This window comes from Xyrauchen texanus, chromosome 21 (genome assembly GCF_025860055.1).
Source record: "Xyrauchen texanus isolate HMW12.3.18 chromosome 21, RBS_HiC_50CHRs, whole genome shotgun sequence".
Lineage (NCBI taxonomy): Eukaryota > Metazoa > Chordata > Actinopteri > Cypriniformes > Catostomidae > Xyrauchen > Xyrauchen texanus.
This window is the reverse complement of record NC_068296.1, coordinates 12,758,442-12,902,620: the sequence shown is the minus strand read 5'-3', so window position 1 is coordinate 12,902,620 and position 144,179 is coordinate 12,758,442. Positions and strand designations below refer to the sequence as shown.

Here is a 144,179-nt window from a genome sequence, read left to right as displayed (position 1 = left end):
TCCACATGTCCTGCCCCCACTTCTTGTTTTACCAGGAAATACATCAAAACACCACAAATTGTGCTTGTCAAATCACTTCACAGGCATTTTAAAGGCTACGTTTTAAAATATAATCTGGATACTGTGTGAGCAAGCAGCGCCCTCTAGCGGTCTGGATGTATTATCAATTATACGACTATAATACTAATAGAATTTAAAAAGGGCTTTGGTTTCTTTGGTTGAAACTTTTATTTTTACATGATGTGGTTGACATTTCTGTGGAATTGCCCAACATATGCATAGTATGAATTTGTAGTTTTATATAATAGCCTACACAGTACATACAGTACACACAAAATTGGAGTTCTGTTTTTTTTTTTTTAACTGCAAAAACAGAAGAGCATAAATTATTTAAATTGTATACTTTTTTTTCATATCAGTCATCATGATATCATATTTTTTTTTTTATCTTTTTATATTCTATTTAAATTTCATTATGTCTCTTTTTAAATGTTTTGGTCTGTCATGTGTTCAACAGATCCAATCCATTTTCAATGAAAGGTATTTATTGTACGAATGGTAAAAAAATTATTTTATTACATTTTTTTTTAAAATAATTCTTTAATTGTTTTTATCTTTGTCCATTTTTAAAGCATACTTTCAAAGTAAAGCAGTAATCTGAGGACAAAATATTGTAATTGGCAAAATATAGGTTTCGGCTTAGAGTTTTTTTGTTTAAATCGGTATCAGTAATAAAATTACATATTGGTGCATCACTCTTAACTCATGGTGGTTCAGCTTCTTCAACAAGGGGATTTGCTTCAATGTACAGAATGTGTATAGAGCCCAAAAAAATATTAAATGAAGCAAGCCCAGTTGCCAATCATTTTTTCTCCCACTGGTGTTTTATTCATGTACTTTTCACTGCCTTCATACAAGATAAACACGGTTAATTTATGAGCCAGTAATATAATTACTTATTTATTTGAAGCCGTCAAACTAGATATATAAATGTGCTTGTGCCTGTAAGGAACTTCCTGGTCTCCGTGACCCCTGATGGCATCATGGCGAAACCTCTTTACAATTATCACACCTGTGAAGTCTGGCAGGCTGTGTTATTCTCTCAATTCACAACTGTTTCCTCAATTCAAGACCATTAAAAGCCAGAGAATGGCGAAAGAAATTAAATGTTACATAAGAATTACACACATAACAGGACTATAAAATAAACCATATTCAGACACAATTTTTTTTTCAAGGAGAATTTGTGACTTGTGTATAATATATAGTACGGTATAATCTATAGTACGGTATATTAATATAAACGAAAATATATTATTTTATTAAGTGCGTATTTTTTTTATGTTAAGTTATTTTCTCATATTCCTGCTTAATATGCAGAGACAACTGCGAGTTAGCCGTTTATTGATTTACCTGAAAAGTATAAACACTGTTGCTCTGTAGTTTCATCAAAACATTGGCTTGTTTGAACACCCCAACCGGCCCAACTAATGGCATGAGGTTTTCTGCCCAATGGAATATGAGGGAAATGTTTGGAAAAGCCTGTTTGAAAACATTAGTTATTTTTATAGTTCGGTTTGGTGACGCACTTCAGTTAATTAACTAACTGCCAATGTCCAGCACTGTGCTTCCAATTAATAAATAAATAAAACTAACAGATTGGAGAGTGTAAATGTTTTGGTGACTAAGCAGTTAGTTTGTCCCTCAGAACTCCACATGATTTGTTCCACATGAAGTTACTTTCATTTATTTAATTTTCCCTAAGGCATTATATCAGGCTCTTGTTTATGTAACCGATATCTTTTTATACCTTGAATGCACTGTAAGTCACTTTGAATAACAGTGTCTACAAAATGAATAAATATAAATGATTTTGCTCTTTTAATCCATTGGAGATCCACATCCCTATCATTCCCCTGATTATCCTCTCAAATGTTCTTGAATGATCTCAAATATCTCTTTTAAGAATGGCATCCACGCAGCTCCAAAATAATTCAGTATTTTGCATGTACAGGCCATTTAAGTGAAAGATAAACCCTGGATGAGCTATAGAGATGTGAAAATGTTCTGTAAGTAAAAATAATTTTCTTACAATTCTTGATGCGCTTGTCATGATTACACACGATTGTGAACCTTTTGTTAGATTTCTCATACACTACTTCACATAAAGGAACAAGATCTAATAGTTCCTCTTTCATTGGGTAAAACACATTTGGAAGAAAGATTTGGTTTAGTTTGAAGAAAGGCAGGCATAATACAGTCACGGTGGGGCTTCTTTTTTTAACCAATGTAGCATGAAATGTGCATATCTCTACTGAGTGTGGCAAAGAGGATTCAAGTGAAAGCCATAAATGGAATTTTCGCTAACCAGTTCTTTCTAATATAGCATACTGACTGCAAATGTCAGATGCTGTTAGGTATTAGTCGCTCCTCGGTCATTATCACCAGCGGGTACTCTGTGTGGTAAAGCTGGAATAGAGGTGGGAGGAAGTGGCTCTAATAGGCTCGTAAAGCAGTGTTCTACATTGGATTCATACTACAAATGCACACCCCAACAGAAATGTCAAAAATATTTGCTGCCATTGGAACATTACATCCTCAGCACTGGATCCCCCCTGGCAGTTTAAATGAGATACAAACATGTTTTTACTTTTTGAATACATGAGCATGCTGAGGAGGAGGGCGTGGCCGGGCCATTAGGGGGATAAAAACGAGACGGAAGTGTTCGAGAGAGAGAGAGAGAGAGAGAGAGAGAGAGAGAGAGACATACACAGCCGCTGTGTGTGCATGTCTGTGTGTTTTATGTTATGTTTCAGTTACTTTATACCATTAAAAATGTATGATTGACATATCAACATGCGGCCCATTTGTCTGGGATCCATTAGCATTTACACTACAAATGCGACGTGGTCATATGCATTTTCATGTGTTCTTAGTGAACTCAAAACATTTGGACCCTGTTTACACATGTATGTAGCGCATACCTGTCAACAGTTGGGTACCAAAATCCAGGAGACCTCTGAGCGGGGAGGGTGGGGGGTTGCTGGATGGCAGAGGCAGGCTAAATACATACAAATTGTGCCGTGGTGATTTAATTTGCTTGTTATTTTTCAACTGTTGTTAAATTTACGTGTATATTTAGTTTTTTCATCGGAGTACCTCCTGAGTCTTCTCCCATCAGGGCTGGACTGGGAAGAAAAAAGGTGAGGGGGTGTTGGGGGGTGTTCGCTGTCTTTTTCTGCATATCACGGCGCCGTTTTGTGTTCCGTTTTGCATAACGCCGCGGCTAATTTTAGCTTATCGCGGCCCATTTGGCCCATTTTGCAGCCAACCCACTGGCCCGCTCGGTTCTCCCAATGGCCAGTCCACCCCTGATCGGCCCCAAAGTGTGTCGACCCACCAGAAAAATGCCCAGTATGCTAGATTACCATTCCAACCCTGCCTCCCATCTACCAGTGATGCTTGATTAAATTTCCCGCATCAACTACCTGCACAGATATCAACAGCGCAACTGGGTTGTAGGTTGCCAGGTTGAGTTCACAAATAAGTTGAAATTTGTATGATGTGTCGATTGTGTGAGTAGGATGCGTTTAATACAAGATCTGGCAAATGGACAACATTGGAATAATATATTGATGTGATTATTCATATAACGAGGTTTGGGCCATACAAATTACGGGTTTCCTGGGAGAAATAACAAAACGAGATGGGGTCGGGACATGGGTGTGAAATATGGGAGACTCCCGGGAAAAACGGGAGTGTTGACAGGTATGATTTAGCGCTGTCCACTTATGATCAGGTATAAATGTTCCTCTACTGTGTTTGGTTTGAAATTGTATGGTACCATGAAATTCCATACTTATGTGGTTCTTTTTATCAGATGAAATTATATAAAAGCACAAATAAAAGCAGACATAATTCTGAGTGTTATTGTAGACCCCTTTTCAAACTCTCACATTACTTTCAGATTATTAGCCAAAGCAGGGTGAGGTTCTTCATTCTGCTACTGTGGTGCTTGGCATTATTTGCAGTGAGTGTTTTTTTGTACATTTTGTATCTTTTTTATTAACTTTTCTGCACAGCAACAGACTTTTTATGTTAAATTGATTTGATTAGGCCATCTCTGTTCCAGGAAGAGCATTGTTTGCTGTGGCTAATTCTCTCCACTTAATGCTTGTCTCTTTTGCCCGCATCAGATCTCTAGCTCTCTAATACACACGTCTCTCTAGTTGGGTTTTCTCATCATATTTTGTATAGCACTCAATATGTTCTATTGACCTTGTGCGCACGGGCCCTCGGCACAAATGGATCACATTGCTGTAGCCAAAAGCAAGCTAATTTCAAACACCATTGCATGAGTTAAAGTTTAATGAAGCCACTGAACCATACATTGAGAGAATAACATAAAGCTCTCTGTGAAGGCAGCACTTTTTAACATACAGCTACGGCATGGAGTGTGAAGAGAAAGTTTGTTCCAGGTGTTGTGAACGCGGACGGCTGAACCATTTGGATTAGCGTCTAGGTAAAGGGGGTTTCAGAGTAGACCTGTGTTTGCTAATGAATAAAGCATTAACCCCTGTCATACATCATCTTGTAAGACTCGATCAATTCTGTCTTTTGCAGGGCCTTGGCTTTTAAATATTGTATACCTAACAAAGTAGCCTGGTAAAAGTGATGACAGAGAGAAAAATCAAAGTATTTGACATCATAGTAATTTATTGGAAGAAATGAATATTTTGTGATGAGAATAGCACTAGGAACTTAAAGGAAGTTTTAGAGGCTAGTCGTCATAACGCTGCTAAAGCAAACTAACGAATTAGCCACAAACCTTTTCTGGATAGACCTGAATCTTTTAGAGGCACAAAGGTATTATAGATGGGTCATTAAGGCCTTGTTCAGACAGGCTTTTTTACCTTACATTTTTTTACCTGTGCAACTCAAATCAGTTAAGTACTTTTGTGGTCTGAACAGGGAAAGAAACACATGAATCCAAACTATTTTGGTGGGAGGTTTGAAATCTGATTAAAACGTTTTTGTTCATATTTATTTTTTTATTTTCATTAACGTGCCTGAATAGTCAGATCAGTTTTTCAGATCAGAGTTTATTTTCCGGTCATTTGTTGTGTGACAGGTTGTTAGGTCTGGTGATGCAACAAGAAGACGTATCTCATTGCATAATGCCACCCTTTCCAGTTTTTTCGTGGTTTTCTATGGCGAATGTGTTCAGATTTGGATACTTCCCTCATGAAAAAACATAATCAGTAGCAAATCATCCATTGCTGAAGTCTCATGTATTGTATACAAATGCAAGTGTGCATTGTTCTTATGCATTTTTATTTTGTTTTGACTTGCTAGCAAAAGTGACTTTAGTCTAAACAGGAAAAAATCAGATTAGGCCACTTATCACTTACATTCTGAACAGTCAGTCTAAACAAAATCAGATTTAAGAAAATAATCTGATTTCCTCTGCAGTGTAAATAAAGTCTCATAGGCAAACCCTAAAGCAATATTCTTTTGCAAAATTAATCTTTTACAGCCTTAAATGATAATTCTCACAAAATATTTGCGAACAAGTCAAAAGGAGTGGTGATATAACGATATGGTATCGTGTTAATGGGCAAAAGGAACCGAATGTAATTTATGTAGCGACAGCCATGAGAAAACGTATCTCGTATAGTAAAATAATATTCAGGCCCACATGGATGATGGTTTCGTCCTATTATTTTTCTTAGCATTTCTTAACATAGTAAATGACATGAAAAGTAAATTGTGAATTGTTTGTACGCTGTATATATATATATATATAGATGTTTGCTGTTTGTTTTTGTTTGTCTTCTCTTTTTTTTTCTTTCTCTCGCTATAGCCCTCTTAGGTCTCTCTTGATTGGATACGGTGCCTGTCAATCATCGTTATGAAATCACGCTGCATCTGACAATCCGCTGTCATCAGGCTTGCTATAAACCCTCCAGGAGTTCCTCGTGGTGGCGGTCCTGATCTTCGGTCAACAAGCTGCTAGTCTGTTGATATCTGCTCTTTCGCTTGTGAATGTCTAAAAACCTGCTATGTGTTCCATTTTTGCTGTACCTTTTGATCCCTCCATGATTTGTAAGGTAAGCACGTCGCGCGACATACATGGTGCACCCACAGGATTTTGACTTTTTATTAGACACATTAGGAAAGGAATGATTGCCACCCCTTGTTCGTTTTGTGTTTGGTTAGTTAGAGTATATTAGTTAGGGCATTGTGAACACTGAAGACATTTTTCTTTGACAGGCAGTTTAGAGGTATTGGGGTTTGTAATTTAGGGGATGTTAGTTCTGTTCTGTTTAGTTTTTTTAATTATTTACATTTGTAAATTATTCACCATTTCTCTTAACTCGATACTATCGTTGATGGTTGTAAATAATAAACCACATTATTTGATATTTGTTTTCCCTGGTTGTTTCTGTTTCCAGCACTTATGACATTTCATTATTTAATGTTGCGTCCTGCTACCCCTATGACCTTTTAGGATCGTAACATGAATGAACAACACTATTTGATCCACATAATCATTACATGAATTCTGTGTTCATGTAAAATCCACCATTAGAAACACGGTCCATAGGCAGGGGCATATTAATGCATGGGCTTATGTGGGCTGAAGCCCAGGGGCCTACAACTCCTATGGGGCCCGGCCTATAACTCTCATGGGGCCCAGCAGGAGGAGCATGTTTAAACGCTTTCAGCAGAAGAGGCAGTTGTTGACATGGTGACAGTGCGCAACCGTAAAGGTGTCCGTGTAGTGCTTGTTCAATGCACAGTTTCCCCCATACACCGTGATGATGCTTTTAATGACATTGATGTGTCAGAGGAGGGTGGAAGCAAAACAATTAACATGACATCATATCACAAGATTAATACTGCATTTTAGACTCAATTGCAAAGCCACTTCTGGACACTGTTCCCTAACATCACTTTGATAAACAGAAAAGAGAAAGACATCACTTTGTTGATCTTGGGTGAAGTTATGACAGTTTCTATGATAGAAGCATCCTCTTTCATGACAATCTGTCTCTTTCACTTGCTCAAGGTCATTGCGGTGTGTACAGTCCTGTCTTTCCAAGCTGAGAGAAATTGAAAGCATTAGGGAACTATTCCTCACTCTGGAGGAAATAGGCTTAGGCTGCTGGCTGTCATCGCAGGCAAGCACAGATTGAAATTTGGGTTTATTTTGGAATGGAGTGAGTCTGAGGTTATCACATAGAATCCATTTAGTGCTTCTACAGCTCACTCCGGTCTAAAATGGTAGCGCTAAGCAATATTCTTCCAGAGTACAGAGATGTGAAGAAAAGGGAAGGGCCTGCAATTTTCTCCAGTTTTTTTTCATCTTTGTGGTGTGTTGGTAGTAAAAGATTTAATATCAGTTGTCCTTATGTTTATTTTTCTTTCTTTTTCTTTTTTCAGTGATATTGCCACATATGTACATACATATTTGAATAGAAACCTGTTACATGTATCTGTATTGCATCTGTTGCAGGGTTGGGAAAAATTCTGAACTTAAGAATACAATTCTGTATTCTGTTTGCAACTTCAATTCAGATTTGTGAAATTAATTCAGTATTTTTGTAAGGCATTGTCAATTCAATTATAAATTGTTCACAATCCTGTAGCCAAACAGTGCACAACCCTGTAATCAATCATACTCAAGCTCTTTCTCTCCTTTGTTCTCTTTCCCCCTCTCATAAACCCTGCCATTCTCTGTGATACACCCACATATGTGCACACACATGTGAATAGACACAGGGTATCTGTGTTGTGTACTGATATGAGTTTTAGTAAGTTCCAACTCTATTAACATCTCCTATTTTAGTTAATGAATTACATTAGTATGCGCTAAGGAAGAAAACAGCAAGGCAATGTTTAATCAATTATAATCGCTTCATCACATCAGCTTCGGCTTTCTAGTCTTGTGTGTGTGGGAGCGCGTCCAGTCTCGCCTCGAACCCATTTAGCTGTTAATACACTCCATAGTTTCTGATGCACCGTTTGCAACTTTCTGTGCTCATACTGAAAATCAGGCCACGCTTTAGAAGCCACGATGAATAGACTTGTGAAGTTATAGAACAGCTATAAAATGGATTATCTACACAAAGTATATGTACAATATACATTTTGTTTGTGTTACAGAGAACATCAAATCAGATGTGAAATTAAATTATCATTAACAATTAATTTCAGTTTAATTTGTATAGTGCATTTTACAATACATATATTTCTAAAGCAGCTTTTCAGGAAATAAAAATAAAAATAGTCCATTGCAAATCCCCCACTGAGCAAGTCGAATGCAGCCTGAGATAAAAGAGTAAATTGCACTATTACTGGAATTTTCAGATATCAAAACCTCTTCCCCAGTCCAAAAAGAGCTTTTAATGAAACTAAGCTCCAAAATGACAGACAGATAAATGCATACATCCATGACTGTCCATGTTTACACATCAATGACACCTATTGATTGAACAAAACTTGGCCTGCACAATTACATTGAGATAATAAGGAGAAAGCAGAATTGAAAGTATTATTTCTTAATACCAGAAGTGTAAAAATACACCAAACCTTGTGCTGTTCCTGGCTATGTGTAGCACCTTCTTCTCTTCATAAAATTCTAAAGGATCCCAATGTTAGAAACGAGAGTTTATTTCTATAAACTGAGAAACATTTTTCTTTATCTGTGAGAAATAAAATGATGACTAAAGAATGAGAAGAAGGGAGTACAGATCATTTCTTATTTGAGACTTATTTATTTAAAGACCTGATCTGGTAGAGTGTAGTAATTATATGATTTTAATTTTATGGTTTTTAAATGTTTATTTTTACCAATATGCCTGAACATTTCAGTATGATTTTAACAGTTTGAATGGCACCTTTTATGTCCTTTAACAGTATAATGTCACAATATAATTCCAACTTTGCAATGCAAAGGGGCTGTTATTGAAGTTATAAAACATTATATTGGACACAACAGCAACCAGTGTGTGACGATGTGAGCGAAGCCTGAGAACTGTTTCTCATTGTACATGTTTCAGCACCACAAAATAGGCCACTTATTCCCAGCGGGTCAGAAAGAGGGTAGACAATGGTCATACAAATCTAAATTATAACTTAAAAACATACCTATCTTTGTAAGCTGACAAATAACCATGAGGTTACCAACAATATTTTTTCCAAGGAACACCACTACTTGCATGAAGGAGGACTCTTCAACTTTTCAAGCGGGAACACTAATGCTAAAGCGACATTAAAAATACCTTTTAATGACAGTTTAATGGTTGGAACTGTTTCTCTCTTGAGATTGATGTCTTCATGCTAGATGCTGTTTGCACATTTCCCTTTATTAGTGGTTATATTTTTCCTAATTTGTTTACAAGATTTTCTCAAGTGCTTGAATTCTGTGACTTGTGTAATGTACCAACAGGCCACCGTACCCCCTTTGCCTTAAATTATTTCTTTATTTAGCTGCAGCTGATGTAGAACAAAAGGGAGACGACACCATACAACACAGCCAATTTACTTAAAATTATACACGCTTCTCTGCAACTAAAGGGATTTTCCTCACAATGGCAAAGATAAAAAGGAGCCATTAAGTATTTTTTGCTAAGATAATTAAAATCAAGAGGATTAAGCACAAAAAAAAAAAAAAAAAAAAAAACACTAGTTGAGCTATAAACACAAATCATGTTAAAAAATCCTGACTTATGGTGAAGCTTTCTGTTCAACATCCATCAAACCAAATCAATAGAAAAGCAGAGTCCTGAAATTTTAATGAGTGTGCTATTAAATAAATATTTGTATATTAGGCCTAGGGTGAATGGAGTAGAAATCTGATTCGAACATGTGCAGCGTCTAGAAGTATGTGGTGCAGGTGAATGGGCAGCAAAATTATATACTGCAGAGGGTGATGTTCACATGATTGCAGTTTCAAAGGCATATGCATTAATCTGTGCTTTTCTCAAAAAGGAGGCATGTAGAGGAGGAGGGATAGGCTGGTGAATGTTGATGTGGCTGTGCATCATGCTCCATGACTGAGTTTTTCTTCACAGTTTGACACTTAAGGGAGTATAGTGGGAGAAGTCTAGCCTAGAGAGAGTGAACTTAACAGCGATAGATAGGGGAGCTCATACCTGCAAAGGTTAGATAAGGTCTGAATGAATAGAAAACAGAACTGTTTGTGTATGTTTCATGAGAATACATCTTCATATCTTTTTAATGAAAGGAAACATTTATCAGCTCTTATCACATTCTACCATATTCTGCTTCTTATACCATATCTTTGATTACCATGTATACAAGTTCCTCATTTAGAGAGAGGTCACTGATTCTTGAGTCATGGGACAAAATATGGCCCACCATTTTGAAAATAGCAACTTGTGTCACAACTGTGATATGTTAACTCTTGTCAACCAAATTGTAAAGAAATAGTTAGAGGTTTTTAGATATCTAACTTAATTTTATGTTGTTTGTAGCTAGCAACACCAGAAACAAAACCAGTCTTACAAATAATGCATTCATCCATCCATCAATGTAAATGCTAGTCATATTCATAATAAATATTTGCCAGACAGTGTGTGTGTGTGTGTGTGTGTGTGTGTGTGCGTGTGTGTGTGTGTGTGTGTGTGTGTGTGTGTGTGTGTGAGCGTGCATTTATCAGTTTGTGGGGACCAAATGTCCCCATAAGGATAGTAAAACCCGAAATTTTTGACCTTGTGGGGACATTTTGTCGGTCCCCATGAGGAAAACAGCTTATAAATCATACTAAATTATGTTTTTGGAAAATGTAAAAGTGCAGAAAGTTTTCTGTGAGGGTTAGGTTTAGGGGTAGGGTTAGGTTTAGGGGATAGAATATAAAGTTTGTACAGTATAAAACCATTATGTCTATGGAAAGTCCCCATAAAACATGGAAACACAACATGTGTGTGTGTGTGTGTGTGTGTGTGTGTGTGTGTGTGTGTGTGTGTGTGTGTGTGAGTGAGTGTGACTCTTTTTTTTATTTTTTATATACAAAACACTGAAATGAATGCCTCTGAATATGATTAATAGATTAATCCAAAATAATTGCTTGGTACATAAGCTCTTTTTTTCTTCTTCTTCTCAGGGGCGTAGCACCAAATTTTGGGCCCTGGGTACAAACTATCTTGCTGGGCCCCCGTACCAAATATGTATGTATAGAAAACTGACTTCTAAGGGGCCCCCCCTGCCTCGGGACCTGGGTACTCGGTACTCTTTACCCCCCAGTCCGACGCCCCTGCTTCTTCTGTAGTCTGCTGTTTCAAGATTCAGTGAGGTGTTAACATTACTGCAGAAATCTGAAAATCTCTCTTTATATCATTTCACTATGAATGCTAAAATTTTCTGCTGCCACAGTTGTTTTGTGATGAGTATATTTTTAACTGTGCAGATCATATGAAGTCTCTTGGCAGCTTTTTATCTTTTACTCTCTTTGCCCCCCTCTCATACCCTCTTTAAAACTCTCTTAAACCCTCTCCATTAATTTACATTTTTAGGATCTGCATCATTGATGTGTATTATCCACAACTTGACTGTGATCTGATGACTATAATGGACCTTTTTCATATTTTCATGTTTGGAACGTGGAAATAAACTGCAGCGGTATATAGGAGACTACAGAAACTATTATTTTTTAATTTCATTTCCTATTTTTATTTATTTATTTATTTATTTTGTAGTTCCCATTTCCTCAAATGTTAAATTTATATTGTTATAAATTTAAAATAAATAATAATAAAAAAAATTGAAATCATTTGAAACAGTAGGTTGACGTTTCTTGAACTAATCTCCGTCTGTGGTTAACAAAAGTCAACACACTGCCCCCAGTGGCTGCAGCAGTATGTGTTTCTGAGCATGTGTGAGCTCCAAGTTAGTTTCTGGGTGAAATAGCCACAGAGGGGTGTCAAAAGCAAGTTGTAATTTAAAAATGTAAAAATATACAAAATGGAACTTCTGAATTAGGCTCGGCACTGATTATGCAAACACAATTACTTCCTGGTTCAATGTGGAATGAGAAATTAGGTATCCCACTCAGATGACACAACACACTATCAGTTGTGTCACAGGAGGAGGTAAACATGCTTGAATGATGCAGAAATGCCTGATAAGAGATGGCGATTGTCAGTAAATAGGCAGCATGGTGCCGAAGTCAGGCTACTGGAACATTTTGTAACAAAATGCAGACGTCTATGTGATCATGTTGTACTTGTCATCACAGTCTGTGAAAAGGATCCATTTGTAAAATTTATTTTATAGCTCTGTTCCCTTGTCAAGGCACATTTATGTTTCTCTTGTGGTTGAACAAATCCTTCACATAAGATGTATTCAAACAACAGACAGTCCCGTATCCAAAAACATGATTTGTGGATAGAAAACTTCTCCATGTAAATTTCTTCACTTACAGTGGGCCTAACTGTGTAAATTACTGTACATCAATAAATTAAATGTTCCTGCTGATCAGAGCTGTGGAGATGTACAGCCACCCTACATGGCCTCATGCTGTATGCCATGGTGCATGAGGAACATAACCAAGGTGTGTGTGTGTGTGTTTGTGTGTGTTACTGTGCCAAAGGGGACCACCAGCTCTTGTTGATTGATAAACTTAATTGAATTTGCATTTGTTAACACAATGAGACATTGGGCTGTGCTTGCTTGTTTTGATTATTGGGGGGTTACCTCCCCCCATCCCCCCTGAAATCTATGCCCTTATGTCTTTACATTTAAAAACCTACAAATACTAATGAGATCATGTTGGAAAGTGCATGTTCAATAGAGAAAGAAAGAAAGAAATGTTAAATCTATATTATTTGTAATCTCTGCTCTATGGGTAGATCCAGGAATATATTAGCACCATACCTCTGAGATATAAGTTAACCTCTATATCCTAACATTTCAAATGCAAGCTCTTTGGCTGAACTTGATTCATTCATGGACAGTGGTTCCACTATGTAATCTCAACGCAAACACTTTGTGTAGAAAGAACCTAATTGAATTGGGTAACCCAACAAAATTAGACATGTCGATGTAGTGACACTAGGGGTCACTCTTGGGAGCCCGAGACACCTCTGATCTTTGATAAAAGGCTAATGGGAATTGGCGAGTGGTATTTGCATGCCCCTCCCCCAGACATACAAGTATAAATGAGGGGGTGTGCATACCGCTCAATCAGGTTTTGTGCTGATGAGCCGAGAACAAGGTCCTGGCCATTTCAGCAGGTAGTTCAGCTTTGGAGGAGGGGGAGAATTAAGTGGAAATACATCACATGGTCTTGTCGAGTCTAATCGGAAATATGTCATGTGGAGGTCCTACACAATGGGGAGGAAGCTCTACGAGCATGGAGACTGGGGCAGAGTGGTCTCTGCCCAAGAAAGACGCAGTTTGCCAACCGGGAAACGTTTTTCAGTGGAAAATACATTGCAAGGGGTTGCCTATGGGAAACCAGCACATGCAGAGCACCTGTCCCAGCACGGGGCATAGTTAGCACAAGTACTGGGCTGGCAGTGAGTTTCTCTGCAAACTCATCTTCTGCAGGGCTAAGAGGAAACCAACCAGGGAACACATTTGTGAACACTGCTGGGAATCAACAATGCACATCTTCAGCTCGAGGGAGGTGAAAGGTGCTAGGCACAAGCGGTATACCCGGCCAGTCGGGCCGGCCGGGTACGAGACCGGACGAGACTGGCTCAACCAAGAGATGGGCTCGTATCCAAGTAGGGGGTGGCATGTGCTGGGCCTGGTAGGCTACAGCTATGGCATCGATGACCCAGTGGGAAATACTCTGTTTGGAGACAGTGCATCCTTTCCGCTGTCTACCAAAGCAGACAAAGAGCTGCTCAGAGATCCTAAAGCTCTTTGCGTGATCCAAATAGATGCGCAAAGTGCGCACTGGACACAGCAATGCAAAGGCTGGGTCTGCCTCCTCCTGGGGCAGCACTTGCAGGTTCACCACCTGGTCCCTGATAATCAGGTTGTGCTTTCCTAAGGACTTGCCGTCCACTGTGCCGTGGTGCGCAGCAATGGCTGCTACGTACACCTTCAAGGTGGAGGGGGACAGCCGTCCCTCCAACCTCTCCTGCAGAAAGGAAGCACTGAGCTGACTGCGCATCTCTGGGGGTCTTTGCTTGTCGGGAAGAACACCACTTAGCGAACATACACCATTTCATGGCATACAGGCGCCTCGTAGAGATTCCAAATGGGAATTCAGCACGCCTATTTTTCAATGAAATAGTGACTGATATTGAGATTAAATCTGAATGAGCGGATATGCATGCCCCTCCCCCTCCTTCATACCCGTATGTCTGGGGGAGGGGCATGCAAATACCACTCACCAATTCCCATTGGCCTTTTATCAAAGATCAGAGGCATCTCGGGCTCCTAAGAGTGACCCCTTGTGTCACTACATTGACACAACGTCGAGTGAGTGACAGATAGGGAACTCAATAAACCTTTTTTATTTCTTTATGTAAAAACTAGTAAAAGTGAATGTTAGCATGCTAAATACATGCTGTTTGGAAGCACTGCATGGCAAAAAAAATTTTTTTCATGTTGTTCAGTTTACTTAAATGCAATGAACTGAAGCAACACAATTCTAGAACATTTAGTCTTAACTTTCATTACGTTCTATCCAATTCAATTTCATTACGTTCTATCCAATTCAATTTTAAAAATTTAGAGAGTTAGGACTACATCAATAACTTTTGTAGCATTGAAAATGGGCAGGGGATTTCCATTTCCCAGCATGCTTTGCAGGGGACTGGATGGGGTGAACAAATGTTGAAACTTGGGTTATTTTATGCATTATTGAGTAAGATAAGTATAGGAAGATTCATGTTTAATGTTCGTAATGATTGTTTGTTAGGCTGGAATCTTTGGATTTACCATTCTGGTGAAGATTGCTGCTTGTTCGTAGGTTGAGGATGGACTCTCACTTTTGGTGATGTTTGATTTCAGTTCTGCTTAGCTCTATAAGCAGCTATCAAACTGAGAGTGTAAAAGTTTTGCTGTCATTACCCTTGCTCACCTGGCATATAAAATTAATTTAGTTGAACCAAGTTAAGACAGTTATTTTGATCTTATCTAGTTGGTCTGACTAATTTAATCTTAAACAACTACAATTAAAACAAATCAGTTCAAAACAATATTTTTAAAAAAAAATTAATAAATAACATAATAGGCACAGAAAGAGTGAAACAGAGTTTTCTATAGCTCATATGATAATAAAATTCACTTCACATATGTGTAGTAGGTGTTCCTCTCTGCTGAAGTGGGCTTGTTTTTCAGATTATTTTTTTTTTAATAAAAGGCAGAAGGGTTTTGTTTACAGGCTTTCCAAATGTCTGCAAACAAACAATCATAAATACATCATCAATAGTTATTTTGCATTGACCAGTACTCATCGCATGCACATGTCAATAGGAGAATAACAGAGAAAAGCTATGTTAAAAACTGGCCACACATTATTCAGTTCTTGAGAGAAGAGACTGTCATAAGTGCACTATTGAACTTTAAGAAATACTCTTCAGGAAGAAAATATTAACAACTACTTGCGACAAAAGTGCTTGGCTGCTATTGACAATTATTTTAGAAACTTTTAAATATCCTGACCATCACTCTTCCACCTTACTCCAATGTTCTTAGTGCTGTAAAGCTGAATCTCTCTACCTGAGGAACATATAGGCTAAATCTACTCTTATATGTAGCTGAGGCTTTGTTCACACTGTATATAAATCCAATTTGTTTTCCAAATCCAATCTTTTGCACTGTGATTAAATCTGATCCATTAGTTCAGACAGTGTTATCAATATATATACATTGGTTGACTTAAGCATCAGCATTTAGTAAATTGTATCATATTTCAAATCACATATTGATGCAATTTAGATTGAGTTTTAAGTGGCTTTTTGCTGTTCAGACTACAAACTAAACAGAAGCAAGTCATACACAAATAAAGTCAGATTTGTGCAGCCTGTCTGAACAAAGCCTATTATTATCTCCCAAGCATGTGTGCATTGATTGCACACTTTGAAAATTTTAAATAAAAAATTATTTAATACCATGGGGAGATTGGTAGACAGGTGGGGCAGTGTTAAGCTGGCTGGTAGGATCCCCCCTTGAGAACTATGCTTTGGACATATCCATAAAATGTATGAAAAATGATTTGGCTGTGACTAATTGCCTGTTTAGTGTCATAGAAAGTTGTTAAACAGACCATTGCCTTTTAAAACCTAAAGTAAGGAATGGGATTAATTATGTAGAAATCTATTATCTGCAGCCAAGTTTCAGTAGACTCTGTTAAAAATAAGAAGCAACAGTATGGAGACTTGAGGACAACAGACAGATTGTGAGGGATCTTCGGACTATGGATGAGCCTCTTAAAAAGGCCAGAGTTAGTTTCATTGTGCAGTTGAAAAGCACTTTTCACAATAAATATTTTTCCAAAGTAGTAATAAAATAAATAGTGCCTTACAAATTAACAATGTCAAGGAAAAACTCCCTAAGATATTAAGTATGTGCGAAAGATTCTGCTGGGGAAGCTAACTTCCCAACGCTGGCACATATTTAAACAAATATAAATAAGTCATACATACCTCCATACTAGGGGTGGGTATTTACCGGTATGCACAATAAACTGGTAGAAATGTGACAACCTGTATATATTTTGGATTATCGTCTCTTTCCTGGTTATGTAAAATCGCCCCATAAAAGTTGCTCGCGCTACTCAATTTGCTTTCTCTCGATATTGTGGCACAAACCACAAAAACTTATGTGACTTATGTGAAAAGCATTCTATTCACAATATACAAACGCGAGACTCATTCTGTCTGAGAAATTGAGGAGGAAGGCGAAACAGCTGCTGATTCCTCAAATCCCTGTGAACGAGAAGATGATGAAGAGATTGTGAAGGGGAATCGGGGAATTCCCCATTATCTGGAATTGGAACAGAAAACAACGATTTGCAAGGCTTGCATATCGTGTGCATCCCTATGTACGTATATTGCTACATCATGTATATCAGTAGATATGTTAACGATCAGTGGACAGGGCTTCACATGAGACTGAGAGAGTTGAAGAAACATTGACATGGTTTTTCAGGCACTGACAATTTTTTGCCGCCCAAGTGAAATTTCGGACAGCTGAAGCAAATTCAGTGACATTCATCTTGCATTCTAAATATGCTTCACATCTGACACACACAGCTTTTTTTCACATGATTGTCACACTTTCTCTGAAGAAGCATGCAAGTGCATGCTGGTGCAGCCGGCTTCCTGTTTGTACTCCAGAGACAGGAGAGCGCACAGCGGGATGGAGGAAGTAAAACATCTCATACGGTTAGACAGCCAACATTCTAACTACCACTGATGAAGAAAACAGCTGAAACAATGTGTAATGTGCCAACAATTATGTCATGCAGGTTTTTAAACTTTACATCATCACCCATAATAAAATTCTGTTCGAATTATGTTAGATATTAGGTAACAAAGCCATTTATGCCTTCAGATATTTACAGTTGAAGTCAGAAGTGTACATACACCTTATCCAAATATCATCAATAACATCCCCAGTGGGTAATATGTTTACATACATTTTGTTACATTCAGTACATTCAGTTAATCTTGAGTGAAACGTTTTGGAAGCCTTCCACAAGCATCTCACAATACGTTTCTGGAATTTTGGCCCATTCCTCCAGAGAGAACTGGTGTAACTGTGTCAGGTTTGTAGGCCTCCTTGCTTGCACAACATTTTTCAGATCTGCCCACAAATGTTCAATTTACCTTGACTTTGTTATCCCTAAGCCATTTTGCCACGACTTTGGAGGTATGCTTGGGGTCATTGTCCATATGGAAGACTGACTAAGCTTTAACTTCCTGTCTGATATCTTGAGATGTTACTTCAATATATCCACATAATCTTCCTTCCTCATGATACCATCTATTTTGTGAAGTGCACCAGTCCCTCCTGCAGCAATGTACCCCCACAACATGATGCTGCCACCCCCATGCTTCACAGTTGGGATGGTGATCTTCACCTTTCAAGCCTCACCCTTTTTCCTCCAAACATAGCGATGGTCATTATGGCCAGACAGTTACATTTTGTTTAGTTACAACCAGACTTATGGAGCTCCACAATTTGTTTTTTTTTCTGTGGTCTTGGCTGATTTATTTTGATTTTCTCATGATGTCAGACAAAGAGGTACAGAGTTTGAAGTAGGCCTTAAAATATATCCACAGGTACACCTCCAATTCAGTACACATCCGATCAGAAACCAGTAAACACTGTAATACATCTGTATTGTCTTTTAAAATATATAATTTTACTGTATATTTTACAGTTAATACTCGTTAATCAATTAACTTTTATTTTCGGTAGCATTTTTAATCTTTTACCGTTTTTCACAGTGTAGGGATGTGCGGAATCACTAATTTCACTGATGTTTAAATACAATTTTTCAGAGTCAGAAAACAGTAAAAAAAAAATGTCTAGGTTACGTATGTAACCTCAGTTCCCCGATGGAGGGAATGAGACGTTGTGTCAGAGAAGCGACACTAGGGGTCTCTCTTGAGCGCCGATATTCACCTCTGGACTATGAAAAAAGGCCAATGAGAGTTGGCAACCAGTATTTGCATGTCCCGCCCCCGGACATACGGGTATTTAAGCGGCGCAAATACGGGAGTTCATTCAGGATTTTTCTGAGGAGCCGGAAATGGTCCGGCCACAACAGGGGCCCGGCTCAGCGACGTGGCAGGGGAGACACAACGTCTCGTTCCCTCCATTGGGGAACGGAGGTTACATACGTAACCTAGACGTTCCCCTTCTGTCGCTCTCTCCACGTTGTGTCAGAGAAGCGACACTAGGGGTCCACTTAAAAAGAGCCATGCGCTGAACCGTGTATGTGATCTGCTGATATAGGAGCGAGCAGGTATTCCTACGTGCAGAACGACCAACTGTATCAGGCTGCACGTACCCTTCCCCAATGCCCCATTTAAGCCATCAGGATTCCTTATCGTTACCCTGGAGGGGGGAACAAGGTGATGGCCGCCAACATGGGAACGGGCCAGCCTGGCTGGGCCTCTTTTCTCTCTATGTTTCTCGCATAGAGCAACTACGGCCGGGGCCCTTACACGCATTGAGGGAAGGGGGTCTTAGCCCTTATTAGGGCGGAGAAGACCCTGCGGAGACCACACCTACCCGGGAGGGGAGGCAAATTTTGAGTGGCAAATACATCGCATGGCCTATACTTAGGTCTTATGCGGAAAAGTAGTGCGGTGGTAGATCCAGCCTTGCAGAGGGGGGGAAGCATTCAGCACGGCAACCGAGGCAGCTGTAACTGCCTAAGGGAAACACAGAGTCAACTCGTGAGGGGACAGAACTGTGGTTTTACACACAGGGGGAGTCCGAACAGGAGGCCTTACCTGTGGGGCACCTATACCAGTACAGGGTAGCTTGCGGTGCCCGCAGTGGTTTGGGTCGGCGAGTTCCTCCGCAGAACTGCAACCCACAAGGGCTAGGGAGGAGTCAACCAGTGTCCCAAACCTGGGATCTCCTGGGAATGAAGGCGCACTGTTTCCCCTGGTTAGGGGGAAGGGCGCTGGGTGCAAGCGATTCACCCGGTCAGATCGTGGACGTGCCACCGAGTTCTACGGGCTCGGTACCTGAGAGAACACGGGACGATACTGACTCAACTCGGAGATTGTAGAATCTCGCAAAAGTGTTAGGTGTTGCCCAGCCCGCTGCTCTACAAATGTCTGCTAGGGCAGTGCCCCTAGCCAGTGCCCACGAGGACGCAACACTCCTGGTGGAGTGGGCTCGGACCCGCAAAGGGGGGGGCACGGCCTGGGTGTGATAAGCCAGGGAAATGGTGTCGACAACCCAGTGGGCGTGTCTCTGCTTGGAGACAACATTCCCTTTCTGCTGTCCCCCAAAGCAGAAGAAGAGCTGCTCAGAGAGTCTGGTGCTCTGTGTGCGGTCCAGGTAAATATGTAAGGCACGTACTGGACACAGCAGTGAAAGGGCTGGGTCTGCCTCCTCCCGGAGCAGTGCTTGCAGGTTCACCACCTGATCCCTGAAGGGTGTGGTAGGAACCTTGGGCACGTAGCCCGGTCGCGGTCTTAGGATCACGAAAGTGTCCGCTGGACCAAACTCCAGGCAAGCGTCACTAACAGAGAACGCATGCAGGTCCCCGACCCTCATGATGGAAGCGAGCGCGATCAGCAGGGCGGTCTTGAGAGAGAGGGCCCTGAGTCCAACTTAGTCAAGCGGCTCGAAGGGGGGTCTCCGGAGTCCCATAAGGACGACCGAGAGATCCCAGGAGGGAAACAGGTTAGGCCGGGAGGGAGTCATCCTCCGGGCACCTTTTAGGAACCTGACGATTAAGTTGTGCTTACCAAGAGACTTGCCGTCTACCGTGTCGTGGTGGGCCGCGATAGCGGCAACATACACCTTGAGGGTGGAGGGGGACAGCCTCCTCTCCAGCCTCTCCTGAAGAAACACGAGCTCTGACCTAACTGTGCACTTCTGCGGGTCTTCGGCTCAGGAAGAACACCAGTCCGCGAACAGACGCCACTTCAGGGCGTAAAGATGCCTGGTCGAAGGGGCTCTGGCTTGGTTAATAGTGTCTATGATGGCCGAAGGTAGGCCGGCTAGATCCTCTGCGTCCCGTCCAGGGACCAGACGTGGAGATTCCAGAGGTCTGGATGCGGATGCCAGAGCGTGCCCCGTCCCTGAGAAAGAAGGTCCTTCCTCAGGGGAATTCACCAGGAGGAGCGTGAGATCTGAAAACCACGTCCGGTTGGGCCAGTAGGGGGCCACCAGAGTGACTTGCTCCTTGTCCTCCCTGACCTTGCATAGCACTTGTGTAAGAAGGCTCACTGGGGGAAAAGCGTACTTGTGCAGCCCCGCGGGCCAGCTGTGCGCCAGAGCATCTGTCCCAAGGGGAGCCTCTATGAGGGCATACCAGAGCGGACAGTGGGAGGTTTCCTGGGAGGCAAACAGGTCTACCTGGGCCTTGCCGAACCTGTCCCAAATCAGCTGGACCGATTGGGGGTGGAGCCTCCACTCTCCGCCGGGCAAGTTTTGTCTTGACAGCACATCCGCTATCACATTGAGGTTGCCGGGGATGTGAGTGGCGCGCAGTGACTCCAGTCGCTGCTGACTCCAAAGGAGGAGACGACGGGCGAGCTGTGACATGTGGAGGGAGCGTACTCCGCCTTGGCGGTTTATGTAGGCCACCACCGTGGTGCTGTCTGTCCTTACTAGGACATGCTTGCCACGAATCAACGGAAGAAATTTCTTCAGGGCAAGAGAAACGGCCAGCAGCTCTAGGCAGTTGATGTGCCAGCGCAGCAGGCCTCGGTTCCACCGGCCTGCGGCTGCGCGCCCGTTGCGCACGGCGCCCCAATCCAATTTGGAGGCGTCGGTTGTAACCAGAACGCGACGGGACACCTGCTGCAAGGGTACTCCTGCCCATAGAAAGCAGAGGTCTGTCCAGTGTTTGAAGGTTTGGCGGCAGGCAGAGGTAACTTCCACGCCGTGCGTGCCATGGCGCCATGCTCGTCTCGGGACTTGAGTCTGGAGCCAATGCTGAAGTGGTCTCATATGCATCAACCCTAGTGGCGCGGCTGCCGCGGAGGATGCCATATGCCCCAGGAGCCATTGGAAACGTTTCAAAGGGACCACGGTGCCTGGTTCGAAAGAAGCGAGGCATTCCAGCACTGACTGAGCACGCTCGTTGGAGAGACGTGCTGTCATTGAGACTGAGTCTAACTCCAAACCGAGAAAAGAGATGCTCTGGACCGGGGTGAGCTTGCTCTTTTCCCAGTTGACCTGAAACCCTAAACGGCCGAGGTGCTCGAGCACCTGGTCTCTGTGTGCGCATAGTAATTCCTGCGAGGAGGCCAGAATGAGCCAATCGTCGAGGTAATTGAGTATGCGTATGCCCGCTCCTCGTAGCGGGGCAAGAGCCGCCTCTGCGACCTTCGTGAAGACGCGAGGGGACAGAGACAGGTCGAAGGGGAGGACTTTGTACTGATACATCTGGCCGTCGAACGCGAACCGCAGAAAGGGTCGATGTCGAGGGCGAATCGAGACGTGGAAGTACGCGTCCTTCAGGTCGCCCACGAAGGGGGGCGGAGACCTGGCGTAACCGAGTCGAATGGTCCGGTGCAGCCAGCGTGATGGGCTGGGCAGTGAGAGCCACGCCTCTAAGCTCCGTGATAGGGGCACCAAAGGGACGAGTATTTTGGACGTACCCGGCGGGCTTCGCAGTGGTGCGGAACAGGTAACGCGGCGTCGGGAGGCTGTTGTACTGTTGTACTGTTGCATAGCGGACCTTCGTGCATCAGGCTCAGACCGGGCGGGGACCTAAAGGTGGCGGCCCAGGCGAGTTATCCGCATCCGGCGCCGCTGTTACGCTCTCCGATGCAGCGGTGATGTCATCATCCAATGCCAGGGAGCTCGAGGGACCGGACGGCAGGCCGTTAAGCCGGCTGCACTAATCCAGAGCTCGCGGGAGCGTGCCGGGGATGCGGGAGGTTTCGAGGGGATTTACCCGGCGAAAGCGCCCCGTTATTCTCCCCAGATCGTTCTTCATCGCCCGCGGCGCCTGCCTCAATCCCATAGGAAGGAGGCGAGGCGCAGGGGGCGGCTGAAGTGGCTCTCTCTCACTACAAGATAAAGCAGGGATCGCAACGCTGCCGCGCTTATGTTCTCGCACTGAAAACATAACCCATTGGAGAGAATGCTCATCCCGAGCTCGGACGGAAACAAGCAAGCGTGCCGGGGAGGCGGGGGGTTTCGAGGGGGTTCACCCGGCGAAAACGGAGCCCGTCATTGTCCCCAGATCGTTTTCATCGCCCGCGGCGCCTGCCTCAATCCCGTAGGAAGGAGGCGAGGCGCGGGGGGCGGCTGAAATGGTTTTTTCTCACTACAAGAAAAAGCCTACGACCGCAATGCTGTCATGGTTATGTTCTCGCACTGAGAACATAGACCATTCATAAAAACGCTGCCTGCGTGTGATCGCAACCCAGGAATGCAAGGCAGTTTTTATGGCCGTCAGAGGTGGGGAGAATCAACGCATCCAGAAACTACACAGAGGCGGAAAACCGTCTTTATAAAGACGCGTCCTGAGAAGGACATTCAACGCCGCTGTGTTTTGCTCTTTGTGAAAATTACTATTTTAGAATAACTCTTTCGAGTTGTCTGCGCTGTCAAAGCGCTCAGGGGCAAAAATGCACAGCCGTGCACGAATGAGAAAGCCGTTGTTGTGCGCTGTCGAATCCAACAACATGCAGAGCGTCAGAGGCTTAAACAGGAACTTGGTGTGTAACTCGCAGCAGAGTTCATGCACGACCATCGGCTCCAAAGAAATTTTCTGAATGAACTCCCATATTTGCGCCGCTTAAATACCCGTATGTCCGGGGGCGGGACATGCAAATACTGGTTGCCAACTCTCATTGGCCTTTTTTCATAGTCCAGAGGTGAATATCGGCGCTCAAGAGAGACCCCTAGTGTCGCTTCTCTGACACAACGTGGAGAGAGCGACAGAAGGGGAACATTGTGTTTTTAAGCAACCCATTTAAAATATTTCCAACAGCCAAATCTGCCGCTAAAATCCACTGAAAAAAGGGCATTTACATGTGATGTACTTGACTTGCTACATTAAATATACTGTAGAACATGACATGCATTTAATGAATCAACGTTACTGAATACATGGATAATTATTGAAAATAATTGAGTGAATAGTGCAGGACCAAAAGATCAACCCTAATAGCCTGTTGCTAATGGAAATCACCAAGTAAAAGTAACTTATCATATTAAAACAGACAGGACATTGTTGAAAATAATTCATATGTATGCCAAATCTAAGATTTGAAAAGTAATAAAAAATGCGCTGAAAAGTTGTGTGTATTTCACCAGGTGCATTAGCCTATGAACTAATATGACAGCTGTTCGTTTAAGATCGTTAACCAATAAAGGATATGATGTAAAAAAAAATAATAAAAAAAAACCTCTAATAGGCCTATTAGGTTTCTAATAGAAAACATAGGCCTGTGAGAAATGTCCAATAAAGTTTTGTTCTAAATATGATATGCACACAGAATGAAAGAGTTTAGAAGCAGTCAGCACACATCGTTGAAAAGTAGACTTTTGAAAAGAAGACCAACTGACTGATCAGTTGGGTAAAAATGATTTGCATACGGAGCCTAAAATAGTAATTCTAGTCTACTTACTCAAAAGCATACAGTTTTTATGAACAAAATTAACATGAAATAAAACTTTGTATACATCTGCTCCACATATCCTCTTATTTAATAATATTTATATTTTTAATTATATATAAAATGTTTAAGATTAACATGACAGTAATTTAAGCACAGTTTTTGTAATAATATAAAGCCAAATGTAACTGTATAAAAATGCTGATGTCACGAACCCCGCTCCTCTGCCCCATCCCCGCTTCCTCGAGCACGCACATGCGCTCCCCTTCGTCCAGCTCACGCGCACGCTCGGCTTCACCGAGCACACACACGCACTCCGCGAGCGTACTCGCTCACTTCCCGCTCCCACGCTCCGCCCCCTCGAGCTTCTACGCTCGTTTTGCTCGCTCGAGCTTGCACGCTCGTTTTACTCCTACGAGCTCACATGCTCGTACACTATCTCCCCCCTCGGGCTCACATGCCCGCTCCCAATCGCCAGAACATTATGTACACCTGCACTCGTCTCAATCTCCACATTAGTTTCACCTGTACTCATCTTATCACCTTTCATTGTTTACACCTGCACTTTCCCCTATATATATCACTGCCCTTTCGTCTCACGCCGGTTGTTTATTGTTCTAGTTTACCCCTTCGCTTTGCCACCGCTAGTGTTCCCCTAGTTCCCTTGTTTTTTCATCCCGCTAGTCCCGTCTAGTTGTGCTTGTTTCCCGGCTTCGACCTCCCGCTCTCGTTGACCACTCTCTCCCGGATTTGCCCCCTTGTTTATATCTTGATTCCCCGGCTTTTGACCTAACGCTCACCCTGACCATTCTTCACTGGATTTGCCCTTTTTGTACTGTTGCACGCTTTTTGTTCAATAAAGCTGTTTGTATTCGACATTGTGAATGTCTCTTCTTGTGCGGGTTACAGCTGAGCAGTTTAATGGGGGAAAATACTGACTGACTAGCAATTCCGGTGTCGACTAGCAGCATCAGAACCATTTAGTCAATTAGTCTCAAACATACCAAAAATTTGATATAGAGATTAATTCAATCATTAGGAGTCTAATGAAGGGTTTATTTTCACTTAAGTATCATATCCTTTGCTACATTGCTTTGAGAAGATGTCGAGTGTCTTGTGAAAATTTTATTATAATAATAATGACAATAATCAAAAACATCAGACTGAAATGTGGCATAATGTACAATTTTACATTATCAATATGTGCATGATAAAAAACATAGTTTATGTGTGGCTTATGTGTTATGTGTAGCTCAATATGTGTTTGTCAGCTAGTTGCTTCTCATGAAATTTCAGTGTGGAAGTAAATAATACTGTTCTTTGATTTGTTGTTGGTCATCTCTTTGATATACGGTATGAAAAATAAAACATCAAAATATATCAGAATATATTCTATATATTTTCTAATTTTCTTGAAAATGCTTTGAAAATTTTACACTATCTGGGCATTTACTTACAGCATACTTGCTTAGTTGCTGAAGACCTGAGGTAGGTAATAATATTTGGTGAAACACCCATGCATTTAAAGGTTAAATATAATAATATATTGCTTGTGGTAAAGGTATTTCATTATGTTTGAAACTATGTATTGTGAAATGATCACTTAGATTCAGTAATCACAATGTAATTACTTCCTTATAACGGACATTATCCAGTCCTATATACTTGTTTAAACATTGAGTCAAAACATTATGATCACCTGCCAAATTGCGGTTGGTCCTCAATGTGCCACCAAAACAGCGCCAACCCAGTGTTTCCCAGCAGAACATTGCCTAGAACATCACACTTTCTTTACTGGCTTGTTGTCTTCCCACAGTGCATCCTTGTGCCATCACTTTTCCATGTGATATAAAAGCAAACGGGACTCTTCGGACCAGATGACCTTCTTCCACTGGTCCATGGTCCAGATCCGACGCTTACATGCCCATTGTAGGCGTGTACGTTTCTTTTCCTTAGATATAATAACAGCTACAACAGTACTCATAATATTACTCAAATATGTTCTGTTTGCATTCAAGGCATAATTTAAAGTTTTAGAGATCATATTGTTCCCTTTACAAAAAGCTTCACTACGATGTTGCGCTGCTAAGCCCTACGGGGGAACAGCTTTAGCTGTGAGCCGAGCTGAATAATGTGTGAAACACGTCAATGAACATTGACCGGAATTTATAGCCTCAGCTGATGTAATCATTAGATGCACCTGAGGCCAGGCTATAAATGGATACGTCACCAGGTGTCGTCAGAAACTCTTTTTTCAGAGCGATTCTGTTTCTGTGTGTTTCACACACCCTGTCAAAACTTTCTTTCCTCTGTTAGGAGATAGAATCAGTTAGGCAGTGTGCAGTGGTTTAAAATTATTAAACTAAGTGTTAAGGGTCAGTGATTAAACATCGATTGTGTTTGAACTGTAAGATTAATGACCAAAGTCTTTGAAGTCCATGTTGTGACATCATTAAAAGTTTCTGTGACTTGTGCCACAGTAGACCGTCTGTCGGTTTGGACCAGACAGGATAGCCTTCATTGCCCTCACTCATCGATGACACCCTGTCTCCAGTTTGTGGTTTGTCTATTCTCGGACCATCGTTGATAGGTACTGACCACTGCAGACTGGGAGCACCACACAAGACTTGCCGTTTCAGAGATGCTCTGACCCAGTCATCTGGCCATAACAATTTGGCCCTGTTTAAAGTCGCTTAGGTCTTCACTCCTGCCCATTTCTCCTGAATTCAACACTTTGACTACAATTACTGATTGTTTGCTTACCATCTAATCTACCCAGACCTTTACATGTGGTCTTGTTAGTAGATGATCAACATTAATCACTTCATATGTGAGTGATATAATGTTTTGGCTTATCAGTGTATATACTCAGTACAATTTATGTTTGTGGAAAAAAAGAGAGAATATGATTCAGGTGATATTGTATTTGGACATGTTTTAGGTGGATTTTTATAGAACAGTTATGTATCATAATTGCTATTTATATGTATTATTCTACAAAGCATTATATACTGAGAGACAGGTTTATGATATTTAGGTAATGATGTAAAAAAAAAAAACCTTTAGGAAGCAGCAGGTGGCTGTATCGGTTCATTGCCATTGAGCAACTGAATAAATCAGCCCTTCCTCTCTATTACACGACAACAGATTTGTGGGCCTGTGGACAGTTTAAAAAGGACTGCTAGTAGTCCTGCACTAAAGTTCATTTTTTAGCTCTCTTTTTCACGTTGACAGGATCTTGGCACATACTTTTATGAATAGAAGTGAAGTACTTTCAAACCAGCCAATAAAGCAACATCGAAAGCATGGCATTAGAAAAACACCCAGCAGCATTTCTAAAAACACCTGAATGGATGCTCTCAAGTGGGACTTAAAAGTGATTGAACAACAGGATGCCTAGGGAATCATTATTGCCTGATTTTTGAGAGTGTGTAGGACGTAAAATAATGCTGACTGCGTCTACACGACACATGGCCTTGGTACAGATAGTGAGAGGTCTGTCTCTTGCTGTGATCATAGGGGGTTGGTTTTTTTCTCTTTGAGTTATCAGGACTTAGTGATGGGTCTTCATACTGACACTTCTACCTTCTGTCATGCAGGGTCAATATGTCCTGTACAGGAGCCATCAAAACATATTTCTCATAATGTAAATTCTGGTGAAAAAGAGATGTATTCATTTGCTGTATTAATGGTGTATGATATACAGGTAAGTTAAATAAATTGGTTAAGGCCCTGTGTGTCACGAATCAGCAGAGAAGAACAGGACCCAATAGAAAGATATGGAAATGTATTTAAACAAAAACAAAGGCAAAATCCAACATAAATTCCCACAAGAGGGAAATGACAAACATAAACTACCCTGTAGGGGAAACAGACAATCCAGGCTGGGGCAGAGGATAATGGGAAACAGGACAGACCAGAACAGAACAGGAACAGGAACGACATAGGGAAACAAACATGATGAACTGGCACTGGACAGCCCACACAAGGAGGCTAAAATAGGGAGAGAAATCAAACACAGAAACAATACAGATTGTTCCACGAGCTCTCAGAGGATAACAAAACACCCGAATGGCATGAGTGCACATCATCAAGACAATAAGGGAATATGCACTCATGCCAACCAACAAGCAAGATAAGAGAATGCATAGCAATGCCAAACAAAGTGATGCCACCCATTCTCACACTAAACTAAAGGCCCTTGAAATAGGTTCAAGGGCCTTGCTCACTGAACCTATCTGCTCCAGGGGCGCCGTATCATGGCTGACCCTGCACTCTGACCCCAGCTTAGCTGGGATATGTGAAAAATAAATAATTTTACCATGTATATGCAGAAATGTATGTATAATGTGTGACAATTGATCAATTTAATTTTAATAAATTTTTAAACAAAACCTGAATGTACATGAGGTAAACGCCACGCAAAACACGCAACAGGCGACAAAAACAAGACAGGAAACCTGTGCAAGAGTTCAGCTAGACACAAACCGAAATCTCAGACCAAACCTCAGCACAACATGAAGACAGCTTGCAACCCGGACGCGCAGCACAATGCGAGGCGCACCCGTGTTCGAGAGAGACAGACATAAACTATTGACGTGACTGCATGCTGCCAAGATGACATAAGCGTGATGCACCCAAGTCAATAAAAGACCTGGTTCGATCCTGACACAGACCGAACCAGACAGGAAGTCAGGATCCAGACACCATGCTCATGACATTAAACAAGACACATCGAAGAGCGCAAGGCAGAGAATACAACCAAAACTGTGCGCCCATACAAAGACGAAGGAAACACAAGACATTTACATTGGGGGCCACAAATCTGAGACTACAAATGAAAATTATTCTATTTTGCATGTTTCTAATTTATTTTATACTAAACTTAGTTTTATTTATTTATTTTTAAACTATTTATTTCCAGGTTTAAATGAAAATTTGAATCCCAGATTTTCAAAGTTCCCTCAGACTTTTGGACCCCACATGGGCTGAGTTAGATAAATAAACAACAAAAACAAACCTAAAGCTATAAAACTAAATGTACCAAAGGTATCACAAATATGAAAATTCAGCAACTCACATTAAGGCCAGGCATACTACCTCAGCTTCAAAATGCTTTGAAAATTCACAATAACCTTACCTCAGGAAACACAAGGGTGATATAGCTGATTCACAAGTTCATAATATGGTCCACCAAATATTTTCTAGCTCACAGTTAACCCTATGTCAGTTTTTATTGTTATTAATTGTCTTAACATTTTAAAGCCTTTTCTTGTAAGCAGCTACTGCACCACATTAGAAACATTGTAATTGTCACACTAGAATTAATTAACTAAAAACTCTTCTCAACCCACATGACATACCCATATACAATTAAATCCTTTACTTTTCTAAGTGATTGGTTTCCAGGTCTGAATTATTCTGGGTACCATGGCCAACATTTTAATCACTTTTTGTTTATCTTATTGTGCTCCAAGTAAATGGCTTATTAAAACCCCTGAGCTATTGAGCTTTAGCTATACCTACAAAACACTATCATCAGGCCACTGAGAGTAGAGGAATCCAGACCTGACATTTAACTAATTGCTCTTGTTTGAGAATGATCATTGTTCTGATGTATCGGAGATTGTGGTTAAATACAACATGAAAGGAACAATATCGGAATCAAGACTTTCACTGCTCTCTGCAGAACTGGTAAATACTGTACATCAAATTAAAGTCATAATTGTTTTAATTAATTAAACATTTGTGAAGAAAATGTGAAATTAAGGAACTAGATGAACAAATGGAGGAATTTTTGAGATATTAACACTTAATACTAATGGAGGCATGGTCGTAACACCAAAAAAAAAAATGGATGAGGTACAAGTGGTGGAATGAGGACCCAGGACACTTAAAACCTGAGGCAGTAAAAGTCCCTGAATTTCTCATCTGAGATCAATAATGTCTGCCTATCAATCTTTCTACGGTGGCTTCAAAAAGTATTTGGATACTTAAACAACAAAAAATGTAAACCAAACTAACTGGCATCTACAAACAAATTATGTTAGAGGTTATCTCGGACCACATCAAGCACATTATTAGGACTATAGTGTTCCTACAAAAGCGCTCAGTGAATGTGTGTGTGTGTATTGTATGTGTGTGTGTGTATATATATATATATATATAACATACATACACACACACACACACACACACACAAACACACACACCAAGCAGTGAGTGTGTGTGTGTGTCTGCTTGTGTGTGTGTGTATACATGTATTTATGTATGTATGTATGTATGTATGTATATATACTGTATATATATATATATATATATATATATATATATATATATATATATATATATATATATATATATATATATATATATATATATATAATATATATAGATATAGATATATAGATATATATATACACACACACACACACACCTTTGAGGTGCGGCCAATTTCAGTTCAAATCCTCCCTACCCAAGGAAGAACCTCCCCTCTTCTCACTCTTCTCTCTATTCTCTTGATCTTCCTCTTCTGCTGAACTTCGCTCTTGCAATGTTCTATTTGGAAGCATTGCTTGCTTCTTCAAGATCCTCCATGCCATGTAGAGTCCAAGGAAAACTCGGGAAACCAAAAGTCCAGAGGAATCCTCTCACTCTCTGCTTTGAATAAAGTTGTCTGTATTCATAATTTGACTGTGGTATATTGTGATAAATAATCTCATCCCTGTTTTTAAAAGATTTCACTTCAAAGCTATACCTAAATATGTGCAATATTATTTTCAATAAGCCATGAGAATAATATTACTCCAATAAGTGAATTAATCATAATTCTCTTATTAAAGCTAATTCCTTACAATAGAAATTGTGAGCGGATACAATCACAATTTATTTAGACAAATAATCTAGTTATTTGTCTTTTATCTAATTTATAATGGATGTCGAATGCGACTAATTTCCTTACGTAATAATGTAGAATAAGAACAGTTTAATTTAATTCCTAGCTCACACATACTATTACTACATATAATGGTGGAGAATTGCGGCACTTTAATCCGTACCATGTAAATCTACATCAATCAAATGTTCTACAAATGTTAAAGACACGTAATATAAAGTGGTACCAATAAAAATGTATTCATATTCTTGGGTGTACATTAAGAACTGTTGCAATTTGGCAGTTTTGCATTGTAATGTATAATCAAAACAATGAGTCTGATGTAAGAGAATATTGTTTGTTAAAATGTTGTTGTTCCTTACAATAGCATTTATTAATTTAATATATGAAGGTAGAATATACCTCTCCAATGCAGTATATAACAGTGTCTTCTACCTTCAAATATTAAATTAGGAATAAAGTGTACTACTGCATTAGCGAGGTACTGCTTACCTAAATACTGTAGTGCAGATAGGACAGATAGGCCTCAGACGCATATGTGCGTGTGGGGGTCAAAGCTACATTGTCTATTTGTATGCTACATTTGAACAAAATATTATAGAACACTTACCGGAGAAAACTCAAACATTAATAAAAATCACACTAGCCACATTGGCGAGAGAAAATACAGAATGAACATTGAGGGAACAGAAATATTTTTTTCTGTCTGCTGCCAGAAATAAATGACAGAGATGAAACAAATCAAGTCTGAGTAGCTTCCTTAAGCGAGCCAATCTTTAGTAATCAGTGAAACTGTATTGAGCTCTCTTCCTTATGGACTCTTATTTGCCACCCAGAACATACAACTGTCATCCATTTTCTACAGCCCGGTGGTGGAGTGATTTGTAATGTCTGTGAAAAAAAAGAAGAAAAAAAAAGAAAAGAAAAACAGACTGACTGGGGTCATGTTACTTCTCCAGAGGACAGTTTCATATTTTCCATGAGCACAAGATTCTGCACAGAAGTGTGGAGCGATATTGGTTGAGTGAGAGATGATGGGTGATGATTAAGTTAAGGTGACCATTTATCTGTTGTCAGAACACATGTTTCAAATGCCAAAGTGCTAAAGAAATGAAAGCTTAGAGTCTTCCCCAGTCTCACCCAAGAATAAACATTTGACCAAAATTGTTGCAAACACTAATTAATTGTTCTCGTTCTGTTGAGGTACAAAGTAATGATGGCCTGGATTCTGAAAAATGTAAAGTTTGAGATGCTGTCTCATCTGTCTCAAAGTAGTTAAAAATGTTCTGCAACCTTCTGCCACCCTCTCAGATTGAAAGCTTATTAGTTCCTGTCTCTTGGACTGCAGTCTCCAATATAACCGTATCAGCAAATCCACTTCATTTTTCTCTTTAATTGGCCAAATAATCCCCCCTCACTCTCCACTCAACTTGTTTGTTGGTGGGTAGACTGGCATTCTACAGCTGGCTGGAGAAGATACAGTAAATTGGTCAAATTTTTTCAGCCATATGCACGCACGCACACACATACACGTTCACACACACATGCACGCACACAGGCACGCACACGCACAGACAAATGTACAAATAGATCAATAGCTAAACCCTGTCATACATCATACAGCTCATTTAACAGCAAACTCATCTATGTGTTTTGCTTGAAGGAGCAAAGCTCTGTACTCACTTCAGCTCAGTGCAGAACCACTTAAATGACCAACCCAAGCTCATTCATTTCAAGACAAAGCTGTCAATGGCAACCTGATCACTTAATGGCATGTTGGAAAAACACTGAAGTGTTTTTAGCCCTTTGAGATTCATACAATATGCCACTGTATACAAAAAAGGATGGGGAAAAAAATATAAAATAAAGATCAGCTATAAACGAGTGTTAGATGCATGACTGATGGGTTCTTGTCTTTGTTTGTGTTTCTCGTGATATATGTTTATATCCTAGCCAGTGTTTTGCATGTTTATGCTGATGTGTCTGATGACCTGTTGGTCTTCAATCTAACTGAAGGAAACGACAGCAGGAGCAGCGGGGTGTGATCCTTTGATTGTTATTCAATGCATCCTTCACCGCAAAGCTTCACCAACATTAAATACACAAGATTAATGAAAATGTGAGCAAAAGGTTGGCATTGGTTTTCAAGCATAGGCCCAGACGTGTTCTGGGCATATTTACTACAGCATCATTTAATGATTACTTTATGGTTGTCTTCAGGCAGTACGTTTACATGCATAGTTATTATAAAGCTCGCTCTTCTTGTCTCTGTCGAAGTATATAACACAATGTGTAATAAAATATATCCTACTGAAATTAAACTTTTAATGTGCATGTAAATGTATTGAACATTGACTACTTTGCAGTAATGTCTGACATATATTGGTGGGATCAAATGTCCATATTGAAAATCTCAAAATATAATTCAAACGTTGACATAAACTAAAATTTTAAGGTTTAGAAATAATTAAAATGTAGAATCATTTTGTTATAAATGTAATATAACATATTTAGGATTATGTGCTTTTCCTGGGTCTCTAATCAAATAAGCAAATTTGAGACATTGACAATTTTGACCTTTTTGTATGAAAGGTCAGATTTCCTTGTTTACAATTAATTATCTTTAGAACATTATCATCTATCTAAATGCTGCAGTTACTACCAATGTTCCCTTGAAGCTGTTCACATTCATGGGTGTGCAATTCTGAAATGACCAGCATGATCTCATGAAATGTACATCCCAATGGCAACACTTTAGAAACCAAAATTATGAGCTGTATTATTACACATTTGGCTACATTTCTCAGTGAAATGTCCAGCGGGGGTGCCAACATCGAGTGAAATGGTGTTATAATCAGATAAGGGTTTTAAGGTGAACATTAGACGGATGTTTTAATGGGTAAAACTTACATCTTTAACCTAAAACTTTAACCTAAACCTTACCAATTGTGTAAAAATAATTCATTAGATGTAAACAAAACAGAAATCCTTACAACACCTAAACCTAACTGATAGTGTTTTAAAAGCAAATTCGACATTATAAGCACATTTTCTGAAGCAACCACGTAATTTTGTGTTGTTTTCATGGCACTTTCACTTTTGTTTGACAGTCCTTAGCTGGGCTTGAGGCTTGGTCTCCATGTCCTAAGTCCAACAGTCTATCAAGTCAGCTGAAGCACAAGCTAATCATGTTGTAAGAAATGTGTAAATGACGTTGGGTCAAGACAAGACAAGAGTTCAAATGTATTGTTTTTCAAATGATTTGTTAAAATCAAAGTGTATTGATATCATAAAATATCAGGGTGTGAGAAATGGATTGAGTCATAAACAGCCATAGTACACATGATTTGTGTAAAATTGAATAAAAAACAGTTATTGTAGTGGTTATAGTGTTAATTTCACCAGGAACCTGCAGCAAAATGTAGAAAGTGGCACATAAAACTCAGTTTGCGAAAATGTAGTTATAGTAACGTTCATTCTAGGAGACTAGGTTGAAATTACACAGTCATCCATCAGATCCTCATGTTCAACCCTTTTCTCTTGGCATCACAGGAACGGCGCTCTGCTGGTTCAATACCTATCCCTCAGGTAGGTCTTTCAAGTTAGCCTGGAGAGGTGAGGTGTCCATGTCACATCAGCTAATTACTGGGGTACCTCAGGGCTCAGGACTTGGCCCACTCCTCTTCTCTATATATGGGATCCATCATTCAGACACACAGGTTTTCTTATAACTGCTAAGCTGATGACACGCAGCTCTACTTGTCTTTCCAGCCTGATGACCCGAAGGTCACTGCTTGAATCTCAGCCTGCCTGGCAGAAATCTTAGTCTAGATGAAGGAATACCACCTTCAACTTAACCTAGTGAAGACCGATCTCCTCGTCTTTCCAGCCAACACTGCTGTTGGGCACAACATCATCGTTCAGCTGGGTTCATCTACAATAACACCATCCAAAATGGTCAGAGACTTAGAGGTAACCATCGATGACCAGTTCAACTTCACCGACCACATCTCAAAAATAGCCCAATCATGTAGATTTAAACTATGTAACATTAGGAAGATTAGACCCTTCCTCTCTGAACTGGGGATGCACCGATACCACTTTTTCTCTTATGATTCGATTCCGATGTTGGAAATCTCAGTATCAGACGATACGATCCCAAGGCGATACCAGTGTTGGTTTTTTGCATAATCAGTTTAGATTATTATTGTGTGGAACTGATTGTGAATACTCTTTAATATGTAAAGAAACACAAACCTCTGACTACACATTATTTCAATATAGCTTATTTAGAAACACTTTATTATTAACTAGTATACTGGATAATGTATCAGCAAAATTAACAATAATTCCAGTCTCTAGTAGAAAAGAAACCAGTGTTTTATTATTATTATTATAATTGTTTTTTTTTTAATGTTTCAACTTGCATCTGGACTTAAAAGGATTCAGATCTCTTTTTTTTATTCAATTTAGTTGTAAGACATCAGTCCACTTTTCAGTTACACAGTTATTATTTGGAACCCATTCAATTTAAATATTGTTGTAAATTGTAAAAAAAAAAAAAAAAAAATACTAATGATGACAATAATAATAATACATTTGTATTAATATTATTATTATTGACTTTTAATTTAAAATTCATCAATAAAATATTTAAATTGTGCACTTTTTAACCCTCAAACGTTTTTTTTTTTTTTTGACATTCTAAACTCTCCAGGAAGTCCTGTATGTGTCTATTTGTTGGCAAGTTCACAGTAGTTTAATTAGCTTCTTATTCAAAATCTAGTAAAATGCATCTCCAGTGCCATTATAAATGCATATTATAAGTGCCGAATTATTGAGCATCTTCATCTGAGATGCTGTTCTTGAGTAGCGCTAAAATATTGCACACCGCTGTGAAGGCTAAAAACAGCGCATCACCAGCCTGTAAGTGAGTTTGTGCCAACAGAGCAGCACCATACACTAATGCCCTGGCACTGCGCATACTATATATTTACTTATTAAACACAGCCTTTTGTGATTCAGTGCTATCACACGTCTTCAATTGGCTTTGAATAAAATGCATGAGTCATATGAACTGTTTTAATGGTGTTTTTATGGTTCTTTTATGTCATTTTTGGAGCTTGACAGTAATGCACATGACTAACACGCAGTATCGGATTTGGATTGGGCTCGTCGGGCCGATACCCAATTCGTCAAAAAGCTTCAGTATCGGAGCTGATACCGATCCAGGCATTGGATCGGTACATCCCTACTCTGAACATGCTACACAACTCATTGTTCAGTCTTTTGTTATATCTAGACTGGATTACTGTAATTCTCTTTTAGCCACCATTTCTGCATGTGCAATCATGTCTCTGGAAATTATTCAGAATGCAGAAACATGGCTGATCTTCTAAGAACACAAGAGAGTGCATGTCACACCCCTCCTTATCTCTCTACACTGGCTGCCAGTTGCTGCACATATCAAGTTCAAGGCTCTGATGCTAGCATAGAGAACAGTCTGCTTCATCTTACCTACAATCATTCCTGCAGAGCTACATTCCCACCAGAAGGCTATAGTATGAAAAAGAGCAGCGCTATGTGGTACTAACACAAAGAGGTAACAAATCACTTCCCCAGACTTTCGGCTTCGCTATACCTCTATGGTGGAAGGACCTTCCCAACAACATCCGTGAAGCAGACTCCTTCCCTGTTTTAAAAACTAAATGGCTAAAGACACATCTTTTCATGAGCACTTAACTCTACACACACAAACACATTTGCACTTGATTTGTCTTGGCTCATATGTTCTTTGTAATACAATTTAAACTTTGCATACAGCACTTTTCATGTTACTGTCTCCTTAAGATGAATCCCTCAAATTATATGCTTCCTAATTTTGTAACTGACATTGGATAAAAGCATCTGACTAAATGTAAAATGTGAATATAAATTAAATGGCTCCTTTACAGACCATAAGAAAATCAATTCAATAATATGTAGAAAGGGATAAAAAGTTATTGAATTACGGCTAAATGAATAGGCAGCATTTTACTAGAGGCCGATATACAATGATTGTAAGTAGGGATACCATACCGATACCATTACTGGGATTGAGTCTGAGACTGCGCTCATGTACTTGTACTCATGCTCGTAAAAAAGCTCCGATACCAAAAACCGATACCATCTAACATACCAATGTCATTAAGTAAACATTTAGCACACTAATTAAAATCCTGTTATATCCTAGTAAGATTATTTAACGGAAAAAGCTGCAATTTAATTAGATAAATATACAGTATATTATAAGTGCTTTCAATGTGGACTGAGAAGCAACCATCATTCAAAGTAAAAGCTCTGCCAAATTAAAAGCTTAGTTTAAATGGAATAATGTACAACAGAAAAAGCTCACTACTGTATGGTTATGTAATATTGACTGTATATCCACTACTACTAACAATAATAAATCAGTAGTAATTGTATTATTTTTAAGCAATATCTCACATCTGTTATGCTCTATAATGCAACACTTTATTTGACTAAATATAACTGCAATGTTGTATTTTGGATTGTGCTGTAAGGTTCTGTATAAAGCATTTCATTTGATAAATGTAATACAATAATATGTTGAAAATTAACTGTTATTTTGGTATGGGGGGCGTGGTTATGTGTCAGTCTGCGGGAGATGGAGAGCGGTAAAGCTCGTCACCTAGGTCGTAATTATCTCTAACACCTGTCTCTCATTGTAGTGATGGCAGAGGTAGACCTGAAAAGTCATGCCAGAGTGCCAGAGAGGGGAGTGACCAGAAAGCACAACAGCACCGAGAGAGTGTTAATTGTTTAGAGATGGTTGCCGTCGATTGTGTATGTTTAAGAATAAAAGGACGGACCTTGAACCGGCTTCATTGTCCACGAACTAAGATCCTTTAAAGTTATATTTTCATTTGATTAAAGTTTTAATTAATTAATTTATTCAAACAACAGTTAACAGAAAAATTGTCTTTAAATACACATGGATGATTAATTTCCAAGATAAGTATTGCATAATAGGGCAGAACAGAGATTTCAGGATCATAACATCAATACATTGTTATAGTTCTGTCTTTTTCCCAGGGATAAAATCATGTTGTTGTTGTTGTTTTATTATTATTATCGTGCTCTGAACAAAGAAGTTATACAGAGTGCTCAAGTTTTTTTCTAGTTATCTTGAGAAAGACAGAAAAATAACAGTAGCCTAATGCATTGCACATAAATAACTTATCTAAGAAATATTACAATTGTATCTTCCTGGCACAATAATCTATTGATCTGATCTATTGAGCATTTTAGCCAATATTCATTGTAATTTGTAAAGGGTATAAATATTTTATTTTATTTAAAAAAAAATTATGATGTGGAGGAAGTACAGTGGCATTGTGAATTTTAGATGCTGGTTTTCCATCATTATAAAAAAAAAAATAGCAGGTAATTTTATAACCTCATGATTGCTGTAGTGCTTCGCAGAAACTTTATTTTGGATATCTTTAGAAAGCTCCTTTGCCATGTATTGTGAACTTGTGCATACATAATACATATGAGCTACAGTAAATATTAAATTTTCTTTAGTACTGTATACACAAATTGTCATCAATTAGTGTAGTTGATTTCAATCCACAATCTGAACAAATTAGGTTCTGATTGCAATTGTTAAATGTGTTTAGTATTTAAAAATGCATAAGAGTGTTAATATGTAGATTGTAGAGAGACATGATATCACAGGATCTGTTGCCCTGACCATCTCTGTTCCTCTGGGAGATGATTGAGTAAATGATTACTTTGAGGGGGGTAATTAAGAACAATCTGTCTTCAAAGATTCATTTTGCTGGGCTACTTTGCCCTTCATTTGCCTCTTCATTTTCTCTAATGTATAGTTTCTCTCCCTCTGTCTATCTCTCTGTTCCTCCCACTCACTCGTTTCTCACCACCCTCCACCCCTTCCCACCACAGAATTGTTTTTGCACTGTAGAGTGAATACCAAAAGCTCTAACAGAGAGGCAGGTTTTTGTAAAAGACCCTCGAAGCCAGGAGCCAGGGACTCAGCACAGAAGCCCCCTCACCGAGCCTTCAACCCATCGGATCGATCAGCTGTGCTATTGGCAACATCCCTTTGAATAAAACACAGCGCTATTGAGTGCACAATCCCCACTGGGCTCAAGAATGGGGAGACATAACCTTTTGCATCACGGCTTTGTGCGCTGAGATTCAAGTCATCACCCCCAACGACCTTGCTTTCCCCCGTAGAGAGGAGAGAGGTAAAAGAAGGAGTGTAAATGTCAGAGTGGAATGCAGGCACTTCAAAAAAATTCAGTTTTTTTTATCCCTTCATCCCATTCCCCCAAACCAAACATTTTGTACTAGGGGTAGGATCCTCAAATACTTTATAAAAAAATCAAAGGCAAGTCACACAGTGTTCTTCTTGCAGCTGGTCATACATAGACAAAAGTGTATAGGTCTTGTCATCTGCACACAAAACAGCATTCAAAACTTTTCCTAACTACAGTACGAGGAATAGAAAGTTGTAGAATGCACAGCTCCGTATTAATAAAACAAATGTCAAACTGAATAACCCCTTAAAAGAGCTGAACGTCTTAATAGGAAAGAAACCTCACAAGTGAAGGGGCAACAATATTTCATACAATACCTCACAAAAAAAAACTGTTTCATTCAACTCAACTCTTTTAAATATGTGCAATAAAAATACTCCTCCAAACGCATAAGTCATAAAATGACTTTAGCAAGTCTTGAAAGTTTCACATATATAATTTATTTAGTAATTCATTTATTGTTTTGTTTTAATCTATGATCTATGTATTTAATATTAAATAGTATATAGTTATTTGCAATATTCCTTAGTCCATTCTTTTATTATTTTTTTGACATTTAAAGTCAGGCATTCTCTCAGAGGTCCTTGGTTTTCTGTTTGATGGGAATATAGGGCAGTACAGTTTGAGTGCTTTTGTCTGATACTGTTTGCGTGCTGCTGTTTCGTAGCAGTTTTTTTTGGCAGCCTGGGTTAAGAAGAGCTTTCCTGGGTAGCGTGTGAGACCCTACTACCGGCACCTTTATGGGCGAGGGACCCGCAGAGGCTGTTTCTGTACAGTTATAATGAGCAAGCATGTGGTCAGAGGAGGACAAAGAGGGCGTGGGTGAACAAGCCAGTGGGCTAGGTTCACTGTCCGTGTCTGGGGTGCCACAATCCCCTTTGTCTTCCTCCTCTGCACCATCATCTTCCTCATCTTCATCATCGTCACAGCACAAGGCATGGTAGAGTATCTTGTCACTAAAGCGGACCCTCTCTCTTGTCCCGGATGTGCGAGAGGTCTTCTGACTGTGTGTTGAGCTGGATGCTTCTTCGCTGGAGGAGTCTGGGGTGATAATTAAAGGTCCGTTAGGGATTGGGAGACCCCCGTTCATCTGCGAGTAGACGCTGGCAGTGGCGGGTGTAGGTGTGGCCGATGAAGACCTCCCTTGTCCGTCATCCACCTCCTCCCTGTGTGCTTTCTGGTTTGCTGTGTTGGATGCCTCCAAGAAGTTGCAAAAATCCCAGCTATCTGAGAGCATGTCCTGGCTGAGGAAGTCCAATCTGAAGGCCTCACCCAGACCACGCTCACTACTCGAAGTACTGCTCGCTGTTGCCACCGTCCAATCATCTGGCTCCAAGTCAAAGTCAAAATCTGATGTGAGTTTGTCAATCTGACCCACCACCTGAGAGAGAGAGAGGAGAGAATGATGGAATAATCAGTTTTAATTCCCTAGATCATTAAGAATGAATTAATATCACCGATAAGGACAGTCTGGTTTTACTTTGGTAAACTCAGGTGATTCAACAAGGATGATAATTCAATATTTTTTCTAAAACTGTTGGAATTTAAATAAAATTAAGTTGAATACTACTGGTATTCAAATGCCCAAACTGTACTGTGTTTCGACACTTTTGTAAGCCAAGCTTACAAAATGTATGAATTTAATTACAGTAGAACAAGATATTGTACCAAATTGCATCTACAAAAATAAAAATAAATAATAGTTTCTCAAAAATAATTTCACTTTTCTTAGCAGCCACTTTTTCGATTACTTTTAACTAACTGGTCCCCTTTTTATGATGTTTCACTAAGTTTGACCAGAGGTGGAAATTAACGAAATTACAACTACTCTCGTTACAATTTTTCAAATTTTTGAACTTTTTAATTATAAATAAATAATAGTACTTTTACTTGAGTTGATTAAAAATGAAATATTCAACTTCACTACAGTTATTTTTCACCACAATTACAAAGTAAAAAAACCAAAAACATAATATTTCAGAATTTTTCGGAAGAAGAGAGTTATGAGCACTAAATATGTTGATAAACTAAAATGCGCTGTGTACAACATGACAGAAGCCCGCAGGGCACAGCATCATGAACACAGCATATTGCATATTCAGCCGCCAATGTCCTCTCTTCTCTAGCTTCTTCAAGACTTTCTGCCTTGTCACTTTACAAGAACTGTAATACTGTGATATATTCTGGAAAGGAGCCATTCATTCAGATATGAAGAAACCGTCTGGACACATTTAACCACTGATCAAACTTCACTTGATTTTAAGGATGTCAATGTTTTAACTGTGACATTATATGTGGTTATATCTTGTATTCTTGCTACTATATGTCTATAAAAACCTTTTAAATACCTTAGAAAGATACAATGCCAAAGGTGTTTGAAATTTACAGGGACTAAGGGTAAAAATGCCACCAAAATAAACAGAAATATCCAGAAATTCAAAATATGGAAGCAAAAAATGCCCACGCAATGAATTCCCATGTTACTCTGCTTCTATCAACCCGCATCAGTTCGGTATTGTACTCCCGTGTAAATTCCATAACAGTTTGCCCCTCTTGTTCAAAAGAAACTGTCCTAGCAGGTAACATTCTCGCACATGGTGCTGTACTGTACTTCCCTACTGTAGGGGATCTAAAAATTATATCCGGTGAAGACTTTGTATTTTTTTTTCTTTGCCATGGGCGGCGCCATTATAGGTGTGAAAAGAGAACGGTGAGACGGTGAAGAAGTGTGTGACACGCTAAAGAAGAGTGTGGTAGTTTTCGGGGAATTGAAATGTTGACCCGCGAAAGGCTCTACAGTTACGTTATGTTGCCCCTGAGTCTCCGTTTGTGTTAATGAGTGACAAGTGAAGGTGAAAAAGTTTTCTCCCGCGTCCGTGCGTGAGGTGGAGTGATAGGCTTGATAACGCGCAATCAGTTGCCGTCAGTGGAGTTAAAATACTCTTGTGTTTGTTTGTGTTTTACATACAGTCTTTGTTTTATTTGTTCAAACTAACTTAAAACCACAATGGATGCTGTCGCTTATCGAGCGAAGTAGGGTTGTGTTATTGTTCGTCTTCTCAATGCGCCACTCAGCTGGGATTGTGGCCGTTGGATCAAGCTGCTGTCGTCAGGATCACAAGAAACAATCACTGAGAGTTATTGAGTAGAGAGATTTTACCCTGCCATCCACTGGTCATCGTTCAGCACCTCATCCGCAACCAAAGAGGGGTGATGTACATTACTTTCCATTTTTCTACCGATTGCTGGTAATAACAGAACTGCTGTTCTCAACTTCCATTCGTTGAACTGTGATTAGTGAATCGTCCAGCTAAAAGGATTCATACACTTCATTTTTGAGTGGATTGATGAACATTTTGAATCGTGAATTCGTGAATGGACTGAAACACATTTTTCCATTGTTTTGTCCTGGATTCGACGGTGAACTCATTTTTTAACTGAAGCAAAGTGATCTTTTTTTTTATGTTGAATTTAAGTAAACTTTTGAAGTGAACTTATTCAAAAGTGTGAGGTAAATGTTCATGTGAAACTTTTCAGTGTTGTAAAAAAGGAGTACACTGTGTCAGTTTCAGATGGTTCTCAAACAAAATAAGAGTCGTTCAATTTCATATTTTATTGATTTATACATTTTTATTTCATTATTGCTGTAATTGGAATTTAAATTGATTAACTTTTCCTGTGAAAATAAAAGAAAATAACCTACTTTTAATTGAATTAGTATAAATAAATGTTTTTGTTAATTAATCTTAATTTGTCTCAAGTCACTTATACTAAGGAGTGGGGGCATCTTACCTATATTGTTAGATCCAGTGAGGGTGGGTTTTTGCAGTCTACTACACATACTTTCGGAGTTTTCTGCACACACACACTTCAGGTGGCTGCCGTGTACTGAGTAAACCCTGGAGCCTCATCCTCATCCACCTCATCTTGAGCATTTAAAAGTGCAACACTATAGGCACAACATACAACTAACCGTTGTACAAAGACTAAAAGTATTGGGTGGGGGGACTAAGATCCTGTTGCTCACTCAGTCTTCCTTAGTTAAGTCCGGTATATTTCCCCCACAAGGCGGTGGCATACTTCCTGCCGCTACACTAACTTGTGCTGCTGTTTATCTGTCTGAAAAGCCTCACAAGACATGGATGTTATATAAAGAAAGTATGAGATATAACAAAACATTTTGTAACCAAATTTTTCAGTTTACTTAATAATAATATCTCAATATGTTATATAACCATAATGTTAATTAATTAAATTTGCTTAATAATCTCATTCCATGTCTGGATAATTGCTGCAATATCATAGAAGATAAATTTCCTCCTCTATGTTACTGCATTATATTAGTTTTGTACAGTATTTTTGTTGTGCATCTGGGCTGTCCACTTCCCTCTCTATCCCGGTTAGAGATAATTTTCTTCAAAACAGAAATGCATGGAACAGCCTTCATCTCTCTAAAACAATAGAATTTAGGAGAACATAGAATTTCAGGAGAAATGTGTTTCTTTTTGCCTATTTTTAACCCTTTCGTATGTAATGTAACACATGTGACTTAACTGGGTCAATACCTGAGTTAATAACTGGGCCCCGCAGAGTAGCGTCACACATATGTGTTTCTGCAACAGCCAGTTACGTTATAAGCTGCCAGATTCAAATTGGCTTTCGCTCTGACAGGCTGCGTTAGTCAAGTGTCTGTGATTTGCTGTATATTTGCTCAAACAGTTGCTGTACAGTTTATATACACACACACACACACACACACACACACACACACACACACACACACACACACACACACACACACACACACACACACACAGAATGTCTGAGATGTCATACAGTGCATAGGCAAACTGGACTGCTGAGATTATTTGTTCATTTGTTTTTACAGCTTTGAAAACAAAATGGATAAAACAAAAAAATAATCACAGCAGACATAGCCCAATGTCACAATTTATAACCTAATTTATGAAATAAAAAATGAAAATAAAAATTTAAAATACCCATCTAGAGGCTGCCCCGCTCTACCAGATGTGGAGTGTCACATGCAAAAATAACTCACTCCATGGGGCACTGCAGAGGAATTTAGACCCTATTCATGAAAAGGTTAAAACCAAAATTTTACTTGCAAGTGTAAAGCAACTTGTAAGAGCTAAATACCTCAGCAAATTGGGGAAAAACCCACTGTATTGTGATTTCCGCATGGTAGGGCAACCATTTTCAATTGTTATAATGATAAGAAAATTTTCTTGAGGACCAAATTAGCTCTTTAGAATGCTTTTTTTAAGGAATAGGTGACACAGTATATGTTTGCCATCACGGGTAAATATTTTTTTTTATAAATACCACTTAAAACAATTACTTCAAACTATAATAATAATTTTTATGATTTTGGAAGTATTTTTTTTTTATTTTATAAATGTAATGCATCGTTGGTGAAATGGAGCATTAATTTCTTTCAAGAACAAAAATGTTTTTGAGTTCTAAAAATGTAAGGGTATATACTATACTTAATATAATTTTCATAAAGTAACTTGTAACATAATTACTTGTAGTTTTTCAGCAAATTAATTATTTACTCTTACTTGAGTCATAATATTTCTCAGTACTTCTACGTGTACTCAAGTGAATTATTTCTTCAGTAGCACTACGTTTTCTTAAGTAGCTGAGTTTGACTACCTGAAAGATGTCCTAATTTGGAACAGTATATCTATTGTTTTATAAAAGAAAACCTAACAAACGTATTGTTTTTACATTTAGCGACATTTTTATTAAAACTAAATGTAATTTGGTTGTCATTCAAGTGTAGTTTAAGTGTCTAAATACTTTTGGGGGCCACTATATTAAAACTGTACATTTTCGTTCCCAGCATGGAACCAGTTTTGCTTTCTCAATCTTAAGTGTTCTTCAGATTTTAAAAAGGCTTTTATATAATCTTTAGAAATTAGACGTAATGTGTACTGCCTAGTGTAACATGGCCTTTACTAAACAATGCAAGTTCTCTGTTGGTTAAGGTGTGTTTTCCCTTCACTTTTTGGCATAAACAAGCAAGGATCAGATGAATATGCCCTGCTGGCATGAGGGATTAAAAATCTAATTCATTTATCCAGCACAATGACTCCAAAGGAGCAATTAGGAGCACTAAATCCCTGATTACACCACAGGAGGAGGGCCTGTGTTTCTGTGATCTGCTCGCTGATTTAACAGATGAGTTGCCTGAGACACTTTTCCTCATCTCTATCTGTAATTACTCACTGAGCAGTTGATACTATATTTAAACATGTGCTGCAAAATCTGGTTGTTGAGTTTACTGAAACGTTTTATGGAATATTACTGCTTGGCTTATTTTAATTGTCACAATTTTTACATAAATATTTTGTTTTTACTGTATGGCTTCTACAGTATGTCAGGTAGAATTCATTAGTGCTTTCACACTGGCAGTTTAGTTCGAAACGGAGCACAGTTCACATGAGAAATTGGTAATGTGAAAGCTGTCATGCGGCCCGGGGAGCGAGTTAGGTTGCAATGGAAATGTAGCGTGATTCGCATGAATGTGAAAGCAACTCAGACTCTGGTGCAAACTCGTTCAGGAAGTAAAGTAACCTGAGCATGCCTTTTAGCCGATGATGACATAATTAGTTTCGATAACACAGGGTCCACACATTTCTGAAAGTCCCAAAAAAGAAATGACACCACAATGACATGCAAGTACAATCATGAGTCATTCCCTATATAAACCGCAATGTCCACCGCCATTTTAAACAGTATGTATCCAATGTGGAAACGGTAAGATGTAAGCACCTTGAGTTCTGTAATCAATCAGTCTGTTGTGTCTCTCAGCTGTGATGAGCCATAATGCTGAAGTTGTTAGTTTAAAGACGTTTAAAGCTATTTCCTAGCTTTAGTAATGTAATACAAGCAATCATGGAGCACCGTTCTATGTAAACATTGACTAACGTATTCACTTCACGTCACTAACTGGCTCATATTACACACAAAAATTATCTTTTGCAACCACCTGCTGGCTAACACAAGTAATGTAAAAAACAAAACAAAAAAAAAAGAGACACATATCCTACAGTAGCCCTTAACACATATGCACTGCTCTTACACTTTAGTGTAGGATGACGGGCACAAGCGGAGTGATTCACACAGTGAAGTGTCAGAGTGCTGATGGTGTCAGACCATCAGTTCTCATTGAATGTCACTCGTCCAATCAGATTCAAGGACCGATCGATCAAAATATATATATATATATATATATATATATATATATATATATATATATATATATATATATATAATGTATGTACAAATACAATTATGTTATTCAAGTTATGTTATACAGTTATGTTATGCAAGGGAATGTATGACAGAAGAGGTAGGGTATGTTGGATAAATATAAATAGACTAAGCTTTGTATTGCACATAATTATTGCTCAACGGGGCAGTTTTAACTGTTCATGATTGTTCTGGTGCTCAGTGCTCTGTAGCGCTGTCCAGAAGGCAACTGTTTAAAAAGATAGTGGGCTGGGTGAGTGAGGTCGAAAGTGATTTTTCCAGCCCTTTTCCTCACTCTGGAAGTGTACAGTTTTGAAGGGAGGGCAGGGGCAACCAATAAATGTATCAGCAATCAGAACTGTCATTTGTAGTCTTCTGATGTCCGATTTCATAGCTGAACCAAACCTGAAAGTTAATTGAAGTGCAGAGGACAGACTCAATGACTGCTGAGTAGAACTGTATCAGCAGCGCCTGTGGCAGGTTGAACTTCCTCAGCTGGCGAAGGAAGTACAATCTCTACTGATCTTTTTTCACAATGTCAATTGTGATTTTCACAGAGTCAATGTGGGTCTCCCACTTCAGGTCCTGTGAGATGGTAGTGCCCAGGAACCTGAATGACCACAGTGCTGTAGTAGAATGGTGAGCGGGGTCAATGTTGGGGTGTTCCTCCTAAAGTCCACTATCATCTCTGCTCTTTTGAGCATGTTTAGCTCCAGGTTGTTTTGACTGCACCATTGAGCCAACCATTCAATCTCCCTTCTGTATACAGACTCATTGTTATCTTGGATGAGGCTGATGACAGTAGTGAGCATTATTTGCACACAGTTGTTAAAATGTTCTTGCAGGTATTAAGTTGTTGAGCCATCTTAAAAACATTATCTGCATGCTTGGCAAAAGTGAGAGGTGGTCAATCTCTATACCAAGGTATTTAAAAGAATCCACCTGCTCAATCACCTCTCCGTTAAGATTGATTGGATTAAAAAGTGGGTGAGCATTATCAGGGCCACAGCACAGTTATTTAGTTTTGCTGATATTAATCTCCGACAAAATTCACTCCAGACTGTGAGGTAGTTAACAAAACTGAAGCAATTGTCCAATGTTTGACTATCTTTCATACACCCCACCAGTGCCATATCGTCTGCATATTTTAGAAGTACCAGATTGTTGCTGTTGCAGGTTATTTCATTGGTGAAAATGAAGAAGAGAATTGGTGATAAGACACAACCCTGGAGGACTCCTGAATAAAAATATTTCAAGTTCTCTGATTTAAAACAATTACCAGCACATGTTGTGGTAGATGCTTTGAACCTTTTAATCCATAAAATCAGGGTTTGATGCGCTTGTATGTCTTCCAGACACTTTAAAAGGGTGTTGGTATGCACAGCATTAAATACAGAGGAAAATTAATAAATAAAATCCTGATGCAGGAGTGTGAAAAGTCCAGGTGCCTTGCAGCTTTGTCCAGTAGTGTGAGACTTGCATCCTCAACCTTGGAGCTGTAGATGCATGGTTTTCAAAACATAAATACAATGACTTATCCACCCTGGTGGCAGATGTTTATTATTATTATTATTATTAATGTTATTATAGCTGTCAGCTATACATTCTGCAGCAAATGTGAAAGCTGGTCCCAGACCATATACCAAAATTGCTATGAACTGGGCAGTTTAATGGTTGAGATTAGAAGGAGACAACAACTGGTGCAGTCAGAAGGAGACAACCATTATTTTGTGATGTTTGTGATATGAAGTTGCAAAATTGCAACTTCATATGGTCCAGTTGGGTAAATACATCACTATTTACACCCTAAGAGGAACATCGCTGTCCACCATCACTAAATCCACAAAGCCACCTTTGTTTAAGAAAATCATCGGAGCAGTTGTCTTTCTACCTGATCCAGTCTTGCTTAGACCTTGTATAGATTATCGGGGCCTGAATGACATCATGGTGAAGAATCCCTATCCTTTGCAGTTGATGTACTCAGCCTTTGGGCTCTTGCAGGAATCGTCTTTCTTAACGAAGTTAGACTTACGCAACGCTTATCACCATGTCCGGATAAGGAAGGGGGATGAGTGGAAGACAGCTTTTAACACTCATAGGGGGCACTTTTAATGCTTGGTTATGCCTTTCGGACTGGTCAACACCCCCACCATCTTCCAGGGGCTTGTGAATGACATGCTTAGTGACCTGGTTGATCCTTTTGTGTTTGTCTATATTGATGCTATTCTGATCTTCATCACCTGCCAGGCAGGTGTTTCAGCGACTGCTAAAGAATCGGCTGTTTGTCAAGGCAGAGAAGTGCGCTTTTCATGCACAGTATGTTCCATTTCTGGGGTTCATCATTTTGTCTGAGGGAGTGCACATAGACCCGGCTAAGGTTAGAGCTGTCTCCCAATTGGCCAACCCCAGATTCTTACAAGGCATTGCAGAGGTTTCTGGGGTTCGCTAATTTTTACCAGAGATTTATAAAGAACTGCAGTCAGCTCGCCGCACCTCTGAGGCACCTCACCTTCACATGTACTGACTTTTGATGGTCCCCGTGGGCTGAGGCAGCATTTTCTAAATTAAAGAAGCAGTTTTCTACCGCACCCGTACTCGTTACTCCTGACTCCTCTCCCACGGACAGAAAGATGCATCTGTGTGTTTTTTTTGCACCGCTTAACACCAGCAGAACGAAATTACAACATTGGTTAGAGGGTTCAGGTGTCCTTTTCATGGTCTGGACAGATAACAAGAACCTAGAGTATATATGCATTGCTAAACGCCTCAACTCTAGTCAGGCTCACTGGGCACTCTTTTTCATGTGATTCAATTTCGCCCTGTCATATCATCCGGGCTCTAAAAACAACAAGCTTGACTCCGTATCTAGATGCTTTGAGGTCGAGACCTCCACCACCCCACTGGATACCATTGTACCTACCACTTGTGTGGTGGGCATGGTATTCTGGGAGGTGGAGGCTAAAGTCTGTGCTGTGCTATGAAACTCTGCACCCCCTCCACATGCCCAGCGGGGCGGTTATTTGTTCTGTGATCTGCCCTGATGCCCGTTCTACAGTGGGGGGTCACTCGTCCAATGTTACTTGCCATCCAGGGGTGACTCGCACCCAGACACTCATTAGACAACGATTCTACTGGCCATTACTAGCACAGGAAGTACATAAATTCATAGCCGCTTTCCCCATTTGTGCGACTAATAAGACATCATGTGAACCACCAGCCAGGCTTCTCCAGTCTGTTCCTTCGAGATCCTGGCCACACATAGCCATATATTTCATAACTGGTCTCCCCCATCTCATGGCAACACAGTTGTTTTGACTGTAGTGGACCGGTTCTCGAAGGCAGCACATTTCATTCCCCTCCTCAAATTACCTTCAGTGAGGGAGACAGTATAGCAATCATTTACCACGTCTTCCGCATTTCTGGCCTCCCGGTCGATGTGGTTTCTGAAAGAGGCCCCCAATCTGTGTCACTTTTTTTGGGAAAATTCTGTTGACAGCTGGGGTTATGGTGAGTTTGTCCTCTGGATTTCATACCCAGACAAATGCAGAGCAGGTGAATCTGGAGCTGGAAAAGGCCCTGCACTGTGTGGCCTCCCATAATCCATCTTTATGGAGCGATTATTTATTCTGGGACGAGTATGCCCACAACCCTTTGTTTTCTACTGGGTTATCACCCTTCCAGTGCAGCCGCTGTAATCAGCCCCCTCTGTTCTCCACAGAAGAACCAGACGTATAGGTTCCGTCTGCCTACGCCTTTATCCAGAGGTGCCGACGTACCTGGAAAGCTACCCAAGAAGTCCTCATATGGGCTGGCGCTCGCTTTAAGAGGTCAGGGGAACGGCACCGGGCTAAGGCCCCAGCTTACCCCAGTGTGCAGGCAGAAGGTTTGGCTGTCCTGTACCGGCTCCTATGAGTTCCCCGGTTTGTTTTGTCATGTTCTCTCCCCCATGTCTTGCAGGCATGATTGGCATTTCCATGCGAACATTGATTGTTCCAAGGGAAACTCTGATCATGCCACTGATTAGCGTGCCAAGCAACACCTGCTCTCCTCTAATTAACACCCTTCTTAAGCCCGTTGTGTTCTCAGTATCTTTGCTAGATTGTTGTTTGATGTTGTATTCTATCCGCTCTCACTCTGTCTAGTTGGTCCTGTCGCGGTTGCCTTCCAGCATTACTACATGTAAGCTGGTCTTACGCAGAGGATACCTCATCTCTGCCTGCGTATCGGGAGTAGTATCGCCCTCTTCAGCTGGGCACTATTCTGGACCTCACTTGCTTTATCGGAGGCTTCTACGAATCTGTTCCTGACTTCCACAGCGTACACACTCATCCTACGAACACACTCTCCTAGGATTGTTCCCGAGCATGGCCTCAGCGCGTTTGCCTTCCTATCACCTCTTCCTACTGCTGCAGCTGGTGCCAGGATCCAGGATAACAGGAGCCTTTTGTTATTAATACATTTCATAAACAGTTTCCTCTGCTCTTGGGTTTGTTTGATCTGCCTATCGCACCGTTACACTATATCCACTCAAAATAATCTTGGGATCAGTTGGTTAAATGTAGAAATGGCTCAGAAAAGTTTGTACTGATAAAAGGATTTTATTTATTTTTTTGCAATGACATTAATACATTTTAAAGTGTGTCTTTTTGGGAGCAATTGCATACATATCTTAATTACAAACTAATTATCATCCTCAGTCCATATGCGTTTCATGCAACCCCATTAATAAACACTGTTTTAGTCTTCGTGGTTGATTTCCGGTAAATAATAATTGTGTTGTTGCTTGAGTAAGAGCAGTATAGAGTTTGTGTGGACTCTCTATGCCATGCCAGCACTGAATGAAGGATAGGCAAGCTTAATAACACACGGTGAGGCACTGAGGATGTGAGATGAATTGCTGGCCCAAGGGTGGATGAGATAGCTTTGTTTACGAGATTACCAAAAGAAAAACCTAATTTAATCATTATTAAGTCTGTCATGGCTCATGCCATTTTTTATATTAATTGCAACTGTACCACATCCTATAAGGAACCAATTCCAGCAGTTTCACTTAAAGGTGAAGTCAGGAAATTAGTAGTGGCACCAAAAAGGTTTGCAAAAATAATGATGGTCCTGCCTCAAACTCACACCTTTGGTTGAGCCAATGTTGTGGTGTGGCCAGTCAGGAAGGAAAACAACAGAACAATCTTTTGTAAACGACATACTGTAAAGCGACTCTGGACTATCCACATCCCGTTTACTGTCTGATGACTATTGTACACAAAGCTTTCTCAACCTAATAATCTCTGATCTAAGTGGCTGGTTGGATGCCATGTCCACAGTAGTACAAGGGCACATAGAATTTGTTTTAGCTGTCCACCTGAAAAACAAATGTGTATTTGCAAGGTATTGTGTTGATACAATGAGTGGTTTTGAGATTAAAATATTCATTAGATTTGCCAATGTTTACCAGGCTAGTAACATTAAATCTTTAAAATCAGATTTTTGCTTGAGGCCCTTAGTAGCAAGAAGACTAGATATCCATGAGCAGAACAATATATTCAGTTTGGTTTCTTAGTCATGTCTATGAAATAGCCTGTACTTATTTTCTGTTCTGTAATTAGACCACAGATTTTACAATACATGTTGTATCTGCTGTACTGTCTCTACATATATATACAGCTATTGAACAGTGTTTTGTGTGTGTGTGCACATGTGCAATCATTCAACAAGACTGTCTTTTATTGGGTTATAATATAACCCTTCCTCAAAATGTCACAAAACTTTACACGTTAAGGCCTTTGCACACCAAACATGAATTTCGGCACAGTTTCTCACCATGTAACATTTTGAACTGATACAATTGCTATTAAGCTGTTCACACCTGGGGTGAACATTCAGGCACTGACAAAGCAAGTTTTTTTCTTTCTTTACAGTGAGTTTTTTTTTTTGCCACCCCATGATTAAATGCAACAAAATATTAACTTTGGATCACGGATCAGGAGCCGCTGCAGTTACCAAAACCAGTGCAACTGGTGGCGTTAAAGCACAGAAAGCTGATTTGACCATGTTGAAGTAACTCATGGAAGAAATCCCGAAGGAGCAGTGAGGATGTGTATTTATTTTTTCATCAAATGCCTTAAAAGCTGAACAAAAAATTATCATATGGGTTCTTATAACATGTAAATGATATTGCTGCAACACTGCCTTGCATTCCCTTTAAAAAACACTCTGATCTTATGTAGATTATCTTCATAATGTATTGCTATATTTTTTGTCTTTGCATTGAATTTCTTTTATATCTCTTATATAAGATCGTATATACTGTATATTGCTGCATCTTTATCTTACTGTATCACTTTTTTTAATATACAACTTTACGTATCTTGTGTTTTTCTTCTCCAAATATACATGATATTAATACTATTGCTGTGACTTGCAGTGTACTCTGTGTGCATATATACCATAAATGTGTGGATTTCTCCCCAAAATTATGTAATCGTTATTGCTGTGCAATTGCTAACAGTATTAAAATCTCTAATAATTGATCAGGCTGAAGATTTTTTTTTTTTTTTGTAGAGTTAAAGGTTTTGTGTTTGTATAGATGTTGTCACATTTAATTCATAACAAAGTGTTTTGAGGTGATGCATAACAAAAATAGATATACATCACATTAAAATACAAACAGTATTGTTATAATTGACAACATTTGTTTTTACAGTCATTGTTTGAGTGCTTTACGCAGCGATTTTAAACAAATGCACATTTGCACAAATATATACACTATGCATGGAATGCATTTAATCACAATTGTTCTAATTGCTAACATGTTTTTACCATTAATATAATTTTTACACTCAATTCTTTCAAATTAAAACCCTCAGACAATAGTGTATACATGGTAATACTGCCAGTCAATTTGTTCAGCAGGTTATAGATTATGAAGCTTCTCAAATGTTTTCTTTCTCGTTGAGCAAATCAACAACAAACTTGTCATTGCTACTGCAAATAGTAGATACATTTTAAACAATTTTTATTTTTTCGAACTTCTCATTAGAGAAATCATTTGCTTGTCTTTTGTATTGTGATTTCATGGTTGTTTTGAAAACTTTTCAAAGAAGTTCTTATCATCCATGATGAGCGAAGGGCAGACCAGCTGAAAGATGCTTTCTGCCACCTACCATACCTCGGTAAAATTGCTTATCGATTAGTGACACCTATTGTAAAGATGCAAATGTGTTAGTGGCGATCATTCGCCTCGCTTTTAATGTGAAAAGGCCATTCGTCTGTGATTCCATTTTGAATTATAAGTGCCTCTGGCATGCTAAGGCCTTTATTCTGATGGTTCTTCCTGTCTTAGTGGGAGGTTCTGACCAGAATAAACTGCAATAAGGTGCAGACCATTTGCCATTTAGTCAAAGGTCTGGCCACGCAAGACTATCCTACGAATGTCTAACTTATAGTTGTCCATCTCCATTAAGCTGCAAAATGGAAAAAAGTATTTTAATATAAAACAGATTACACACACCACCTTTAACATAACTCCCCTTGAGGTGAAACAAACTGCTAACACACAACAGAATGCACCTAATTTTGCTGATAATGTCAGTTGCAGCGCCGTAATCATCTAAGCGTCCACCTTTATTCCTGCAGTGCATTCAACCCCAGCTTGCTCTAATAATGGAACACGCGTACCTTAGGGTAAACAAAATCATTCAAATGAGCTTGCCTAGGCAATGCCCTTACCCCCACTTCAGTTCCTTAAGCAATTTAACTAGATAGCAGAGCAAGTTTGAAGGGTCTGCAGAACCTTTTTTTAGGTCACAGATGGGCTCAAAGCAGCTACAATGAGCAGTAATCCCTGTGCCTTTTTTCCAAAATACTGAGATAGTGAGTGGTCTATGGAGTAAATTATTGGGTAAACAGATTGCCTAAGTGTAAAGGATGAATGAACACATCAGGAAGAAGTCATTAGCATTGGGACACATTGTGTTTTAACTGGATGGAGCACAATGAGAACCTGCAATAGTAATTACAGTCTATAGAGTAAAAATCACATCCTTTTGTTGGGCCTCAGCCCTCATAATGGCAGAGATTGCAGATGGATTATTCAACTCAGACAAGATGACTCTTCCTACTCCGGTGCTTTCAGATGACACTTGTCTCACTGTAGCGAAATTATATACCGCCAAAAACAAGTACATTGTGGCTAACACATGGAAGTTGAAAGTGACACAAAGGCCTGCTTTGTGGAACAATTAAATATGGTAGCACATGACACCAAACTTTGAACTTTACTTTTCTGAAAATATATTAAAAAAATTAAATAACTGTGTTTAATTCAGAATAACTTGTCTAGAAATAACAGATTCAACATAATTATACAGTGGGGCCCAAAAGTGTTATACCACTGAATAATAGGATGTGACAGGTTTGGTGAGTTCATTAATTCACTATTTGTAGGTCATTAAAACATCTAAAAAGTTGTAATTCTATGTCATGCTGTCATTATGGGGGGTTATCATTTTTGTGTTATCCCGGTGATATAATTAGCAAGGAAAACATGTGAATTAACTTAGTAGCAATTTCAATAGTGGTCTCAGACCTTTTGTCCCCACTGAACTGTATGTTTATACAGTTTCTGATGTGGCACATGCGTCATTTACAATTTAGCATTCAGTTTTTAATTCCTACAAGGACTAGACTAGACTGTGATTACTGACATCTCTGGTTTTATGATTACTCTTTTCAGTCTACTGTTATAGCTTCACAGCTCTCATTACCTGACACACCTTCCAGTTACCTCTGAGAAAGCTGTGAGGTAGTAAGCGAATGAGTGCGTGAGCAGTATTGCTAGCAGAGCTCCATCTGCAGTGACTGGGCTGGGTAATTGCAGGTCGGGTTCTGTCTGCTGTTTTTGAGGAAGTGAGAAATATATAGGTATAGCGGGTAGCCGGAGAGAGGTTAGCATTCCTAAGAATGACAGCTGACTCTCTGTCTGAGCCTCTTGCAAAATGTCATCTGTGGCGTTGATCCGTGAATATCATGCACTGAAAATGCACACTTCTTGTGGAGTACACACTAGAAAACAGGTGCTTCTGTTGTTTTATGTTTTAATGGAACCCTTACCTATAATGGGTTAGTTCCATTACAGCATTCAAATGTTTTCAGTGGGACAAAACTGCAATCACAATTTCAATGATATCTTGCTGTTGTTTCTCTTGCTGAAATTAATTCGATCAGATTATGATTATGAATTTATTACTTAAAGGGTTATTTCACCCAAAAATAAAAATTCTGTGGTCATTTAATTAGTATGACTTCTGTGGAACACAGGAGATGTTAGGCAAAATGTTAGGGACTGACATCCTCAGTCATCATTTATTTTCTATTTATGTCAAAAAGATGCAATGAAAGTGAATTGTGACTGAGGCAAACATTCTGCCTTACATCTTTTGTTTCCATGGAAGGAAGTGTTATGGCCTCTGTTGCGGTTTTTGTTTGATCCATTTGACACATTCCATCTCTATTTAGCAGGTGTACAAGTTAAAAAAAATATTTCAAGTTAATTATGAAGTCAGTTGTGTGCTTGTAGAGGCGTCATATAGAAGAGCAGCACAAGATTACGCGCCCCCGCATCTAGATGTGCGTTTCGCTTTTGTAATGCACCGTGGTCCAATCTCTGTTTCAAAGAATGGCATCAACTGCTCACCCATTTCTTCTTAGATACACTGATATGCGATATACGATTTTGCTTAGTTGTTAAAAATAGCATTGATCAATTTATAATACAACTTGAGAGTAAAGACCACTCAACCAACACACTGTAAAATATTTTATGTGTTCTCCATTTTTGTTGATTCAGCATTTTTTATTTTATTTTTGAGGAGGAGGGGGGGGGGTAACAAACTTACAGTCTAATTTTCACTAGAGAAAATGTTTCTTCATGCCACAGTGAAGAATTTTAAACTATTTTATAATTTAACTCAAATGTTTTCTTTAAAAGTGAAGTAAAAGGTGGTTGTTTGTTTGCCCTGCTAAGAACAATGTGCATTTACTTTTTTTTTTTTTTAAATTGTAACATAATTAGATTTAAGTTTAGCATGTTCTATAACAAAGGTATGCAACTATTTTGGTTAAGGGGCAACATTGGGCTTTAAGTAGTGCATAGGGAGCCCAGAAATAGTTGTGTACTCAATTTGTACTAAGAAAAATGTATCTGTGACTAATGGGACTATTCTGCAATTGCCTAAAGGATTATATTGCTCTACAAATGTAGATACGTTTCTATCAGGCATTAAAAAACTGAAGAAAGGCTGAGCATATTATAAATGTTTTATTTTACCATCTCTACTTCCCTGTTAATTTATTATTCAATTTAACAACCTCTTCATCAGGGGTCTGTTTTAATATAAAAAAAATATAGAAATGTTAATGTTTGTTGCAAAGCACACACGTTTTCTTATTTTATTTTCAAAAGATAACCCGTTTACAAGCTAAAAGTGTTACGATGCTGGTCTCGTCAATGGTTTGACTTTCCATTAAGCACATAAACAGGCTGCATGAATATGATAAATGATTACTGCAAGAGTTAGATTAACATACAGGTTAAAGGGACTTCAACATCTCTAAACTGCACAAATAAAAAATACATATACAGTTTCGTCTCTCTCTTGCTTTTGCTCACGTGTCAATGAACACCACATGGACACTTGCATGTCAATGATGCTGAGATCTACTTTTATATTTAATTTCATCACTGAGAAGGTTTACCTGCTAACTTATTTGCACCAAACATCACAAGCAGCCTCAAGAATGGACACAGAGTGGCCAAGTAACACTTTTCCTTGAGCAGAATATTGCAGATAGCCAAGTTTGTTCAACAGGGAAAGTGAGAGCTAGAATGAGCACACTCGCATGCATGGTTGCCAGATTGCACAAAATAAGTATAACACTAGGCAGAATATTTTCTATTTGCGCAAGTATAAATCTCAAATTGGGGGTGTTGCGTCTCTTATCTGGCAACCCTGAGCATGTTAAATGCTTGTGGAGGTGCATTAGGTCCCAATGCAAGATAACTAAAATATCCTTTTAGTTCACAAAATTACACCTGATACAATTTGAGCACCTATAGCTACACTTTATGCTCATTTAATATCAGTATACATACATTTAATTTTATTTATAAAAAAAAAAAAAGGCTAATAATAATGAAAGCAAAACGTAAACTAATAAATGTGGACTAGTTGGTAACAACAAAGTGGTGGCAAGATTGTTGTAGAGAACTGTAAAAATTACAATCATTTTACATTTTCAAATTCAATAACTTGTTGCCGTGCATGAAAATCGTCCATACAGTATATTGGCTCCTCACCTCCTCCTCCTATCTGAGAACTAAGGGTGCACTCACCGCCCCATGCGTTGTGTAGTACCGCACATATTGTTTAGCATTGCTGTTACCATTATCACATTTGGGAGTAAAGAGCAGTCCTCAATTTGATTGGTGAATGTCCTTAAAGTGCAGCTTCCATGCATCTACTTATTTGCACTGTGTGATAACACTGCAAACCTTGTTATTTTCAATTAATGCTTGTTGTCATTAACAGGACCATACAAAGGGTCTCCGCTATCTTCACTGATTTGTGTTAAAAGAAATATATAATTCCGCACAAAACTATTGTAAAACAAAATACAATTATGTAGTAAATTTTGAAAAATGTTTCCAGCAAGGTAAATTACAAACGTTTTATTATATAGTGAATTTGCAAAGACGAGCAGCACTTTTCAGCACTTCACGTTTATGGGCATCGTCTCTCTTACTATGTAAAAGACTTAAAAGCATCCTCGCACATTCATGTTAAGTGCAGTTTTGGGAAACACAAACAAAATAACGAACGTTCCTAAAATCGCTTATAGAAAACGCTCTTAACCGCTAAGATCAATCATAATTCAGAAACGAGGCCCAGGTGTGTTCTATAAGATGACCAACCCCCAACCAAGGGGAAGAATAAGGTAACTTGTCCCAGCTTTCATCGGATTTTTATAAAATGTATAAAATAATCTTAAGCTTTTTTTTTATCTAAAACAAAAAAACAAATATTCCATGTAATTATGTGTTTTCACATTTAAGTTGAATAATGACAAATATTGACAGATAAATCTTTATCCCAGTAAAATGTATTAATCTGAAAGAAAAAATATTCTACTACTTCTATGAATTACATACAATACAGGCATATTAATAAATACATATTTATATACCCATGTATTTTACTAAAACACTTTCTAATTTATTTTTGTATTTTTTTATGGGGGGTTGCGACATCGCCTGACTTTAGGGTTCCCCCACCTCCAAAATCCCTGTTTGTAACAGGAAGACGGTGATACGAGTTTGGAGTAGCGTTGCTCCAATCAGGATTATTACAGCCAATGTAGATTTTCTTGTCATCTGGTGTGATTTTCCCAGATCCATCGTTAGCCAGCTATGGTCACAGTTGCACTGTTACCAACATAGTTCAACTATTTGGTGCTTCCCAAAAGCCGAGTTACAACGCTCATTCATAAACAGCATCGCACAGTTGTGTGGTTAGAACTACAGCTCTTTACCATCTCTGTGTTCATCTGGCCTGTTGACAGATGCAATCTTTACATATAACTGCAGCCTATTTAAAGGTATGATGCATTCTGAAATTTGTTTTTTGCAATGCATTGAGCATTGTGGGCAATTGTACCCTAAAACAAAGGCTAATTGGTTAAAAGAACAAACAAGAATTGAAGTGTTGTTTGCATGCATTCTTTGTCTTAAACAACTTCCAAAAAGAGACAACATTATGTAACAGTATACAGACCAAAAATAATAATTTCCATCTGCTGCAAATAGATATTGGAAAAAAAAGTTTGTCAGGCAAACTTTTAAGGCCTCTGAATGATCCATTATATAATATCTAGCCTCTGGTGTGAATTTTTCCTGAAATCTGATTGAAATGTGAACACTATGGTAACAGAGAGCTATTTAAACTGCCTCTCCATATTTAGAGGCCGAATGTGATGATTAGGAACTGCAAACAATTACTGCAACAGCAGCACATGCTGATTTCAAAGTAAAAAGTTGGTAAATATTTCCTTTATGTATTTTTGCTCATGCAGTGTTTCAGCTTTTTCGAGCGCAGAGGAATCTATCCATCGTCCTTTCCGTTTAGTCCTCTTTGGAATGCATGCGGGATGTGTCATCCTGATTGGTACTTTTTAATGGTACTAGCAAATTACAATTTGCTAGCGGATTAATCATCCTCCTTATCTTTATAAAATTTGCACAAGAGGAAAAAAAGAAAAAGAAATCAGCAGAGGATGCAGATACTCAGTTCAGCTGATACTGTGAATGAATATTCAAGGTGATGTCATGGAACAAGAAAAGGTGGGGTCAAAGAGGAGATAATCATAGTTGTCCAGTTGTTTCGTGCTGGAGACATCAGATTTACAGGTTTCAGAAGTCTTGCAACAACTTTTACAGCAACCTTGGTTCCAGAAATACACTCACCAAAAGGATTATTAGGAACACCATACTAATACTGTGTTTGACCCCCTTTCGCCTTCAGAACTGCCTTAATTCTACATGACATTGATTCAACAAGGTGCTGAAAGCATTCTTTAGAAATGTTGGCCCATATTGATAGGATAGCATCTCGCAGTTGATGGAGATTTGTGGGATGCACATCCAGGGCACGAAGCTCCCATTCCACCACATCCCAAAGATGCTCTATTGGGTTGAGATCTGGTGACTGTGGGGGCCATTTTAGTACAGTGAACTCATTGTCATGTTCAAGAAACCAATTTGAAATGATTCGAGCTTTGTGACATGGTGCATTATCCTGCTGGAAGTAGCCATCAGAGGATGGTCAGAAACAATGTTCAGGTAGGCCGTGGCATTTAAACGATGCCCAATTGGCACTAAGGGGCCTAAAGTGTGCCAAGAAAACATCCCCCACACCATTACACCACCACCACCAGCCTGCACAGTGGTAACAAGGCATGATGGATCCATGTTCTCACTCTGTTTATGCCAAATTCTGACTCTACCATCTGAATGTCTCAACAGAAATCGAGACTCATCAGACCAGGCAACATTTTTCCAGTCTTCAACTGTCCAATTTTGTGAGCTCTTGCAAATTGGAGCCTCTTTTTCCTATTTGTAGTGGAGATGAGTGGTACCCGGTGGGGTCTTCTGCTGTTGTAGCCCATCCGCCTCAAGGTTGTGCGTGTTGTGGCTTCACAAATGCTTTGCTGCATACCTCGGTTGTAACGAGTGGTTATTTCAGGCAAAGTTGCTCTTCTATCAGCTTGAATCAGTCAGCCCATTCTCCTCTGACCTCTAGCATCAACAAGGCATTTTCGCCCACAGGACTGCCGCATACTGGATGTTTTTTCCCTTTTCACACCATTCTTTGTAAACCCTAGAAATGGTTGTGTGTGAAAATCCCAGTAACTGAGCAGATTGTGAAATACTCAGACCGGCCCGTCTGGCACCAACAACCATGCCACGCTCAGAATGTCTATATATTTATTTATTTATATATATTTATTTAATTATTTCTGGAACCAAGGTTGCTGTAAAAGTAGATGGGGGCTGTTGCGCTCAATGTGGATCTGACTTGACAGAAGTCAAATGTCTGGCTATGCACGACTTCTGAAAACCTGTATATTCGATGTCTCCAGCACGAAACAACTGGACAACTATGATTATTTCCTCTTTGACACCACCTTTTCTTGTTTTTCAGATTTTCCCATTATTTTCCCAAAGGGATTTCATTAAATACTTCTTAAAAGTGTTCTAAGCTATGAAACATAACAAACAAGCTCAAAGGCGAATCACAACATCACAAAATTTTATTTGAAACAAAAACGTTTTTGAAAATTGCACAAAAAGACAAAAGTATAAGTCGGTGTATTTACCATCATTCATGAGGGCATGGACTACAGTTCAATGAAGCGAATGACATAACTGAATAAAAAAACGGTAGAAAAATATCAAACTATTGATACAAAGTTCTTCATTATAAGTATATAAACAATATATTTTACATTTACTGCAAAAGATGCAGATATAAACAAATAAAGTAAGTCATTTGAAAGAGAAGGGATTGGTGATTGGTGGATCTTTCTCTTTTTCTAGAAATTACACAAATAAACAATAATAAAAAAAATTAAAATATAAATGAGACTGAATGATGTCTACAACAGAAGCATAAATGATCGATTAATAACTTCAGAGCCCACGGTAGGTCTGTCTTTAAAGGTTTATACAGTAAGTTAACTTATCTGTAATAATCAATTGCCCCATGATAATAATTAATGAACAGGATATTTACTTCTGGAACCAAACTGTTGAGCTTTATTGCAGCTTTCTGGCCAAGATCCGCTCACTTAGACAGGAAGAGATTATCTGAATGACACAGAAAGCACCCAACCATAGTTCACTTTGCTTTTGGCTTTATCTAAAATAGAGTATACCACAAAAATAGACTTGGATATAATTATTTCAAATATTTACACAGCATAAATATCAGCAAATGTGTATAGACTTTCCTTTCAAGTATGAAGTGCTAATTATTTCACAGACATATATCTGCTTGTGTATATCTAGGTAACTTGCTACTCTTTTGCGCTATTAATATCTCAAGCACTATAAAGTGCCTCATACAAATGTTTTAATATCTTTCAAATATTTGATGCCACAAACTTGGGAAACTGCTAAATCAGTCAGTTATTTGCTCTTTCAAAAATATTTGTAAACAGGGCAGGAAGATTGCTAGAAAAAAGTACTTCACTAATTCAGCCATTTAGATTGGAAATGGTAATTTCAGTCAATGCTTACCATTTTTGTGTCCTATATGCATCCTGTATATGTCTAAGTGTTTCACAAAAATAACTAATGGAGGGTAATCCTTTTGTGTCATGCAGTAAGGACATGAATGTGCTTGTACGTTTTTGCATCGATCTGCATGAGAGTTGCTTTGCGGTACTGTCAGTGTCACGTAGACCTCATTGGTTGAATGTGTCACTCATCCTTTGCTGGGGGTATGAAGTGTGGCTTTGAAGTGCTCCCCCTGACTGTTAGTGGCTGATTATGTCATACATGGGAGCATGGGCTCTGCTCTTCATTAAGCACACAACATCCTCCTTTTTACACAACTCCAAAATAACACTTCAAGCAGACCCTAGCACATTCATAGTGGGGTGATGAAGCTCTCAACAACTGGGTAATCAGAACCAGCTTAAAAATACAACAGTATAATGGGTCAATGACAGAAAGCTCTTGCCACTGCAAGTCCTATGATCCACCACATAGATTCCTCTACTCCTAATTGCAGTGGAATTGTCAAAACAGGTTATTATTTTGACTCTCTTTTCTTCCAGAACCTTGGCTTACTGGGTGCATTCATTTTACACTCACAGGGTATGGCTGTTGAAAAGAATTATGTGGGCCATGGCTATAGATATGCTAAGGCTATCTTTAGATATAGGCTTGGCTAACTTTGGATGTGGGTTTGCTGGCTATTAATGGCACTATGAGCAGTGCTGTGATACTGACTAGGCGGCTCTCCGGAGCCGTTTTACATAACTCACTGACTGCATTACCTGAAGCATACTTGCAGTCAAAACTCGGATAAAACGCCAAAAGAAAACCTAGATATTCAGCACAAACTCATTTTATCACAATCTGTAGTAAGGTTACTCTAGTTTCATTGATGTCATTTTTATCACTTTTTTACAAGGGGGCTTGTACAGGTTCTTTTGGCAATACATTAATTGTTAATATCAAACAAGTTTCACATTAATATTTGAAAATAAAAATGACTTTCAACAATGTGACTATCTACTATGAAGATTATGTAACAGAACTGTTATACATGCTTTATAACTGCTTTATACCCATGTTACAGACATAATGTGGTTATATTGGCTTATAAATTGATAAAACATCTACTGTACTATGAAGATGATTTAAAAAGAGAATGCATCCTCCCTCTCTCTCTCTCTCTCTCTCTCTCTCTCTCTCTCTAAATGGTACATTTATGTGTGTAGGATGATATTCATAGAGCCTGATTCATGCGGTAATCTGTCATATACAGCCTCAGAAGAAGCTTTTATGGAGATACTCTCAATGTGTCTCATTCACTAACCATCCATACACACATATTTGAACAGAATTCATTGTGAAAACATGTTCACGCAGAAATCACGATTCATAAATAAATTCACTTATTTTTTGTATTTTATTTTTTATTTGGGGTAATATATAGAATAATCTAAAACCACACATACAGAACTTAAAATGTACAGCCTGATCTAATGATAATTATGTGACTATGGCAATATATTTGCAAAATTAAATTACGTGGCTCATTACATGTATCCCTGTAGTTGTGAGGTAAAATGTCCACTGTGTGTTAAAAAAATAAAAAGTTAGAAGTTCTTACCAATAGTATTATTAATGGCTAATTTGAGTTTAAATACAGATGAGTTTATTAAGGTTAATGCTCTATCATAAATATACAAAACCAATGTCCTTAAACTAAACGCTAAACTCTACACCTAAACATATCCAATAGTTTCAAAAAAGCACATTTGAGTGAAATCCATGTCATGTTGTGGTACTTCCATGATACTTTCGGCTCACGTGTTGACTGACGTGCTTTACTGGACTCATGGTCTTTTGCGTTGCATATACAAAGCTCCATGAGTTAAGCAAGCGCACAACCTAACTGTGCTGGAATATGCTTGTTAATGTAGTTGTAATGCAAATGTTCAAAGTTTCACATTTCAAATCATGTGCTACACTGCAAAATATTATTTTTAAGACAATTACTTTTGTCTTGTTTTCCAGTAAAAATATCTAAACATCCTTAAAAGGTGATTTATTTACTTGACAAGCAAACTGGCATACGATTTTATGTATTGTTTTGAGAGAAATCTAATCAAATTAGTGAACTTTACAAAAAAAGGAAAAAAAAGAAAAAAGAAATCTGCCAGTGGGGTAAGCAAAATAAACTTTTTCCCTTTGAATTAAGTTTATTTGCTTACCCCATTGGCAGATTTTTTTTTTTCGTGTTTTAAGCCTAAAGTTCAAAAATGTGTCAGATTTAATCTTAAAACAAGACTTAATATCTTATCCCATTTTGCTTGACAGTTAAAAAAATTCTATTTTAAATGTTTAAATATGTATGTATGTATGTATGTATGTATGTATGTATATATATATATATATATATATATATATATATATGTATGTATGTATGTATGTATGTATGTATGTATGTATAAAAGAGCAGAGGAACAGAGCAGAAAATAAGTGTTCATGAACTGATGATCAATCATTTTACATGTGATTTGTGTGAAAGTGTATAAAATGCATTGCTGTAAAGGGAAACTGCCTTGATACATAGAAAGAGCCTCGTAAAACTCTTTTTGCAAAAAAAAAAGTTTTAGCAATATGATTCAATGAGACTATGCTGAAAAAAATCCAACATGGTCTCATAGTGAAAATGTGACTGTATATACATTTTTGCTAAACTTGTTATATGTGTCTCCCGGTACAATTCCCTATGGATTCCAGGTGAAATGAACACTAGAAGTGCTGCAACAACTGTATGTTTTATTCACTTTCACTCAAATCATGACTTTAATTGGTGATAATGACTTTATAAACACTTATTTTTCTCTCTATTAGTTAGAAGCTGCTATGATGTTATATCAAAACACTTTTACTCTAACGCTTCTTTTGAAAAATTATAAATTTTAACGCTTGTATTACAGACCCACCTACATATATACAGTTATTCCAATATGATTACCTTGCATGGTAGCGCACCTCATAGAGTGTTGGACTTTGGACTCGAAGGACTGCGGTTCAAAACCATACAAGATCTCAAGCTGAAATGTGACACGACAGAGCCAAATAAGTGACATGAATTGATGTAGTTTCTTCTGCATTTTAAAAGACTATCTGTTATGGTTAGTTGTTGGTTAAAGGTAAGGATGTCTGTTTTGTTAAACTCTCATTTCTTCAAGTTAGTTTTAGGTAATGGATGTGTTTTATTAAAACCACCATCTAAAATTCATCTTCGAAACTTTGTTTGATTACAACCTAATTTTTCTCGGTTTTGGAGCCCACTGCTGGACATTTCACTTGAAAAGTGCAGCCAAACATGTTATGCTGTCAGGCAAGAGTGCAGTTATGCTGCACTCTTGAGACATGTTATGCTGTCTTTGCAAAGAGTAAAGAATAGCTGTGCAGGTAAGGTTATGCAGATGGTTTGGGCGTGTATTATTCTAATTACTCGCAGCGGACACACACTCCCTCATTTAGAATAATACAGATTCATTGACATTAGAACAAGTAAAAAAAATAAATATGTGCATACACACCTGTTGTGAATCTGGTGGTAATTTTGTTTGAGAACCTTTTCTGATAATACTTTATTATTAGTGACAAGCCCTGTGCGTGAGAGCAACAACCTTAAAACCCATTTAGCTTGAATGATGATGAATAAAGGCTAACACAAGTGATGTTTATAACAAGAAAGCCACATCAAACCCAGAGGGTACTGTAAGTGTCAACAAGCAACTAGCAGCAGTCTAGTTTAAGCCTTAAAAAATCAGGGCTTTTCTTGCCTGTATCTCAGTGGTTCAAGACATCCTAACATTGCCAGCTTAGATTGTGTGCTGTATTTTCTTCCCTTGCACTGAACCTCATTATGACCTACTGCCGTCATTTCATCAATGTAATATGCGTTTACTGATAAAGTTATGAGCAGCCACTCTATTGGTTGATGCATTTGCTTATGGCAGTACTTAGAGAAAAAGTGTAGAGTAATCTGAATTGCTTTTGAATCGTGTTACTAAAGTTTGTTCTGTATATTTTCAGAAATATTTTCTAACACTTCAATTTGAATATTTTTCACATTGGCTGAATGATACGGCTTGTAATATACAGTACATCCCCAGTAACTACCACTTTTCATCTCCTACTTTTTTCATCTGTTTGAAGAAACAGTTGCAAGTTTATTTAGACTACCTGATGGTGGCTTAAAGAGAGTAATTTGTACGCTATAATGGTGAAATGTACTGCCTACTCTCAGTGGCTGACAGTATAATTGGAAGTAACACAGCGAAGCACATTTGAAAAGACATAATAGAAGCGTATTAGTCACTAATTAAGACACATGCATTTTTCTCCCCCCTGACAAATTCATCATACTTTAAATCCCTTCATGTGTTACTCAGTGAATAAGTGTGAAGCTGTGTTTATATGTGTGTGCGTGTTTATTGTGTGTGCTTGTTTATACTAGACTAAAAGAGAAAGACATAGAGATAGAGAAAGCAGACACAAAATGGGCACATGGGTAGTAATTAATCCCCAGCAGTTTTAACCCTGGATGCAAATGGCCAAAAAACAAAATGCCACGTATAAAAATACGTAAATGTAAAAATACAGAGCTGTAGAAAGTGTGATTTTTATACTGTAGGCCTACTGTATTTCTGAAGGTAAATACAAGCTAATGTCAGACTTAGCCACTGAATTAGATCACCCCATTCGGTCAATCACATACCCACTATCTAAATTCAACACTCCAAACATATCTTAGACAACTCAATGTTCACACAGGAAATTGTCATGTAGTTACCTAATGTTACATAATGTTCTGGAACCCTGATTCTGCCGTTACTGACAAGCAGACCTTCCACACCATGGAAACCAGAAAGTATTTTAAGATTACATTTTTATTGTACTGACAGTTAGGTTTATTGTTGTATGGTTAATCAAATATTAATTCCTGTTGACTGTATTACATAATTTACAACTACAAACAATTCTTTTTACAACTCACTTTTGGCACCACTCTGTGGACAATTCACCCAAAAAGTGACTCTTGGAAGTGGTTTGAATTCCGGTAAGCAAAGACAAATTTCCGATGAAGAATTTTCTACCAACTGTCGCAAAATATGAGATCAGTCTGGTAGGCCAACCATAATCGCTTACATCATCTTAAAGGACATTAATTATTAATCAAATTTATGAATACCACATTAATGAATACTGAGCATCATACAGAAATAACTCTGAAAATGTTTCATTTTCCAGAAGGGGATATTATGGAGAAACTATCAGTCCCTTAATGATTTCTGAGGTGTTTGCCATTTTCATAAAATAGATTATTTGCCTGTGTCCTATTTTTAAAAACCCTGTTGATGTTTTCTGTCAGATAGTGGCCACAGTATTTTCTCTGATGCTTCTTTGCCCATTGTCACTCATAGGGAAAAATCAGGGGCTTAAAAGTAGCACTGAACAGGGAAATCAGAGGAAGACTCTCACATCCTCTTACCATTCATAGTCTCTCTTTTGCTCTGGCCATCAGATCGATATATCTTTGGCACTTCACTCTGTTTCTCTGGACCACACTGCTTCTGTTTAAATAGCTTTCCCTTTCTCATTTTGCAAATACCATTTATGATTACCCAACAAATGTAACTTGATCTACCATACTGAAGTGAAAATACCAGCATTCAGCATATAAACAAACAAATAAATAAATAAAGTGATTTATTTTTCCAGTCTCAGAGCCGCTTTTATTTGGCATGAAGCATAGCAGCAGCAAATCTATTTCCATTGCTTCATTCTTTTTGTTATGGACCCTGTTCAAGCTAAGACCTCAATCATCAGAAGTACCTTGACACAGCCAGGAACGGTTTACAATCAGTGATGCCGTGATTTGATGTAGGGCATAGCAGGACCTGTCGAAGAAACAGAGGGGTGTCCAGATGAGACAAAAACATTGGCTCGATTGCCTGAACTGGGAAACGTGAGTCACGCTGTTCACTTTGATTAATCAAGAGAGCAAAGCTTTTTGATTTGGTGTATTATTATTCAGATAAACCACAGGGAGTGTTGTGATTTAAAATTAACTAGTTGGTGGTACAATGTTCTCAGTTTATGTCTTGTTATTTTTATGCAATATGGATTTAACAGTTTAGATTACTTTGAAGAAGAAATTAACTAGAAATAATGCTCTGATGTAAATGCAGATATGAATGCCTGGCTGACACACCTTCACGCTTTCAATTTAGCTGTGTTTTAATCCACTGCTTCCTTTTCCTCTTCAGCAAGACCTCAGAAAGGCATTGACACCTTTATCAGACTTGTTAGTTTGCTGAATCAATGTTTGTGGTGTAATCTGAATGGAAGTAGGATAAGAAGCAAAGGTGGGTCTATTTACAAACACAATCGCAACAATATATCCTGAAGTCCCCCGAAGAACTATTGGGTTTGCTAAACCTCCTAATACACAGATACACTCTTAAATTCTGACACAAGTATATGTTCGGCAGCTACAAATGTTGCTAGCAGGTTATTAGCATCATAGGATTTATTCAGTGCTTAACTGTCAGAGTGTTTCAAAGTTATTTTTTACAGTCCGCGGTTTCAAAAGAAGAATAACAAATTTCACTGCCATGATTTGAAACCAAGCGAAATAGTAGTTAAGGCTACAGTTGCATTTCTGTGGAATTTGTCGTTTTAATTAATCTTCCAATATGACTGTGACAGAAATAGTTTTGAGTCAACATCACCAGAAACACTCTCATTAGTGTGAATTAGTCCAATTAAATATAATTTTGTTCTTGGATAGTAATGCATTATCTTTTAAGCATTGTATTTGTGTTCAAACATTGGAAAAAGCCCTATTTGAGGATACATTTGGACACTTTAAAATATCATTAGCAAAACGAAATACAGAGTGAAAGTGGCAATTGCAAACAAGAGATGCTAGACTTGTTCTTAGAACAACTTCACTCTTAGCCATTTTTACATGACATTTAACCAGCTGGTCGCAATGTAAATTTTAGGGGGTGAAGTCAGTTTCCCTCAAGTTTACAACGTTATCTTTGCAGAGTAAACACAGATGTAGTTCACATTAACTGTGGACATGTTCCACTAACATTTGACAACTCAAATGTGTCCAAATACTTATTTTATCATTTAAACAGTTTGCTATGTTTCACCCATTTCACTTGAAACGGGCCTTGCAACAGAATCTTACACTCAAAAAAGAGCCCTGCATGCACACACAAACACACACACACACACACACAAACAGAAAGGAGTTTCTTATGCCTGAAGGCCATTACACACAGGACGTGGAAGAACTCCATTGCGTGAAGTCACCTAAACTCACAAAAAAAGCAGCAGCAGACATGCAATGTATGTGAGAGAAATATTCTGCACATATTTTACATCACCTCATTGAGAAGTTCCCTGGTAAAAATATTGTATAATTAAGATGCAGTTTGACCAAACAGATTTTAAACTGGGCTGACAGTGTTTCTTTAACTGTTTATGTAGCCCATATAGTAGTTAAATCAAATCAGCTTACAAGAGAACCTGATGCATTATTTTACTCATCATAATCATTTTGCTCCAACTGCTTTTTGAAACGGGCCTCCAAATTGCAAAGGCCACCTCCATAAACAGTATATATGTTTTATAATTTAAACCCTAAGAAACTTCTTTTGGTCAAATGTTTTGCTTGAAATATATGCTTTCTTTAGAATACATACCACTTGCTTTTTTTTTTGTTAGCTATCTAATGCAGTGAAATTAATTAATAATAAAGTATCCAAAATATATTCTGGGACCACTGTACTGTACACTCAATGAGCACTTTATTTGAGCACTATGGCATCATTCTGAGTAAACTAGAGACTGTTGTGAGTGAAAATCAGGAGATCAGCAGTTACAGAAACACTCAAACCAGCCCATCTGGCACCAGAAATCATGCCACGGTCGAAATCATTGGGATCACATTTTTATTCACATTCTGATGGTTGATATAAGCATTATCTGAAGCTCCGGACCCATCTATGCATGATCATATGCACTGCACTGTTGCCACACATTTTGCAGATTAGATAATCGCATGAATATGTAGATGTAAAGATGTTTCCAAAAAGTTCTGTGAGTGTATGTTTCATTCACTTACATATGCTCAATAGGCCATTTTTAACAGTATAGAGTTTGTAAAATTTGCACCACATGATTCAACATAATAGAGGCTAGTTTACTTCAGATTAGCCAATTAGCATGTAATGGTAAGTGAGAGTTTATCTATGGTTTCATTGCAATATACTGTAAGAAAGTCAGCTTGTCTTTCTCAAATTCTACAAAGCAAGTAATTGTTACACACTTGGGTTGTTTTCAGAGCAGCTCAGCCAAGTTTGGCTAGCTCTATTAGGCTTCAGTGTGACAGTACAAACACTACAGCAATTATAGCAACAGCTTTAATTATTAGCCTTGTCCACATCCTTTCAGGCAGAGTCAAGTCAGATCAAGCCAAAAAAAAAACATCAAAAAACAATTGTTAATTGTTTTGGAGTGCATTGTGGGCTTACAGTATGGGTTGGTTAACAATGATGATCAAGTAATAACAACAGTTTTTGGAGATATACAGTTAATACATTCAAAGAGATCTATCAGGCTGTTACCTGTATGCCATTTAAATATTGGCTTGAAATACATGCCAACACATTGGCTTGTTGTTACAGTTTATCTAAGACAGTTGTCACAGTTCCAGGAAGTTACTGTCAAACAACTATAAGACAACACTGCAAAGTCTGCACAAGATGCAATCAGAACTAAATCACTCCCATTATTATCACTAAAAGCGCTGGATGGTCATCTTTAACCGTTGTGCCGCATCTCAATTTTCTTTTTTACATACAAGGTTTATCCATTACATATTTGTATTTTCCGTTGCTTCAGAATACCATGTTTCAGGCAATGACGGTTTGATTATTTTTGTTTGGCTTTAATAATTCCGGATACAGTTTAAGATCCTTTTGTTTGTATTCAAGGTTTTTCATGGTGTAGCCCCTCAAACTTTTAAAGCCCCATCAAACTGCTAGACCATTAAGGTCCCCTAATCAGATGCTCCTGTACATTTCTAAGGCTTGGTCATTCTGGGGGTGACTATACAATTTTCGTTTTTTGATTTTTTGAGGTTGAGCAAATATAATTATTTTTAATGTGTTGTGTGAATATTTGTTTTATTATTTATTATCTTTTAGCCTTCCTATCTTGGAAAGCACTTTTGTTTTAAATGTACTATAAAAATAGAATAGTATTGTATTCCAGCCCTCTACCTTGCGAGTAAAATCTCCATTTTACAGCATTGATACAGACCAGCATAGCATGCATGTTGGATGTCTGTTGGAAGGTTTGCTTTGACTTGTTCCATGTAATGTGTGTCCAAAGATTAGATACATGCACTCTCTTTTAAAATATTTTCTGTTGTTTACAGTCAGTTGTTAATCAAATGTAAAATAACAAATTAAACTTAACAACAAATCTCCTTAATGTACACCCAACTATAAACACTTGCTCATGGAACTGTTTGTACTCTTAAAGAGACAGTATCATTGTAGCGCTTGTTATACATGTGTATAAAAATGTTGTGAAAAGTCTAGTGAGTAAACATGAAAATGTACGAGCTAATGGTGATTCTTTGTCCCACATGTGCGTTGCTTATGAAGATCTATGTATTGTGGCATTTAGGCTCTTAGCTCACTGTGCACTTTATTCCCTGCTATTTTGAGTCGTGTTTGACACATATCTATTGCATTAAACTTTCTTTATTCCTATGTCCCGACTCCTGACGAATAACCGAATAACTGTTTGTGAACCTTTGTGGTTATCCGAATATAACAAATGGTTACTGTGCACATCTCTAATACATACACAGCTATTCACCCAGCTGAAATGTCAGACCGAGCTTACAGCTAATTGGTCTATTTTAGTGAACATTCTAAGATGTTGTGCAGCTTCAAAGCTTTCACTGTAGACACTGTGCAAGAGTTAACTACCTTTATTACATTTAATAGCAGTGTCAGTGAGTATGAAAGTGTTTAAGGCAGCCCTTTGAGGATGTTTTTTGTTTTTTCATTTTCACGCTTGATGCACTTTCATATGTTTATAGACCACTCAAGCCACAATCCAGGGCACATCTGCATTCAAACTCTCTAAGGTCCAGGGGTCAGAAATAAAATATTAAACCCGCAAGAGTGAGTCTTATTCCTTGCATCTCAGAGGGAAATGTTGAGAATTGTTTTTCAAAAATAAAAATGATTGCTAATATAAGATCAGATTTATGAAGCTCAACAGCTGCTTCGTGCATTCACAGTTATTTATCACCACCCAAAAATCTCCATTGGCATCCGAAATCTGCCAAACATGTGTTCAGTGCTGTTATTATAAAGAGATAAGCTGTGAGATGTGAAATATGACAGACAGACATATATATATTATGAGTACTACTATATTTAGTCATATAATATAAATATAAAAAAATGTATGTAACCAATTAATGGATATGTAATTTACTGTTAAAGGGATAGTTCTCTCATCATTTATCCCATATATCAGTGGCTTTCTTTCTTCTGCTGAACACAAATGAAGATTTTTAGAAGAATATATCAGCTCTGTAGGTCCATACAATGCAAGTGAAAGGGTGCCAGAACTTTGAAAGTCCAAAAAGCATATAAAGGCAGCATAAAAGCCATACATTTATCTAGTGGTTAAATCCATATCTTCAGAAGCGTGGGCTAGAAACAGATCAGTATTTAGTTCCCTTTTTACTATAAATCTCCGCTTTCACATTCTTCTTTTTTCTTTTTGCCGATTCACATTATTTGTGCATATCGCCACCTACTGGAAAGTGAGGAGAATTCATAATAAAAAAAAACTCAAAAAACTTCTGAATATATTGATTTAACCACTGTAGTCATGAGGATTACTTTTATGTTGCCTTTATGTGCTTTTTGTACCTTCAAAATTCTGGCCACCATTCACTTATATTATTTGGATCAACAGAGATTAGATATTATTTAAAAAAATCTTTGTTTGTATTCAGCAGAATATAGAAAGTCAAGCACATCTAGGATGGCATAAGTGTTAGTAAATGATGAGAGAATTTTTCATTTTTGGGTGAAATATCCCTCTAAATTGTGTGACATATCAGCATTACATCGGCTTATCTGCCACTCTGCTCTCTGGAAATTGGCATCGGCAATTAAAATCGACCTCTAATCATGATATGCAAGCACACAAACAACTGATTTGTTTGTTTATTCAGTTGACATGATTTTTCCATTTCAAGCAGGTCTTTCTATCATAGTTAGCAATGGCATAGAAATTAAAATCAGAACTCAGCAGAAGTCGAGCGGAACATCCAATCAACAGCTAGCACTTACAAGATAAACTGTGAAGTTTCATTAGAGGCTCCCTGCAAAAAGCTTTCATCTGTAATAAAGTTGTTTTTGCTCATGTGACACGGCGAGTGACCCTGGCCTGTCCTCTTGCATGCAGTTTGAAATGAGCCACGGCAGTTGGTGAATGATTCTGCACATCTGTGAACATGCACAGACTGAGCCCTCTCCCGAGCTCCTGCATGATACTGGGTACTCACCGCTCTTAGAAATGGCTTTATGAATAATGAATAGCACTGTGTCTGGGCCCGCATGCGAGTGTGGTCTGAGCTCGGTGTCTCTGCCTGCCGCTGACATACTCTGACACCTTGTGTTATGCGTCTACTCTGGCAATTTCAGCCCCAGATGGAAAGAAACAAAGGGAAAAGAGATCTATCCTTACGGGAGAGAGATGGAGAGAAGGAGATAAGTGACTAGCTGCTGATGAGTCAATGGATGGGATGGGCCTGTGCCTGACAGAAAAAAAGTCAGGGAGAGAGAAATTGAGGGTAGACAAGGAGAGAAATGCAAGGAGAATGAGAGAGGGTAATAAGAGATAAGCAAGTGAGAGGAGGGGAGCAGAGACGAGAGAGACATAAGGGAAAAAGACCATGGATATGTTCGGAATGGAATACTAGAGTACTACTAACTGAACACTGTGCAGTATAGACTATAAACTATCTACAGTGGACACTAACCCATTATTGTCATATGACCTCATTACCAGTGTTAATCGTTAACTAAAATAAAAACTATTTATTTTTTAACTTTTTTGTGAACTGAATTCATAAGTAAATTAACAACACACACACAAAAAAAAAACAAGCTAAAATATATTTATGACTCCAAAAATATATACAATATATACAAAAAATATACTAAAAATTACCTCAAATTATTATTAATATTTTTAATACACAGAATATTATAAAATGTGATCCCTTCCCTTTACTGAATGCATTTACATGCTGAATATTATACCGATTATCCTTAATAATTTAAAATGTGCATGGCCATGTAACGCCTATTTTTTATTAGGATAACGTCATAAATTGCTTAAGCAGAAACCGATTGACACACAGGTTTTTCAGATTGATCTCACAGTGAATTCAGAAAGAGTATTTTGACTTTTCTTAAGCTAAAGTCACTCTGTGCTTACCTATATTTAAAGCACTTAGGGCCCACTGAGGCCATGTGCTTTTCTTAACATAAGGGCACGTGTGAGCTCCAGTTTGCAGGTGCCATGCACACAAAGTGGGGCCAAAAGTTGTTGAAATTGTAAAGCGAGTTGGTATTAGCTGTAATTATGTAATAGAGTGAAGATGAAAGCATATTATATTAACTACACCCAAACCCTAAACCTAACTTTCAGTGGAGCAAAACATTTAATGTTAGAGGGAAAATGGAACCTCTGAATCACACTGATTATGCAAAAGTGTGTATTTCCTGGTTTCAACACGCACTTTGTTTTGTTGTATACTACACATTTTGGCAAAGGCAATAGGCCATTCGGGTACTCTAATACAGATAATTTGCATATGTTGCACAATATACATACTCTATACTGCAGAGGAGTATTGCTATTCTGAACATAGCCAATGACAAATGAAAAAGACATATTGAGGGGAGGAAGTAGAGACAGACTGAAAGAAAAGAGTGTCACAAGGAATTCACAAGAATTTTTAATTACTAATCAAGGCCTGGTGGTTTTGTGTGACAGTACAATGTTGGTTATACCACCCTGCATCCATCTTACCAATCAATGTGTGAGAAATATGATGACATGCAGTAGATAAGTGAGTGTGGCGGAGACCCACACAGTGAGACACAGCCTTCAGCGTTCAGTCTAATCAACCCAGTGAGGCACCAGATAATATCATGCACACGCTTGTGCCATTTTACACTCATATACACATGTTTATGAATTAAAAACATTGATGCATTTATACATGGATTCAAGCTTTCACAGTAATGTGCATGATGAGGAACACACAACATTAACAGTAGCACAACAACACCCAAGCGTTTTCTAGTCCAAGACCCAACTGTTCACTTTTATCAAATCCCTCCAGAGAGCTGATAGTAAAATACGTCCTTGACATATATTTGCCATCCAATGTAATTTAATATTGTGTGTGGATTTGTGCACAAATTCTCAGGTAAGTGAGGTATAGTGATGTTATTTTAAGGCACATGCTTTTTGCACAGAGTAGGAGAGATGATCTCATGCTCGTTAATCGACAAACTCCAGGATGGCCATGGAAACATGATCTACCTTTTAACCTGATACATAAATAACATTTGGCAAATACATGGGCCTATGGGTTACTGTGCTAGGAAGGACACCTGTGTTCAATTGAAAATAACTGAGTGTTATTCTGCATGTGTTTATGCTATTTATGTTTTTGTATGTTTGAGAGAGAATGCATGTTTTGCATACTGCCCTTCTTTAAACAGCCCCTGAATTTAATCTCTTGACAGCACATTCTTGACAGCTCCACCCTTTTTGCCTCCCTAGCCACTTTTTTTATTTTACTCTCTCTCTCTTATATACTCTACCTTTATTTCTCTCTCTCACTGGTATTCTGACCATTGCTCCCTGGCCCCTAAAGCTGTTGTCTTTTCTGCTCTGCATCTGCATCTGAAAAGCCCAGTGGATTTACAGGGTTTACTGTGAGCTCCTCTCTCTCTCTTCCTGCTCTCAGTTTCATCTTCCTCTTGCTCTCTCTTTTCCTCTGCCACATGCTATTCCATTTTTCACGCCATTCTTTCCGTCTGGTGACACTGTCGTTATTCTCATTATGATCTCTGTGCAGCAGTTGTCTTAGCTCGCTGGAGCGAAAGCAACCACCAAGGCTCAGATGTGTCATTTACACTCTTTTTTTGTTTTTTTGCTATGAATGTGAAAGTGTGTGCGCATGTGATTCTGATGTATTCTTGCGGTATGTGTCCATGATGTACTAAGGGTGAAATCCTTACATTCAATGGCAAATTCAGTAAACAGTTGTACTGTTTTGTTGTGCATGGTGTTACAGTAAGAAAACCTGTCTTATTCTCAAACCAACCAGAATCCAAGTGGATAAATGCACTGAAATAGAGCTGCTTCATGAGCTTTAAATCAAGTCATTACTTTTGGTGCAAACATGCCTCCTTTTAATGTGAATTAGGTTTATTATAGATTGGGCCCTATTCACAAAAGTCTATTTGCTGGGTGCTGTTAATGTCATGCTATTACCTATTACAGAAGCAGACAAACAATAACAAAAAAACATTGTGTATATGCAATCTATTTGATTGGCATATATTTAATATCTATATAATAGGGCATATATTTGCGACCTGCTGGCCTTGCATTATGATCCTTATGCATTAAAAATAAAACGAATCAACCTTACATAATATAGGAATATTTATTGAAATCAATTGAATTAACTGGTAGTGCAAGGCCAACAAGTGCAAATCTAATAGCCTCGTCTAAAGGAATTTACCAAGTAAAAGTTACCCAACATATTATAACAGTCAGCACACTCTTGAAATTCAACAGGTAAGCCTATCAAGCTGTCGCAATAGGAACACCTCCAGGTGGGCTGAACGATTTGGACAAAAAAATCGAATAGTTTATTTAGAAAAATATTGCGATTTGAACTTTCTATATATATAAAATATTAAGTCCTTTTTGAATTTACCAAAAGTAATTCATGGGCATACATGCTCTTTTGCCAATAGAAATAGTGTTTAAGACAGGTTGTTCACATTTGAGTCCTCTTAAAAAGAACCTGACTAAAATAAAAAAAAAGTTTTATATAAAAATGCAGTGAAACATAGAGGAGGAACCGATCCACATCACCTTCACAATGTATCCGTTTACTCTGTACCTGTTTTTGTCTACTTTGTGATGGATCTCAGACCATTTTTCACTGTTATTCTTTGGAACCCAATAATACGTTATTAAGAAATTATTATGGAAATATATTTTTGTAAAATTCTACTACTACTAAGAATAATAATAATAATAATTATTATTATTATTATTATTGTGAAACAGTAGCATATTTATGCACTAATTTAATGTATAAATGTACACTTGCATGCAGCATTGCTATGCATTCTGGTTAAACCCTTAAGCCTTTATTTTGGCAGAGCTTTTATTTTGATGGAAAATGAAGACATATGTTTGTAGTTGAGTTCACAATAGCTGTTTACTACAGATACATGCTCTTGTCCACTCTTCTGTCCACAAAAACCCAGTGCTATGCGGTTACTATAGATTTGGATAGTAACTTTTGGTGGTCAAGGTGGTCTCATTGTGTCAGCTACTGACGCAGTGTCGAAAGAACCTAACGAAAGGGAACAATGATTCATTTACACTGAATTCTTCCCAAAGTGGCTTCCATGATGTGCTAAGGAGGTAGGGCCATGGGTGAAATCATTAAACTCATTATGTGTTAGCACAAAATCAACATGTCCTTTTGTGTGTTTAGATGAAAATGGGTATTTTGTGTGTGTGTGTGTGTTTGCGTGGGAGAACTAAATTGTGTGTGTGTGTGTGTATGTTTTTTTGCGTCATCTTACAGCGCCCTGAGAGCAAAGATCAGAGGTGAGAATCTTTCACACGCAGCGTGCATATTAACAGTGTCAGCAGTGCCGAGTTTCTTCAAAACACAAGACATATTAGCTAAGCATCCAACAAACAAGCTTTTTACACAGGGATTAACGTATTTAACTCACAGGAAGTCCTCTATTGTACCTGCAAATAATACAGAATGCAACAGTGGGGGTAGAGCAAGTCTCCCTGTGATACGTCCCTCTATGCTGCCTTAAAGATGTTCAGTGGTTATGTTTACATACACAGATTTTGTGTCATTATGTATCCTGTATGTAGTCTTTATATGGATAGATGACACATAACATGTAAATTAATATGAATGTATGAGGAAAAGTGTACATCTGTGTATTCTCTTACTGGTCACCATCTCTTTTACCGTTTATATTTTTTTTACGTTTTTATTCACCATATTGCCATGTTTGTGAAATTTTAAAAGTGTAATATCAGGTCAAGTTGCATGCATAATAATTATTTATTGCATAGCATACGTTTTTGCCAGGTTATAATGCTCTTCTTAATCATTATTTGATGAATTACTACTGCCATGATCGGTATAAATGTACATTCACATTTCTTTTAAATCAAATTCTGTTTATTGCCAGCTTTTCATCTGGCATCAATAGTGAAATGTTAATATGTTTGAACCCAACTATGAAAGTAGTTGGTCTACAGGGTTTACATAATAATTAATGCATTATTTCAGATTAATGCATTATTTCAGATTTTGCTACTCTCCAGAAATGTTATTAAAATCAAGCTAGATCGAATATTTTTAGTTTTTCCAATTGAGGTGTTTACATCATGTTTTTTTTTCATTCCAAATAGCTTTCTGATCTTATTCAATATAGATTTTTAGGCTGAATGTAAATGTAGCCACTGACAAATCAGTGCTGCATCTTACAATTTGTATAGCATTGATTGAGTAGCTAATTAACTCACAAATGACCCAATATGTGATTAGAATCATATGTTTGTTTGTGTCACTGATTGTTTGTTTTGTTTGGGGTAATATAAACTGTGCCTTAAAAAGCCTTTTCAAAAACATCCAGGACAGTGCCCAAAGGGAATATGTGTGCTTATGTGCAAGCTTTAGACCACAGGGTCGTGTATATGAGCAAGCATGAGAGTGCTTGCAACAGATTTGAAAGAACCTGACCTTTTCTCGACACTCAAAGGTATGTGAGACTGTGAAGTTGCTCTGAGCACAAACCCTGTTCTTACTCAATGGCTTATTTAAGATGACACACACTCGCACACACCCATGTACACCCCTAACAGTTATACCCTTTTTGCTGTCCTTTCTTTTTTGAATCATGTAATTCCTCACTCTCATAGCCTGCAATCTGGCCACCCTCATCATATGCCTGCCATTTTTATTCTGAACCGGTCAGCCATTAGGCTACCAAAGTGCGTTCACATCGTTCCAACGTCTCAGCTCAGTATCAAAAAGCCCTATTTTGATTTTAGAAATGGACAAGGCACAGATGGATTACAATCACACACAATTTCATATAGTTCAGCTGTTCAGGACTTTCAGTATCAGTACATTTGCTAATGCTGATAAGAAACTGCATTACACAGTTTAGTATTAAAAAAAATAACAAAGTATGTATTACATTTTTTGCATGCTTCACAGTGTTTATATAACAACTAAAGTGCCACTGCTTAATTTCTCTCTGCTTCTTTATCAATCTATCTGAGTTAGTACAATTGGGAAAAAATGTCCAGTAAGTTAAATATATCCTTATACTATATTAATAACAGAACTGCATCATTAACATCTATAGGCCAGTGCCCTGCCAGCCATCAACACAACCTTGTACTATTTTAAGAGTTCCCAAGCATTCATGATCAAAAGATAGTTTCATTACACGGTGCAAATCAACAGTTAAAATGAATGCACAGATAAATATAAATTAATATTCATAGCATACTCTTAAATATTTGTACACTGTGTATCATATCAGACATTCTTCCTTTGCAGAAGGAAATTTGTACGTGAACATCTGAAACGCCTGCCTAGCTGCTGTCCTCTCCCTGTCCCTCATTGTAATATATCCATATAAGCCAAAATAGTAATAATTTTTATGGACACCTTTGACTTGATTTACACATGCTATATAGCTAAATTATATAGGCATATGTGCATGGGGGTTTTTAGACATTTAAATAATTTAGGCTTAACTTTCTGTAAAGTTGTTTTTTAACTGTGTATTTTGAAGGGCACTATGCAAATACAAATAAAATAACTTGGTGTTTGTTTGACCAAGTATTTTATTTCTTGAATGACATCATTATCTGATCAACTGTTTCTCCGCTTCCTCTTCTGACTAGTCTACAATGAGACTATATTCACCTTGGATCTGATAAGAGGAACATGTCCAACACAGATCCAAGATGTTCACTTTATACAGTAAAAGTGGAAAATACATGTAAAAGTAAAAAGTAAAAGCGTACAGCATTGCATCAACTTGAGGGTTTTCACACTGAAAGCTTCAAGTCACCTTAGAGAGTTTAGAAACCAGTGGATCAGTGGGTCTCTAAAATATAAGTTCATCAACTGAAGGCAGGATGTTCTGTGATGCAAAGCAGAAGGCACTTCTAGTGTGAACAACTTTGTTGATTATAATCTACTTAGTTAACATAAAGTAAATGTGTGTTTCGATAATTTGTTACATTGATAGTTGTGGGACTGAATGGCAATCAAGTAGTTAACTAGTTATAATATAGCTGCAATGTTATTATCTAGATTATAGTACTATCCTACCACCTCATGAATACAGATGATATTTTTTACAATCCCTCTTCGCACAGCATTGACAAATTATTTGCTGGGCAGCGCTTCTCTTCATCTTGTTGCCACTATGAGACCCCCCAGTGAAACATCAGTAATGATTTGTGCTGTTAGAGGAGATTATGCGACACTGGTTGGGCATTACTAACTTGTACAATGGAGAGGAGACTTGAGTATTTGTCATATTATGACAGACTCACAGTCATGCCATTGCAAGCTGTATCTCATTCTCAATTATTTTCAATTATGAAAAAAATATATAAACAAGGACAGACAAATTGATGCCATTCCTTGTTATTTCAAAGTTGAGATATAAATAATAGTGATGTCCAATTCATTATGAAAACGATTCACCATGAAACGATTCGCAATTAAATGATTCATTGTTTTGAACAGATTTTTTTCACTGAACTAGTTCAGTTGGGTTGCAAAATTGACTAAATGCTTCGTTCGCGATTCTGAGTGATTCAGTAGCAGTGGCTCTTGAATAAACAACTCACTTTCAATGACATGTTAGACACAGGCCTCAGGTTAGCAACTTATTGAATTGGTCTCTTGTTGTTGTCCGACTCCAAATGTGCCAAGAACCAAGTGTAACAGAAAGAGTAAAAAGTTATTTCCTGTAGCTCAACTGGTATAGTATTGCACTAGCAAAAAAGTATAGCTTAAATTGACTAAGTCGCTTTTGGATGAAAGTGTCTGCCAAATCCATAAATGTAAATGTTAGTAGCCTCTTCTACAGGAAACATTTTCAAAACTTCCAATTGTTCTAAGTTTTGTTATGAACACACATACTAGAGCTTGGTTTTAACAAATCAAGGTATAATAAATCCCTTAGATATATGTATTTAGGCCATGTTCACACTAATCTGTTTGAAACATTTGAAAAGTCTGTTTTCAGATTCCTAACATCATCGTTTTCTAAAGTATGCAGTTATGAAGATTGTTTTCTAAGGTCTCCAATTTTGTTGGAGACAACACCAACAATACCATTCCAGTGTGGATGAGATATGCATGACATCCTTGGATGAGGAGATGCTAGTGGCAAATGTATTTATAATAAAATCATGAAAACTTCTCAGCTGCACACATGGGGCTTTCAGTACCTAGAAGTAAGTTCAAGGGTAAGTGAGCATCTAGTGTGGGTGGATATTAGTACAATCCACTGTTTTCTGTTGTTTATTTCCACTTACTTTAGCAAAATATCTAGATATTGTTTTACTTTGACAGTAAATAACACTTTGTGTTAATGAGTGCCAAACATTTCCATTTAAATACAAAACAGTTTTATGCTGTAACACTATACAATGTGAAAACATCTTGGCACAGTACGTTCACTGCACTCATCAGACCATATGGTACAATCTAAAGCAGGGCCGACAGCATGTCCACATAGTAAAATGCAAATTAATTTGGTCTGGTGCCTGGAGCTGCAGTGAAAGAACACTCTACATCCCGTTGCTGAGATATTTAATTTGAATCTCATTTATTTTAGGCTCTGGTTGGGTGTCTCAGCCTTGGCCTAAGATGATTGGCTGTGTGGCAGGGTGGGTACGCCAGTTGTGATGGCCTCCTTGTGATATCCTCAGCAGTTCCCATGGTGATGGAGTTTTGGATTTGAGAGATTTAGTGTAAGCCACATCCAGATGGCTGGTATACCTACCCATGTCAGATAGAGGGGAGAGAACATTTCATAAGGAGGAATGGGGGTGAATACATCAAGCCAGAATGAAGGTCATGTGTTGGAAGAAAATAATGGCTTTAGTTCTCAGGGTGTCATCTATTTTCACATCTTCCATGTGGGCTAAACATAAAGGCTGAGGTCAACGTAGTAGCCAGACAGTGGGAATGGATCGGGAGGATAGATGTAGTCTGGAAAGACTCCAAATGCTGAGGGGAAAATTGGTCTTGGCCAGACAGTAGTAAGGTGACCGCTGGACACGATGCTCCAACACACTCGCACTGCATGACCGCTGCTCACTTGTCACTTGGAATGATGAAGCACCTGGGCACTCCTCTTGTCTCTCATTCTCAGTCTGACTCATTCACTTTCTCTCTCCTTCATAAAACCCTTTTAAACTTCAATCACATATGCCAGTCAAACTGTGTGTAACAAAACTCTTTCTTTCTTTGCTGTTCATTATTTATTTGCATTCTTTGTCTACAGATTTAGTCGCAGTCCTAGCAAAGTGTTTGAGTAAATGTAGAAGCGTCATGCCCATTGAAACAGATACAATTTTTGAGCCAAAATGCCTTTGTGTAACTTTCAAACATTTTGTATAATAAAGTTGTACAATCATTAAAATTTGAAAGTGATGGTTTAAAACGACGTTGCAGAAAGATTTACATTTAAGCACTAAAATGGGTCAATCCAATTAAAATCGCACCTTCTGAAAATAATTTTCTTTAAAATTAAATATTAGCTATCACCTACCCACCCTTATGTCACATGGGGTGGCTATAGGTGGCACTTCTGCAAAGAAACATAAATATACAACACATTACAGTTTAAATAGTCTTGCATCTCCTGATTTCAATCTCTCACCCTACATTATACAAGCTATGCTGATGAAAGTGGTCAGGAAATGTTTTCAATTGCTATAGTTCACGCTTCTTGCTCTGTAATGTTATGTTGCTATGGTTACAAAAATGTTTTTTTTTTTTTTTTTTTTTAAATGATGTGCTATATTAGGTCACCAAGTGAACCAGGACTGCCATTGGTGCCCCCTAAAATAGGTGCATAAAACCTCTGTTTAAGTGTGTGTTCGAGTATGTTTATCAAAAGGTGTCCATGGGATTTTAGGTCTCACAAAGGACCATGGCTGAATCAATATGTGGGAGATAGTGAGAGATTCCCCAGTGTCCACATCCTTGCAGAGATCAAAGATCACTTTAATGGCCATCCATACAACCTGCCCCCAAAACCATAGACCTCCCACCTCCAGCTCACAAACAGATAACTTTTAAAGGAAAAGTTCACCCAAAAATTATAATTCGCTCAGCATTAACTCGTATGACTTTATTTCTTCTGTAGAACACAAACAAAGGTATTTTCAAGGATATATAATATGTTTTTATCCATAAAAAGTAAAAGGGGGTTGAAAACTTTCAATCTCCGAAAAAATACATAATGAAGCTTAATGATCATCCATATGACTTGAGTGGTTTAATCTATGTCTTCTGAAGCAAATGGGCCACCTTATTCTTTTTAAATCTTTACATCAGCCGTCTACGTGACACGTTCATGAGATAAGCTCGTTTACACATCCTTGCGCTTGACTTTCAAATGCAATTAAGTGTACTCGAGCTTCTTATGTATTTTACATTTTTTTGTTGCTGTAAATTATGTTATACAGTGAATTGGAATGTACATGTTATTAATTCCACCACCTAACTCAAACCCCAACTCTAAACCTAACTGCTATTGAAGTAAAAATGTAATCTTAAAGGTAAAATTAACCTCAGAATTGCACTCTTCATTGATTATGTGAACGTGATTAATTCCTTGTCTCCATGTGACAAGAATCCGTGTTGCTGAGATGAGTAGTGCCACAGGAAAATGTAAACAAAGATGTCTGACAGGAAATGGTGCTTGTCAGTAACTGCAGAATGAGGTCAATTTCAGGGCACTGAAAAAACATGCCGCCGAGTCCTCTTTTGAACAAGTTGGTTTCTTTGTGAGTGGTTTCTGGAGTATTGCTAGGGTGTTCTGGATGGTTGCTATGGAGTTGCTATGCAGTTAATAAGGTCTTCTGAGTGGTTGATAGGCAGTTGCTAACTGGGTGGTGGCAATCATCAGTATCATCATTTAAAATTACATTGTACAAGGACATTAACCTTTTCATGAGTAGGGTCTAAATAAATTTTCAGTGCCCCCTGGAGTGAGTTATTTTTGCATGTGACACTGCACATCTGGTTGAGGGGTGTAGACGAGTATTTTTTATTTTAATTACATTTTGTATTTCTTGTCATAAAAAATACTGTATATAATATAGTAAACATGTGAACAATATACATGTTCCACTTCTTGAAATGTTTACGTTAATGTATCACACGATTCAAACGTAATGATTCCCATGCTTTCGTGTATATCCTAACTCTGCTGCTATGTTATATTCATGACCTGAAGAGATGATTTCACGTCAGAGCTCGTCTATCCATCTCTTAAAAGTGGACCACATTTATATTCACATCAGCGATTATTTGGTTAAAACTTTATTCCGCCAAAAAATTGAAATGCTCCATAAAGGTTTAAATGCTCCATATGTATTCATCTATTTGGAATATTCCTGCTCATGTAAAATGAATAAACTGAAAAGTGATCCATCTTTTTCTTCTTCTTCTTTAAACTGTGCTAAATTTGAGAATGTTAAGTGTTCTTGAGCTCTGGAAAGGTGCTAAATAAACACAACATCATCCTTATTATTATTATTATTGGTATATTACAAATTTTGGTGTCCTATTGTAAAACTTTCTGATAGACTTATGGGAATTTTACCTGTTATCTCCTATCATATAACTAATTGTATTTTAATTGCTTTTAATGTTTGAATTTGTATTTAATATTCATTTAAAAATGTGTGCTTGGCATTTCACATTTTGCTTGACATCTCCTACCTCCAGAGTAATATTATACATGCACAGACATAAATGAAAATACTATTTCAGCAAATTAATATCAGATATATCAGGAGAAACCACAGTTAACATATTCTATAGTTAATGTTACCTACATATTCAGCTTCATCTGGTCAGAAAAATAATTAAATAATAATTTAGTTAACAATATTTGTAGCCTACTATAATAATAATAATAATAATAATACAAATGTATAGTAAAAATAATTTATAATTATTATTATGAAAAGGCATTTACAAGGCATGTTTATTTATAGAAAAGTTTAATGTAAGAATAACATTTGAAAATGGTCGTTTCATTTCGTTTTGACACAATTCCGGTTTAAGGCCCTCCCACATCCGGATATATCTGAATACAGAGACAGATACAGATCATTTTGTCACATGAACAGATAATGGCTTCACAGCACACCCCTACAATGCAGCCCGTGTCGGTGTGAAAGATTTGAATCTGGCAGCTTTAAACATACAGGTAACTGGCTGGTGCAGAAACACATAGGTGTGACGCTACTCTGAGGGGCCCAGTTATTAACCGTCACATATGTGTGACGTTACGTATGAAAGAGTTAACTTCAGAACATGGTTGCACACGCTGTGCATGGTGCTTCTGAAACCAGTTTGAAAACATTAGAAACATTTAGTTGTTTAAACCATTTAAATCTAGAATATCAGTTTTAATTTGATCCATCTTTACATGATATATGTGGCTTTATTCACATTCACGCTCTGTCTCTCTTCTTGCACGATTGTGTGTATTTGTGAGAGATCGCTTTCCCAAGCGCTTGTAAATAATCCATTCTTTTTTTTTTTTTTTTTTTTTTACAAATTCAAAATGTTTTTCATCTTATATACATTATAATATCCCATTTACACTGTACATATATGTAAAGTATGGTTGTGCTCTAACTTGCCTGGATACAGGAATAGCTGTGCATGTACTTTCATATTTAGGCCTGTGAATAATGCTGCAATTTAGCATCTGCTACAGAATTCCACCAGAGAAGAGGGGGGAAGTAACAAGAGAGAAACAGGAGGATGAGAGAGAAATGTGGGTGAAAATATGGGCAGAGAAGTAATGTAGGAAGGAAGCAGAAACAGAAGAGGAAAAGGAAAATAGGGAAAGTTGAAAATAGGAACACAAGAAGGAAGAGGGGAGAGGAACAAGAGACATTTGGAACAAAATGTAGAAAAAGACAACAGGTAGAAAGAAGAACTGACAGAGTGGTGGAGGAGGCTGTCTGACTTAGTTATATGAGAAGATGTGTTCATCTTGTCAACATGAAAAACACAATCCTCAACACAAGATTATACACTTTTTATATTTTATTTCCACCCTAAACACCAAAGTTATTTAAAATGAATGCCATTGTGCAAATATTAAATTAGCTGAGAGATGTTTAAAAATAAATAAATAAAAATAGCATATTTGTTGTAGGGCTGTCAATTTAAGGCATTAATTCAGTGTGATTAATTATATATAAAAAAAAATGCAATGAATCATCCCCTGGACCGTAATTAGTAATATTCCTATACCATTGGAGCAATTCAAGCTTGAAGTACCACCTGTTTTCAGCAGGGGGCAATAAGCAAAACTCCAACTGTATAGGCAATGCACAGCTGTACAGAGAACAAACCACATTCACACATGTTTCACATTGCAAGCATGAGCAGCGCGCATGCAAAGCTACAGTACAACCGCGACATAAGTCGCTAGTCCTTATACTTTTATTTTACTTTTACAAATAAAGTGATTTCTATTCAACTATATTCAACATTTTCTTTATTAATGACTAGAACTTATTAAATGGTTATCAGGAGTGGGCTATAGATAAGTATTACAAATATTATCATTATGAAATCTTATTTACATGATGCTGGTGTAACCTAATGTGCTCTTGTAGAATTATTTCATTTAGTGGCAGCCAACACAATAAGCTCTGCTCCTTACTAACATCATCATTCAGGGGAGAAACTAGGTTTGTACATGAGGAGGAGGGGGAAGGGGAAAGCAATGAGCCTTTGAACGTTGTTTTGCCAGCACCTCTGATAAAAAATTTAAAAATAAAAAAAATCCCTGTAATAAGGGCTCTGTAATTCGCTTTGGATAAAAGCGCCTGCCAAATGCATAAAATGTAAAATGTAAAATGTAAATGTAAAACAAATTCACCAGCATTCACCAGCCACTGTGGCCAATAGGTAAAAAAAGTTAATTTTGTACCCTGGCTACTAGAAAACAATATAAAAATACAGATTAATTTTTTTTTTTTCCTGTGTTCATATTATTTACCTCAATCAGATTGTTTATTGGTGTCTGTAATGGACATGACAAGATCAAGCACTAACTCACAAGAGAGATAGAGAGAGAGAGAGAGAGAGATGTGTGTGTGTGTGTGTGTGTGTGTGTGTGTGTGTGTGTGTGTGTGTGTGAGTGTGAGTGTGAGTGTGAGTGCATAAGATTTACTGTGCAGAAAGATTCTACCTATTACCATCCTTGCTCAACCCTTGCTGAGGTTTTGCAGTGTCCTGATTAGTATTCTATCTGCAGAGAAGCAGGCCAGTCTAAATATAGCCAATGAAAACAAGACCAGTAGCATGACACTAGCACTGGAACACTGACTGCTCACCAGTCAGACACAGACAAGTGACACTGGTTTTTGGAGATGAGATGGCTGGTGGACTTCAGGGCGACCTCATGCCGCCCCCGGCAATATGTTGCCTCTGGGGGAAACCGGTATGAATAGAATCAATATTTTTGCAAATTACATTTGGTGGCATTTGTGGTGCAAATATGACACACTTCAGCTTTAAAGTCAGTTCAAATGCTGAAAGATGTGTTTCATCTCACCAACCACTTTGATATACAAATATTCTTAAACTTCTATTAAAATAATCAAGCCTATAAATAAAACATTGTTAACACACTCTGCTTGCAACACATTTCAAATAATTCATCAAAAAAAGAAAGACCATCTTACAATCCCTTTGAGATAATTGGTATTGCATGCAAAGTTTCATATAGATTTCATGTGTGCTCTACGTCTCACCTTTGGCCTTTTTTATGTCCATTAATGCTATATGAACATTTCATGCATGACCTGTGTAAGTGTGTTATAAAGACAATAGAACTGACATTAAACCCAGTCTAAACCCAGTGATTGTACTTTGACTAACTTTAGTGCACAAAAAAAACATCAGCAAACATTTGACTTTTTTTTCTTCTGCTGAACACAAACAAATATTTTTAGAAGAAATATTTTTATCTCAGCTCTGTAGGTCCTTACAATGCAAGTGAATGGTAACCAAAACTTTGAAGCTCCAAAGAGGAGATAAAGTTAGCATTAAAGTAATCCATAAGTCTGCAGTGGTTTAATCAATGTCTACTGAAGTGATTCAGTTGGTATTGGTTGAGAACAGACCAAAATGTAATTCATTTTTCACTGTACATCTTGATATTGCAGTCATTAGGAACGATCATGATTTCAAGCTCGATTACACTTCCTAGTGCTTGATGCAAGCACAGCGCACTAGATAGTGTTATAGGATGTGCAATCGAGCTTGAAATCATGATCACCAAGGAGACTGCTGTCAAGATGTTTGGTCTGTTCTCACCCAAAACTAACTGGATAGCTTTAGAAGACATGGATTAAACTACTGAAATCTGATTGATTATGTTAATATGCTGACTTTATCTGCTTTTTGGAGCTTCAAAGGCCTGATCACCATTCACTTGCATTGCATGGATCTAAAGAGCTGAGGAATTCTTCTAAAAATATGGGATAGCATGAGGGTGAGTAAATGATGAGATAAAGGATTAGTTCATCCAAGATTGAAAATTAAGAAAACAACATTTGAGAAACAAGTTAAGAAAGTTATGCTTCGTTAGGCTTACTGTTCTAATGAGGATGTGAGCCATAGAGTGGGACATTAACACCTGCCACCAACCAAATGCTGGTAACTTTACCTTATTTATCAGCCACTGTGGCGGGCAACAATGACATTTGCTTGTTTAAGTAACCCAATACTATTGGATAATGAAGAACACAATAACGTTTGTGTTTTAATAGAAGTCTTAAGGGCACAGCAGCAAAACATTTTTAAATAAAAATAAATAGTAATTTTGAGGGTCAAAGAGAGGGTAGAAATAATAATGAATGTGTAATTATTTTAAGTGGTCATTATCAGCTATTTTCATAGTTTTTGTCCCTTCAAGTACTAGGTGGCTGAAAAAATTAGCATTAAAAAAATAAATAAGCCATGTGAGGTTCGGCGTTATAGTGATATTACAATGGGTACTGGGTGATCTTAGGCATATCGCGAAGCAGAATACAAGTGGGAAACAAACTCAATATGCCTGTACTCTGTAATTTATTGCTTTTATAAAATGGCAGCAACGACAATATGATACAAGACACCATGTTTAATAAACAGTAAAATATTAATAATTATTAGAAAATGTTTTTTGTTGATTAATACAGTATAGTAAAGTACATATATTACATTAAACTAAATGTAGGCTGTTTGCGGTTGTCAGGCAACTTGCTGTATTATTATTGCATATGGTGGTCATAGGTGTGCATTTACATAGCCATCTAAAATATATGGTAATCAGAATTTAGAGTCTGAGCTTTTCAAATCATTAAAAAGTAAATAACCCTCCCTGGTGTGAGCAGCATCCAGCCAAGATATAATGTGTAATAAGGATGTAAAATTTGGACGTGCCAGTGACTTTGGAATTTCTAAGGTGACCTGAAAGTGGATAAGCCCTTCCTCTCTTTCCAGACAACCATCATTTGTCTCCCTCACACACAAAGGACGCATCAGTAATGTCCTCGCATGGCACGGACAGATGCTAGCATGCTGTGAACACACATGTAAATACACACACACATTCACACTCTAAATTACAGCCCCAAAACTCAATGCTCCCAACAGCCACTGCACATAGCACAAACTAGGTCACAGTTAATCTGTTGAAAAGATGGTAGAGGTGTCCTAGTTTATTTGACAGTGCAGTTACTACTCACCATGCTGTGGCTGAAGGTTTACAGGAAGTGCACATAAAGTAAGTGTAACACTTAACGATGTTAAAGGAAGATGCTGGGACCGGCTTGACATGCATATAGGCATTTAATAACACTTCAGTGTATAAAGAAACAAAAACACGCACTGATTTTCAGCCAGCTGTGTCAAATCATAAAGACAGTCAAACATGCTGAGAAGCTTCGTACATCTGTCTTCCGTCTGCCACTGTCTCTTCTCCTTAAATACTCCCACCTCCCCTCGCTGGCCGAAGGCGAGGCCGATGTGGTGCTCAGGTGGAAGTCATTCGCCACTTATCTTCTCCACCCTCCTCACCACAGTAATGTACACAGATAGCTGCAAAAAGGGGGGTGCTATGTAGTGGTATGTATTAGTGGTTAAAGCTATAAACAGAAAATTGTCCTAAGAGCCCTTGAGTAAAGAAGACAGTACTGCTGTGTTGTAAAGTAACTACCCTGCAGAATAAAGAAGCTGGTTAGCGGGTCTTAGCTGGTCAGCTGATCTGTTGGCTAGCTTTAGAGGTTTTTGGGCACTTTTCAACTGGTCAACCTATGAGACCAGCTGGTCTCCCAACAAAACCAGCTAAGCACCAGCTTGGACAGGCTAAGACCAATTAAATGTTCAGCTTAAGCTGGTTTAAGCTGCAGCTCACTTAATAGTGTGTTGTACTTTGGAATAGAAGGACGAGCCTCAAAGTCAAAGCCAGTCAAACATGCAAGCTGACACTTGAGACAGAAGTGACATAGAAGCAACACGAAAAGACATGGTTGCTTCAAAAAATTAACTTTTCATGTCACATTTGCTTTTTCCACACTATCGATTAGGTTTAGGCAATTGTATAGGGTAAGGATGTCTGTTTTGTTCACCTCTCATTTGCAGTTAGAACGCTATTGGTTATGTTTAGGTATAAGTTTTAGGTTAGGTAGGTACGTTGTTCTCATTAAAACTTACCATCTTATTTTCACCTTAAAAACCTTGTATGATTATGACACCATTTAACTCACTTTTAGCTCCCCCTGCTGGACATTTCACTAGGAAACTGCAGTGAAACGTGTAATGAAGCACGTAAATTCGCTTTACAAAAATGTTGCCATGGTAACATAATGTTCATGAGATCAGGCTGATATATATTGCTTTTAGTGCAGTTCAGTTTAAATGGTGTCACCATTTAAACTGATTAAGATCCATGCATTCTTTCAAAAACCTGTGTTGCTTTTGCACCATATAAATAATGTTCTAGTTAAACTATAAATTACAAATGATTTAAAAGTGAATTAAATAACTTTAATGTATTTAGCTACCTTTTTTTTTTGTAGTTTATAATGTATGGTAGCAACCTTTTCGTTTCTTTTTTAATTTCTAGACTGTAGTTTAACTCATTTAAAATATAGAAAGTAACTTGTAGCTTGGCAAGCTGTAATTTTAAATTGACACCATTCATGTGGCTTAGGTGTTTTGTATGTGTGTGTTTGTGTTCTCTCTTAGGCTCTGAATTCTTAGTAAATTTCTTAGTTCATTTCTTTTTAGTCTGATGAAGCAGTTCACCCTCTGTTCTCTTCTGACAAATTAGAAATTGCGATTCAGCTGTCTCAGTGCCTATAGGTCTCTTTCTTTTCATCAGCTCTTAAACCAACGCCACATTACCCGGTCCACCGTATCTGTTCCTTTTGAACTGTTCTGAAATCAGCTTCCCTTTAGGCATTCTTCCAGCAATGTGTCAGTCATCCTTGAGTGGGAGACATTCCTGACAGATATTTTGACAATCTCACAAAACCCTGCCAAACAAATATTTGGCTTGTCTTTTGAAGCATCACTATGCAGTTTTGCCATTTCTTTCAAACTTTTCACTGTGTTTAATAAAACATGAGGGTGAGTGACTTTTGACATAAATTAAATTTGTACTCACTAAAAGTGTTTTTCTGTGGTTATGTAAGGTATTTTCCAAGATAGATAATTTTATGTATGCGGGCGAGGCTAAATTTAGAAATGAAAAGACCCATGTTAATTGACTTCCATTAAAATACTTTTTGTCCCCTTGGCAGAACCAATATTTGCTGGATATTTGACAAGACAGTGGTTGCGTTCTTAAACAAAAGTGCTGTTGTCTTTTTGAACCAGGTTGCAACAGGAACCCATGTTGTACACCAACAGGATGGTGTAATGCTTAACAACAGAGCCAACAAATTTGAGATTGGAGAACAGCTCTCTGCTTCCCTGGAAATGTGATTTTTTTTCTCAAGGTTATTCAGTCAAAGATCAATATTATAGCCTTTGCCTGCCCAAGGCATCCATAAAAGAGGTTCTTTGTAAATGGAATAGTAGCTTGTATGGATTTGGTTGCTTGTTAGTTTTTTGTTTAGTTTTTTCTGTGTGGAAAAAGTCTTGTCATTTACAAAAAGCTATAGCTTTAGTGATAAGTCTGACTGTCGCTTGAATATGTTTTCTCTTTAGGTGCAATGAAACAAAAAGGTGCATAAAAGAAAACAACAATATTGTTTTGGTGCAGGTGTACCATTTTCAAGGTTTTTGTGGGTGATGTTTTCCAAGAAGTCATACATATTCATTACTGGTATTGGTTGAAAAATTAGCAGTGCAGGTTGTGCTTGTCGCTGTGTCTACCTAATGATTTCTAGTTGTTATTGCGCCATTTCACACATTTATCAATTCACATAATATTTATTTGTATAGCGCAACACAAATCGTTTCAAAATAGCTATACAGGAAATCATGCATGAACAAATAATGAAACTGTAATGTCAATAAAGTCTTAGTTAATCAAACTGCACAATGATCACTCTATGTTTGTATATTGTGTATAGAAATTAAATAATTTAATAATAATTGTATTTAGAACCCATGTAAGTTGGTTGATGTAGAAAAATAACCTTGGGAGGAACCAGATTCACTGTGGGGGCCATTTCCCCTCTGGCTAGACAACATGAATATAATGCTGTGATAGGGTGGAGGGCAGGGCCGGGTCGTGATTATACACACCCAGTCCCTTATCAGGCTAATTAAGCATCGAGAGGGATAAAGGCCACTGCGGAAGGTGGTGCGAGGAGAGAGAGATTGTTTACGGTCAGCTGACCCTCATGTGTGTGTTTGTATCTTTGTTTAAGTTTCTCATTAAACTATCATTTATATTGTCAAGCCGGTTCTCACCTCCTCCTTTCCCTTAAATCCCTTTACACTGGTGCCGAAGACCCGGGAAGGATGAGGGATATGCTGTAGTAGAGTTCTCGCCACTACCGTCACACCCCAACGGAGCAGCCGCGGCCATCTGCCAGGGGACGGAGGAACCCGGCCACCTAGAAGCAGAAGAATGGCCTCCGACCGCGAGGAGAGGGGTGGAGGACTACCAGGAGGGGCTCCTATCTGACTGCCTGGAGTGGAGGACTACCAGCCACTGAAAAAAAGTGGGGAGGGGCTCGCTGCCGACCGCCTGGAGCGGGAGAACCACTGCCAGGGGCTAGGGAGACCCCTTCTGTTCCCAGAGAACGTGGCGGGGCGTTCCGTCCACCAGGGGCTGGAGGACTGCCTCTGATCCGCCTGGGGAGGTGCGGCTGTCGTCCGTTAGAGGGTGGAGGAGTGGCCGAGGACCAAGCTATGGCATATCGGAGAACTGGCGAGTAAGTATTTTTTTTTTTCCATCTCTCTCTCCTCTCACTGCCGCTCCACGTTGGCCTTTTCCCCGTACACTGTTATAGGAAGTACCCCCTATTTTAATTATTTCTGTTTCCCTCCCCTTGTCCCATCCCTCATCCAGGTAGACGGGGATGACCTGGCGGCAGACGGGTGGAAGGCACGCCCCTCCCCAGTGAAGGGGGGCATGTACATCATGCAGGTGGCTCCCCAGCCTGAGAGATCGAGAGAGGAATGTGACAGGGCGGAGGACGGGGCCGGGTCATGATTATACACACCTTGTCCCTTATCAGGCTAATTAAGCCTCCGAGAGGGATAAAGGCCGACTGCAGAAGATCGTTTATGGTCAGCTGACCGTCATGTGTGTGTTTGTGTCTTTTGTTTAAGTTTCTCATTAAACTATTATTTATATCGTCAAGCCGGTTCACGCCTCCTCCTTTCCCTTATGTTCCCTTTACAAATGCCAATATTAGTTATATGTGTGCAGTTTTTTTTTTTTTTTTTTACTTTAACATTAATAACTAATGTTTTTGTACTCCATCCTGTATTAACTGCAGAAGTTCACATTGACACATTGTCCTTTGTTATTTGCACTTCCCTTGAGTGACACCGACATCTACTCACTGCCATTGCTAAACAAAGATATACACGCACTAAAAGATTGCTATGTCATTATAAACCAGGATCGATTCATTTCCTACATGAGCACCACTGCCTCATGTGTAGAGCATGCAATTTAACTGCTATTCTGCAGCTCCGATGCCATATAAGATTGTTTTGTAAAATTATTTTGCGGCTAATTGACACTTTTTAAGCAAGAATCAATCCTGCATCTTCAAGAAGAGCACCACTGCTTCTCGAGTCTTGAACACGTGCATTAAACACAAGGCAATGGATCCGACACTATTTAATTTTATTTTCGTGTTATTTTTAAACCAGAATCAATCCCGCACCTCCCACATAAGTGGCAATCTGCCTTGAGTCTGGAGCACATGCATAAGGTGGCACAACCACTAGGCCATGGTCCAACACCATTTCATCTCACTAATGTGTGAAACCGCAGCCATGCATTTTGTATTTATACATTCTTGCACTAAACGTCTTGCACTCTTATATAAGGAAAATGTATTTTCTCGTACAGTTACAGTAAGCAAGACCATTATATTTTACCAGTTTAATTTAGAAAGTGTTAGTGTTTCTTGTGCTACTCAGGTGTCTTACTGTCCCTGGTCTGTCCAGTTTGGCTAAATCATCCGTCAGTGTGAAATTCCCTTCAGGTGCATCTTTGAGAGCATGAGACCTCTTACTGAGCTGTCAGAAACAGAGACACATTTTGTTTTCCTCTGCCGGAGGCATCAATTAGTGCTGGTGCAAAAAAACATTGGAGACACATCGACAACATGGTGGTGTTCAGGCGGGCCAGCGAGTTGAGTTTCTGTCAAGGTAAAGTATCATATGAAAGACTCTCTCAAAAGAACTCATTATGGTACTTGCTAATTCCCATTTTAGTGAATAAGCATAGTAGTTAAAGAATCTCAGTATTCCATTATGGCACTTTTCTCAATTTAGTAAGCACTACATGTAAAATGTATTTCTGTTACTCCACTGTCCACTGTCAGTTGTTGTCAGTATGAAGTTTGATTTAATTATTGTTAAGCTCAATTTTCATTTGTCCTCTTAATTTCTGTCAATTAGCAGGGTGAAATAATCATTAGGGCTGTCAAAGTTAACATGTTTTAACTTTTAATGTTCAATTTTGATTACAATTTCATTACAGTTAACATGTTTTATAAAATAAATCTTTTTTATTTCTATATTTTGGTCTTTTGCCATTTTTTCTCTCTACAGTGATGGAGTGATGAGACAGGAAATTATATGGATATGAACAGGCAATGGGAAACATTAGTAAAATACACATTAAATACTATAACTGTAATTATAATAACAATAATAACATTATTGTGCATTTTCATTTATTGTTCCAATTATCACATACATTTACTACCGTTATACAGTTTGGATGTTATGAATCTGTTATCTGCTTTCATGATTTTTCAGTTTAATAGTATTCAACATTATCCTTGATTATGTTTGAGCTAACATTTCAAAGGTTTAGGCTTAACTTTTTCTGAATCAATTAGCAACAACCGACAGGTATTACTTTAACTTTTCTTTTAATTATGTTTCTGGTTGGGTACTTGGGTATATGATGTTATATAAAAATACGGTTTTTGCCGACTTTTGTCACATCCCACAGCACATTGATGGTATATTAGGTTTTGGTCAAAAATATACAGTGATATACAGTACAGTATCCAGTGAAGCAGATGAAAATTAGTCAGAAACGGGATGGAATGCAAAAAGTGTTTCATGATGACTATTTAACACCCCAAAATAATTGGATTAATTGCAATTAATTTATTTTGTTTTAAATATAATGACATCCCTTATTATTTGGAATTGAGAGATTTGTTTTGTTTGAGAACACAGACCTATCTATAAGAAATCTTTACTGACCAGAGCAGAGTGTGAAAGTGAGACTTTTTGGTCCCAGAGGAGTTTGTTTAGAACGCTTTTTTTCTCTCTCAGTGATTTGATGGGTTCTTATTGCATCTGCCTTTTATACTATAAAGGAGACTACTATAGCTAGCAGCCAGTGTGTATACATGAGCAGACATTCACTAAAGCTTAAAGCCCTTGAGATACTGGAAGATCAAAAGTAATCTCAGCACCATACTGCAACTGTTTATCAAAAACATAAATATATTGTTTATAATTGGCTTCTAATGCTCAAAGCATCTAAATGATCAATAACGGATCAATCACAAACCAAAAATTAATCTGGGTTCTTGGAACTAATGAAAAACGTTTTGTTCAGACAAAAGGCAGTTCGGGCATTTCTAGACCATATCTGCACAAAAACTAAAGTTGCACTTTGAGAGAGCTATGCTGTTTTTCCCCCTCTTTTCATTTCAAATCAGCAAAGACAGACAGAGTAGACTTGGAGATCTCATTGATCTTTTTGGAGTGATATGTTAAGTAGGAAGATGTTGCTGTTATTTACATAGCAATTGGATAGAGATAATGTTGTGGCATACATCAAGCCTTATTAAGGAAACACTTTCATTAATTGGCAAATGTAAGCACATCACAGGATGCATAATTCTCTATAGGACACAGTATGTTAGCAGCTCAAAACCAGATGTTCTAGAAGCTGAAACAAGACACGCTCTGGCTACCCCCACTGCAAACCAAGCATTGCAGCAAACAGCACTTGATTATTCATTTTTCGAAATAACAGATCACATCAAATTAAAATGGCAAACAGCAATCAGCTCATGTTTTTAAAGGGTTGAAAGTTGTGTGATAATATTAGGGTATTCAACAGTAGTGCTTTTTTAAGTCACCTTTCCTACTGTATATAAGAGCTCTTAAGGTCATCTCAGCACATACATTATTTCTATCAAAATGAAGCTGTCTCAAATAGTTTATCTAGACATTTATAAATAGTTGTATGCATCAATCTGTTATGCATATTTAGAAAAATAAAAGTCTCAACCATCTGATATTTCCTTATTCTTACAGCTCAGACTTTTAGTCAGACAAACACAGGAATCAGTGGCTTTACCCAATAGCCATTTAACTGCCTGTGGACGAGTGACCTGCATGCAGAATTAGCGATAGACTAAAGCTCCGTTCCACATTTTTTCATATATTGCAACAGACCAAGATGTGATGTCACACGTGAGGGCTTTTGGTTTAATAAATAATAAATCACAAATAACAAATAATTTTATTATCAAAATGTTGATATACCATCTTTTTAGCAACAATAAAAACACACAGCTTCAAAATATTTATTCTTGAATTGAGCCAAGAGCTCAGTGTGTGATGTTTCAATCTTCTATTGGTCACACGTCTTCTCATCGATAGTCGAATATGTCGACATTGAGGGCACAAAGACACGGGAAGTATAAGGTGTCTTCCATGAACGAGTCAAATCGTCATGGAGGTCATCAAAGAAGGGGAGAGACTGACTTTGAGTTCCCTCTCCCCGGCCACCAGACAGAAATCTATCATCTACATTTGATTGTTTGGGGGTCTCTTGTTCATGTGGCCAGTCTAACTGTCGTCTGGCCACCGCATGAGTAACTACCTCGAGCAATTCCTCAACCATTTTATTATTACGTGAGGAATGCTCAGAGATAGGCAACTCAGAATCCGTGGTCCCAAGAGATTCATCGTCCCTCTCATGAACTGAAGAGGCTCCGGGGTGCGCTTTAAGATCACGCGAGGGACCGGCTGATCTGGAGAGAGAGCGAGTGATAGGGACGGACCCGTCTCTCGCTCCTCAGCCAGATCCATATGTGAGCCCCATGATGAAATAGTGGTGGCCTGCTCTTGGAAATAAGTGAGGCGAGCACGCAGCATTTTAACTGTGAGAAGCTCACAATGCTCATACTCGCCCCAACGCAAAAAAGCAGCGTGATCTTCCCCCAAACAAACAAAACAAAACCGGTGTGTGTCTGATTCAGCCATACAACGTAGACAGGGAAACACACACCATTTGATTTGGTTTGGTTTTCGCTAATTTTCTTTGTCTTAAGTGATAGAAGAAAGAAGAAAAGAGGAGGAAAAGATTTCTGTGCACTGCCAAACAAATCTAACTCCTATCGGAGGAAAATATAGAATTTGAAAGGCTTGAGAAGCACAACACATCACAGAGTGGTCTGAAGACAAAATACCTGACGATGCACCTGTGGTGCATCTATACATAGCCCTGGAACTGGCGCATTCTGATGATGTCACCAAGAGAGGCTATAAATTCTAGTCAATTTCATTGATGTGTTGCGCACACATTCACAGCTGGTCAGTCCTAAAAGACGTTCCCAAAGCGCTGAATCAAGCGCAGCATTAAGTGCAGCTTTTGATAAGGCAACCATATAAACATGAGACTTGAAATCATCAGGTTACTCTCTGCTTTTGATGTCAAAATGTAAACAGGCATAAGAACAACATTTGTGCCACCTGGATAAGCCTGTAACAGAGAAGTAAATGTGTTTACATGCAACACAAAATCAGGGTAATAAGCAAAAATCTAAATTTATTTAAAAAAAGCAAACATAATAGTTACAGTTTGACATTTACAATGGAAGTGAAAGGGGTACATTTCTGGAGAGTTTAAAGGCAGAAATGTGAAGCTTAAAAGTTTATAAAGAACTTCCATAAAGTCTTCTGTTAAATCTTATGTATTATTTGAGCATGTTTAAATTTAAATTTTTACAGACATTTTAGGGGTTTTGGATTTGTTGACATTACAACGTCATGGTAAGCAATTTTATCACACTAAAATCACGTTAACACACATTTTGTTAACGTCTTGTGGCTATTCTTTTGAAACAGTGTGTATTTAACGTTTACGGATTGGCCCCATTTACTTTCATTGCTAGTACCTCACTGGAACCCAGATCAAAACACATTTTTGAGGTAAACAATATTATGGCAAAAATGCTGTCGATTGAGTTTAACTTGAATTGAATCCGGAATATTCTTTAAAACTGTTTAGGACCTTTCTGAAATAATGGAACACTTTTTAAGGGATTTACCACACATGATGTCAACTTAAGCATAATCAATGTAAAATTGTGCATGTGTAACTGGTCCGGCTCAACCCACTCTGAGAGGGATTCAAACCGGTGTCTCCGGCATGGGAAGCATGCACGCTAAAAAGTAAGCTACAGCCTCTTTTTCAGCCTCTATAGGGCGATATAACATATACTGAAGCCGACCGTGGGCTGGTTAGGAAAGGCACAGGTATCACAGGACAAACTGATGCAGTGTAGCAGATGACAGTCCAAAGTTCTGAAGGTTTTTGTACTACTTCAAGAATTAACAAAGTGAGGAGTTAGGTTGATGAGCAGTTTAGTACATGAAACTGGTGTTACAGCGCAAACTGAGCGATTAGAAATGGCAACGTTTATTATGCAATTTCTCTGTATGTAACATTGAATAGGTCTTTCATTCAAGGAGTCAAACCACAAAAAGGCATACTTGTAACTGAAAATATATTGTGTAGGCTATATGAAAGAGACATAAACCCAATAACATGTATATCATCCAATGATATCTGGTGTAAATAATCTTTATCCTTTTATAATGATTTGGTTCAAATTGAATGGAAAACTATGCGAGTTGAGCTCTGTGGCACTGCAGATTTGGATGCTGACATTGGCGGTGTGTGCGTACCTTTGTAGAAAATAATTGTTTTGAATTTTAGAATTCATCCGCCAGACACATTATTTATGTGACCTCCTCAAATGTATCTTGCCCCTTACAATTTACCAAAGTTGTGTTTAAGAAACAAGTTTAAGAAGACAAAGTCTATTGTGCAAGGAGCAGCCCTATTTATATCTGAAAAAATTCATATATTTATATATATCGATAATCAGAAGATTTTCCTGATGATTATCGATGCGTGACAAAGGCAAACCTGGTAGTATTTTTTTTATTTGATCAAATACCAGTATTTTTGCAATTCCTATGGTGTACTAGATGTAAAGTTCAGTGTAGATGTAAAGTTCAGTGTAAAATTGCCTTCAATTATCAGCCTAACAAGATGTTTCACAGTCAAGTGTTATTGCAACATGCTGTCATTGACAGTGGCCACCAATGACTGATTTCTGTATGATGACTAAGAGTTGAAGAAAAAAGCGGTTTTCTCACAACACGCCCAAAACCGTTAAGTATTCAGAGAACGACGTGTTACTAACATCAGCTGTTGATCCCTGAGGAGTCATAAAAACGCCTGCCACATCACTTAGAAGTTGACACAATGTGCTTGCAGAGTGTGGAGAGTAATGCAGCTACAGTGCACACGTATGCAGAGGGCTAAGCTCACAGATGTCAGCAGTACTCAGCGAACAGGTGGCGTATTTAGAAATATTTACTGTTGCCATATTTTCAACTGACATTATATATTCATTATTTTTAAGATTGAGTGTTGCTCTGTTCGTGCAGACAGTGAGAAAATGAAAATACGTTTTTAGGGACAGTTCGACAGTATGTAACAGATGTCCCATTAAGATTTCTAAGCCCTCAGTCAACTAATATGACACATGTAATGATACCATGATACAGAAATGGTATTATATGGTAACCCTGAAATAAACATGGTTTTAGTTAAAAATGGGTAAAAACTGCACAAAAGAGTAGGTAACACTCTGAACTCTGTCATAAAAGCTTTTTAGGGAAACAACTGGAACAAAATTCCCCCCAAAAAATATATGCATAAAAATCTAGATTTTTAGAATTAGTGGCTTTCTAAAACATTGTCTTGGATGAAAGAAAGAAAAGAAAATATATAATCAATATCAATATATTATGCTTGTGCTCTGAGGATTAAACCAGACCCGGGCCTTGCTTCCCAAAAGCATCTTGAGCATAAGTAGATCATAGAATCCATATTACAATTCATATTGTTTTGCAGCCCGTTTACCAAAGCCATCATAACTTAAGTAGTACTTCAAAATGCTTGTAGATTAACGAGTGCTCTGGAGCAGTCGTATATTGCCAAGTGCGTCCTAAATAAAATAACCGAGTGGAGACTCCAGCAGGAAAACACAAAAACTACACAAATATCACTTGCACTTCTAGACACATATCATAAATAATAACAACTTTAACTTTTTCAACTGCGTGAAGTTAGATCTAATAGGTACAGACTATTGACATCTAAGGACTTATTTATATTTTGGGACATCAGTCGTTAAAGATTTAGTTGGGGCTGAGGTATTTTTAAGGCAACACAGTGTTTGGTGCAAACAAATGTGATGGGGTTGTTTGGAAACCTATAAATGAAGTCCACATTGAAAACATCATAAAATCATTGAAAAGTAATGAAACAATTAACACGTAGGCTGGGATATATATATATATATATATATATATATATATATATATATATATAATTTATTAGGGCTGTCAATCGATAAAATATTGAAAATATTCAAATTAATTACACGGTGTCCTGATGAATTAATCGCGATTAATCACAGTTACTACAAATTAATCGCACTGAATTAACGCGTTAAATCGACAGCCCTAATATATATATATTAGGGCTGTCGATTTAACGCGTTAATTCAGTGCAATTAATTTTATTACCTGTTTACTCCAGAGGGCAGTAATTTAAATTTCTGCTGTATGGGTAATGCACAGTTTATACAGTGAAGAAAACAACCATCTATTAGACAGCACAATACAAACATGCGTTACGTTCTTGCGTTCAAAACACTAGATTTAACTTGACACAGTGACATAACAATTTTATGTTTATGATGGAATGCACCCGAGACGCTACAAAAGCATATCTGACTTATTAAGGATTTATTAAATCATGGCGGGCTTTGAAACCAGCCTTATGTTAGGTCCATAGTTCGGTCTTCCCTGGTTGATAACCATCAAGTTCCATCACCAACCAACTCCTCTGCCTCTTACTCAAGCCCCTCTTCACGAACACCCAGGGGTGCTTTAGCTTGGGTTGCAATATTGTGCAGCAGTTGTTGTTGTTTTTTTTTGGGGGGGGGGACCACCAGCAAACCATGGCTCAACTTATAGATGCATCTGAAGTGCAACTTCAATCCCCCAAGGCCACAGGATTAAAATGAAAACCCCTTAGAGGATATTCGCTGTCTCCAAGGAGCCACTATTCAACTCCTGGAAGCATGTGCTTTTTAGCCAACAAAATAATTGGGAAAAAAAATGAGTTGTGGCTGCTTCCAGACTATCTCGCCACAATATCTTTGATGAGCCCCTTATGATCACTCATCAATTGGCAGTTGATGGCAGCATATCGCTTTCTTCAGATATAAACATGGCCCTCATTGGAAGGGGTATGAATTGGAACAAGAGTTCCGTCTATAACTCCAGTGATTTGTGGAATTTTGCGCTTTAAAAAAAAAAAAAAAAAAAAAGGTTTGGAGCAATCGCATTGACAATTTGTAAAATCTCTTGCCTTTGAAGTCGATATCTCTCAAAGGATCGGCGCATCATTCAGGATCTCCAGCGGGTTGATGCAATCTTACATTGACTCATAACAACCTACTCCTGGGATTATGCTGTTGCTCTCTTTCTCTTTGTCTTTCTATTAAATGTCTCACACACTGTATTGTATCCATGTGAAGTTTAGGCAAACAGCAAGTCATTAATTTTAAACATCACACACCCTCAGTTATGTCTTGACATTTTTATCAAATCCAATCACTGTAGACTGCACAATATTTCAGCACATCGGACAGAGTCTGCTAAGTGGTACTTAAGAGCGCTGTGTTCTTGTTAAGAGCAGTTCTGGGAAATGCAACATTCTTGAAATTGTTAGATGAAAATGCTCTTAATCACTGATCAATTGTTATTGGGAAACAAGGCACATGCTAGTTAGACTGGTCTGTTTTGATGGTTTTAGTGCAATTTAAACAAGATTAAAAAATGTTACTTACCAAAACCTAACTACAAAAATCTTGGCATCCACAGTCTCATTGGCACGATTATGATTTTAAGCTTGATTACACTTACTTGCGCTCTGTACATGTGCTGCACACATGCCCTGTGAATCCATCAAGGTGGCAAAAGGGTGACGCAGCTTGACGGCATAAGGGTAAATAAATTATAAAAGAATTATCATTTTGGGTAAACTATTCCTTTAATATTGTTTTACTTGAGCAGGTAATAGTATGGTGCATTGATATATAACATTATATTGAATGATTATCTTATTAATTTACCATTGCACTAACAAGATACTCCTAAGAACTTTAAATAATACCATGGTATTAAAATGGTACATGTATAAAACCTGACATTACCATGGTATCATTTCCAACAACATGGTAGTACCATGCTACTTTTTGGTACTTTTTTTCCAGTCTAATAGTTTTTCTAAATCTTTTCCTCCCTCCTCTGGCTACCATGGTGCTGCTTGAATAATTCATCTTTGCTCTGGTCAGCATCTCTTTCATCATGGTCTGCCAGAAGCTGACACCTGTGATCCACAGACAGTGACGGGACCAAGAGCAGTGACAGGGGATTAGGACAGGGGAGAGGTGGCAGTCATGCATACAGGGCCAGCTGGCCCACTCAGTCGGCCAGGCTGCACAAGGTGACGGTGACACTGATTTGTAAAAGGTAAAGGCAAACAAGGTCATCTGAGCTCAATGACATCATCCCAAAGAAGTGTGAAAGTTGATGAAAAGAGAAAATGGAAGGCCTGTGTTTGTTACGTGGATCTTACAGAACATAATCCTCTCACAAAGAAATCCCAGCTAAATTAAATGGCAAATACAATGTCAGTAAAGCACAGTTCCATTGTCATTTGAAACTGAAAATAATATGAGCTATATTTTAAGAAATTTTTTTAAAATTGCTCCAATATCTACACTATCTCACATACGTCAACGTGGTATTATATTTTGGAAGAATATGCACGGCAGTTCTTTTTCATAAACAGAAAGTAAATGGTGTCTGGAGTCAGTCAAGCTCCAAAATGAGAAAAAAACACCATAATAGTGGTACATTAGACTTGTGCACTATATTCCATGTCTTCTGAAGTGAAACTGTAGCTTTTTTGTATTAAGCAGACATAATTGTAAATCGCTATTCCCTGAAAATCAATCTCTTCGCTGAAGCTCTGTACATGGACAACTATGACTACAAAAAGTGTATGGACTACAAAAATGGTCATTTGATGTCACTGATACCAAACAATTTTGGTTTCTCTCATGTCTTGTGACCAGAAATCACTGATCTCAAACCTGGTGGTTTCAAATGGTTCCATATTTTAATTCAGAGCTACAGTGGAGGGAACATTTTTCAGTGAATAACATATTAGATCTTAAATCAGAGTTTGTTGTGTTTGCACACAACACTTCAATTATATGATTTCAAATGGCTTGGAATCTAGTGCATGAGTAATGCTACTTTTATTATGTTGGTTTGACAAAGCTAAAATACTGTTATTCTACTAAATTTGTTTAGAGATCTTTTTTTTTCCCTTCTTTTCAAAATCCCTAAACCAAGACCAAAATGTCTAACATTAACTCCTCCTAGAGCTTTTAAGCTGCATCCACCAAATTTAGCACAGACCTTTAGACTGTTCTCGAATAGACTGCTACTGTATATCTTATCGAACTTATCGAACTTACAATTTTTGCACAGTGGACAGTAAAAAAAATCTCAAAAATCCCATTGACTTACATTGACAGAATGTTCAAATGGGCAAACAGAATTCTCGTTAATTCAAACTCCAATTGTCAATAAACAACAACAATTAAGTTTGTCTGTATTCAAAGATAATTTGACTGTGACATATTTTGATAAATAATCTCATCCCTGTTTTTAAAAGATTTCACTTCAAAGCTATACCTAACTATGTGTGATATTATTTTCAAAGCCATGAGAACAATATTACTCCAATAAGTGAATAAATCATAATTCCCTTATTAAAACTAATTCCTTACAAAATAAATTGTGAGCGGATACAACGAGACACTGTATTCCGATTTTAATGTTTGAGAAATTTATTCAGACAAATAATCTGAATAAATGTTATTTGTCATTTATCTTTCTTATAATGGTTATCAAACGTGACTAATTCCATTATAAATTTCCTTACATAATAATGATATAGAATAAGGACAATATAAATTAATTACTAGCTCACATAATGTTTTCCTACATATAATGGTGGGAGAACTGCGGCACTTTAATCCGTACAGTGTACATTTATACTACCAAATTTCTTACAATGTTTAAGAGTGAAGTGCTGAAAAAGCAAGTTTTTGTGCTAAAAAATAAATACTTTTTGTGTTGGAAGTCGCCAACTCGCTTCCTCCTTGCGCCTCATCACAAACTACAAACTATAGTCTACTAGTTTTAAAGACATTACATATAATTAAAGAAATAGTCATTCAGTGGGCATTCAGAGATTATGTTGCTTTTAGGATAACATTACGTATTCAGTTCCAGTTGTAGTTAAGGCTGATAAAAGCATTTGTCCCTCCATGTGTGCTAAGCATGTTTGAAAAACAATTAGCCCATCTAAAGAGTCAGTCTGACATTTCTCACCCCATTAACTTCAACCCAGTGGTTTAATTCTTAACACAAAGAAGTACTAGGACCCATTTCATGGATGCCCATCGGAGCAACTACTGTAAATGATTAGTGCTGTTTGTTTTTGTTTTTTGTTTTTCAAATCCTATCATCAGCCAGGGTAGCCAAAGAGAGATAGAGAAATGATGAAGAGGTAAATAAGAAAGGTATTGAGAGCAGATGAGAGAATGAGCAGAGGAGAAAGAGGAGGGACAGAGTTGAGGTACAAATTGTTATCGCCCTGCCTTTACAATGCAACACTATTATCCTCCCTAGTGGAGAAAATGTGGCTCAGTCAATTGGAATGTATACATTGCAACACTAACATATTCTGTATGTTCTAGCTTATGTTTAATAAGGCAAAAAATATACTGCTTGCAAGTATATTTTCTCAAAGTAGAGAATAAACCAAGACCTGACACCTTTAGAAAGTGATTGCATCATTTCAAAACAAGTTTCACAGTGAATATCATAAAGGACTGAAATATTACATCAGCGCATAGCTTTAACCAAAACTGAAGATGTTTCATGTCTTTGCCTCTCACAGAATCTGCTTTAAAAATCAGGAACCCTCTAATAGTCACTAGACATGGAGGACTTGGTGTGAGCCAAAGTGGGAGCTAATCCAGGGCTTTTACCAGCATGATGAGGCAGTCAATACCGCCCTGAACAGTGTAGCAGAAGTGTGTAATGAAGCTGGAAACTCACAACGTTTGTAACTGAGGGCTTGTCCACTGTCGGCAAGGAAGCTATTATACCTGGAGAAAGCATGCCCATCTTGGAATTGCACAACCTCTAGCTGACAATGTTAATGGGCTGATAGCAAAATACATGTATGAATGTGCATAGTCCCAAGACAACTATATTAAGATGTGATGTCAAAGTCAGCAGACATTTTCATGCTTTTAAGAGCCCTCCAAAAATAATCTACACACAAAATATCAACTATATTATGCTCAAAAAAATTTACAGTTAGAATACACTCCTACATTTGAAAAGCAGTCAATGGAGAAATATCTTTTTTTCCATTCCGAAACATTATTGGGTGCTACATTCCAAATAAGATGTGCCAGACTTCCCTGAAGACTGGCTACAGCTGATGCAATCATTCCTGAGGTGATTCTCATTAATTTAAGAAATTAATTTGAGCAAAGAAAAATGAGGTCAAGAGAAAATGGAAACAGGTCTGTGAATGAGGGTAAACTAAGACGGACAGAGCAGGGTTAGTCTGCCCAGGCACACCAGCAAACTAGATGGTTACATATCTGTCTTGACGACGAAGCTGATTTTTCCTGCCCAGCTTGGCTGAGCTGCGGTGAGAGAGAGGGAGAGCTAACAGGACTCCGACTTCACCAAAGCCTCCCCATAATCTCTAGCAAATTGAGTCTCCTGCTGCCTGCTGGGGAACAGGGATATAGGAGGCAGCTTTGGATCAAAGTGGGCAGTCAACGCTGGGCCGTGATGCATTGGCGATCGAACAGAAGAGTGCAAAAAGGTTCATCTCTTTAAGAGCAGGTTACAGGGTTTGTGAGATGGCAACCACTAAATAAGGTCAAAAACAGTTCTCAATTTATCAGTTACCCTGCACAATTCCTGTCATGAAGGCAAATTGAGGTAAAAAAAATGCTTAAAGACCATGAAATGGCTTGAAGAGCGCAGTTACCTTTCCTTCATTTATGTATTTCCTTTTGAAACAGGAAACATGAAGTAAAGGCTAATAGCCTTTAATTTATGCCAAATCCATGAACCATGATTCGCTACATGCTATTTCTTGTCAATGGCAGGTGGTATTAGGGGGAAGGACATTCTCATTCCAGAGAGCATTTGATTGGACAACAATTTGGAGTACAGGATGGGTGAAATTTTTGGTCTTTGTTTTTCTGTAAATTTTTAATGCATGTAAATCAACTTGTTGGTGTACACTAGCATACAGACATTACCAGACACGGACTAAAATCCTTAACTATTTTCCTAATTTTATTGATAGGTTCAGAACTATAATTGGCTGATAAGAGTGTTGCTCTAGGAATAACATCGGATTTTGATCCAGGAACATCTATCTGGAATCATAATGTGCACGTGAAAATACAGTCAATTGCACTTAAAATACCCCATCGTGGATGTTTCTTTGTTCATTTTATTAAATACTTTAAGCAACAAAAAAAAAACATCCAAGATGGGGAAAAACACAGGAACAGCAAAAACAGGAACGGATAGGGAACAGGAGGTCAAAACACATACAGGTACATACAACTGACAAAGAACAAGCAACCAACAGGGCATATATACAAAAAGACTAATGACTTAATGAAACACAGGTGAGGACAATGAAGGACAGCTGGCAGAGATGAGAGCAGGGAATTATGGGAAGTGTAGTCCGGGAACAGATGACAGGGGAGAAACACAGGCCAGACAACAGTGAATCGTGACACACTGCAATAGGTCTAGATATTTTGATATTTCAAAGGTTTGAAAATTTGTTTTTGAATAAACCAATGTCTATTCTTTTTTAACCAATCTGTCCAGTTTTAGGGCCTCTAGTGGATAACGTGCAGCTTTGCCACAGTGACAGCCACGCAGTCTTGTCAGTGGCCCCGTGCTGAAGAAAACTGTGCAGGGGAGACAGGGTAAACAGTCCCAGCGAGAGAGTGGCAGCCTTTGATTCAGGGTTTAAGCCCCCCTGCTGTTCTCTCTCTATATCGTGAGCAGATTCACCCATACTCAGCCCCACAGCTAGGCACTGAGAGATCCTACCAACCCAACTGATAGGCTGCCTGCCTGGATCCTGTCACACTATCTCTCTCTATCTCTCTCTCTCTCCCTCTCTCTCTGTGTCTGAGTGAGTGTGTGACACTGTCTCACCACAAGCTTTATCCTCATCACTTGCTACCAACTCTCCTACCTTCACTCATCTCACTTTCATTCACTCTCTTCCTCTCCACCCCATCTATCCAGCTGGATCAGACAGGATGTGATGTGGAATGCAGTATGTCTCTCTTTTCAGACATTCAGTTGCCCTCCAATAGAATAAAACATGCCACTAGCATTGGACACCAGGATGACAACTCTTGTTCTGCTGGGACTTTGCAAATATAATTGTCTCTGTTTACTTTCCTAATCCATGTTCCTGGTCTTATTGTGCACAATTCATCTGTGCATGGTCAGAGATCCCAGACTTTCTGAAAAATGTATTTCAATAGCTTTTCTATGATTTTTCCAGTCATTCGATTACTGTAAAATGATTAATAAATGAATAAAATATAGAGATCATAGCCACAAAGGGCAATTACTAGCTAATGGAATATACTACAGGAGAACAAAGTAGAATATACACACACTCACTCTGGACTTTATTTGGAACACAATGGTCCTAATAAAGTACCAAATGTGGTCATCTGCTGTTGTAGCCCATCTGCCTCAGGATTGACATGTTGTGCATTCTGTGATGATTTTGCTTGCTACAATTGTACATAGTGGTTATCTGGGTTACCATAGCCTTTCTGTCAGCTCAAACCACTCTGGCTATTCTCCGTTGACCTCTCCCATCAAAAACACATTAACATCCACAGAACTGCCACTCACTGGATGTTTTTTATTTTGGCACCAGTCTGAGTAAACTCTAAAGCAGTGTTTCCCAACCTTTTGTCTGCCACGGCAGACTTTTTACGACTAAACAATTCTACGGCACACCACTATCCCACATAGGCTAACCATCGTCAATATTTTTCATTTTCAAGAACTTGTCCATGTTTTCTGTTCGTCTTAGTAGCGTGTTACTGTAATGTTTGAAATTTGGCTATGCAAAAAAAAATAAACAAGTCACTTACAGTGATTGCGATAGACTTTCTCATTGTCCGTCATTTTGATGGACATGGTCGGAAAAATTCCGTCATAATCTATTATTACCCCTCATTTTAATTTTCACATTTTAATGATAATAAGACATTTAATAGCTTTTATTTTCATTCACATTTTCATTTTTAATCATGAACTTACAGGACAAGCATATAGTAGATTATGCATTTATTTATTGATGAAGAGAACAGATGAACAACAGAGACACCACACGAAGCAGATTAATGTTTTTCCCCCCGCAGTGACAGCAGAGGCCACTAAAACATGAAATATGAACAACGCAATATTACAAATAACAAATATGATATATGAATAAAACACATAAAATATTAACTGAACAGAACTCAATCGACAACTGAAATCTTCCTCCTGGTCCGAATCGACTTAAACTAGGTGCTTGCCTGTGTGTAATCAAACGCATCAAGGGAGACTGGTTCTGGTGGTTCAACCCAGCATCAAGCGCCGCATTGCCCTCCACATGACAAGATTTGCAGAAAGCGTTACAGAGAGAATTTTACGAGTTTGCCACATAAAAAAGCATGATGTGTGCACAATAAACATTGAAAACATGTATTTGGAAAAGTGAAAAAAAGCTTGCAGTTGCTTTGATTGCAGAAAGTAATAAAATAACTTGTTTATGTTTAGGTCTAAGCGTTTTCTTGGTGAATTAAAATTAGTTCAATAACTGGGGTCTCTGATATTCGTAAACGATAAGGTAATATTTAATTAAAAGAAATTATGTGACATTCAATGTATCTTCACAAATTTGGACAGTTTTTAAATATTTATTGATGCTCAGTACTCTCAAAGACATTATTGGTGAAGCAAAATGTGTGCTGTGAAAAACACTTTGGTTTAAAGTGGCATCACTTCATAGACTTCAATGTATTCTGCAGCACTGACATGAGTCATGTGAAAGACCAGAACCGTGCGTTCAGACCAGAGGCGGCGAGTGCATCAAAATTCGCCCTGGCTACCCTGCCAACAACGCTATTAAAGATTCGTCGAAGCTCTGACATAGTAGAAATAGGCGGCAACGTTCATTCAGAATGCTTGGTTTTGTGAAATATATTAAAAGGGGCCGCAAAACATGCAGACATGTCGACCGGTATCTTTTTGCCGACATATCACAAGTAGCGTATATCCTCATGAAATCTTTTAATATAATATTATATCATATTATATAAACTATAATATCCACTTCATCAACTCACCTGACACACCAACAATTTCAGACACCTTTGTCCATGCATAATTTTTTAACAGGGACAGATCACATATTACAGGAAAACCCGCCATGTCAATAATCAGTTTCTCCTCCATTTTGTCTTCGACACTAATGTTTGGTGGGAACCAAAGTTTACACTGTTGTGTTTTCTAGACTTCGCTAGAGCGGAGCACTCCTATACTCCAATAGGTTGCCGCCGATCCATGTCAAAGCTAATTACCGTAATGTTGACCGCACTTGAACTTTCCTCTGACGCCCACACTGCCCAAGACGTGCCACCCACGGCCACAGCGCTTCTCGCCGCCGAGAGATGCTGGCTGCCATAGAAAACGCACGACTTCCGGTCGATTTGACGGCCCATTAACACATATTAATATCAGTCACTTTTGCACATTAATCATTGCTTTTCACAATCACAAAAGTGACCAAATATGGTTTTAAAACGGGCAAAGAATTTGGATCCCTGAAATTATATATTTTTTTTAATTATCTAGGTAATGAGGTAGTTGAGTATGCGGATGCCGGCTTCTCGGAGCGGGGCAAGGGCTGCCTCTGCGACCTTCGTAAAGATGCAAGGGGACAGGGACATGCCGAAGGGGAGGACCTTGTACTGATACGCTGGCTGTCGAACGCGAACCGTAGAAAGGGTCGATGTCGAAGCAATATTGAGACGTGGAAGTACGCGTCCTTCAGGTCTACCGCTGCGAACCAATCGGTTGAAGGAAAGCCACGACCGCAATGTTGCCATGGTCATGTTCTCGCAGTGAGAACATGAACCATCCACAAACGCTGCCTCGGTGTGATCGCAGCCCAGACACACGAGACAACGCCTGTGGCCGTCTGAAGCGGAGAGCACTCTACCGCATCCAGGAACTACACATGGGCAGAAAGGCATCTATATAAAGACGCATCCTGAAAAGGACATTCAACGTTGCTGTGTATTGCTCTTTTAGAGGAAAATAGTATTTTAGAGAAAATCACTCTTTTAAGAAACACTCTTAATTTTGCGCAATCGAAGTGCCAAGGGGCAAACTGCACTGCCGTGCAGAGAAGGAGAAAGCCACTGAAGTGCGCCGTAGATCCAACAGCAGATCGCTCAGAGGTAGAGGAACAGGTGTGTGACTTGCAGCTCGCTGCATACATGACCATTGGCTCCGAATAAAATTTCTGAATGAAACAGACGTATTTCCCCGCCTTTATACCCGTATGTCCAGTGGCGGGACATGCAAATTCTGTCTGCCAACTTCTCATTGGCCATTTTTCATAGATCAGAGGTACATTCGGCGCTCAAGAGAGACCCCTAGTGTCGCTTCTTCGACACAACGTTGAAGTGAGTGACAGACGGGAACTACAGTTTTTCATGTTAAGTAAATATATCAAATTATGGGTTGTGAATGGCACTTTATGTTAACTTTAACTGCTGAATTACTGTAACCAAGGCCACTTTTCAACTGTACATGTTTTTTTTATATATTGAAAATGAATTAGCCCGAGGCACTCTATTTGCAAATGGGACTGATGCTATTTGATCAGGGTGGATCAGTGAAGGCATTTCCTGTCTCTTTTGGCTTGACTGTGACTTAAAAGTGCCATAGATCTCTAAAAGGATCCAGCATGACTAGCTCATCTAGCTGGAAAATGAATGAGATGGATATATGCAGATTATCGTTTGGACGGCTTTAAATGATTCGTCTTATTTTTATTTTGATGCAGAAATTAAAACAGACCAAGCAATTTCGTCAGAAACAGACAGCTTCTGTGTAATAAACCAATCTCAAATTACTGTGCTCAGGCAGAGACACATTTACAGATATGTGCTTTAGACCACTACACCACCACCACTCCAACACTTAACCAGGATGCAGACACTGCTGGGAGAAACAGTCTCCTGTCTGTATTGTGTCTTTCTGTCTACATCTACTGTATGTCCTCCCTTTTCTCACATTCCTAGAGAGGGTGGTGCTAAAAGTAGCAAAACTACTAACTTAATTACAATATGTGACAGTAGTACAGAGCAGTTCATTAAAATGAGGCTATTAGAAAAGATTCACTGATATGAGTCACTGCGCAGAAGCCCTGCTTCTTAATTATAGTGCAATATTTCATGATATGTTGCTAATGTTTTTAACTCTCATATCCTACATTAGGGTGTATTCTTTTTTTTCCTTCTTATTATTTTAGTTGTAATTACTGCAAATGTATCCGTTTAATTCCATCATTACATTTTTCATAATTTATTTTTTTTATAGAAAAAACACCTCTAAAATTATAAATTCTATCAATGGATAGTTATATACATATTTAAAAGGATGATACCTACTTAAGTAGCTTCAGTGCAGTTATATACTTTTTTTGTAAGTAACTCATGTGTAGTTAACTACATTTTCAAAAGCATAGCTTGACTTTAATTACTTGAAATTATGAGTACTGTAGCTTGAAATGTTTCAAACAGTTTCAAAGTAGCTTCCCCAACAAATAGCATTAAATGTAAGTTTTAAGCTCTTACATTTTTTTTATATATATATAATCCATTGATATATCATTTGTTAATGCACCATGGGTTGTTTAAAATAGTGAAAATGTTTATGTTATCAGTGTTGTTGTATCAGTTTGTTGTGCCCTGTGTGTCTTCACACCACAGTGAATTAAAAAGCAAATCAACTCGCTGAGGACAGAGCAACTGAATTGACTCATAAATTAAATGTGTTGATCATCAAATTCATCAAACTACTGGCTAACTCCAGAGCCAGCATTTTCTGTTTCAACCATTATGGCCATTAATGCTTATGCAAATGCCAATATATTTGTCTACAACCCAATCTTATAACAATATTATTAATTTCAAAATGCCCATTATACAAAACATTTGCGCAATTATATTCTAATAATTGAACATGTCAGGTTAGATGTTTTATCCTGATCATCTTACAATATGACAATTTAATTGAGTTCCTTTGGACTAACTGGGGTAAATGGTGTGAGCTATAGTAAGCCATTCGTAGGTTGATTTCCCCAAAAAGAGTAAACACTGTGGTGCTATACAAAAACATCTCTGTCCTACACAGCAAAATTGGCTCAACCAATCGCATACATTTGGTGCAAAACTATCAGTTTCAACATTTCAATTTGGTGACACTAGTGTCGCAGAAATGACACTTTTCACTTCTAAGTGAAGTTTATAATCTGTAACCTATGAGGGTACCAGTAATTCTACAAATGTACATCAATAACCACAGCTTCCAACAAAATACGGTAAATCAATCAAATCAAATCACTTTATTGTCACACTACCATGTACACAAGTGCAACAGTAGGTGAAAGTCTTGTGTGCAGTTCCGAGCAACATAGCAGTCATGACAGTGACGAGACATACCAATCTGTAAGCGGGCGAATGGAAGAGTGGTCTGATTTGCCAAATAGTGGGCGGAGGAGGGATTTGTAGCCATCCCGGAAAGGAGAATAGCAATGGTCCAAAACACGGTCCCCTCGTGTGTTGAAGCTGATGTGTTGGTGGTATTTTGGTGCGAATGTTTTAAAATTGGCTTTGTTAAAGTCCCCGGTAACAATGAACGCAGCCTCAGGGTGCGCGGTTTCCTGCTCACTTATGCTCCCATACAGTTCCTTGAGTGCCCAGTCTGTGTCGGCTTGTGGCGGGATGTACACAGCTGTAATAATAACTGCTGTGAATTCCCTCGGTAGCCGGAATGGTTGACACAGAAGCATGAGATATTCCAGATCAGGAGAGCAGAAAGACTTGATAAAATGTACATTCCTCTGATCACACCATGATTTGTAGATCATAAAACATACACCACCACCTCTGCTTTTACCTGAGAGGTCTTTCGCTCTGTCCGCTGGGTGCACAGAGAACACCATGGGTTCGATGGCCGAGTCTGGAATCTCCACAGACAACCAGGTTTCTGTTAGGGAGATAACGCAGCAGTCCCTCGTCTCTCATTGGAAAGAGATCCACACTCTCAGCTCGCAGAGTTTGTTGTCCAGAGACTGAACATTTGGCAGTAATATACTGAGTAGTGGGGGTCGATTTGTGCGACGTTGCACTCTGATGAGAACGCCGGCTCTTTTTTCCCTTTACCTTCTGCATTTCCGTGTCCGGGCAGCCAAAACAAAGGGCTCCGCTGGCGTGTTTGTAAACAGTGGGTCGGCATTGAGAAATTTGAAGTCCGGTTTTCGGTGTGTAATTGCAGTAAAGCAATGTCCAAAAGCGTTTGTCTGTTGTATACAATAAGGCAGACAACATCCAAGACAAAAAACCAAAAACTGTAAACAAAACAAACAATAAACTGCAGTGTTGTGTTGTAGCTCGCAACGCAGCAGCCATACTCGGCGCCATCTTGAGTCCAAAATTGCTACAGTTATTGATACTATTGTAAAACCATTCTAAATTGATATAGGATCTCATTCAAATAGTGTAAAAAGCTGATATAATATTGCTGCAATTTGGTTTAGTTACTGACAGTGATTTTGATTGTGTTAAATTTGATGACAGTGGTGGCAAATGTCAAGATAGCATAGTTTTGCTGCGAGGGTTGTCTGCATTTTTATTTTTTTTATGTATGTGCGTCTCGTACTTGAACATTCAAGGTAAAAGAATGACAGCATTTCCCTCAATGTGTGTTTGCAAGACTGATCTGAGCCTGAGGCGGTTAGCATTAATTAAAAAGTGCAGCAGTGAAAGCTTGCGGATTGAATTTGAGTTTAAGTGGATGGGAGGAGATGTAAAAAGATTTCAGGCTCATGTGTGATCCTAAAATCCTGCAAAATGACAAAACTGATGACTTCAGAGATGTTTGTGCCATTTTACGTAAATTGTAGAGTTATGCAAGTATTTTCTATCTCAGCATAAACGTGCATCTCTTTGAAATAAAATAGGGTTAAAGGGAACACATTTTCACATTCACATATACACTCAAGCACAGACATACTGTACATTCTCAAAGACCAAAAGTATAAATTATCAATGTGCTTGCAAAACTAGCTACTGAGTCTGCAGTCTCATTACATGTGATGTGACCTCGTTAATCTTCATCCCAAGTATCATTCAGCATTGAGCGTTATCCATCATTTGCTCTTCGATTACAGCCAAAAGAATTAAAGATTTTATCCAACATTTGCCATCTGCACATCCTTTCTTATTGATCATCGATACAGTCTGTGAAACCTCAAGGCCATTTTAATAGATTGGAAAAATATTTAAAGGGATAGTTCACCCCAAAATGAAATTTCTGTCATCATTAACTCACCCTCATGTTGTTCTAAACCTGCATGCCTATCTTTCATCAGTGGAATACAAAAGACTATTTACATAAAAATATGCAACGAAAGGTGATGGAGGATGTCAGTCCCTAACATTTTGCCTAATGTCTTCTTTTGTTTTCTACGGAAGAAATATAGTCATACAAGTTAAGAAATATATGAGGGTGTGTAAGTAATTACATTATTTTTCATTTTTTAAGGGAACTACTTGGTTTTGATTAGTTCAGACGAACTTATTAAAATAATTTAAAGATTAATTTCCTAACTCCTACTATTATTTTTACATTCACATCATTGGGGTCTCGGGTACCCCAAACATAAAACGTAATCTCAATCTCAATAGAACATTACATTTACATTTTTGCATTTGGCAGACGCTTTTATCCAAAGCGACTTACAGTGCACTTATTACAGGGACAATCCCCCCGGAGCAACATGGAGTTAAGTGCCTTGCTCAAGGACACAATGGTGGTGGCTGTGGGGATCGAACCAGCGACCTTCTGATTAACAGTTATGTGCTTTAGCCCACTACACCACCACCACTACATCCACATTAGAGATAACATAAAGCTCTACAGACATCTCATAGATGCCCATAATCTCAAACACCCAATTTCATGTTACAGATGCTCTCTTGTCCCCGTTTACTCTGCTGATACACTGAACACAGCAGCCTTGTCTCAGAGTTCCTAGATATGTGCTGTTATTTTTAGCCGGATCCATATGTAGTGTGGGCGTAGCGCCGTTTACCGGGCCATGGCGAGTCTTGGTGTTTATAAATAGCCGAAGCGAGGATTATTCCCACATCATCAATCATGTTTGGGTGCCGAGCACGAGGGAGAGACTTGAGGGTGTAGTTCTGCTGTTGCCTGGCCTCCCCCGGATCTACAGTACACATTCTGGAGGTGTGAGAGGTGAACGGGGAGGAGAACGAAGCTGGATAGTGTAATCTGGAGGGAGTGGGTGAACTGAATCAGAAAGAGAGCTGTAGAACTAGGGTGGATAGGGGAACAGATGCTTGTGCCTGGGGAGCTTGGAGGATAGAAGAGGGGTGGCTGGAGGAGAGTCCTTATAGAAGATTTTAGTTTGTGTGCTAGGCAGAGTGGACTGAAATATTCAATGTCTACATGGAGGGAGGGAGATCCATTAAGGGTAGGGCTGAAACGATTAGTCGACGTTATCGACAACGTAGAAAATGAAAACATTTTGCCAAAAAATGTCATTGTCGAATAGTCGTTTAATCTCATTTAACGTTACATGAGATCACATTAAACTGTAATGATGACTCGTGAGAGCAGCACTGCAGTTCATGTTTAACTGAGGAGAGGAAGAATTACACAGATCACAGTCCAGATGCACTCTAAACTTTCCAAACAGCTTCATCTTATATTTGTACCACAAGTACAAAATTACAAAAATAATAATAAGTAAATACAGAAGCGCTCTTGTTGTGGAATAAGTGGAGCTGGAGCTCTTTAAAGGAAACGTCCCAGTGTTACATCTTAAATGCAATTATATTTAATGCGTTATAGCTTTATTAATGCTCAAATAATACGGAAGCAGGTAATGTAATTAAATACAAACTCAGAAACTGGCATTTCTCTGTTTGGTCAGCACCTGTTCTATTAGTTGCGCGAATGTCCCGATCTAAGGGGGAGAGATTGAGACTGCACCCGGCTGATGCACACTCTGTTGCGGGGACGCTCGTCCATCGAGCATGCACGCTTAATGCAGCTAGATTATAATGCGATGGCTCGTGACTTATTGAATCATAATATATGTCACTGTGCATTTCTTATTGTGAAGAAAATTGGCAATATTCAGCTTTATTAATAATAGAGAGTTTGTTTTTTGTGAGTTAAAGTGAGCATAAAGGTGAGAGCATAAAGGAAGTCTTTGCCCCATTATACACTGCAACAAAATACGTTTATGATTTTTTTTTTTGGCTTGTTTTCCAATAAAAATATCTAAAACTCATTTAAAACAATGTAAATTTACTTTAGGAACTATACTGCAGAAGAAAAGATTGTTATCTGAGAATGTTGAACACAATATTAAAAATATATATATTTTTAAATATATAAAATCCTTTAACAAAAGACACATTCATCTGAGAAGCAGCATATAAGATATTTAGACTTGCTTTTAGAGAATAGATCTTGAATATAGATATATTTTGTCTTTACTGCACTCGCAGAAGTATAAGCAAGAAAGAAATACACTGGTATACAAAATACACTTATATTTAAGATACATTCTCTTAAAGCAAGTTTAAATATCTTATATGTTGCTTCTCAAGTAAAGTTATCTTGTTTTAAGGATTTTTAGACAATTTTAAATGGAAAACACACATGATTTTTTTTTTTTTTTTTTTTTTGGCAGTGAATTTCTTTACTGAATTAAACGTAATAAAATTTATTCTTCCCTTTAGTGAATGTCATTTAGAAGTATTTTTAAAAGATAATTTTGTCCTCTTTATTGTTAGTAAGCATGTTTAATATATCCTTTTAAGTCGGGGCACAAGCTGAATAATCGGTTAAGAGCTAATGATTAATCGTTGCAATAATTACAGAATAGTCAAATAATTGTTATAATCGTTAGATTAATCAATTATCAAAATAATCATTCGTTGCAGCCCTAATTAAGGACATTCTTGAAATAGGAGGATTTGTTTTCCCATCATGTCCGGCACTTTGCATTGACTAATTGTTTCTTTACTATGCCAATTATATGTTCTAACCTCTACCTTTACCGCTTAACCCATACACAAACCTTTCTGCATTTTTACATTTCCATTACGCAAAACTATGTAAGCGCACTTCCCTTACACACAATGTGTCATCTAGGCCTGCGTTTTTAGAATAAAAAGCAAACGTGCAACTAACCAGGGGAGAGAGTACAATGCTGCAGGTTTGATCCTGCTTCTCTTGCCAATGAAATGCAAGAGAAGCACTAAATAGTTTACAGGAAAGATAAAAAACACAACATCATTTTTATGAACACCATTTATCAATCAAATACTTAACGCACACCAATCACAAGGGAAAGGCACGTATGTGCTCAATAACAGAGAACTAAGCTTATTAGCAACAGCATTCTCTTATAAGAGGCGCGCACAAAGTGTGCTCAATAAGGAATGCGCATAGACACTGACAGACATAACAATGATAAAAAACACACATAAAAGCCATCTTATTGGTCACTAATAGTTACGATGCATGCAACTTTTTATTCTCATAGTAATTGAGATAGATAGATAGGAGTGGTGGTGTTGTAGTGGTCTAAAGTACTAAACTGTTAATCAGAAGGTCGCTGGATCGATCCCCACAGCCACCACCATTGTGTCCTTGAGCAAGGCACTTAACTCCAGGTTGCTCCGGGGGGATTGTCCTTGTAATCAGGGCTCTGTAAGTCGCTTTGGATAAAAGCGTCTGCCAAATGCATAAATGTAAATGTAGACACATGCATTTTAAAATTAATTTGTTACACTGGACCATTTATAACGAACTAGTGAATATAAAAATGTGCTTAAAAATTCTTAAAATAATCTTAAAGGAAATGGTGACCATTTAAAATACCTGTACTGTACATTCTGATTAAAGCCTTCTGATTAAAATCTAACCTAAAAGCTTGATGTAGCCTATCATTCATTTTACCCAATAATTTTTCTGCATTAGTCTTTTTAAAGAACAGTTTGGAAACATGGCTTAATGTTTGTGGGTAAAACCAGAATTTTAGGGTTTATTGACTTTTGAAACATTTAGGGTAACACTTTGTTTTGATGGTCCCAAGTAGATTTAACTGACTATAAGTGACTAATCAACAGGCTTGCTATAGCTAGTAAACATTTTTTCAACAAACATTCAGTAGACTATCAATAGCCTGTATAACAGCAGCAAAATAACAGCTTATCGACTGACTTGCTATAGCTTGTAAACAGTGTTTCAACAAACATTCAGTAGATTTTCAGTAGCCTGTATATACCTACTTACATTATTGTTGAGAACATCAGTTCATTAAAAGGTAATTAATAAAGATCTATATACAGGCAACTGAAAGTCTACTGAATGTTTGTTGAAACACTGTTTACTAGCTGATAAGTCACTTATATTCAGTTAAATATCTACTTGGGACCATCAAAATAAAGTGTTACCAACATTTGTCATAAGCTTTATGTTTACTTATATTTGTTTTTATTTAAAATGTAAAATATTTACTCAAAGTTGGTGAATCTTTGGTTGTCTTTAAAAAAATTGCATGTCTGCAGATATAAAAACAGAAAATTGTGTTTTACATGAGTACAGGGGATATTTAAGGCATAATACAGTTGCCCCCTTACAAGCATACCAAACCCCACCCTGGCCCCCCAAGTCAAAATGGTCTAGAAGCACCCCTGCTCAAAAACACGTAGACATACTGTACATAAATTACACACTCTGCCCTGTCACATAAATTATATTTATTGCATTACTTTCACATTCTTAAACAAACAGTCTCGTACCTAATACTTGTTCTTACCTTTCTCACATACACACACACTTAGACACCGAAACCCACTCAAATCTATTCAGTTGAAATGTGACATTGACGCAGACACACATTTTTCTTTTTTTCTCTCCTGTCAACTCACCCCTAAGCACACAGAGAGGAATACACACACAAACACACACACACATATGCAGCGGAATCTTTTCATCTTGTAACCATGGCAGTTGGTAGAATACTGTAGGAATCCAGCCGCTAACAAAGTGCTTACATAACTATTGCATTGCCAAGCCAGACTCCTACCTAGCATACCTCTTTGCCTTATTCTCTCTTTCTTTTCTGTGCCTCTCACTTATGTTCTCCCTTTCTATTCATCCATTTTACTCTCCATCGCTCTGCGAAATCACTTTGTTCCCATTTACACTATCAATTGGCATTTCTGTGAATTTCAGACACATATCATGTCATGCCAGTTGACAAGTCATCTCTCCTTTGCATAAAATACTCTCTCTTTACCACGCTGTTCTGTCCCTTGACAGTAACAATTTTTCAATAAAAAGCAAGTCAGGCTATTAAGAGAGTGAAATGGTTGATGATTAATATGTCTCTTGCAATTATAGATTGCTCAGTTTGGGCTCATGGTTTTTTGGTATAATGAGACTACATTCACTTAATAACACCTTGGTGGTCCATCAACCTGCTCATAAATTCCTACATCCTGATTCACCACACTTTTGGTAATGATCTAATGCATGCAGGGGGACAAGAGGTCGAAGAAGTACAAAATCCAAAATGGCAGCCAATATAGACAGCAGCAATTGGAGTGATTGGATAAACTGAATTTGGTATCAGCCAATGACTCTGAATGTATGTGAATTATTTTTAAATGGGTAGAAAGTTATAAGCAGACCAAAAATCCAAATTTGAGCTGATGGGGGTGCTAGTGGATTTGAGTGGGAGACTCCAAAAATTGTCAGATTGATTTTCAAATCCTCTACAATGAGTATACCAAATGGGGTTACTATGTTTTTTGCAATAAAAATACATTTGAGTTTAGGGTTTTAGGGTTTTTCCGTGTAATTAGGCTACATTCACTCTAAACCACACTGGTACTTCCTCAACCTGCCAATCAGTTCCAAAAATCCTAAAATATACATTACGTACCCCCCATTCTGTTCTCTACAAAGAGTTAAAAAAGATGGAATTCATTTAAAATATAGAGCTTTTTCAATCACCAGTATCCTGAAATGGAAACGTTGGTTCCGGAAACTATTCCCAGTTGACACACTGAAATAAGATCTTACCTCCCGCAGTTCATGTGCCACATCTTTCAGCTCTTTTAGAATTCCTTCCAACTGCTTGATCACCATCTTCATGTGGCTGCGGATCTTTTCTCTCTGACTGGGGGTTTCAGAGGGTTCCCGGGCCGGAGCTCCACTCTGGGACATCCTTCACAGGCTGCTCATGGGCCGGAGTGCGGGGCGCTGAGGGCAGGGGCAAGCCGAGCCACGATCCATGTCTGGGGCCACCGGGAGCCGCAGTGCTACTGATCCGATCTGGGGCTCGGGCCGCACAGGGAGGGTTCAACATCTTAAAAATGCCTGGCCAGCCGAGAGACCTCGCTGGGTCTGGGGTCAAGCCTCCTCTTGCTGTGTACTGCAGGGATCCATCTCAGGGCTCCGGGGAGAGATGTGTTTGAAATGGAAGGGTGTGGAATCATTGAAGGATGGTTATGTTGTTAGATCCAAGGAACACATCACAAGCGAAACACTTTTTTGCATTTTTTTGCATCACACTATGCATAAGAGAGACAGATTCTCATATTGCCAGAAGGTCCAGTCTCAACTCTTATAAAATCCGATGCAGGTTAAAAAAGGACACTCCCAACATTGCCTTACTTTCAGTACTTATTTGACCAGGACTGAAGTTAATCTTTTTTTAATCTTGGAGATGTCGTCTTATTATAAGTTGACACCGAACAGTGAGATATTCCAACTTTACTTTTATCTGATCTAGATCTAGAGAAGAAAAGAGAAAGAGAATGTTAACATCAGATATTTCTGCCAAATAGCCTTTTGTACAGACAGCTTAACTATGTCCTTCAATTTATGCAAGATTGTGTCCATGTGTGTATATGTGTGTGTATGTTTGTCCTTGAATATGTTTTTCTGTGAGAATAAAATGGAAAATCATGGCAACCAAATTAAAATTGTAAGAAAGGTAAAATGTATCTAAGGTAAGCACAGTTTAAACTATACTTACAATAAGTGTTCTATGAGGAAGGGAGTGATGAATGCGCCTCACGAAATGAAGTATGTAATCTCTCACGGATCATCAGACGGAATGGCACATCTTTGGTTTGAAAAACATTTCTCTCCAATTTCTTAAGCACATAAATGCTTGGAAACAAACGGATCAAAATCAGGTTCCCTCTGATGGAGTGTGAAATCCAGTCTTGTTATCACTTCCCTTTGAAAATAGAGATGTGCATTTTTCAAAAGTGACCAGAGGAGATAAATTCTATGTCTTTTGATCTAGGGAGGAAGAGAAGAGAAGAGAATAAAAGGGGCGAACTTGAACCTTCAAACCGCTTCTGCCAATAAAATTTTCTCTGCCGAGAAAATCTGACACATCACCTGGGAAGACAGGAGAGAGAGCAATTGCTCTGTTTATGTCATAATTTCTATCATCTTCTGTTTTGTATTTTCCCCTTTTCTCCCCATTTTCTCTCTCTCTCTTAAACAAATACTTTTAGCCCTGTTTTCGATCAGTTATAGAAGGCAAAGAGAGACCATGTAGAAGATACAAATGGCCACGCTCACCAAATTTGATCAACCAGCCTCAGTGGGAATACAAATCACTTCCTAACACAGAGTGCTAGCACTCTCTTTCTTTCTGTCTTTCTCACCTCTCTTCTGGTCAGTAGTAGAAACAATGTGTAGGTCTGCCTTTCCTCCCTCCTGAAGAACAGAGCTGACGGAACCACAGTTTCAGGCTCGGCTGAGCTCGGATCATCCATGCCATATCAGTCATCACCTTCCAAAACACACTGACACTAACTCACTGTCTCACACACACACACACACACACACACACACACACACACGCGCGCACACTATTTCCCTACCACTCCCACTTCTCTCTTCTCACTCTTTCCTTTTCCCACTCGCTCAAACCCACTGATTCCAGTCTTTTATGCCTTTTCTGGTATCTCACTCACTGTATGTTCACCCACTCTACCCCACAGTGAGCAGGAGGTTCATTCAGAGGTGTCCTTCAGTGAGAAAGTGAAGCAGCAGAGGAGGAGGAGGTGGATGAAAAACTGGCCACAGTTCCCCTCACTGAGCCCCCAGCACGAGCAGGCAGCCTTGGCTTCTACCGTCCTGGAACTCCTTGTTTGCACTTGTCGCTGCAGCGACCACTGGCTGCTGATGATGCCTAGCGTTCCGTCTCTACAGTGATGCTGCTGTGGAAGAGACAACTCCTGTCATCCGTGACGACAGTCTCTGTCTGAGGGAGGGATGCTGCCTCTGCCTCTGCCTCGAAACCCTGTGGATACACGCACACACGCTCTCTCCGTCCCCTCCTCTCTCTCCTGCACACTGCCAGATGGAGGGAGGAAGAGGATGGAGTTTATGGACAGGCTTTGGCTGCTAGTGGAGAAGGCTCTCTCTCACTGCCTCTAAGAGAAGGGGGAGGGACCAGGAGCCTTAAAGAGACAGTGACGAGCAAGGCACAGTAATTGTATCTCTCTTCCTTTCTCTTTATTGCTGTCCTTGTCTCTTTCTCTCTCTATCCATAGCCCTCCAACATCATTTTATTGTTCCCTATAACCCTCTTCTCTTGGAATCTACAGTGGCCCTAAAAAGTATTTGGACATTTAAGCCGCACTTAAAAGGAATATTGGGGGTTCAATACAAGTTAAACTCAATCGAAAAATAATGTGGCATAATGTAGATTACCAGATTTACCACAAAAATCCAATAGTTTTTTTTTTTTTTTTTTTGCCATTACAAATATAACAACACACAGCCTAAATTGAATATCATTTTACACTGATAATATGTCAGTGATTTTATCACACAAAAATTTGGGAACAAATTAAATTAACAATTTTAACATATATAATGTTTTTTTTTTCTTTTGTTTTGGAGCTTACTTTTGTAATGGTGTGTGTTTTAGCCCCAAACACTTTTATTGTAAGTGCCTTATTATAACCTCATTTTTTACTTTTCTAAAACAAATTAGGGAAAATATTAAATTATTACTATTATTACAATTAGCATTATTATTATTATCATCAGTGTTTTGTGGTAATCAAAATTGCGTCACAAATGCTGTCGATTAAGCTTAATATGTATTTAGACCTGCAACATTCCTTAAAAATCCATCAAGATCAGGAGCACATTTTTAAGCACACATTTCACAACTTGCTTACATTCATTATTACTTAGGCTACTTTCTTCTGCTGAAGAATATTTCAGCTCTTCAAGTCCTCACAATGCAAGTGAATGGGTAACAAAAATGTTATGCTCCAAAAGTACTTCAAAGCAGTATACAAAGTAATCCATATGGTTAAGAATTGATATAATAAGTGTGGGTGAGAAACAGATCAATATATAAGTAAAAACTTAATAAATAAATATTGATCTGTTTCTCACCCACACCTATCATATCACTTCTGAAGATATAGATTTAAACACTGGAGTCATATGGATTACTTTGTACAATTTAACATTTAACATGGATTACTTTTTACAATTTTGACACCCATCCGCTTGCATTGTGAGGACCAACAAAGCTGAAATAATCTTCTAAAAATCTTTGTGTTCTGCAGAAGAAATAAAGTCATACACATGGACAGCATGAGGGTGAGTAAAAGATGTGAGAATTTAAATTGTTTGAGTGAACTTTCACTTTAAACCACACATAAAATTGCATAAATTAATTTGTTTTAGATAACAAAATTTCAAGCATTTATTTTAAATAAAGCACACTTCTCAAGAAAAATAATAAGTTTGAAATGATTTACTATGCTAGGAGTGTGAATTTAAAGGGAAACAGACTTAATATATTCACTAAAATCCCTTGATACCATTTGGTAAAAATAATTACACAAATGGTTCTGAAAAGAGACACTAGTTCTGAGAAAAGTTCTAGCAGCATTTGTTTGCAGAAGCTACTTGGTTTGATATTAAAATTCATACATATTTAAGTGAGACTTTGGTATTCAAATGTGTCCAAATTGTATTTAGGGCCACTGTATGTCTATATCCCTTTCAATCAAAGTCTTAAAATTATTCTGTTCTCTGAAATTACTTGATGAAACTTTTGTTAATAAATCTCAAACCGGGAAAGGTTCGTTTTGTTCCCCACTAACAGACAATAGAACCAAATTGAGAAAATGGTGATGCTGAGTAAAATATTCTCTTTTGTGTTTTCCTCCTTGATCAATAAAACATTTTCCCCTTCAAAAATTCAGCACATTACTACAATGTGCAGTTTTTGCATCAAATATATTTAGATTGTACACACAGTTTTTTTTCTTATGTATTATATTTATGTGTGTGTTAATTATGAGGCTATTGATCTACTTCTGTGAAGTGTCTTTTGGGTGAATTCTCTGTTTGCCAAGGAAAGTGGGCCCCAAAGGCTATATGTTCTACAGATGTGTGAAATAAGATTATCTATAATGCTTGGAATGCATTGATTCGATGCACGTAAAGCTAGTTTGTGTGCTGGTGTGTTGCTATGTGTGTAACATTTACACATGTAGAGAGGGTCAGAGTGATTGTGTGTGTGTGGATCTCAGTGAGTAGGTGGAGGCTGATCTGGCATTATTCTCATAGATCTATGTAGAACTGCTTAGAGATGTAGGCTACTGCTGAATGGCAGAGCATTTTCTGTGATGTCCTTGAGAGATCTTACTTCTCTGTTGTAAAGACCTGCAAAAGCTGGTCACCATGTAAGATGACTGTGTCCCAGCCAGGCTTCCAATGGATGATTTTTTTTTCTTCATATCGTGTTGCTAAATAATGAAATCTAATTGCCAAATAATGTTCATGTGACTACATGTCATGTCATCTTGAAAAAAGAACCAATGAGGTTTAAAGTTATTGATGTGTCCCCATTTTAGATTTACAGAGATTATTAATTACTTATTTTGAAAGTGAATAACGTCTAGGTTACGGTTGTATGTTGAGATGTTGTGTCGAAGAAGCGACACTAGGGGTCTCTCTTGAGAGCCTCGTGCATCTCTGAACTTGAGAAAAGGCCAATGAGAAATTGGCAGACATAAAGGTATAAAGGGAGGGAAATATGCATCTGTCCGTACAGGTTTTGCACTGAGGAGTCGAGAATGAGGTTCGGCCATAACAGTGGCACGGTTCAGCATTGTGGCCGGGAGGACACAATGTCTTGTTCCCTCTATCAGGGAATGGAGGTTAACCTAGACGTTCCCCGTCTGTCATTCACATTGACGTTGTGTCGAAGAAGTGACACTGGGGGTCCATATTCAATCACGCCATGCGCTGAACGTGTACGTGTGCTGCTGATGCAGGTGCGGGCAGGTAGTTGCATGCCAAAGTGACAGGCTACATCAGACTGCACGTACCCATCCTCAACGCCCCATAAAATCATCATAAACCTTTTAGGTTCCCGGAATCCCGAATGGGGGAACAAGGAGACGTGCCAAGCATGGGAGCAGGCCGCGCCAACCGCGACTTTTCTCTCTCTATGTTTCTCGCATAGAGTCAAAGCGGCTGGGGCCATCTAAACACTATCACACGGATCAGGGAAGGCCGAAAAGGGGGCCGAAAGGGGGCTGTAGGCTTTGGAGGTCAGTGATGATGTCCTCCTACAGGTCTTGGAGGGGAGCACCAGGCGATCCCACCAGGTGGCGGCATTTTCGGGACACAGGTGGATCGCAACTGCTCTCTCCACCTGCGGGACCTGTGGGCCGCTCCACCGTCGAGTGTAGTGAGAGCGGATGAGCGAGGCAGTCGGTTGCGGGCAGTGAAAAGTGCCCTCCATGACCTTGTCAGCTCGTCATGCACCTCCGGGAAGAAAGGAACCAGTGGGGGGCGTGGCTGTGAGCAGCGCCAGGACCCGAGGAACCTGTCATCTAGCCGTGAAGGCTGTGGGGAGGATGGAGGGTTCCAGTTCCAACCCCACGCTGACGGCGGCCCAGGCAAGCATGTCTGCCATCTGGGCATCAGTCTCAGACTGCCAACCCGAGGGTGGCAGTCCAATCGAGTCTTCCACGTTAGATGCCGGAACGCTCTCTAATGCAGCGGTGAGCTCATCATCCAGCTTGGGGGGCTCGAGGGGGTAAGCAGACTGGCCGTGAGGCGAGCTGCTGTCACCCAGAGCCAGTATGGAAGTCAACGAGCATGCCGGGGGCGGGTGATTCGTGGGGATCTACCCAGCAAAACCGAGCCCGCTGCTGTCCCCAAATCGCCTCCATCACCAGCCGGGTCGTACTCAATCCAGTGGGAAGAAGGAACAACTCGGGGGGGCAGCTGGAGTGGCGTTCCTTTTTAAGAAGGAAAGCCGTGACTGCAACGTTGCCATGGTAAAATTATCGCAGTGAGAACACGAACCATCCATAAATGCTGCCTCGGTGTGATCACTGCCCAGACACACGAGGCAGCATCTGTGACCATCAGGAGTGGAGAGAACTCGACCGCATCCAGGAACTACACAGGGGCGGAAGGGCATCTTTATAAAGACGCGTCCTGAATGTATTGGTCTTTTTGAGAAAATAAAGTATTTTAGGGAAATATTCTCTTTTAGAAGTGCTGCCGAAGCGCCCAGGGGCAAAGCTGCACTGTTGTGCAGAGAAGGAGAAAGCCGCTGATTTGCGGCATAGATCCAACAGCATACGCTCTGTAGAGATGAATGGAACAGTCAGTGAATACAGCTCGCTGATCACACAACCGCTTGGCTCCGAAGGAAAAATCTGAATTGACAGACGCATATTTCCCTCCCTTTATACCCGTATGTCCGTTGGGAGGGACATGCAAATTCTGTCACTGGCCTATTCTCAAGTTCAGAGATACATGAGGCTCTCAAGAGAGTTCCCTAGTGTCGCTTCTTTGACACAACGTCGAAGTGAGCGACAGACAGGGAACTTAAATTTCAGATTATGTGACTGTATGTCTTTAGAAGACTTGTTGCACAACTTCCACAAGTTGCATGGACTACTTTTACAGTGGTTCAATGTTATATTTTTTAAGTGACTATGTGTTTCCATTACATGACGAAAATGTTCTTTTCGTGTTTCACGGAAGAAAGAAAAGCATATGGTTATGTAACCAATTTGTTTTCGTAATATGCTGAAAATTTCCTTTTGTGTTCCATGTAAGAAAATATGGTTTGTAGCAATTTCAGTTTCATTATATGGCGAACATTGTCCTTAAGTGTTCCACAGAAGTAAGAAAGTTATACGGTTTTGAAACTATGTTATTTACTTGATTTATATATTTGATTTGTGTTTATTAATTATTTAATTTGAAAGTGAATAACAACTTAAATTTCAGTTTGTTCATCACACAAGTGATTATATGGCTTCAGAAGACTTGGAAAAGAGTGCACAATTCGCATCGACTACTTTTAATGTGGTTTTATGGTGTCTATTTATTTATTTATTTGATTTTGTATTATTTTTTGCCATTTATAAGGTTTGGCAACCCAGAGTCATTTACATTACAAGTAGAAAATGTTCCTTTTGTGTTTCAAAGAAGATAGAATGTCATGTTGTTATATAGCAATTTTTATTTTCTTAAAAGGGTGAACATTTCGTTTTTGTGTTCCATGAAAGAAAGTCATAAGGTTTTGTAACGATTTCAGTTTCATTATATAGCAAACAATTCATTTTGTGTTCCATGGAAGAAAGAAAGCCATATGGCAAAATGTATCTTTTTGTGATATACAGGAGAAAAAAGTCATATGAGTTTTGAGCTACATAAGGTTTAGTAAATGCCAGAATTTTCCTTTGTTGGGTGAACAATTCCGGCAGAGGCTATAAATTCCGGTAACTTTTCATTGACGTGTTGCACACATATTCACAGCTGGTCACACCTAAAGTTGTTCCCAAAGCACTAACTCAGCGCAGCATCTCGTTCCGCTTTTATCAGGGACCAGGGGTTACAGTTAAGTAACCTGAGACGTTTCGCAAGGCACGGGACCTGACAACTGGTAAAACCGCACAAGCTGTTTGTGCAGCCAAGATGCTGCTTGCATCGCAATTTCATTGTGGTTAAGAACTTCAAACCAAGAATTTAATTGAGTCAAGTCACCTACATCATGTCTCTCACAGTTTACTTTTTATTTTATTAACCTTTATTTAACCAAGAAGTCCTTTGAGATGAAATCTCATTTTTGAGGGAGACCTAGCCAAGAAAGCACACAATAGGACACAATAATGAAAACAACTAAAAACATAAAGAAATATAAAAAAATAATAATAAAAATATTTCAGAAAAATAGTATTAATATAAGTATGTTTAGGTGTAATGTATCAATATATGTACATTTCTGTAAACTCATGTGCTCCACACAGTGTTGTCAGCTTGATATTTTCCATAATAGCTTGATGAATTAACAATTGTTGAATTGTTACTGCTAAAGCAGACAGCAACTTTAAACAGATAAACAGCACCTATTTATTATTGATTTACTATTTTCAAAGCATTGACAAGCTGCTTAAAATATGTTCTTTTACAGCATTTGTCCATCATTCACAACATTCAGTCATGCACAATAAAATATTAGGATATTTTGGGCAGTGAAATGTTTTGTTTCTAATTTAATTATCGACTATAAAATGTAGTCTATTACTCAATGGCAGAGTTTGTGTATGAAGCTAAACTTCATGTAACGAGCTGAATATAGTTGATTATGACATTTTTATTTTAAAGTTTTTTTTTATTTTTTTTTAACACCAGAGAGCCTATAAGTTACCACAGGGTAACTTTGAACATTGTTTTTGGCCTATATCTCTGATACATTTGAAGGACAATTAAATGTATGACTCAATATTATTATGCTCCGTGTTTTTGCTGTTAAAGAAGAGCTCAGTGCAATTTTCTGTGGTTGGTATTTAAAGATTTCATAATGGTTGAAGAACAACTCGGCAGCTGCTCAAGCAAATATCAAATATCTGTTATCTTTGACGTCAGCAGCTGGGTTTTAGGTGCACAAGCAGAGCGCAGAACTGCCCCCATTGTGCCATTTTCTGCAAATTAAAATAGAAAATAATTTATATCAGGAAGACTCGCAGACTTGAGTGAATTATGAGATTACATTTGTTTGATGAATATAAAACAGAAATGTAATGTCTCTCTTTGTCATAAACCCCTGTGGTGGTGGTGGTGTAGTGGTCTAAAGCACATAACTGGTAATCTGGTAATCAGAAGGATGCTGGTTCGATTCCCACAGCCACCACCATTGTGTCCTTGAGCAAGGCACTTAACTCCAGGTTGCTCCAGGTGGATTGTCCCTGTAATAAGGACTCTGCAAGTCGCTTTGGTTAAAAGTGTCTGCCAAATGCATAAATGTAAATGTACCCCCTGTGCAAGACAGAACACAACAAGTAGTAGTAGTGGTGGGGTGGTGGAGGTTGCCGTGTAAGCAAACTGAAACAGCAATGTGATATTGTGAGCAGAATTATAAAGCAATGGCTTGCATGCGATTGGCTAGGAGTTACCTAGTTAATGTTACGATGATGTACAGCTGCTAGTCTACCTGCTAGACCTACGCAGCACTTACATGTCCTTGTTAAATGGCCCTAAAATTAGCATTGGGCTTTTCCAGTGTTTTTGGATGTAACATATGCAGTCAAATTGTTAGGTGTACTGTAACTTCTCAACAAGTGCTAATTACTACTATGTTGACAAATTTACATGTATTTTCCCAAACCAGTTGGCAGATAGTGACTCAGTATAGACTATTATTTCTTTAGATAGGGATCATTTTAGATAATCCTAAACTAAATTGAAAAGACAATTTGATAATGAAATAAACAATAAAACAATAAAAACTATTAAAATTAAAAACAATAATAACCCTGGATGTAATAACTAACACAAGTTTCACTTACTTCAGTCTTTGTTTGTTTTTGTCAAGTTTTTGTTACTGTTAGACTTATATTGACAAATAGTTTTTCTTAGTTGTGAAAGTTAAAATAAGCTTAAAATATTGATGTTGAGTTTACGGTTACAGATTAATTTCAGATTCATGAACAGATTCATTTGGACTCTGACTCGACTGAGACTGTGCCTGTTATGGACTCGGACTTGAGTCAGACTCTGCCCCTTTTGGACTCAGACTCAACTCGACCTGCATTGTTTAAAGACTCGGACTTGACTCGGACTCGACTAAAATGGACTCGAAAACAACACTAATGGCCAGACGGTTTCGAGCAGACAGAAAGGCTACGGTAATTCAGATAACCATTCTGTACAATTTTAGTCAGCAGATTAGCATCTCAGAATGCACAACACCTCGATCCGTATGGGCTACAACAGCAGAAGACCACTTTGGGCACTTTATTAGGACCATAGTGTTCATAATAAAGTGCTCAATAAGTGTAGATTAACCGGCAAGCATTTCTTATTCAACCAGTTTCAACAGAAAAACCTTGCTAATTGACCAACATTTTTTTGATGGTGAACAATATGGCTATAGTGGTCCACCAGCTAGACCAGCGTAAATCAACTTGGACCAGCCTGGAAATTCGTGCTGTTATAAGCTAGACTTTTCAGCAGGGTGTTTGATTGTATACTCCCTTTAAAAGTCATAGATCATTACAAGCTCTTTTAAATACCTTTACAGCCCTACTTAATTTTGTTTAGAGTAATTTGGTGTCTAATGAACATTGATAACAGAGTCTGCTGTAACACATTTGCAATTATTTTGGAATCATCTGCACACTTCACCAAGTGTTTGACTGCTGTAATGCAAGAGTGATCTCCGGGTTCCCCCCACCACCCCTCAGCATGATATATCTTTAATGCTAAGGTCATTCTGACTGCTGGTTTTTACTAGCAGAGCTGGAGAGAGGCCAAGGAAATATCAGCCTCACTTAATATTTCTGTCCTGGATTTATTGTACATGGCCAGATTATGGAGAAGTTTTATAGAATGCAATATTTTTCTAGCAGGGCCACATGCTTGCGCTTTCACAGGTGTACTTCCAGAGGAAATCACTTGGGTAATGTGGTACTACAGAGACAGGAAAAGGAATATAGAGAGAGAGGGAGAGGGAGAGGGAGAGGGAGAGAAAACAAAGTGAGAGCCTTCCAGCCAGTCAGGTTTATTTGACAGTTTCTGTTTAAACAGCAATGAGCAATCATTCCTCTGTTATTTGATACTTCAGTATCAAGAATCTGTTTATTAGACAAGGCAATATTTGGCTGACTTCCTCCATGCCTGGATATGGGCACTGTATCTTTGTTTGTGTGAGTATATGTGTATAAGAAGGATTTATTTCTTCTCATAAAGCAAAACTTGGGGGACACAGTGGGTCGATAAAGATGTTCCACCCTTTCTCAAGTCTCTTTGTCAAAAAGGCCACACATCAGTCAAAGCCAGAGTTTACTATTGGTCGACAACTATGTGTATAACTGTATGTTTAACACTGCAGTTCCCCCTACACAAATGTTTATTAAAACACATAGGTTACGCTTATAAAAACAACTTCTTATTGCACATGTCCTTGATATAGTACATTTTCTTATTTGGATATGTTGCTCCTCTCCACAAGGTGGCACAGTGGCATAGTGAAGTCCCTGGAAATCACACAAGAGCAGCACAGAAGCCAAAGAAAGGACTTTTGGCATTATTTGTGAGAAGCAATCTATATTGTAAAAAATACTTTTGTAAAAAAGGGGGGCTTATTTATGTGGGATATTATGCCACCACACACAATGTCTGTTTTTGTAAAATTGGTAATCTTTGTTTCAGTTGTGGTTTATTTTAATTTCCCACCTGTGGTCAGTAAAGACATGTTTTAAACTTTACAGAGTTTTTGAATAAATTTTGCAAAGTAGTTTGACCTTGAATACAGGCTGTCACCTGATTCAATATTAAATGATCACATTCTGGTATCACATTCTACACTGTAAAATAATTAAAAGCAGTTCCCTTTACAAAAAGCTTCACAAGGATGTTGCACTGAGAAAAGCGCTTTTGGAACAATCCTACATGTTTGTGACCAGCTGAAATATGTGTGTGTAACACGTCAATGAACATTGACCTGAATTTATAGCCTCAGTTGGTGTAATCATTAGATGCACCTGTGACCGGGCTATAAATGGACTCACCACCAGGGTGTCATCAGATCCTTTTCTTCAGCGCATTCTCTGTGTGTGTGTCTCACAAGCCTGTCAGAAACTTTCTTTCCTCTGCTATGATTTAGAATTTGGTGAAGCTTTTCTCCTTTCTTTCTTTATGATATATATATATATAAAAAGAAAAGAAAAAGGGGTAAATTGTCGGAGAATGCATCAGTTTTGTTTTGTTTGTTTGGGGGAAGAGCATGCTGCTCTCGCGTTGGGGCAGGGCGGGTGCGCGCATTGCGACCTTCTTTCGGTCAAAATGCTTCGAGCTCGCCTTGCTTACTTCCGAGAGCTGGCACCCACACTTAATTCATGGGGCTCTTGTATGGATCTGTTTGATGAGCGAGAGACAGGTCCGTCCTTTTCGCTCGCTCTCTCCCCAGAGCCGGCTGGTCCTTCCCGCGATCTTGAAGCGCGCTCCGGCGCCTCTTCAGTTCATGAGGGGGACATTGATTCTCTTGAGTCTGCGGACTTTGAGTTACCCACATCCGAGCACTCGCAATCACACGTCTCAAAATCTTCTGAGGAGTTACTCGATGTGGTAACTCGTGCGGTGGCCAGACTCCAGTTAGACTGGCCACGCGATCAAGAGAGCCCCAAACGCTCCAAATTAGAGCACAGATTTCTGTCTGGTGGCCAGGGGAAGGGAATGCCTCATCAGTCCCTTCCCTTCTTTGTAGGGAATTATACCTCTCGTGTTTACGTGCCCTCGATGTCGTTATATTCGACTATCGTGGGTGCTGAGGCATGAAGGTATTCAATGAACCTGACTGCACTTCACTGAAGAAACCTGCTCTCCCCACAAATCCATGCAGGTCTACCTCCATGCTAATGGGGAGGGCTTATCAAGAGGCAGGTCAGGCTGGTGCTCCACTACACACCATGGCCGTGATGCAGACTTACCAGGCTGACCTACTGAAATACCTGAGTTTGGGTGCAATGCTTGATGAAGAAGCCTTTTCTGAACTTCAATGTTCATTGACGTGTTACACACACATATTTCAGCTGGTCACAAACATGTAGGATTGTTCCCAAAGCGCTTTTCTCAGCGCAGCATCTTGTTCCGCTTTTTTCAGGGAACAAGGGTTACAATACGTAACCCGAGACGTTTTACTGGTTTAGTAAATGACAGGAGCTTGTCAATTTGCACATGCGCTCATTTTTTGGTCCTTTTTGTTGCTGATATTGATATTTCAGTGATCAATGGAACTGTGATTACTCAAAAAGTCTGCTTCTGAACAGATATCATCAGTGGGGGATCATTTGTGGATTTTGATGCTGGATTTGAACAGTTGCCGTGAAGCCTTGTTCTGTAAAATGTTCTTTGAGTCATATATACACTGTAGGTTTTAGTATTTCAATAGTGAGCATTTACATCAAGTCAATACGCTGATAACAACCAAAATCATCTTAATCAAAAAATCAGACTAAGCCTTGTCCTGTAAAATGTTCTATGAGTCATATATATATATATATACACTGTAGGTTTTAGTATTTCAATAGTGAGCATTTACATCAAGTCATTACACTGATAACTACCAAAAATCATCTTATTCAAAAAACCTTAAAAAATTAGTCATGAATATCTATGAGCAGGCAGCACAGACTTTCACAGATGATGCACTCTTGCACTCAGCTAGAGCACAACAGAATTAAATGATTGCAAGACATGTTTTTCAAAGTTTAAAACTACTTAACCTTTTCACGAGTAGGCTCTAAATTCCCCTGCAGTATCCCCTTGAGTGAGTTATTTTTGCACGTGACCCTGCACAGCCGGTAGAGGGGGCAGAGTATTTGTTTTATTTATTTTGCTTTTTATAGCTAAAACAAATGAACAAATAATATCAGCAGTCCGGTTTGTCTATATGCACTGTTTGACTTCTCAGACATTTTGTGTGTGTGTGTGTGTGCATGTGTGTGTGTGTGAGACAAGCACTTATGTAAACAGACTAGGCTGCGTGCATCAGATAATCACGCTCGATCAGTATGTTTTTACTGTGAGTATACAAGTTTTAAACTGTTATCGTGGTGCTTTTGTGATTGTTTGGCTGTCTGTTTCAGAAAACAAACATATTATATGCCTGAAAAGAGTATTTGAGTTGCTGTTTGTGTTAACAGAGCTACGTTCCCACCAGAAGCCTGCGGTCGGCTAAGGAACGATGCCTTGTTGCACCAAAACAGAGAGGCACAAAAACACTTTCCCGGACTTTCAGTTTCATCATACCACGTTGGTGGAATGACCTTCCCAACTCAATCTGTGAACCTGACTCACTCTCTATCTTCAAAAAACGGCTAAAAACACATATTTTCCAAAAGCACTAAACCGGTCACTAAAATAATTTATAAATAAAAAATACAAATATTTATAATTCTTGTTGCACTTAAATCAGTTTTGTATACTATTCTGATGATACTGATTGTAGTATGGCACTTTGTAGTATGGCATTGTCTCTCACTCCATGATCGCTCAAATTACTACTACAACAATACAGCATAGAATTACAGTTAAACTAATAATATTATTCAATAATAATTAAATAAATTAGAATAATTAAATCAATTGACCGCCCTAATTATTAATAAACAATGTTATAAAATAAAATAATTAACACTTTTCAATACTGTTTCATTTGTTAACATTAGTTAACATCAACTGGCAATAAACAATACTTTTTCGTACCACTGTCTTTTTGAGATGATTCGCTTATGTTTTCCTCTTTTGTAAGTCGCTTTGGATAAAAGCGTCTGCCAAATGAATAAATGTAATGAAAACCACATCTTCACCTAATAAATAGACGTAGCTGCATGCATGGTTAGATTGCGCATTTAGATGTGATGGCTGTGCATATATAAACTGTGAACTGTTATCGTGGTACTTTGGTGAAAATTAGGCTTTTTGTTACATAAAATAAACATAGGATGTGCTTGAAAAAGCACATCCTGTTTGTTTGACGAATGGCAACCGCTAATAATGTAAATAATTGGCAGCACACATCGAAGGAAGATCTATTTTCTGATGAGCTCTTCTCAATATTTATTGAATTTTTTTTTCATCTGCATATATCCTGTCTTGGTACCTCGTGTCACTATTACAAGTGACCCAGCATCAAAGTTGTTTTGTTTTTTTTTGTTAAAAAATATAAAAAAAAACTACTCAAACACACATTACTCTCATAGGTTCTCATTGTAAAAAGGCAAACGCTTGTCAGAGAAATGGCAGCAGGGCAACAGTTGCTAAGACAGGATTGGTCCGAAACACTTTTAAGGCTGGACTTAAATTTTGTAAAGTATTTGAATTAAAATAGTTATTACAAAATATAATACATTTCCTGTCCTCGAATCTGATTGAACGAGAGACATACCATGAGTACTGATGTCTCTCACCATCAACACTCGGACACTGTTTGTATCACTCTGCTTTTGTTTGTGGCATTCTAAACCAAAGTTTAAGCGCAGCACAGATGTGTAAAAGAGCTAAATGTGTGACTTTTCATTTTCCCCAGTGACATTAAAGATTTTAAAAGACAGTTTTTATGTGTAAATTATGACATGCGCTGAGTCAACGCACGTCAGTAAGCGGTATTTTTTTAAATCATTGGCATTGTCTCTCACTCCATGATCGCTCAAATTACTACTACAACAATAAAGCATAGAATTACAGTTAAACTAATAATATTATTCAATAATTATTAAATAAATTTGAATAATTAAATCAATTGACCGCCCTAATTTTTAATAAACAATGTTATAAAATATAATAATTAACACTTTTCAATACTGTTTCATTTGTTAACCTTAGTTAACATCAACTGGCAATAAACAATACTTTTTCAGCATTTATAAATTTTTTCGATGTTAATTTCAACATATAGTTATAAATGTTTTAACTCAAAAGTTGTATATGTTAACATTAGTTAATACACTTAAGAACTAACATCAACTAGCAATAAACAATTACATTTTTAACTAACATTAAAAAATATGTATATGTAAAAATATGTACAAATATGTAACAAATTGTTCATTGTTAGTTCATGATACCTAATGCATTAACTAATGTTAACAAATGGAGCCTTATTGTAAATTGTTAAAATAATATCTTATAAAATTCACTGAAGGCTGTGTGTTACAGCGATTTACCATGTCACACCCTGCATATAAGAACAGCCTTTACCCCTGTTAGTCACTGTAATACATAGCCTCTCGTGGCTTATTGCTTTATTGTATCTCACCCTCTTTTCTTACTGTATTTTACATCTGTAATACAAAAAGATTTACATCTGTTTAACAATTAACTTATTTGACTGATTTACAAATATATTTGTGTATTTGTGTGTGTGTGTGTGTGTGTGTGTGTATGTGTGAGCGTGTATTTATCACTTTGTGGGGACCAGATGTCCCCATAAGGATAGTAAAACCCGAAATTTTTGACCTTGTGGTGACATTTTGTCAGTCCCCATGAGGAAAACAGCTTATAAATCATACTAAATTATGTTTTTTGAAAATGTAAAAATGCAGAAAGTTTTCTGTGAGGGTTAGGTTTAGGGGTAGGGTTAGGTTTAGGGAATAGAATATAAAGTTTGTACAGTATAAAAACCATTATGTCTATGGAAAGTCCCCATAAAACATGGAAACACAACGCGTGTGTGTGTGTGTGTGTGTGTGTGTGGTGAGTAGCTTGGATTCACAGATCACTGCTGAGTAATATCTTGTTTATTTCCAGCACACTTAAAAATAGAAAGGATAATGTGATGCTTTACCCTGAGTTAATTCTTCTTTACTACAGCAATCAAATGGCAACTATGACAGCACTCTGCTGTCACACTTACTTCAACCTAGTGCCAGGTACAGCAGACAAACAGAGAGTTGAGGAGGGAGAGGTTAGGTAGTGTAACAATTCATTTACCTTCTCACTTTTCTTCTTTATGGACGATTATTATGTACTTTGGTCCTCTTCTGCTGTGTATTCTGTATCTCTATGAACGGTTCCTCTCTTTCAAACACATCTTTCCATTGTCCTTACCATATCCTTGCAGGGTGCATAACATCCCTACCCGCAGAATCCCTAGACTCAAGTATGTTTAGTCTGCTGTTTGCCAGGGGCTATGTGTGGTTACCGTGGAACTCGCCGACAGTCTGTGCATCCCCAATAACCCTCATATTTCCCACTGGAGCACTAACAAGCCAAAGCACCTTATACTTCATTCAGCACGATTCCCACTAATATGGATCACCACATTTCTCTCCCAGATCTATTTCCCTCTCTGTCTCGCCTAGTTTAGAGTGATGCACCTTTTAGGAAATTCAACTTTATATACGTTGTGTAATGCTTAAGCAACCAGACTACATTTGAAATGTCAGTGTTTAGCACAACAATTATGTATATGATTTAATCTTAAGATTGACAAGCATGACGTTTGACTGAGAAGTGGAGATTACTGGTATTGCCCGCTGCTGTGCAGCTGTGACAGCTCTTTTGATTTATTTGCAGCTTGAGCAAACATAATCAAGGGCGAGATGCCACTCAATATCATCGCTATGGAGACGAGTGCAGATACAGCACCATTATTGTGCCTTTCCTTAAAATAATCTCTGTTTTACCATGCTTGGCTATCATAAATAAAAGAAACATAATAACTTGGGATTTCTGTTGTTGACTGATAATGTTGGTGTTTTAGTAACGTCAAGTAGAGAGATGGTGTGGTTAAATGCTTGGGGCATTCATCTTTATCAGTTTCACGTTTCTGTTAAAAGTATAGTGGACCCAAATTATTATTGTACTTCCAAACCTGTATGACTTTCTTCAGTGAGACAGAAAAGATGGATTTTTGAAGAAGTTTTAAAAGTAAATATAACATTAAGTGAATTTGAAATTACTTAATTATTCTGCTTTCTAAAGACTGGTCGTAAATCAAGAAAATAATCATTATTATTTTATTCTATTGACAGCTATAGTTCCCCATCTGTCGCTCACTTCGACGTTGTGTCGAAGAAGCGACACTAGGGGTCTCTCTTGAGAGCCTTTTGCATCTCTGATCTATGAGAAAAGGTCAATGAGAAATTTGCAGACAGAATTTGCATATCCCGCCCCTGAACATATGTGTATAAAGGGCGGGAAATTCATCTGTTTCATTCAGATATTTACTTCGGAGCCGACTGGTTGTGTATGCAGCGAGCTGCGAGTCACACACTGTTCCTCCTATCTCTGAGTGCGATTGGTGTTGGATCTACGGCGCATATCAGCGGCTTTCTCCCTTCTCTGCACTGCAGTGCAGTTCTGTCCCTGGGCACTTCGACAGCGCAGTAAAACAGTTATTTCTCTAAAATAGTTATTTTCTCTAAAAGAGCAATATACACAGCTGGCATTGAACGTCCTTTTCAGGACGCATCTTTATAAAGATGCCCTTCTGCCCCTGTGTAGTTCCTGTATGCGGTAAAGTGCTCTCCGCTCCTGAGTCTCGTGTGTCTGGTCAGCGATCACACCGAGGCAGCGTTTGTGGATGGCTCATGTTCTCACTGCGAGAACATGACCATGGCAACGTTGCGGTCGCGGCTTTCCTTCCTCAGAAGGAACACAACTCCAGCCGCCCCCTGCGTCGCTCCTTCTTCCCACGGGATTGAGGACGACCCGGCTGGCGATGGAGGCGATTTGGGAATGGCAGCAGGCTCGGTTTTGCCGGGTATGTCCTCACGAACCACCCGCCCCCAAACAGGCTCGTTGACTTCCATCCGGGCTCTAGACAACAGCGGCTCGCCTCACGGTCAGCCTGCCTATCCTCCTGAGCCCCCCGAGCTGGATGAGCTCGCCGCTGCATCGGAGAGTGGTCTGGCTTCTGATGCGGATGACTCGAATGGGCTGCCGCCCAGATGTTGGACATGCTTGCCCGGGCCTCCGTCAGCGTGGGGCTGGACTGGAAACCTTGGTCCTCCCCACAGCCTTCCGGCTGGATGATTGGTTCCTCGGGTTTTCGCCGCTCACAGCCACGTCCCCCCCCCGTCCCCCCCGGTTCCTTTCTTCCCGGAAGTACATGATGAGCTGAAGAGTGCCTCTCGCTCATCCGCTCTCAATACCCTCAAAGACTGAGCGGACCACGGGTACACGGCGGTCCCCCTGTAGGATAACGTCTTCACTGACCTCCAAAGTCTACTGCGCCACCGGACAGGCCGCTTCCAACTCGCCCTCAGGGCCACGAAGGTCACAGCGCGTTAATTTACTTTGAAACCCACATTTTCAATAAAAGAGCAATTCCCTTTGTCTCTGGCTCAACTGGCCCGCAAATGCCGTTCTCAAGGCACTCTGCCACCACACCTCAACAGTCCCGGCAAATTGGATGCAGACCTCTCGCCTCCAGCCCCACGACTGTTGTCCCCCGGCCAGTCGGTTCTGACAAGTCTAGAGGATGCCTCCACGTGACCTCCTCCTCAGTCACCAACCCGCCCCCTGCTGGGCGCAAGGTAAGTGCTTCGAATGTTCTCTTTGCACCAGGCCTCGGGACATGTTTTTGCCTCCCGACGTCCAAAAAAATCGTCCCCTTAGTGTCCCTAGCACGGAGCTTGGACGCGTGGCTCTCGCTTCCCAATCCGTCACGCTGGCTGGCCAGGACCATTTGACTCATTTATGCAATTCAGTTTGCCAGGAAGCCCTGCAATTGCCCTGCATTGGGAAGAAGGTGTCCGCATTATCAACTACCTCGATGACTGGCTCATTCTGGCCCACTCCTGAGAGTTACTATGTGCCCACAGGGACCAGGTGTTCAGGCACCTCAGCCGTTTAGGGCTTCAGGTGAACTGGGAAAAGAGCAAGCTCACCACAGTTTAGAGCATCTCTTTTCTTGGCATGGAGTTAAACTCAGTCTCAATGTTAGCGTGCCTCACCAACGAGAGCGCACAGTCAGTGCTGAAATGCCTCATCGCATTCAGGCCGGGCACGGTGGTCCCCTTAAAACATTTCCAGAGGCTCCTGGGGAATATGGTGCTACTGACCTTAATCACTGGCTCCAGACTCGAGTCCCGAGACGAGCAAGGTGCCGTGGCACGCACCGTGTGTTCATCGCCCCCGCCTGCCGCCAAACTTTTAAACCCTGGACAGACCACTGCTTTCTACGGACAGGAGGCCCCTTGCAGCAGGTGTCCCGATGCATCCTGGTCACCACAGAAACCTCCAAAGTGGGTTAAGGCTCTGTTACAGGCACGCAGCCGCGGGCCATTGGAAAGGGGCCCCACTGCGCTGGCACATCAACAGCCTAGAGTTGTTGGCTGTACTTTTTGCCCTGCGGAGGTTTCTCCCGCTAATTCAGGGCAAACACTTCTTGATCACCAAGGCAGCGTACACTCCTATCACATCTCAAGTCGTTGCGTGCCACTCACATCCCGGGCAACATCAACGTGGTAGCGGACGCGCTATCACGACAACGCTTGCCATGTGGAGAGTGAAAGCTTCACCCCCATTCGGTCCCCAAAGCCCCAAGCCCCAAGGCTTTGACGATTTTATGGGGCGTTGGGGAAGGGAACGTGCAGTCTGGCACAGCTGGTCACTTTGGTACGTAAAATACCTGCCCGCTCCTGTGTCAGCCACTGTTGCGACCGAACCTCATTGTCAGCTCCTCAAAAAAATTATTGAAACAAACACATTTCCCTCCTTTCTACCCGTATGTCCGGGGGTGGGACATGCAAATTCTGTATGCCAATTTCTCTTTGGCATTTTCTCATAGATCAGAGATGCAAAAGGCTCTCAAGAGAGACCCCTAGTGTCGCTTCTTAGACACAACGTCTTGTTCCCTCCATCAGGGAACGGAGGTTACATCCATAACCTAGACGTTTCTCCTCGCCAGTGGCTTTAGTACAAGATTAATTTGCCAAATTATAATAATGCTTTTGTTTTTTTTTTTGTTTTTTGTGAATGGACAAGGTGAGCTACATGTGTGCACACAGAACAGCATGTCACCCATTCACTCTGAAGCACTCAAACACCAACCTGTTGTGGTTTAATCATCAATCAAATATAATACTTTGATTTTTATGTTATTTTGATCAGTTGTGGAGCCCTGAAGGATTGTGAAATGAGTCTAATTCCATGGTCTTTA

General features: G+C 38.6%; 1 protein-coding gene across 4 annotated transcripts; it reads right to left on the bottom strand.

The window, feature by feature from the left end:
* Window positions 1-39,237: 39,237 nt before the first annotated feature.
* Window positions 39,238-125,377, bottom strand: LOC127661674 (inhibitory synaptic factor 1-like). 4 transcript variants are annotated; one of them, XM_052152496.1, is made up of 4 exons: window positions 124,666-125,377; window positions 124,020-124,393; window positions 123,062-123,775; window positions 39,238-40,881 (listed from the first exon to the last, which is right to left on the bottom strand). In XM_052152496.1, the coding sequence occupies exons 3-4, from the start codon at window positions 123,203-123,205 to the stop codon at window positions 40,075-40,077; spliced, it is 951 nt and encodes a 316-aa protein (XP_052008456.1). In that variant the 5' UTR covers window positions 123,206-123,775; window positions 124,020-124,393; window positions 124,666-125,377; the 3' UTR covers window positions 39,238-40,074. The 4 variants fall into 4 exon arrangements, with proteins under 4 accessions (XP_052008456.1, XP_052008457.1, XP_052008458.1 ...); XM_052152497.1 differs by having other exon boundaries at window positions 124,020-124,291; XM_052152498.1 differs by having other exon boundaries at window positions 124,020-124,226.
* Window positions 125,378-144,179: the final 18,802 nt, after the last annotated feature.

Coding starts and splice junctions, on each gene's coding strand:
- LOC127661674 (XM_052152496.1), bottom strand. CDS start 123,205: ATGTCCCAGAGTGGAGCTCCGGCCCGGGAACCCTCTGAAACCCCCAGT. Junction 40,882..123,061: donor TGGCACATGAACTGCGGGAG/GTAAGATCTTAT, acceptor TCTCTCTCTCAG/GTGGTGGGTCAGATTGACAA.